The 121,608-nt window shown below is 42.9% G+C and overlaps 2 protein-coding genes and 1 pseudogene across 5 annotated transcripts; 1 reads left to right on the top strand and 2 right to left on the bottom strand.

Annotated features, from left to right (window-relative positions):
* Window positions 1–7,713: 7,713 nt before the first annotated feature.
* On the bottom strand, window positions 7,714–35,786 carry FAH (fumarylacetoacetate hydrolase). Its single transcript, XM_065906773.1, has 14 exons — window positions 35,628–35,786; window positions 31,745–31,855; window positions 29,871–29,992; window positions 29,313–29,362; window positions 23,386–23,476; window positions 21,093–21,190; window positions 20,948–21,000; window positions 18,875–18,974; window positions 17,469–17,599; window positions 15,033–15,108; window positions 14,555–14,601; window positions 13,059–13,160; window positions 12,122–12,239; window positions 7,714–7,961 (listed from the first exon to the last, which is right to left on the bottom strand). Exons 1-14 carry the CDS (start codon window positions 35,706–35,708, stop codon window positions 7,882–7,884), a joined length of 1,260 nt encoding a protein of 419 aa, XP_065762845.1. The 5' UTR covers window positions 35,709–35,786; the 3' UTR covers window positions 7,714–7,881.
* A 10,989-nt stretch (window positions 35,787–46,775) lies between these two features.
* ZFAND6 (zinc finger AN1-type containing 6) lies at window positions 46,776–100,131 on the bottom strand. Of its 4 annotated transcripts, XM_065906434.1 has the most exons (7): window positions 99,975–100,128; window positions 70,935–71,095; window positions 56,081–56,251; window positions 54,749–54,857; window positions 53,775–53,875; window positions 49,997–50,110; window positions 46,776–47,694 (listed from the first exon to the last, which is right to left on the bottom strand). In XM_065906434.1, exons 3-7 carry the CDS (start codon window positions 56,232–56,234, stop codon window positions 47,546–47,548), a joined length of 627 nt encoding a protein of 208 aa, XP_065762506.1. In that variant the 5' UTR covers window positions 56,235–56,251; window positions 70,935–71,095; window positions 99,975–100,128; the 3' UTR covers window positions 46,776–47,545. The 4 variants fall into 4 exon arrangements, with proteins under 4 accessions (XP_065762506.1, XP_065762505.1, XP_065762507.1 ...); XM_065906433.1 differs by lacking the exon at window positions 70,935–71,095 and having other exon boundaries at window positions 99,975–100,131; XM_065906435.1 differs by lacking the exons at window positions 70,935–71,095; window positions 99,975–100,128 and adding an exon at window positions 99,657–99,780.
* A 21,463-nt stretch (window positions 100,132–121,594) lies between these two features.
* Window positions 121,595–121,608, top strand: part of LOC136147416 (anaphase-promoting complex subunit 13 pseudogene) — a 364-nt pseudogene continuing 350 nt past the window's right edge.

Genomic DNA, 121,608 nt, shown 5'->3' with positions numbered 1-121,608 from the left:
GCAAGAAATCAGTGATGGTCGCTAGCAAAAACATGACCCCTGAGAATGCTCAGACAGGCTGGTATGACTAATAGAGGACTCTAGTTTTACCTGCCTAGTCTATCAATTCCCATCAACTCTGTTTCATTTTTTCCAGTTAGTTGCTCAAATATCTACATGTTCTTATTGAATTGCTACTCTTTTTTCCTTTTTGGTCATGCCATGCTGCATGCTGGATCTTAGTTCCCTGACCAGGGATGGAACCCTCCCCACTGCATTGGATGCGCAGAGTCTTAGCCACGGGACCACCAGGGAAGTCCCTTATTGAATTGAAATACCCATGACTCCCTCTCCTATAAAATTGCCACAGAATTTGAGGCTAACTCAATCCAAAAGGAGCTGGTTCTGCTTCAAAACATCAGATGGGGAGGATTTCAAAGCCTGGCGTGTCCACAAGTGTGCTTCCACATCCACAGTCCTGCATGTGTGAAGGAGGACAGCCTGCAATGCCTTTTTTGTTTATGGCCCAGTCTGCTGAGAGGCGCTTGAGCCAAGCTCCCTGGTCCACATTCACATACCCAGTCACTCCATCCAAACAGTACACGAGGCTGGCTGTGTCCAAAGGGACAGACAGCCTCAGCCATGCCAGCCCTGAATCCATAGGTCCTTGGTCATCATCGGCTAAGATACTTCCTCCTTCCTGGAGAGTTTTTCTTGGGGACCTGTATCACTCAGAATCCTAGCAGGAGAGAGATGTACCCCCAAAGCATTCCATGAAGACAGTTCAATGACGGAATATTTACAGAGGTTGGTCAGGGTCAAGTGAAACAAAAGAAGGGGACAAAATACCCATGGATGACCATGCATGACAGTGCAAGTCCATCACCACTTTAGCCAGAAAAAAGGAGAAGGAGAGGGTGTCCCCAGAAGCCACTGGAAGAGGACCCCCTCCCCAACCAAAGCCATGGCTCCAGGCAGCCAATCAAAGTGCAGCTCAGTGGAAAGGGAATAAGATTTCTCACCCTCTGACCTCTAGTCTCCTGTCCCAGCAGCCAAAAACAACAGAAGCAAAAGAACAGGGAACTCTGGGTGATAGGGTTCATATATATTAGTGAAATAGAGCAAATGAAAACTAACCAGTACTGGGACTTCTCTGGTGGTCCAGAGGTTAAGACTCTGAGCTTCCAATGCAGGGGGTTTGGGTTCGAGCCCTGGTTTGGGAACTAAGATCTCATGTGCTGCACAGCTCAACCATAAATAAGTAAATAAATCCATGCCCCCCAGGTAATTAATTAACTAATGCCTCCAGATAATAAATTCAAGCCCCAAATAATAAATAAATTCCTGCCTCTAGATAATAAATAAATAAATAAAATCAAGCCCCCAGATAATAAATAACTTCATCTCTCCAGATAGCAAATAAATAAATCCATGCCCCCAGGTAATTAATTAATTAATGCCTCCAGATAATAAATTCAAGCCCCAAATAATAAATAAATTCCTGCCTCTAGATAATAAATAAATAAATAAAATCAAGCCCCCAGATAATAAATAAATTCATCTCTCCAGATAGCAAATAAATAAATCCATGCCCCCAGATAATTAACTAATTAATGCCTCCAGATATTAAATAAATGCATGCCTCCAGATAACTAATTAATTAATTACTTCATGCCCCAAGATAATAAATATATTCATGCGCCCAGGCTAGACATACAGAATAGGGATATGGGATGAGAAGTAACTAGAGATTCCTCAGTGAAGTCCTGGGTTCTAGAGCCAATCTTCCTTGTCGCCATTGTGTTGCAACAGCCCTGTTTCCCCTCAGATGCTGAAGTAAATCACCCTGACAGTTCAGTGGTCCCCTTCTCTGCCCACTAGTACAAGATGAGGAGACCCAGATGCCTGAAGAATGATCTCAGCATGGGGTGGGGGGTGGGAGGGAGGCTCACATGGGAGGGTACATATATATATATAATATATATATACATACACATATATATATGTATAACTGATTCATGTTGTACAGCAGAAACCAATGTAGCACTGCAAAGCAATTATCCTCCAGCCAAAAAATAAAATAAAATTAAATTATAAAAAAAACATAGCAACCTTAGGATGCACCCAGTACATGCAGCAGAGTGGTACACACGAAGGTGCTGCACATTGCCTCAAAAACCCAAAAAGGTTCATAAACCACTGAGCCTCTTTCTTCATAGTGGGCGGCCCAAGGAAAAGCGAGGTTTCTCACCTAAGAGGGGATATCCCAACATGTCCCCGGCCGCTGGAACCCAAGAAACTTCTGAAATATGGCGGGCACATGCAGAGGGCCCACACTGACCTTGGAGGGTACCTGCTAACCATTGAGTCTTCCAGACACAGGGTGATGGCAGAAGCAAGAGTCGGGGCTGCCATCCTTACTGCCTGGCCACCGAGCAGCCCCTCTGCACCAGAACACAGAAGAGAAGTGCCTGGGGGTCCCTGCCTTCAAACGGGGGGTGGAGAGAAAGATGGACACATGGCTGCCGAAGACTTTCCACGCTAGACCAGAGCAGACACTTGAAGCCAAGTCATAAGAAACTCAAAAGGAGATCTTCTATTCAGATCAGAAGGGCTGGTGATGAATTTGGCTGGAAAGATTGCTCCAGGAAGTGGGCTTTAAGAGACAGCAGGATGAGGAATCGGGTGGAGAAGGAGGTGGGAGGGGGGATCGGGATGGGGAATACATGTAACTCCATGGCTGATTCATGTCAATGTATGACAAAACCCACTGAAATGTTGTGAAGTAATTAGCCTCCAACTAATTAAAAAAAAAAAAAAGAAAACGAAATAGCAAATAATAATAATAATAATAATGAAGTTTACCTAATTCCCTGAAAAAAAAAAAAAAATAAGAGACAGCAGGATCTGTGTGAGCAAATCATTTCCCCATGGAAGTGAGGAAAGAGAATTTTATTTGGAATGAAGATTTTCACTTTAAGAAGTAAGAGAGCTATTCATTTGTTCATTTTAATTGGCATTAATATATATTGACGATGGGCTTCCCAGGTGGCTCAGTGGTAAAGAATCCGCTTGCCAGTCTGCAGGGGTTTGCTCTCACCTTCTGGCAAGCCCGTGCCATTTGTGGTCCTTGCTACTCCCCACTCAGCAGAGGCAGTTAGCACCATGTCATCAGTATAGCACGACCGAGCGACTGAGCACGAGCGTCAATATAGTGGCCACTTGTGAGAGCTACGGGTTGACAAGATGATCAGGGTCCCACGCAATACAACAAAGAGAAGAGCTGGCGAACCCCAGAGGGAATACAATTAAGGTGTGCCACCACCTCCTGCCCGATGAAGATGAACTCTTTTTATTTTCTTTATTGATCTGGATGCAGCAGAAAGTACTTTCTGGTACAGTGGTTCTCCAACTTTAGCGTGCATCAGAATCACTTGGAAAGTTTGTTCAAACACAATTTCTGGACCCCCACCTCAGAATGTTTAATTCAGTTGATTTTGTTGTCTGTCCTTTAATTTGTCAATCAGAGTACTATAAATTTTTTTTTTATTGGGGGGAGGTTATTTACTTTTTGAAGTAGAATTGATTTACAATGTTGTGTTCATTTCTGCTGTACAGCAAAGTGGAAGTCCTATAATTTGTATTTTTAACAAGTTTCAAGGTCCTTGCCTCAGCTAAGAGACTTTATTGACACACACAATTACCTGGCATTGCACGGTTCCCTGGCACTGCAACTCTGCAAGCCAGAACTTCGTCTGTCCTACACCTAAGGAAAGTCACTTTACCACTGCATGCATGCCTTCTGCTTCTCCATCTGACACTTCAGTTATGAATTCAAGATTTGGAGTTTATCTTCCTCTTTATGTAAACTCTCCAGGACAATCAAGAGCAGCCCACCCATCCTAGAATCCATGTAATCATCAATATTCCCCTAGCAACTAACTGTCAATGATTTTTTAAAAAATATTTATTTTTTCATTCATTCATTTAGTTAGCTGAGCCAGGTCTTAGCTGCTGCACATGGGATCTTCAGTCTTCACTGTGGCATGTGGAATCTTTAGTTGTGGCTTGTGTGATCTCGTTCCCTGACCAGGGGTCGAATGTGGGCTCCCTGCATTTGGAGCCCAGAGCCTTAGCCACAGGACCACTAGGGAAGTCCCACCAGTAACTCTCCTCCTAGCGCTTTACTCTCAATGTGCACTCCATCCTATGCCAACACTGGTAATATTTTGATAACTGTGACAGCATCACACGATACAGACTATTCATGTCCTGCCTTCCCCAGTCAGGAGGTTACTCTGTGCTCATCTAATATGCAAGAAACCCAATTCCAGCATGTTATTTTCAGAGCCTGTTTCCTGACGCCACTCCTGGTACCAATGGCTTTACTAGTCAGGAAGCAACTGAAGAAGGTTTGATTGATTGAAAAGGGTCTAATTTAGGGAGTATTTTCAAAAATGTAGGCAGGGTTTAAAAATGCAACACAAATGAACATATCTACAAAACAGAAACAGACTTGCAGACCTAAAGACTTGTGGTTGCCAAGCGGGGAGAGGTGATAGGGGAGGGAAGAATTGGGAGCTTGGTATTGGCAGCTGCAAAGTAATATCTATAGGCTGGATAAACAAAAAGGTCCTACTGTATAGTACAGGGAACTATACTCGGTAGACTGTAATAAATCAGAATGAAAAACAATATATATATATATATACACACATGTATAACAGTCACTTTGCTACTGTACAACAGAAATTAAACACAACATGGTAAACCATTCAATAAAAAATGTTGAAAATATAAAAAAAGAGAGAGAAAAGGATGGTGATTAGTTCAGGATTGATGACCACAAGAAGCCATTGCCAGCTCTTGCTTAGGGAGGCAACAGTGGAACCACAAACAAGCAAGTGTTATTGAGCCATAGGTAGGCAGGGAGCCGCCCAAACCCTAGCCCAGCAGGGAAGGAGTGAGGAAGGCGTGGATACCCCTGCCTTCTTTCTCCTCTTACATTCCACCCTCAGCTTGTGCTTCCTTTACTGAAGCACAGGCAGAAGCCAGAGGGCGTGAGCCTGGGTGATGTCATCCATGGAGGTCTTCTTCCTCCCAAGACACAGCAGGACAGGGAAGAATGACCAGCAGGTCTGGAGGAATAGAGGGAGAGGAACCTGCATGGAGCCCCGGATGCTCTTCCTGCCAGCAGATCTTAGGCATGGCCCAGCAAGAGCTTCAAAACCGACTTTCAAACTGTGACTATCTGGGAAAGGGGATCAGTGTCAATCACTGAGGCCTCTTGGGCTTCTTATGAAGTTTGATCCACTCTCTCTCCTCCCTTCTGCACCAAGAACAGGGTGACCTCACTAGATTCTGTTGTGCTCGCTTCTCCAAGAAAAGGGTGTCCTCTGGCCTAATACAGTCATTAAGAGGGACCGGGGAATTCAGAATCCTTCAGCCTGACTACACAGAGAAGCAGCTGATTAATCCACGCCTCCTCCCAGTAATTATATGTATCATATTGTTTGATAGCATGTAGAATCTCCAGCTACCTTCTACTGTCATAAAATATTGTAGTGCTAAATCTGGTTTTTGCATTCCTGTATTGTTTCTGTGGGGCTTCCCAGGTGGCTCAGTGGTAAAGAATACGCCTGCAAATACAGGAGATGAGTGTTTGATCCCTGGGTTGGGAAGATCCCCTGGAAAAGGGAGTGGCTACCCACTCCAGTATTCTTGCTTGGGAAATCCCATGGACAGAGGAGCCTGGCAGGCTACAGTTTATGGCATCACAAATGAGTCAGACACGACTGAGCAACTAAACAACAACAAATATTACAAGTCAGCCCCATTTCATATCAGTCAGCCCACTAAGTGGGGAAATACTGGGTGTCACCTTGAAGATGGAATGGGGGCTCTGGCTTCCTGTGAACAAACACTAAGGAAGGAATGACTCTGGAGGGCTGGGATGGGACGACACCCACAGGGTTGGAACTTGGGCTGCATCAGGAGTGCCGCAACGACCATCCTTAAACACATGATCTTTTCTTTCTCTGCTCTGCTCAGATTCTCAGTCATATCCAGCTCTCTGTGATCTCATGGACTGTAGCCCACCAGGCTCCTCTGTCCATGGGATTTCCCAGGCAAGTATACTGGAGTCAGTTGCCGTTCCCTTCTCCAGAAGATCTTCCTGACCCAGAGATCGAAACCAAATCTCATCTCCTGCATTGGCAGGTGGATTCTTTACCATTGCACTACCTAGGAAGCCCTTTTCCTTCTCTTGGATTACCAAATGCAGCTCTAATAGAATTTGGAAGAGCTTCATATTGAGCTCATAGTGATGAGATAGGCAACTCTGTGATGCAATGCCACACATGTTTATGAGCAGCTACTGTGCTAGGTTTCCCTGGTGGCTCAGTGGTAAAGAACCTGCCTGCCAATGCAGAAGATGCAGGTTCGAGCCCTGGGTCAGGCTGACCTCCTGACATACCAGGGAGACCCCACAGGATGCTGTTAGAATAGCAGGCTGGCTTAAGGAAGAGTCGACCATTTTCATGGGTCAGTAGCCAACTTTTATAGACTCAAGACAAGGAAAATTCCTGCTGGAAGGGTGGCATTAGGTGATTGGTTAGGGTGGGTATTTTTACCTGTCAGGGAACTAGCCAGTAAGGATCAGGGCAGCTCACGGCAACCTTGGCTAGGGGGCTCAGTCAGTTCCAGAGGTGACCTTGGTGCTGGGCTCCGCATCTGTGGCCTGGGGATAGGACTCCACAAATGTGAGAGGTACTGCGATGGGTAAATCTGTGTGTCAACTTGGCTGAGCCACGGTACCCAGAAATTTGGTCCAATATTAGTCTAGATGTGGGTGTGAAAGTATTTTTCATATGAGATTAACACTTAAGTCGTGACTTTTGAGTAAAGCAGATTATCCTCTATAATATGGGTGGGCCTCATCTAGTCAGCTGAAGCCCTAGGAGAAAAAGGCCTGATCTCCCTGGAAGAGGAGGGGACTCTGCAGGGGACTACCTTCAGACTCACACTGCAGCTCTTCCCTGAGGCTGGGGCTGCCCAGCCCACCCTGCAGATTTTGGACTTTCCACAATCACACGTGCATGCTAAGTTGCTTCAGTTGTGCCCAACTCTTTGCGACCCTGTGGACCCACTAGGGTTCTCTGTCCATGGGATTCTCCAGGCAAGAATCCTGGAGTGGGTTGTCATGCCCTCCTCCAGGGCATCTTCACGACCCAGGGATCAAACCCATGTCTCTTACGTCTCCTGCATTGGCAAGCAGGTTCTTTACCAAAAGTGCCACCTGGGAAGCCCAATCACCTGAGCCAGTTCCTTGAAATAAACCCCTCTTCCTATAAATCTCCTGTAGGTTCTGTTTCTTTGGAGAACGCTTCATCAATACAAGTGTCATTCTTTCCCCATATTCTGGAAAATACCAGGAGGCCCAGGATGTCTGATGAAAAACATCAGACCCTCACCCTCACTAATAAAAACCAAAAAACAAGTTAAAGAATGCCTCTCAAGGAAGTGGTACACGCTTTGACCCACCAACTCAAACCAAAAACACAAGGACTTCCAGGTAGTCCAGTGGTTAAGACTCCAAGCTTCCAATGCAGGGGGCATGGGTTCAATCCCTGGGATGGGAAATTCTGCATGCCTATGGTGTGGCCATAAAAAAAAAAAAGAAAGCAAACAAACAAAATAACAGAACAAAAACAGACCAAGAACACGAGTAGGCATTGTGCACTCACAGCCGTGCCAGGCTCAGAGCGTGAAGACGGAGCACAGCGGCTTTATTATCGAATGAAGAACCAGGCCCGCAGCCACAGTGGGGGCCCCTGGTCACCCCCCAGGGAGGTGGAGGGGGCAGCGTGCCAGTCTGATGTTTCTGGGAGAGCAGAGAGGACCTCAGGCGGGCGAGAGGGCCGGCAGCACTTTCCCCGCGCACTGGCCGAAGCCAATGCGGTACCCGTCCCCCTGGCAGTGTCCTGCAACAGAGAGAGGACAGGGGTCAGCCACAGGGCCGCCAAGCTCAGGGAACCAACGCCAGGCAGCCACCGCACCGGTCAGCACACGGCTGGGCCTGGGGCAGAAAGGCACCACCAGGATGACAAATAGGTATATTTGACAGAAAACTACCCTCCCCAGGACCTGGGCAGAGCACCAAGATGGAACTCCAGGCCCATCCTACTGTCAAGGACCCCAGAAACTAGTGCAAGGATGGAGCGATGGCTCTCCTGAGAGGTGAAGGAAGAGGCAGAGGTCAACTCTCCCTCTGTGAGTCTGAGTTTAAATCCAAATTAGGTCTGCTAATTAGCCCGAGGCCAGGGTTCAAAGCCTGGTTCCTCCACCTCCTTGGGTCTCCTGGGAACTCAGTTTCCTCATCTGTGAAATGGATTTATGACAGTACTCACTGAGCAAGACTATTACAAAGATGATGTGAGTTAATACACAGAGAAGTCCCAGAAGTGCCTGGCCCAAGGCAAATGCTCGGTGTCAGCTATTAGGAGAATTATAAGCTGGGGGCCTAGGGGTAGCTTGTTTAACCTCTGAGCTCAGCTACTCCCTTGTCTACAAATGGGAACAGCAATCCTTTCCTCTCGGGGTGGTGAGGATTTAATGACACACTTGGGTGAAGCCCCAGCATGACACTTCTCCCAGAGCAGATGTTTAACAAATTCAATCAATTCCAGAAAGGCAGACAGCAGGAGGCCCTTGTGCCTGTACCTGAGAAGGATCCGTTCAGCAGGAGCTGCCCAACTAATATGAGTCAGAGTAGGAAAGTCTATGAGGCGCTGGGAGAGCAGTGTGGAGGAGCCAGGAGAAGAGACGAGGGAACTTGCTGCTGATGGGAACCCCACCTGAGTGGGGACTTGATGGGTGGGTAGGAGTTCGCCGGGAGGGGGACAGTGAAAACGGCGTGCTCAACAGAGGGAATAGCATGAGACCCAAGGCAGCCTTGGGAGATGGGTCAAGGACGTCCCCAAAAAGCCCTCCCAGTGAGCCCGGGCAGAGTCAACCCAGCCATCTGTGGCTCAGCCCTGCTGACCCAGCCTGTCTCCTCCCACCTCCCCCCTCCTGCCGGGCCAGCCACCTCATTCTCCCTGCGTGGACTACTCTGACTGCTGGCCTTCTCTGGGAAAGTGGCCAAGTGGACCCCACAGCAATACCCCCAAACCTGCCCCTCACCATCCCTGGCATCCCCAAGGACATCCTGGCCACCCCAGCACTGACCCCTAACACTCAGGGTCACCTTTGGTCCAGAGCAACATCCTTGCCTATTTTGTTGCTCGGTTTCATTATTTTACCATCAGTCACTTTTGAATCTCGATGCTCAGAAGTATTCGTGTCCCCAGGTGGGAAAAAAGTCTATTAAAGCAAAACCTGGCAGAAAAGCATCAATCATCTATCAAGACAAGTCACGCCAAGAGGATTTAAAAGCCTTCTTCCTGGAGAGCTGCAAACACTGATGGAGTGTCTTTCTCCTCCCCACCCCCAAAGCTGGGCTATCTGTCAATCACATGGCTCCTTCCTGCCCTGGGCACAACAGCACCAACCCTCCCAGCAAACGGCACTGCCTCCTTCCTTAAGCACAGATGCACAATGACATCTCGGTAAGAGAGCCAACCACTTCCTCCCCATCTTATAGCTGGAGGGCAGATGTCTGAACAGGGTTTCTGAACCTTAGTGACTAGGGACAGTTTGAGCTGGATGGATGATTCTCGAGACAGGCTGTCCTGTGCACTTGGGATGTCTACCAGCATCCCTGACTGCCCTTCAGAGCCGGCCGAAACTGGCTCCAGACGATGCCAAATGTCCCCCAAAGACCATGGCCCTGAGGATGGAAGTGATGCTCTGCACCCAGAACCGTCTTTCTGGGTCCCCAGGCTGCTGCTCTCCAGGCCAGGGAGGAGAAGCTGGGGGCAGGTGTATCCAGGCAGGGACAAAGGGCCCAGAGAGGCCAGAGAAGTGAGGAAAGTCTACAACGAAGTCAGAGCGTGTCACCGAGACCTGGGCAGAGCAGGAAGGCAGCTCCCCGGCCTCACTGAGTTAGGTTCCATCAACTGTGGACGTGGAAGGGAAAAGTGTGCTCAACTCCTCTGGGACGTCAGCCTGGTCGTGCTGATCTCACTGGCTTTTTCCTGGAAACTGACCCTCTGCCTGGGGCTTCCCTGGTGGCCCAGATGGTAAAGAATCCACCTGCAATGCAGGAGACCTGGGTTTGATCCCTGGGTTGGGAAGATCCCTTGGAGAAGGAAATGGCAACCCACTCTAGTATTCTTGCCTGGAGAATCCCATGGACAGAGGAGCCTGGTGGGCTACAGTCCAAGGGGCTGGATATGACTGAGTGACTAAGCACAGCATAGACCCTCTGCCTGCTCCCCACTGCATCCCAATGGGAACGAGTGTCCACAGTGACAGCTCAGTTTTCCAGCTTCCCAAAATGCCCCATCTGCCAAAGTATAATTTTTTTTCTTGTTCCTGGGACTTCCATCCACCTATCTCCATTTTCCTCTTCTCTTTTTAAAATTTTTAATAAATTTTATTTATTTATTTTTGACTGCACTGGATCTTTGCTGCTGCATGAGGGTTTTCTCTAGTTGTGGGGAGCAGGGGCTACTCTCTAATTGGGGTGCCAGGGCATCTCATTGCAGGGACTTCTCTTTTGTGGAGTACAGAGTACCGAAATTAGAGAGTAGCTCCAGTTCGCAGAAACTAGAGAAAGCTCGTGCACAGCAGCAAAGACCCAGTGCAGTCATTAAAATAAATAAAGAATAAAATTTTAGAAATAATATGCATTTTTTTTTTTTTTTAAAAAAGAAGGGGTCAGGATGATGGGCCTTCTCAAGAGTGGGTTCTGGAAAAAAACATCAATAATGATGAGGACAGCGATGACAACTGTTGCCAATTTTAAGTGCTCACAAAGTAACACGTGCCTTGTGAGGCTCTTTAGATGTTATCAAAGGGGTGAAGAATCAGGGTTCTGAAAACAAGCTACCTGGATGGGAAATCTCTTTCCTGACCTACTGGTTGCAAGATCCGAGGCAAGTCATTTACCCACTGCTGGGCCTTTGTTTTCACATCTGTAAAATGGTGTTGCAGTAGTGGTGGAGCATGACCCCAGATGGGCGGGCCCTGAGCCTCCCTGGTTCACCATCGGAACCCCAGCAGGACCCACAGCCCCTGCCCCTGAGGGATTAAACTGGGTTGTCTCATCCTTACAACCATGCTGTGAGACTAGGCACTGTATCCTTAGCTCCATTTTAAAGATGAGGAAACTGAGTCTCAGAAAGACTCAGTAACCTGAGGAAGGATCCAGGGCCACTGGGGATGTGGGAGTCCAACCTAAATCTGTGTGACTCTAACCACGGTGGCGCCTTCCTCTCCAGCAATATTAAATGATAGGCACAATGGCCCCTCAAGGGGTAAGGGTGCCTGAACCTGCTTGGACTGTGCATGCTCATATGCTCAGTCATGTCCAACTCTTGTGACCCCATGGACTGTAGTCCTCCAGGCTCCTCTCTCCATGGGGATTCTCCAGGCAATACTGGTGTGGGTTGCCATGCCCTCCTCCAGGGCATCTTCCCAACCACGGGATCGAACCTGCATCTCTTATGTCTCCTGCATTAGCAGGCAGGTTCTTCACTACTAACGCCACCTGGGAAGCCCCTCAGAATGGGCTGCTAGAAATCTTGTCAGTAACTCAGTTAGGTAATAGGCACAGGGTCTCTGCACTGCAAAGTTCAGAATGTGAAACCTGCCATGATTGTATCACTTTGATCTGGGAGGAGGGAGACCAAGGAGCTGGACTTCCCTAGTCTTTTTGCTCCAGGAAGACTCTCATTTAAAGTTCGCGGCAGGGACTTCCCTGTGGACCAGTGGTTAAGACTTTGCACTTTCACTGCAGGGGACACAGGTTTGATTCCTGGTCGGGGAACTAAGATCCCACATGCCACACAGCTTGGCTAAAAGATTAAAAGTAAATAAAGCCAGTCCCTGGCAGGCAGGGCTGGGGTGAAGGCCAGAACAAGCAGACACAAGAGCCGGGAAGGCCAGAGTGGGGACAGCTGGGACAGATGGCTTCCCAGCCAGACGGTGAGGACGGCGAGGAGGAGATGCTGCCCGTGGGCCTGGTGCCCTCCCTCACCTGTCATGATGACTTCATCCCCATCCAGCAGGAACTTCCTGGTCTGGCCATTCCCCAGCTCTACGGCCTTCGTGCCCCTCCACGACAGCTCCAGCATGCAGCCGAAGCTCTCTGGCTCCTTCACAGCAGGAAGGGGAAGAAGTTGTCATGGGCATTTACATCACAGTATTTACATCACGGTATTTACAGCACGGTATTTACAGCATGGTATTAACAGCACGGTGGGCGAGTCGGATCTGGTGCAGACAGCGGTTAGCAAGGCGAGGGGTAGGAGTGAGGTCTGGGAAGGAGCAAGGGACCCCACAGCCCTCAGAGACCCTGCCTTGGTGGGAATCACCCTGGAAATGTCCTCAAACCTGGGCACCCTACGTGCCCTGCTCACTTCATTCAGGACTTGGGGGTTGGGGGGATGCTGGACCAACCTGCCCAGGCCCATCCTGCCAGGCCCCTGCCCACTCTGGAGGCTGGGGCTTACCCAGATGCTGTTACACCTGCCCACCACCTCCCCCCATCCTCGCTAGGAAGATCCATCAAAAAGAGCCTAAGGTCTGGACCTTGCAGGAAGTGGCTAGTCCATGCACCAACCAAAGTCATCACCAAAGGTTCATGGTAGGGGCAGTTAGCAGTGGGGCCATCTCATCCTGGAAGGATGTGCTGCGAGGTGGTGACAACCAGATACGACAGTGGCCCCCTGTGTCATTCTTACTCCCCCCCGCCCAGTAGACAGAGGCAGCCTCTCACCCCTATCCCGATCTCTTCTGCATTTGAAAAAGGAGCCCTTCTGCACCCAGAGATAGATAAAGCTATGAGGTGGACAGGGTCGTAAGATAGGCCTGCTCAGGCTGGACCCCCCTCTCGAGGGAGAACCCTCCAGTCTGTACAGGGAATAGGGATGCTCCACGCAGGCAGCTCCCAGGGGAAGCAATCACATACTCACCGGCCCGCTGATGGTTCCAGAAGCCAAGAGGTCGCCCGGCTGCAGGTTGCAGCCATTGACAGAGTGGTGGGTGAGCTGCTGCAGCATTGTCCAGTACATGTACTGCGGGCGAGGACACAGAGATGGGGACGGGCAGGACCGGCTTCTCCCGAGCTGCCCGGAGCAGCCAGCCCCACTCACAGCAGCCCGCCCCAGGCTCTCTCCCAGTCCCAGGAGCAAGGACAAGCTGGCCTCCTTCACTTACCCTGTGACATACCCCAGTTCTCTCCCCGCCCCTTCACCAGCTAGAGCCCCAGCTCCTCGGCTCCTTCTAGCCCGACCCTAACCCACCTTCTCCAAGAAGCACTCCTGGAGTTGCAAACCTCACTGCTCAGACCCTCACTGTGCAGCGTGCTCAGGAGTCCATGATCCCACTTTGTCCTGCAATCACCCCAGAGTCCTAAGTTGACAGGGTCTAGGTCCTCACTGTAGCAGAAGTGTCTCATGAGCAAAGACCTCAGGCCTTGGAATAGACACTGGACAACAGCGCTGAACAACTCAAATAGGACCTCAGAGCAGCCCGAGGGATGAGGGAGCACTATGGGAGATCAGGCCTGGTGGGAAGGGACCAAGGACCACAGCCCGCCGAGCATCTCAGGGGCTGCACTCCTGCGCCTCAAATCCACAGCTCCTCAGGTCTGCCCCTCCTGAAGCTACACATCCAGGCAAAGGAAACCTCAGAAATGGATTCTTGCACAAAAGCCCCCTCAAGCAGGCCCCCTCATTCCTTTTTAGCAGCCTAAGGAGCACAGAATAAAGTTAAATTAAGAGGGAAACTAGAAGAAACAGGAATACATTGAATCAGAGGATGTTCAAATGGTCAACAAGCATATGACAGGATCCCCAGCTGCATTCATCCTTGTTGTTGTTGTTCAGTCGCTCAGTCATGACTGATTCTTTGTGACCCCAGGGACTGCAGCACACCAAGGCTTTCCTGTCCTTCCCATCTCCTGGAGTTTGCTCAGACTCGTGTGCTTTGAGTCGGTGATGCCATCCAACCATCTCATCCTCTGCCGCCCCCTTCTCCTCCTGCCCTCGGTCTTTCATCTTTAGGGAGATGCAAAGTGAAATCACAATCCCCAGAATAGCTGAAATTAAAATGCCAGTGGCTCGCCTGTTGACCAGGATGTGGAGCAGCCAAAATGCTCAGATGCTGCTTGTGGTGAGTGCAAATTGTAACAAGCCCTTTGGAAAAGTGTCTGGAAGGACTCCTCAGCCAAGTATGGATATACACCCTCTATGACCCAGCACTTCTATTGCTGGATATCCAGACATATGCACATTCATGCACCCAGAGACATGGACTAGACTTCACAGTAGCTCTACCAAAAAATGGAAACAACCCACCACGTGCTGACCCATCATCACATCCCAACATGGATGCTTTTCTCCTGGTCCTGCCAGGAAGAAAGGGCTCCCTCAGCTCCAAAAGCAGTCTTCCCAGCCTCAAAGCTTACCTTAAAATTAGACCGGCATATGGTAGCTGCTTGGCTCATTCCTTCTCCTGTTGGGAAGACAAGTAACATTGACAAGAAGACTTAATTCCATTTATCAAGGAGAGGGGAATCCCAGCTTGTAAGGGGAACTGTTTTGTGGCTTAGGCTTTCCATTGTCTAATATGACTCTGCCTAAAGAGTCTATGAACCAATAAGCTCAGAGGGTAGGGTCTCAGAGCTGGGGGACTTCCACAGAAAAGTCAACACCATCATTATCCCATTTGCCAGATGACAAACCGGACAGATTTAGTAACAGACAGACTCAGTAACATGCCCAAAGTCCCAGAGCTGGTCAGGGACAGAACCAAGACTTGAACTTCAGCTGTAGCCTGCAAAGCTGAGCTCTCTCACTACTGACCCACTGGCCTTTAACTCAGCCCAGCCAAGCAGCTTCAGGGGTCCACCCAGCTGGACACAGCCTCCGACCCCAGGGCAGTACCTTTCAGGGCAACAGAGAGGTTGATGTCGAATGTGTAGGGCTGGTCATGGCAGAGATACGGCAGGGGCTTGGGGTCCTGTGAGGGCAGAGGAACAAGAGGGGCTGGGTTGGCTGGCCGAGCTGGCCAGGCTGGCCCCACAACAGGGCAGCTGGCCAGGAGGACCAGGAAGAAGGGGCGTCCCCTCTTTCCAGGACAGTGGTGTGTCCCTGGACCCTGGGGGGTGAGGGTGGCAGAGGGCAGGGTGGTCAACAAAGGGTGCACAGCCCCCTAGTGCTCCTGGACTCAGTGATACAGGCCACTCTGACAGCCAGGCCAGAAGGTCTGTACTTTGTCCAAAAACAGTGTCTTCCCCAAGAGCATCTGTGACTCCTTAGTGATCCCTGAGCTAATGTGGGGTGACTTTATTTTCATGATTATGCGTTTCTTTTCATGACTGATTTGGTGGCTAGTGACATGGATAAGGACCTAGAAGTTCCTTTTCTAAATATACTATGTTTTCAAATGGAAGCTGCTTTAAAGAAAAGCATTCAGCCTGCATCCTTTGTAGATGCTTGCATACATTTATATCTAAGACAATTCTGTGGTTATTTTTGTAGTGTATGGATTTACTCTTTTTTAGCACTACTTGGGTTGTAACCATAAAATCTCAATATAAAGAACCCTTGTTGTTGTTTAATTGCTAAGTCATGACCAACTCTTTTGCAACCCCATGGACTGTAGCCCACCAGGCTCCTCTGTCCATGGGATTTCCCAGGTAAGAATACTGGAGTGGGTTGCCATTTCCTTCTCCAGGGGATCTTCCTAACCCAGGGATCGAACCCACGTTTCCTGCATTGGCGGAGAGATTTACCACTGAGCCACCAGGGAAGCCCAAAGAACCATTGTAGGGATGGGAAAATAAAAAGAAAGAAAAAGAAAAGCATTCAGTAAATCATCATTCAAAAGTGGCAAGAATCCTGAAGGTTGCACTTCAACAGTATTTGGGAAGGACTGGTACATAAGGAGATAGAGCCCAAAGGTCTTCGGTCAGGGTGAGCAGTGCCTGTGAGCAAAGAGCTGGACCAGGGATAAAGCCTGGAGGGGACAAGCCAGGGATGTGACTGCAGGCCAGGTAGTCCTCGGAGAGTGGGACTCACGGAGGAAGGAGGAGAGAAGTCTCAGAGACTGAACATGATGGGGAGGGAGATGGTGGCAGGAGCGGTGGAGGAGGGAGTAGGGGGTCCTGCCAGAGAACCCAAGGAGCCTCACGAGGAACTGGTCTGCAGGGAAAGACTCCCACTGTTTCAGTACAGCTCCATGAGAAGACAGCAGGCTGAGACATGTCCAGGGAGCCACATGTGAGGTGGGGGCAGAGGCCATGAGTGAGCAAGGTCAGATATTCAGGGGAGCAGGACCGGGATTGGGGGAAGAGCAAGGCTGAGGGCTCAGCCCGGGCTGCCCCCACGTGGAGGATAGAGTCCACTGGAGCATTGCAGGAGACACAGGAGGACTGAGACTGGTCACGTGCTAGAAGCCAGGGGCAGAGTGTCTAGGAACAGTAGGGGGCTGCCAAAGGGTCAAAAGGAGATCAAACCAGTCCATCCTAAAGGAAATCAACCCTGGGAATATTCACTGGAAGGATCGATGCCAAAGCTGAAGCTCCAACACTTTGGCCATCTGATATAGAGAACTGACTCATTGAAAAAGACCCTGATGCTGGGAAAGATTGAAGGCGGGAGAAGGAGCGACAGACGATGAGATGGTTGACGGCATCACTGACTCAATGGACATGAGTTTGAGCAAACTTTGGGAGATGATGAAGGACAGGGAAGTCTGGTGTGCTGCAGTCCATGGGGTCACACAGTCAGACACAACTGAGCGAATGGACAACAGCAAAGAGGTCCATATTGAAGAGGGCACAAGGCCATGGCATCAGTCAAGGTCAAGTGCACTTTGGTGGAGGTCACTGGGGGTGATGGGATGGAGGCAGTAGCAGACTGTGACAGCCTGAGGAGTGAGGACCAAGATCGGGAGTGTGGCCAGGACAGTGGTACAGGGACCAGGACGCCCTGCGGTCTGACTCCACACTGCAGTCTGACAGTTGGCCTCCAGGGGGCGCCATCACACAGAACACAGCTTGGCGACCCGGGAGGTTGTGCAATGTGGTGATACTGGAAGGGACCTCTTCTCCTGCCAGCTAGCCAGTTCCTGTGGATTCAGAGGATTCTAAAGGTTACAAAACTCCATGTTTTTTCCCAGAACTGTGCAAGGAACAGGGAAAACACAAGGCAGAATGACTGGCACCATGCTTGCCCAGAGGTCCCTGGAGTCAAGACCTCCAGCACGTGGGCATGCTGGGGACACAGAGCTCACCCTCCAGACCCTCTCCAAGCTGGAAGGCAGAGCTGGGAGGCAGAGGGGCCCGGGTGTGGGACTTCTCCCGGAGGGCGTCTTACCTGATCCGGGTTGGGCAGAGCAAAGGGCATGAGGGCATCCATGGGCACCACCCATGGAGAGATGGTGGTTCCAAAACTCTTCCCAAGGAACGGCCCGAGGGGGACGTACTCCCATTTCTGGATGTCTCGAGCTACAGGAGAAGGGACAAGCAGGGCTGACAGAAGCTGACAGGGCCACCGGCCAAGTCTCCCCTCTCCCCTTGACGAAGGAGCAGAAGCTCAGCTCAGCCTTGCCCCACCCCTGGGGCTCCAACCCCAACAAGCTGGTTGCCCCAGGACCAAGGATAGAGGTCCTCTGAGGTCACCGTGGCAGGCTGCGGCCAAGAGCGAGATGACCAAAGGGCAGGAAAAAGAAAAGTACTCTTCCAGTACCAGGAGGGAGAGAGACATATTTGTCACAAGAGAGGAATTCAGGGCCAAGAAGAGTCTGCAAACAAATCTTGTTACTTCTTCAAAAATTTAGCACCCCAGACCCAAAATCCTGTGCTTTTTCCGTTCTTTACAAATTTATTATTTGTTTGTAAAAAGGTATAAAAGCTGCCTGCTTTGTTCACTTCCTTAATTCTCTTCTGTGCACTCCTGTATTTACAAATTATATTTGCTTTTCTGCTGTTTAAATGAAAGGGGGGGAGCAGGCAGAATATTTCCCCATGAAGGGTCTGGAATCTCAACCTCATAGTTCCTGGGACACCTGGCACCAGTTTCCCCCTACATAAGGCAGAGGGGTTGAGACAAACTCAGAAATGGAGCTGTTTGGCTTGAAATCTTAGCTCAGCAACCAGCTGAAATCACTCTGTGCCTCATTCCTCACCCCTGTAAAATGGGAATAGTAATATTATCATTGGGCTTCCCAGGTGGCCCTAGTGGTAAAGAACCTGCCTGCTAATGCAGCAGACATAGGAGACGTAGATTCAATCCCTGGGTTGGGAAGATCCCCTGGAGAAGGGCATGGCAACCCATTCCAGTATTCTTGCCTGGAGAATCCCATGGAGGAGCCTGGCAGGCTACAGTCCACCGGGTCTCAAGAGTCGGACATGACTTAGCGACTAAACAACAACAGTATTATCAGTGCCCAGTTGGGATCTGGCAGGAGAGTCCACAGGAGGAGTTCAGCCCTGGGGCCTGGCACAAAATTGCTCAAACATATTAACCATGTCCCTCTGTTTGACTTATAAGAACACTGGAAGCCAGAGAGGTCAAGTGACTGGCCAAGAGCTCAGAGCTGAGATGTCTGTTGGATACCCAAGCCTGTGCTCTCAACCGCTGACCACGTGCTGCCTCTGACCACACCAGACCCAGGAGACCACCTTGGCTTCTGCAAAAAGCGTCCCAAATACCCAGCCTTCCCCCAGACCCAAGAGTGCACAGGATGCTCAATACCAGGATGCCCGACTCCCCATAATTACCACTCCAGTCGTTCATAAGGACCATTCCAAAAATATGCTCGTGGGCCTTGGAAATAGGGATTGGCTCTCCGAGTTTGTTCCCAGGGCCTACAAAGAAAGCCTGACATGGGAAAGCTGATGAGAATCTGGCTCTGATCTGCTGCCCTGGGGCACTTGCCTGGAAGGCAAAGGTCAGGCATTTCCAAACCCTGGCTGATACCTGGACTGCTCCGTACAAATCCACCATACTTCTACATCATGAGCTGTACCTGAGTTGACAGACAGCCACCCCGGGGCCATGGTGAGCAGCAGCGGGTCAGTGCCCACCCCAGACCCCCGCACACCATCCCTGATCACCACGGCAGCCCTCTTCACCTCCTTCAGCCCACACCTCTGCCCTTTCCCAAACTCCATTTTCAGATTTGACAGCTACACAAGGCTTGTGAAAAGTGAAAATACCAGGGTTTGTATTCACATCATAAAAAATCAGAAGGCTGACTCCATGATGTGGCAAAGAGAAGCTGTGGGGGAATACTCCACCCCCTAACCATCGTACAATTTCAAGTGGATGAGAGATCTAAATTTTTGCAGAGTAAGGTTCTAACAAGCACTAGAAAAAAAAGCATGCCCCAAATCTTCAAATTCCTCAGGTGGGGAGAGTCTAAGATGACATAAAAGGAAATGCTATAAAGGAAGTGATTGATGTGTTTGACTTTATAAAACTGTAACATTTCTGCATAAAGACAACAAATAAAATCAAAATGATACCACACTGGGAGAACATATTTGCAATGTATTACAGTGAAGCGTTAATTTCTATTAAATTCAAAAGTGTATTAGTTGCTCAGTCGTTTCCGACCCTGCGACCCCACAGTCTATAGCCCATCAGGCTCCCTTGTCCATGGGGTTCTACAGGTAAGAATAGTGAAATGGATAACCATTCCCTTCTCCGAGGGATCTTCCCGACCCAGGGATCGAACCCACATCTCTTATACCTCCTGCACTAGCAGGCGGGTTCTTGTCCATCTGAGCCACCGGGGAAGCCCTTAAATACAAAACAGACTTTCAAATTAATAAGAGCACTGTGCAGAAAACTGGCAGAGAGTAGCCAAGAATATCTGTCAAAGGAAAGCATCGTTAACACAACAGGAAAATAGAGTGTCTAGACATCACTGGGGGAAAATGTTGGGGAAATAACTACCAGAAGTGCACAGAATCAAATATGACGTTTGCAAGACCCAAGTCCGTTATATTCGTTCTGTGATGGTGTTTAAACATTGCACATTTTTCATCAAGATTATAAAAAGAAAGGTGCCATCTTATAGAGAATTTCACCACCATCATCAAGATGATCTGTGCTCCCTACCCACCCATACACCATTTCTTCACACTCTTGACTTTCCATTTACCTTCTGCCCACCCCCTGACAGGAACCAACATAAGTAAAGCATCTGCCTGCAAAGTCCTCCATGCTCCCAGAGAGAAGACCCTGGTCCCATTTAAACTGGGGCTCTGTGCCCTGCTCTGGGGCATCTGGCTTGGAGAGACCTTCTCTTAGGGGCCACATGGCAGCCTCACAAAGGCAGTGAGAGGCAGAGGGCTGGCTTGGCATGCCCTCCTGGGACTAGTGACTATTTGTCTCCCCTGGATGGAATCCAAAGATATCACCAGGCAGGACCGAAAATACAGGGAGACCTAGCCTGCCTCCAATCAACCTAGATGCCCATGCTCACAGTCCAACCAGGGGACCCAAAGTGCACACCAGGGGACCCGCACCAGGAGCCACTCCGAGGACCACCTAAACCTGAGACTCAAATTTTCTGCCACCCTGTGTGTGTCTTCAGGTGACCCCTCAAAACCTCTCCGATTACTAATTTGGAGGTTACAAATGAACTGTTAGTGAACTTAAAAATACAGAATCAGTGAGTAATGAGGCTGGACGGTACTTCCGAAGGCCAGGTGGGGACCCAGAACTGCCATCAACATGGTTGAGATGAGGGAACAGCCTGTTGTCCAGGGGTGTCACTGCGAGAGCCCTCCTGCCCTAGTGTGTATACAGACCCCACGCCAGTAAAACACCGAGACAGGGCTTACCATCTCCAACTCGAAGTCCAGGAGTTTGCAGGCACCATAAACGGGAGGCTTAGCTGGAATAACAGGAGAGAGAGAGGTTAGTGGGTGCCAGGCGTGTGGGGACAAACAGCGGAGCCTGGAAGGTCTGGACACTGGGGGCACTTACAGTCGTCGGGTCGCATCTGCCCCAGGGGCCTGCGGATCGGGGTGCCAGACACCACCACGGAGGACGCGCGCCCGTGGTAGCCCACCGGCAGGTGCAGCCTGAGGAAGGAAGGCGAGAGGAAGCCTTGATGCTGTTACATGTACAGATGAAATTTCAAAGTGTTTTCAGATGAAACAAAAGGGAGTCAACATATACATACATGAGCTTCCCTGGTGGCTCAGATGGTAAAGAATGTGGGTGATCTGGGAAGATCCCCTGGAGAAGGGAATGACTACCAGCTCCAGTATTCTTGCCTGGAGAATCCCTTGGACAGAGCAGCTTGGTGGGCTACGTACAGTCCACAGGGTCACAGTGAGTCTGACACAACTGAAGCAACTTAGCACGCAGGCACATATATAAAATAGATAAGTAATAAGGACCTAGGGCTTCCCAGGTGGCACAGTGGTAAAGAATACATCTGCCAATGCAGGAGATGCAAGAGATGCAGGTTCAATCCCTGGGTTGGGAAGATCTCCTGGAGCAGAAAATGGCAACCCACTCCAGTATTCTTGCCTGAGAAATCCAATGGGCAGAGGAGCCTGGTGGGCTACAGTCCATGGGGTGGCAAAGAGTCAGACACGACTGAGTGACTAAATTTCAAAATGCTTTCAAAATAAAAATGAAAGTGAGTCAACACATACATGGTTCAAATATCGAAAAGAACTCCCAAGTGTCCAGAAACAAATAAATGGATGAGCAAGAATGTGGTCTCGATAGACAATGGGATATTTTCTGTTGTTGTTGTTCAGTCTGTCAGGCTTCCCTGTCCTTCACCATCTCCTGGATTTTGCTCAAACTCATGTCCATTGAGTCAATGATGCCATCCAACTATCTCATCCTCTGTCATCCCCTTCTCCTGCCTTCAATCTTTCCCAGCATCAGGGTCTTTTCCAACAAGTCAGGTCTTCGCCTCAGGCAGCCATTGCTCAACATTAAAAAGAAAGGATTTCCTTAGTGGTCCAGGTGGTTAAGAAACTGCCTGACAATGCAGGAAACACAGGTTCAATCCCTCCTTCAGGAAGACACCACATGCCAGATACCAGATACCATGGGGCAACTAAGCCCATGTGCCCTAAGAGCCTGTGCTCCACAACAAGAAGCCACCGCAATGAGAAGCCTGTATGTATGTAGGTATATGTATGTGTGTATGTGTGTATATGTATGAGTGTGCATGTATGTGTGTGAGGCCAAATAATAGCCCCTCCAAAGATATCCATGTCCAGCACAGGGAATTCTGCTCAGTGTTATGTGACAACCTGGATGAGAGGGGAGTTCGGGAAAGAATGGATACATGTGTACGTATGGCTGAGTCCCTTCGCTGTCCACCTGAAACCATCACACCATTGTGAGTCGACTATACTCCAACATAAAAAGTTAAAAAAAAAATATCCAGGTCTTAACCTCTGAAAGCTGTGAATATCACCTTCTATAGTAAAAGAGGCTTGCAGATGTGAAGTCAATGATCATGAGATTATGGAGATTACTCTGAATTATCAGGTGGTCCCTGCATGTAACCATGTGTGTGCATGTGTGTGTGTGTGCGACTGCTCAGTCATAAGCAGCAACTCTTTGCAACCCTTTGGACTACAGCCCGTCAGGCTCCTCTGTCCAGGGGATTTCCCAGCCAAGAATACTGGAGTGGGTTGCCATTTCCTACTCTAGGGGATCTTCCCAGCCCAGGGACTGAACCTGAGTCTCTCATGTCTCCTGCATTGGCAGGTGGGTTCTTTACCACTGAGCCACCTGGAAGGATCCTTATAAAGGGAAGAAGGTCAAAGGAGGAATTAGCACTGTTGCAGATGGAGCCTAGAGGCTGCAGTCATCTGAGGAAGAGGTCCCAAGCTAAGCAGTGCAAGCAGTCTCTGGAAGCCAGAATAGTCAAGGAAATGGATTCTTCCTCTAGAGCTTCCCAGAGGAACCAGCATTAGAATTCACCAATAGAACTGTAATTCACAGCTTACAAATCAAAGGAGCTGGAAGGATGTTGGTGACTCAGTATCTAATTTCAACCCATGTTGTCTAGATCAAAAGTCTCAAGGGACTGCCCCACGATTCCACAGCAGGTCCAGGGCTGAGCCAAGAGGAGAACCAGAAGTTGGGGTTGCTGTTTCCAGGTACAGTAATGTCATGGCCCTTGTGGGCTTTCCTCCCTGGTTCCTTTAAACTGAGAGGACCTGGAAGCTCCCAGAACCACATGCTGCTGGACACAGAAATACATACTTGGAGCTCAGCCACACCAGGGTACGGGACATACCAGTTTGGCATCAATGCATTCTCCTTGCCCCTGAACATGACCCCGACATTGGTGGCGTGATGCCGAGAGGAATAGAAGTCCGTGTAGTCGCCTGCAGGGGAAAGGACAGAGATGCTGTCAGCGACCTGGATGCTGAAGAATGGGGAAGGGCCGGTTCCAAGGGTCAGGGTTGGGCAGTTGAGCCAGCAAGACTAGCCAGCAGGGGCTGGAGGCACATGCCCAGCAACACTGGCACATCCAAAAGCTATTTACACCACTGAAAATTTGTTTTGAGAACTCCCAAGTGAAAAATCAGAAACAAATTAGGGGATTTCCCTGGAAGTCCAGTGGTTAAGACTTCAAGCTTCCCACTGCAGGGGCACGGGTTTGATCCCTGGTCCGTGAACTAAAATCCTATATGCTGCACTTCATGGCCTAATAATAATAAATAAATAAAGGGTATCAAAAACAATTCCAAGTTAATAATAAAAATAAGTTCTTAAATTTGTAAAGATAATAATAAAAATAAAACAGATTTCCTGAAACAAACAATGAAATTTGCGAATGAATAGCTGATACCCCTCCCACCCACCAGCTCCGATTACCAGGCCTTTCCTCAGCTGTGACTACCCCTGGGTGGACTGGCGTCTTCCTTGTGTCTGTGTGTCCAGACCCTGGCAGCTCAGTTTAGGCCCCACCCCCTAGACCATGAAGCCACACCCACTCTCCCTAGCTGGACTGCCCCTCCTCCAAGTCCACTCAGCATCCAAGCCAGCCCTTCTCCCGGCCGGAGGGCTCCATGTCCCACTTGTGCCCTGGTCCTGAGTGTGCAGGTCTTATCCCTCTGCAAAACTGAAGCCATTTCAGAGCAGCCCCGCCCAGGCCACATTTTGTCTGACTCTCTCTCCTTGGTGGCTCAGACAGTAAAGAATCTGCCTGCAATGCAGGAGACCTGGGTTCAATCCCTGGATCAAGAAGATCCCCTAGAGAAGGGAATGGCAACCCACTCCAGTATTCTTGCCTGGAGAATCCAATGGACAGAGGAGCCAGCTGGGCTATGGTCTATTGGAGCCGCAAAGAGTCGGACATGACTGAGCAACTAACACACACATAGTGCCAAGAACAAGGTCTCAGTGGGGCCTGGTGATGAAGACTGGAACAGACTAGGTGGATTGCATGCTATAGGCACAGGCTCCCATAAGACAGGGAACTGCTCAAATACGCAGAAATAGTTTGCCTGTTTATCCTCCACAATCTCTCTTCCAAAAAAAATATATTACTAGTAGGTAAATTAAAAGTTCGACAGAGCCAGTACCAACAGTCTAGACTAGAAAAGGCAGTGGTGAAGGATGCATGCTTAGTGTCTGCTCAGTCATTCAGTTGTGTCTGACTCCTTTACAACCCCATGGACTGTAGCCTGCCAGGCTCCTCTGTTCATGGGATTTTCCAGGAAAGAATATTGGAGTGGGTTGTCATTTCCTCCTCCAGGAGATCTTCCTGACCCAGGGATCGATCCCAGGTCTCCTGAGTCTCCTGCATTGCAGGCGGATCCTTTATGCTGACCCACCTTATGAAGGATGAGAAGAGAGAAAAGTCTACGAGGGTCCGTTAGAGCAGGGGCACCCTGAGCTTTCATGGCTGCTTTCCATCTTCAGTCCCAAAGCACAGACAGAATAGCTGATATATTTGTTAGAAGCATAAATCCATAACAAGAAGGCACCACTGGCCAACTGGAAATCATAAGGGATTCCTGAAAGCCAAGCAGTGAGCCAAAATCCAGCAGGCCCTCAGGAGAGCATGGGAAGGCAGAGGGAGGGACTGAAGAGAGTGCAGGGGATTGAGTCCCTGCTGGCCATCCCCATCTTTACCCAGCTTCGCCCAAGCAGCCAATACCAGGAGACTGTGCCTGGGGTAAGGGGTGGGTCCGGGGAGCTGAGGTAATGCCTCCAGAGACTACAGCACTAGGCAGAAGCAGGGCAGTCTCCCCACAACCATGAAACAAAACCAGAGCTCCCCATCAGAAGTAGACCATGTCCCTTTCCTTGGGGCTGGTTATAGGAAAAGCTGCATTCACCAGCACCTTACAGAGGAGAGTTTCCTACACAAATAAAGATAAGCACAAGGGACTTCCCTGGTGGTCCAGTGGTTAAGAATTTGCCTTCCAATGCAGAGGATGTGGGTTCAATCCCTGGTCAAAGAACTAAGATCTCACATGCTACAGGGCAACTAAGCCTGCATGTTGCAAAGACCCAGTGCAACCCCAAAAAAGATGAGTACAAAAAACCCCAGAATCACCAAACATCCAGAAGAATCCTCACCATGAGAGAGATACTAATTCAACTCACAAAAGAAACGAAAGAGAGGAAGCAGGATTAATAGAGATGCGAGAAGGAGACTGAAAAAGAAGCATCCTTTAGGGGACCTTCCTGGTGGTCCAGTGGTTAAGACTCCATGCTTCCAATGCAGGGGGCGCAGGTTTGATCCCTGACCAGGGAACTAAGATTCCATATACCTTAGGGCGGGGCAGGAAAAAAAAAAAGAAGAAGAAGAATCCTTTAATATAGCTAATAAAAAAGGATGTTGCATCCACAAATCAAGAAGGGGTCTTTGGGGGACTTCCCTGGCAGTCCAGTGGTTAAGACTCTGTGCTTCCAATGCAGGGGGTGCACTGGGTGCAGGTTCAAACCCTAGTCAGGGAACTAAGATCCCACATGTGTGGCCAAAAAAAAAATAACAAAAAGAATTTTTTAAAGAAGAGGTCTTTGACGGAAAAAAATAATCTGGGATCTTAAAAATGAAAAGTGGCTGGACTGTGCCCACCTCAGAGTCGGGGAGGGGGTCCTGGGCTCCTGCCTGTCCTCCTCACTTCTTGGGGAAGCCTGGCTGGCTTCCTACCATTTGTTGCTGGACATGTAGAACCCTCTTGCATGATGGAAAGCATGTAAGACACAGAAAATCACTTACAAAGAAACAAAACTCCACGTTATAGCTCTTCTCTTAGTAACAGAAACATGGAAACAAGTGCCATTTTTCATAAAATCATAGGTCTCAGGGTCAGAAGGAACCTGCTTTAAAACGATGCCTTCAGGTAGATCATTCTATTGTCATTTCACAGATGAGCAAGGCCCACACAGTAGACAACATGCCCAAACCTGCCTGTGAATTCTGATTCTGCTGTTTCTTGCCTACGTGTAGCCTTGAGAAAGTCCCTTTGATACTTTAGAACTCAGTTTCTCCACTGGGAGTAATAATGCCAATCACAGGCATAAAAATTCAGTAAAGGAAACAATACATCTATATAATATGTCTTATCACAGTGCTTGGCACAACGCTGTTCTTGCTGTGCTGTCACGTCCAACTCTTTGCAGCCCCATGGACTACAGTGCACCAGGCTCCTCTGTCCATGAAATTCCCCAGGCAAGAAGACTGGAGTGGATTGCCATTTCCTCCTCCAGGGGATCTTCTCAATCCAGGCAGAGTCTTTACCACTGAGCCATCAGGGAAGCCCATGCCTGGCACACAGCAGGCCCCAAATAAAATCCCTTCCCTTACCCCACTGAGGGTCACTGCTGCCACGGTTATTCCACTTACAATTTCTCCTTTGAGAGAATTCAGGCAGACTCAAAGACTGAATCTTTTTTTAAATCATAATCTTTCCAAAAAATTATTAAAAACTTGTGTGAGACACTACAAAGTGTAGTAGAAGTGTATGTTGCTCCAGCATTTACTTTAGAACAACACGCTGCTGAATTTTGCAATAAGACCTGCCCAGGTAGGAGCTCAGGGTAGAACCAGCACACTATTTCAGAGCATTCCTGCCAAAGAAAATTAACAGCTTCTACTTCCTTGTTTGTTTTCAGTATCTATACACAAAATCCATTTCATGGTCACGTAAAAAGGATTGGAAAAGATGGTGTCCAGGCCAAGCTCTAAGACAGTGACAGAGGCAGAACCCCAGCCACTCACCCACTCACCCCACACCCCAGCCGGTGGTGCCTGCAGCCCAGTTTAGTGGGCAGGACCTCCTGTTACAAAAAGCTAAAAATAATATGGGGGACAATGTCATGTACTGGATACCAGTGATACACTTAAAAATCATGAAGATGGTCAATGCTGTGTAATGTGTATTTTATCACAATTTTTAAAACATTTTTTTAAAGACCTCCTAGACTACAAAACTGAGTGGTTTGTTTTAAGTGTGTGTGTGCCACATGGCATGTGAGATTCTAGTTCCCTGACCAGGGATCGAACCCGTGCCCCCTGCATTGGAAGCATCTAGTCTAAAACACTGAACGACCTGTGAAGTCTCTGATTTTCATTTAATAAAAGAATACGTGTTATGAAAAACTAATATGAGGGAAAGAATAATGAGGGGGAATACCAGCTGAGATAGACACAGTAGATCTGCATATGGTGTAATGTTATTTATATGAAATCACTAGGTGAGGTAAAACTGGGGACAGGCCATGGTTGCCTGGAGTGAGAGCAGGGACTGACTACAAATAGAAGCTTTGTGCTGACTGAGTGTTTTCCAATGTGATTGTGGGAGTGACTGCATGGCGGTATATATTGTCTAAAACTCATTAAACCGCACACTGACAATGGGAGAACTGTGGGCTGTGTAAATCATACCTCAGGAAAGCTGCTGCAAAGGTGGAGCATTTAGAAAGAAGTCAAAGGGAAGAACCAAGAGAAAGGACATGAAGGGGGAATGGGAGGAGAAGCGGGGAGCCCAGGGGTGGGTGATGATTAGAAGGGAAACGATTCCATTCTCACTATACTCGGGTTTGAGCTGTGAGCTTCTGAGCACATCATCCCAACTGCCTTTCATCCTCAAACCCTTAGATGAGGGGCAGTAAATATACTGAACCTGTGCGTGCCTGTCTTCTGGAAGATTATCCTCAAGGCAGGCCTTGGGGTGCTGCTCCAGGAAGTGGCCCATAGAAACAGGGGCAGAGGCAGAAGTCACATCTCCCCAGAAGCACTGGCAGGACCAACTGGCCTCTCAGCGCCCAGGAGCCCAGGCTGACTCAGCAGGCAGGCGCCGCCCCGCCCACCTCCCCCACCACCCGGGCTGGTGGACAAGCAGGAAGGGCTCAGCCTTCTGCCTGATCGTAACTCTCTGCTTTGGGCCAAGAGGGTTTGGACAACTGCAACTTGATGTGTGTGTGTGTGTGTGTGTGTGTGTAGGAATTCTCCAGAATGGCTCAATGGGTAAAGAATCTGCCTGCAGTGCAGGAGATGCGGGTTTGATCACTGGGTCAGGAAGATCCCCTGGAAGAGGAATTGGTAACCCACTCCAGTATTCTGGCCTGGAGAATTCCACAGACAGAGGAGCCTGGGGGGCTACAACCCAAGGGTCGCAAAGAGTCGGACATGACTAAGTAGCAGCAGCAGCAGCAGCATCATATATATCTATATATAATTTATTTGGCTGTGTCTGGTCTTACGGATTGTGGGACCTAGTTCCCTGATCAGGGATGGAACCTGGGTCCCCTGCATTGGGAGTGTGGAGTCCTAGCCACTGGACCCCCAGGAAAGCCCTTAGACAACTGCAACTTTCAGAGTGAAACTCCAATCAGACATCCAACCCACGGCTCAACCTGGGGCCCTCCAGGACCCTCCGGCCTCTCTCCTTGAGCTTTGAAGCCGCTGACTCGTGGACTGCGCTCTGGGCACCCCCACCACAGCCCTCTGGGAAAGGAGAGTGAGTTCCTGCACACACAGGGAGCCAGGGAGCCAGGTACAAATCTAAGCAGGGAGCAACTACCCTCAGTGAAAGTGCTGGCCTTTAGAGACGCCTGGGTCAAGGCTGGGCCTGGGTCCCTGACGGGGAGGCCTTGACAGCCCCAGAGCCCCTTCTCTGTGACCTTCCCCACAGGAAGCAGGGACAGGGCCCTGGGCAAGCAGCTGCTCCATGCACATCCTGTTAAAGAGACTAGACTCACCTATGGCAGCTGGAAGATACATCGTAGCGGAAGCCTGGGATGTGAACGCACTGAAACACCAAAGAAGGGGCTTCAGGGTCAAGCATGCAGCAAAGCAGGGTCCCTGCTCTGATCATCCACAGGCTCAGCCTGGATCATGCCCCAAATCCTGCTCATGATCTGCAGTGAGCACTTCCAGGCAGGCCTGGTGCCTCACCAGGATAGACGTCCACCCACTAAAGGCAAGGTGCCTCCCTCCTGCTTCTATGTTCCACTCTAGGAAATGAACCAAATTACCCCTAATTTGGAAACCAGACAAGCACATGAATGATGCTGATGAGGAATAGTTGAGTGAAAAGAGGGGGGCTGGCATGGGGGGCGGTGCCAGACATGGCCTGGACACCCCAGTCCATCAAGAGAGGTAATCCCCATTGGCCCAGAGCCCTCCCACCAAAATGTGCCCCAGATGAGGCCAAAGCAGCCGGGCCATGACTCAGAATGTCCCTGATGACCACACTGTCCCCCTCTGCCCAGGCAGATCTCCTTATCCCTGCCCACCAAGGTCCACGGACTCCTCACCGCTGCCGAAGCTCCACGTCATCTCTGAGCCTGGCTTGGCTGGCAGACAGCAGGTTCTGCAAGAATGCTCTCGCCTCCTTCCAGGCAGCCTGACCCAGGCCCATGAAGCTGTTGAGAGTTGGCTAGGACCAAGATGGGGAGGAAGAAAAGGTGATCACCGGTGGAAAAGCCCCTTGCACTACCCCTCCTATTGACAGGAGCCAGCCTAGCAGCTCTCTGGGGCCCCTGTCACTTATCTCCAGTTCATTCAAACCTTCAGGACTGTAGTTCTTAGTTTCATCATTTGTTCATCAAGTGGAGGAGACGTGTCATTGCTCCTATTGGGGTTTCAACCCCACATGGCTTTATAGGCAATTGGCCAAACCCAAGAGCTGCCTTCTGAGATGGCTGCCCTGTTAAACTTGGCCCAGCCTGCAATGAAAATGGCTCGTTCCTCCAGTGGAGGCCTTCAGTCTGCAGGGGTCTTGCACCAACCCCCTTCACATGAGCTAAGAAAAGGTTTCTGAGCCACTGAGGTGAGGCCTAAAAAGCACTTGTGGATTTTCAAGGCCAGAGTTCGAGTCCTGGCTCCAATCCTGGCAGCGATGTGACCTGGGAGAATTGTGTCTTGTTTCAAATTAGACCCTCATCAAATCTAATGAGGATGCCATCCCTATGCCAGAGGGTCATTGTGAGCATTGAATGAGAGGTATGTGTAAAACTCCTGACGCATAGGGAGGTACTCAATAAATATCAACTTCCTTCCGTGGAAGGAGAGGATGCACATCAAAGCACTTAGACAGGGACTTCCCTGGTGTTCCAGTGGCTAAGATTCTGCACGTCCAGTGCAGGGGGACTGAGTGTGATCCCTGGTCAGGGAACTAGATCCCACATGCTGCAAATACTCTACACGCAGCAGCAAAGATACCCTGTGCTGCAACTAAGACCTGTGCAAATAAGTAAATAAATATTTTTTTTAAAAAAAGCATTTGACCATTCACAGGGGAGTATATTCATATCCATTGCCCATGTACGTGTCCTTCAGGCTGACTTCTAAAGTGGTGGCAACAAAGAGGGCACTTGGGGTCAGCTGTCCATTCCTCCTAGGCTGTATTTAAACCTAGAGAGTGGAGCTCCTGGTTTCCTCCCTCAGAGGGCCCAGCACCAGCCTGGAACAAGCAGAGACTCAAGCGTCTTAAAATGAGGAAATGAACCAGTTGTTGGAGAGCTTCATGTCAGAGACAACTGGGGGGGGGGGGGGGGGGGGCCAGGCCTGTGGAGAGACTGACAGTCATCTCACCTCAGAACTCACCCTACAGGTTACCAAGGCTGCCTCCTGCCAGCCTGTCTGTCTCATAACAACCTCAAACTTATCCAAGGAGTCTACCTGCAATGCAGGAGACCCAGGTTTGATCCCTAGGCCAGTAAGATCCCGTGGAGGAGGGCATGGCAACCAACTCCAGTATTCTTGCCTGGAGAATCCCATGGACAAAGGAGCCTGGCTAGCTATAGTCTATGGGATCAAAAAGAGTTGGATACAACTGAATGATTGACTATCCAAGGAAAATCCCTGAGATCTCAAGGCACCACCGCTGTCAGAAATGCAAGGCAGGGACTTCTCTGGTGGTCCAGGACTGCGCACTCCCAATACAGGGGGCCTGGATTTGATCTCTGGTCAGGGAACTAGATCCCCATTATGCAACAAAGATCCTGCCTGCCACAACTAAGACCTGGCACAGCTAAATAGATTTTTAAAAAGAAAAGAAATGGAAGGTAAAGAGCATTTTCTTTTTTTGTTGTTGTTGTTTGTTTTGTTTTTTGAAGAGCATTTTCTTAGTGGCATTTGCAACAAATGGCCACTGAGATCCAGGGCAAGCCACATCCCAATGTTCTACCTTATCAAAGACATCCTGGTGTCCGGAGAGGATCGGCCCAGTGAAGAGGTGCTTGATGACACTGAGGTCCAGGATCTGGTCCCCAATGGCCACGCCGATCCTTGGTCTTGGCTGGAAGGAAGATGGCATGGTCAGCACTGGGAGCAGTTGGCCGGGCTGGGCTCACTTACCCAGCAAGTCTGTCTATCTAAGAGCCCAAGGGCCCTGCTTTATAGATGGCCCTCTGTGGAGAGGAAGGGCTTCCCAGGTGGCTCAGTGGGTAAAGAATCTGCCTGCAATGTAGCAGATGCATAAGATTCAGGTTCTATTGCTGGGTCAGGAAGATCCCCTGGAGGAGAGCATGGCAAGCCATTCCAGTATTCTTGCCTGGAGAATCCCATGAACAGAGAAGCCTGGGGGGCTCAATGCATGGGGTTGCAAAGAGTCCAACACAACTGAAACAACTATGCAAGCATGTACACTGTGGAGAGGGGCTGAGGAATTGGATCCTTAGCACCATACCCCAGCTGCTTTTGCCTCTCAGAGGGCTGAAATTGACCCTGTCATCTCTGTCTGGGCAGAGCCTGGCACCATCTCTGCCTTGAGGACACAAAGAGGAAAGAATCTGTTTCCTGCATAATCCAAGCCCCTTATCCAGGCAAAGACCCCAGCAAAGTTTCTCAGGTGTCACTTAAATGCCTCTGGTGACAGAGAGCTCACCACCTCACCAGGCAACTGGATTATTTCTTAAGTTAAACCTAGGCCTTCCCTTGGGGGCAATTCCTCTGCACAGCAGAGCAGAGAGTGTCCCAGGCACAGAGGAGGGTCAGGGGCTTGGGTTAATGTACTCTCTTATGACTCAATCAGAGCAGAGTTCAAGTCATGAGGGGGCAGGAAGCCAGACTGTTCAGAATATTCAAGGGAAGTTCCTTTCTGTACCATTAGATCCAGGCTTTAAGCCTGAGTGTGAAGATGTCTCAAGTATTTGTCAAAGCCTGGCCTTTGTTCCCAAGGTGCTGAACTTGATTTATCAATGAGGAATCCAAGAGGGACTTCCCTGGTGGTCCAATGGTTAAGATTCTACCTTGCAATGCAGGGGGCACAGGTTCAATCCCTAGACAGGGAACTAGGATCCCTCATGCCATGGAGCATCTAAGCCCACATGCCACAAATACTGAGCCCACATGCCAGTGTGCAGCAACTAAAGATCTCAAATGACACAATGAAGATCCTATGAGCCACAACTAAGATCCGGCACAGCCAAATAAATAAATAGAAAGTATTTGACTCTTGGTAAAGCTTTAAAAAAACAAACAAACAAAGAAGGAACCTGAGAGCATGTCTGCAGACTCAACCAGCTGGGCTTGTCCTGAGTTGACCTTCCAGTTCTCCTGAACTACCAGCTTTGCCATCTCAGGTCCAGTGAGTTTAAGAGGTAGGGCTACCGACTGGCTTTATCTCCACTGGCTGCTCATTCTGGGGGACTAGGACAAGATGGTTACCTCTCCACGCACATCAGCCCCTGGGACAGGTGTAGACCAGAGCCACACCCTCACCCGGCCCTGAGGCCCCAGGCCACCCGGGAGGAGGCTGCCTGGAGAACCAAGCGCCTCATTTCCAGCTCCACTGCTAGCTCCCTGGGCCTCAGACTCCCTGGACAATGAGCTGAGCCACATGGACCCCTGGGGGGTGCCCGCTAAGGGGATCTGCAGGTGGACCCTTGAGCCATTTCTCTGACCCTGGCGCCCACAATCTGCTGGAGGAAGAAGGGAACTGAGGCCACTAGCAGCAGCCAAGACCTAATCATAATCATAAGCTTGCTTCCTCAGCTGCAAGTAAAGGTGAGAAGCAGCTTGTGTGTTCCAACCCTGACCTAGGACTCGAGATAGCAAGTCCCTCCATTAATTGTTGGGACTACTCTTTTTTTATGGCAGTATACTTGCTCTATGATTTTGTTTAGCTTCTGCTATACAGCAAAGTGAATCAGCCATATGTACATATATCCCCGTCCCACCCCTCTAAGTCATCACAGAGCACCAAGCTGAGCTTCCTATGCTACGCAACAGCTTTCCACTAGTAGTGTACATATGTCAAGAATACTGGAGTGGGTTGCCATTTCCTTCTCCAGGGGATCTTCCCAACCAAGGGATCAAACCCACGCCTCTTACATCTCCTGCATTGGTTGGCAGGTTCTTTACCACTAGTACCATCTGGGAACCCTTGTTCACTACTGTTCCACCCAAATGATGCACGGCTGGCATCTGGCATGGAGGAGAGGGAGGACTTTGTCTTGGCGACCAGACCAGTCTGGAGAAGTGGTCACCACCTCTGGAATGTCCAGCGCCTGCAGCCAGAGCTTCGACACAGCCAGTTCCACTTGAAGGGCCTCAGCCTTTTGGAATGCCAAGGGAGCCAACTCACAACCTCCAGCATTCTTTTTAGAAGGCAGTGAACCTCTGTACAGTGGCTGTCCTTGCACAGTCTAATATGAAAACAGCTGGGGCATGGAGTCTGCAAGCTACTGGCCACACTCTAAGGAGCATTCATTCTCGAGTTCTCTGGGATAGCAAGTCAGAGCACGCCCCCTGCCTCTTGCAAAGGCTTCTGCCTAAGCGATTTGTCCTCCAGATTTGGCCCCTGAGGAAAAGTGCGGACCCTCGGCTGAAAGCAGAATGTTAGAGGAGTGCAGGGGGCGGTGGCGGGGGTGGGGAGGGTGCTGGCCAGTAGAGTGTGCTTGGCCAACACAGGTTAAGGTTTAACCTGCCTCTGGCCCTTCAGGGGACTGTTAACCTTTGGCATCCTTGTGACATCTGGTCAGGCTTGGCAGTTGTGAAACCACACGCTGACTCTTCTAGATCCAAGCATTTGCTGCACATGGGGACAAGGATCAGTCATAGGGGCAGGAAACCACTTTGCTAACTGCCACAAGCTCCATTTAGCAGACGGTTCCTGAACACTGCTGGGCACCATCAGGTTTGGGAGTTCAAGGCTTCTCAGAGATAATCAGGGGCTTACCATGAAAGTTGGGAGCAGAAAGCTAAGCCAAAAAGGCCATGAATGAATCCAAGGGAATCTGCTTTCCCCACCCACAGAACTTATTATATGTTTGTTGATAAACCCCACAGTTTTCAAGATTTCTTTCTGCCCATCAGACTACACTTACTAAGTGAAATTTCATTTCCCTACCCCCAAAGGGCTTCTGATCAGCAAGGGAATGCCAGGGAGCTCAAGAAGCTGAAACAAGGCCAGTTGGAGGTAAAGAAATTAACTTCTAGGATCCCAGGCCTCTGATGTGAATGAACTCATCCCTTTGAGTTACTAAGTATACCGGGTCAATGAATATTTCTAAGGTGAGGGGCTAACATGGAGGATGAACAACCGGCCATAATGTGGTGTCTCCAGCGAAGGAAACAGAGCGAAATGACTTCGGAGTAGGCAGTAAGACTGCGCTTCAACTTCTCTGTAATAATAATATTTAATATAACTTGCTCTGCTTGCCTGAGAGGGAGAGCCATGCTTCATTTTGCATTTAATTTTTGTGCAAATGTGCAGAAACAGGCTGACGGTTTCAACAACTCACATCTGGAAAGCTACCAGGAGCGATCTGAACCAACAGCAGGAGGGATCCTAACCAACCTTCACCCTCGGCGATCAGCCCCAGCCTCCAGCCCCCTCCCAAGGCACTCCCAGAAGGGGAGGCACCGCTCATGGGGCCCCAACGACCCCGGGGGTCTTCGCGAGGGGCGACGAGCCGGGAAACGACGGGCCCCACATCCAGCTCGGTCGGGTGCCGGCAAGAGGGGGCAAGGCTGGACTGAGGCCAGGGGCGGGGCAGGAGGGTGGGGGTCCCGGGCGGAGGGGACGCCCTCCCTCCCCGCTCCCGGAAGCGCGCGCAGCAGCTCACGTTGCCTCGGGTGGAGAAGACGCCGTAGGGCAGATTGTGAATGGGGAAGTCAGAATCCTCGGCCACCGGGACGAAAGACATACTGGCGAGCACGGAACAGGGAGGCAGGGTGCGCGCGGCCTGCGGGACAGGACTCGCAGAGACGGGCAGGCTGGGCCACGCCCCCTGCGGATTCCGCCCCCTCAGACCCCCGCCTCCCGCCAGAGCTGAGCCGGTGACACAGCAGGGCCCGGCCCGCCCCTTTCGAGGGCTCCGCCCCTCCCCGAACCCCTCCCACAAGAGACGCCCCTCGCTGAGCCCCGCCCCCCAAGGGACCGCCTCTTTCCAAGAGGACGCCCTCTCGGGGCCCCGCCCACCACAAGACCTCCCCTTCTCGAGCCCCGCCTCTCTTGAGGCCCCGCCCCTCCACGAGGCCTGTTCCTCAGCAAATTCCAACTCGGCAATATCCATCCTGTCCCTCCCACTACAGCTTTGCCTCTGCGCAGCCCAGCCTCCTCTTAGAGGGCCCTCCGACCTCGGTCCAGCTGCCGAGGGCAGGGCCCCTGTTCCTACCGAGAGCAACACCCATCTTGGCATTTAAGGTTCTTGCCCCGGGTGACTTCAGCCTCATCCCGCACCCCACCCCACCCCCTCCCCCCCGCTACATGACCCGATCTTCAGCTCAACACGAGCTCAACACGAGCTCAACACGAACTCAACACGAGCTCAACACGAGTCTTGTCGGCTGTCCTGGTCACAGCAGACACTCAGAAGCCAGACGGCGCTTCCCGGGCTGGAGCTATGTTTTCAGTCACATCTTTTCTGCCTTCATCAGCTATGCTCATCTGTCAGCTATGGCATTTTCACTTTATCGGTGAAAGAAACAGGCATGCCTGTTTGGAAGGCCTAAACTAATGAAAATTAATATTCTAGAAAATCTAAGTCACCTGTTTATTTCACATTCCAGTGTTTAAATGACATTGATAAGCTGTTTGACCTTGGACAAGTTACTGAACCCCTTTCTTTCTCAGTTCTCTTCTCTGAATGAGGTTGATAATAATGGTTTCTACTTGACAGAGTTGATAGAATTGAATGAATCGTGGAGTATCTGTGGAGCTTCTGGCATACAGTAGTTCTACGTGTTTGAGTGTAAAGTTTGAAAAGAGAGACTGAGGGGGAAAATATAGAAAGAAAAGGAAGAGAAGGAAAGGGAGTGAGGGAGGATAAAAGAAGGGAGAGAGGGGAGAGGAAGAACAAATTTACACGGTAATACTCTTTCCAGTTCTGGAAAGGATGAAGCTAAAAGGATGAAGATTTGAGAGCCACCTCTGACAGTACCCTCTCCAACCATCTGTTTCCTCATCTGTAAAAAAATTGTTGTTCACTTGCTCAGTCCTGTCTGACTCTACAGCACACCAAGCTTCCTCCTTCACTATCTCCCAGAGTTTGCTCAAACTCCTGTCCATTGAGTTGGTGATGCCATCCAACCATCTCATCCTCTGTCGCTCCCTTCTCCTGTCTTCAGTCTTTCCCAACATTTCCAATGAATTGATTCTTTGCATCAGATGGTCAAAGTATTGGAGCTTCACCTTCAGCATCAGTCCTTCCAATGAATATTCAGGGTTGATTTCCTTTAGGATTGACTGGTTTGATCTCCTTGTTGTCCAAGGGACTCTCAAGAGTCTTCTCCAAAAAGAGAGGTACCAATAATACCTACTCAAGGATTTCTGTGTTAGTCAAATAATGCCTGGCATAGACTTGGTTATCAATTAACTACTTTTTCCTCCCAAGGGACATTCAACCAGAGAGGTAACCATTTCTTAGTGTTTGAGTTTTGCTTTTCTTCTTTAAGAAAACAATCAGAAAAGGAGAGAGTATAGCGGTTAAGGTAAAGTGGTCAGCACTGACATTTATAATAGGAATGCAAATTTCTCACAAACTTCTCAAAGTATTTTTTAAGTGAGTTAAAATTATTAAAATATAGGCTGCACAATACATATCAATACACAAATCAGTATTTGAAACACTGGCTTTTGATTAATTTGCTTGGAAATTCGTACAACCTTAGAGGCAAAAGTTAATGAATTAATTGATATGCAAGCAGAGCTGATTGAGTACATTTGAAAACAAATTTAAGCCAAAATCCTACAAATTATTATTTGAAAAAAATTTATTTTTTATTTATTTATTTGGCTATGCCAGGTGTTAGTTGTGGCACATGGAATCTTTAGTTGTAGCATTTGAACTCTTAGTTCCAGCATGTGGGATCTAGTTCCACTACCAGGGATCAAACCTGGGCCCTCTGCATTGGGAGCGCAGAGTTTTAGCCACTGGACCACCAGAGAAGTCCCCTAGAAATTATTTTAAAAGAGCATCTTAAAGATTGGAGAATCATCCTAAGGTTTGTAAATATAACCCTTTCCCTTCAAAAACATCTCATAATGAATAATAAACAGAAAGATCAAAAAGAAAATAAGAAGTTGCACCTCCTTTTCCTGCAACATCTTGCCCTATATCTCCTGTCATCCACTGTCCAACTCCTTAAATCAGATTCAATTATCTTCATTCTTGAAGCACGCATTTGTCAACAGCCAGTCCCAAGTCCCCCAGCAGTTCTTCCCTGTCTTCCTACCTCTGTCCTCACCTCTAAAACAATGCTGCCATTTCAATGAGATCAGCAGTAATGTGCGTACCAAGTATCTTCCTGTTAAAATCAAGTACTAAAATTGTGAGTGACACATAAAGAGGGAAGGGGAGGAAGGGAAAGGGGAGGGAGGGAAAGGGGAGAGGAGGGAAGGAGGGAAAGAATGTTAGGGAGAGTTCAAGGCTTTGTCATCACTCTGTCCAGTCAGCTAGAACTTTTCAGAAACAAAGTTACATCTAGGGCTCTGAGAACACAACATGACAAGGTTATCTGTGTGGGTGCTTCAGACACACTTTTTAAAAATTGGGGTTTAGTTGCTTTACAATGTTGCCTTGGCTTCTGTTGTACAAGGAAAGTGAAATCAGCTATTGTTCAGTCGCTAGTCCACGGACTCTCTGCGATCCCCTGGACTGCAGCATGCCAGGCTTCCCTGTCCTTCACCACTCTCAGGAAGTTTGCTCAAATTCAGGTTTGAGCTATATTTATACATATATCCCGTCCTTCTTGAGCCTCCTTCCCACGCCCCCATCCTACCCCTCTACATCATCTCAGAGCATTGACCTGAGCTCCCTGGGCTATATAGCAGCTTCCTGCCAGCTGTCTGTTTTACAAACAGGTCGTGAAACTCAATATCAAAACACCCAAACAATCCAATTCACAAATGCGCAAAAGACCTAAATAGACATTTCTGCAAAGAAGACATATAAATGGCCAAAAGGTACACAAAAAAATGCTCAGGCACAGTTAACCATCCAGGATGCTGTCAGATCCTAGCACAGTTAAAAAAAAGTAGTCAGTAGTCAGGCAAGGGTAAACTCTGCAGAGTTAGAGGGGGAATGTAGCCAATATTTTATAATAACTATAAATAGAATATAAGCTTTAAAATTGTGTCATTATATCATACACTTGTAACATATTGTATATATTATATAACTATATTTCAATTTTTAAAAATTAAAACACAAGTTTTCAGAATTAGGAAGGCTGTCCTGCAGGTTGGCTTGGAAGGAGAAGGGACTGGGTCGGTGGGAACATATGAGATAAGATGGCCTGGAATCAGAAGGCCTGGGATGAGGGGGCGTTACAAGAGGCTGACCCCCTTTCCTAGGCCCAGCGATGATTGAGGCTGACAAATGATTACCCTGTAAGAGGTTCAGTCTGGCTCAGCCACTTCTTGGTTCTCATCTCCTGTCCTGAGTACCTCTGCCAAGGGTGGGCCTTGATTTTGGTTAAGTCCGCCCTGGGAAAGAAGGAATGAAGGGCAGTCTCTGGAAATGGTAGGTGGTCTGACTCATTTTCATAGGTTCTGTCATGGTCCCTGTGCGGGTTGGGAAAAGAATTTTCAGACATAAGATGGAATGAGAGGAAAACGGTTTATTAGAATAGAGGCACTGTTGGAATAGCGGGCAGGCTCAAGGGAGAGCGACACCTTTCATGGGCTAGTAGCCAATTTTTATAGCCTCAAGACAAAGAAACTTCCTGCTGGGAGGATGGCATTAGGTAGGTGATTGGTTAGGATGCTGTAGTGTGGGTGCATGCGTGTGTGCCAAATCACTTCAGTCGTGTCTGACTCTTTGAGACGCTATGGACTGTAGCCCCCCAGGCTTCTCTATCCATAGGATTCTCCAGGCAAGAATACTGGCATGGGTTGCCATGCCCTCCTTCAGGGGATCTTCCCGATCAGGGATTGAACCCATGTCTCCTGTGGCTCCTGCATTACAGGCAGATTCTTTACCACTGAGCCACTGGGGAAACCCTACAGAGTGGGTATTTTACCTAATTTGGAGTCAGGGAGCTGGTTGGTTTAGGTCAGGGGGGCTCACGGCAACAATTGCTATGGGGGTCGGTCAGTTCTGAGATGACCCTGGCACAGGGCTTCACATCTGTGACTTTGGTACAGGGCTCTGGATGTGGAACCTCTCCACAGGTTCCAGAAAGGGGGAAAAGAAAGAGGAAAGGGTCCAAACTCTGTTCTATGGCTTTATTATAAGAAGCCTTCTGAATGGCGTAACAGAGCAGAAGGTCTCTTCCCCTCCACTCCCATGTCCTCAGCCTACCTTTTCTCTCTTAGCCAAAGAATAAGTTGAATCAGAGAAGTGAGAAAATGCAGAAGCAAAGAAAAGTAGTCAAATAGGACAAAACAATAGTTGAATCAGTAGACAAAGTCAAGGACCTTTCATTCCTTCTCAAGGGCTACAGATAATATTCTGCACCATGTCGTGTGAGCGCTCCTGTACTGATAGAGACTGAAACCCCTACCAGGTGGAAGAAGTTAGCCACATGATGACCAGGCTGTGGCCATGACATTAAGCTGCCACACACTTCCAAGAACTGGCCTCAAAGAAATGAAAACAAACCGACACTGGAACCGAAGATTAACCATACCTCAAACAATCAAGATGACTCTGGTCAGACCACCCATGACTAATTTGAAGACGACTGTGGAGCTGACTGTGTTGTTTCTGCACGGAGCCCTCTCCCTCGGTCTATAAGAGGTCCTGCCCACTGTTTGTCAGTGGGGGGCAGCCAGCCTTTGGACAGGAATCTGCCTACCCCACCCCACTCTCTGCTGGCATCCAAACTTTCCTTTCCACCAACCTGGCTTCTTCACTGGCTTTTGAGTGAGGAGCAGCCAGACTCTTATTTTTGGTTCCCCTTCCAGGTACCACCTAATACCTACCGAATTCTAGCGACTCTTTAGCTGCAAGGCAATGAACTATTTGGGCTTCCTAGGATGGCTCAGTGGTGAAGATTCCGCCTGCCAATACAAGAGGCACAGGAGACTTGGGTTAGATCCCTGAGTTGGGACGATCCCCTGGAGGAGGGCATGGCAACCCACACCAGTAGTCTTGCCTGGAGAATCCCATGGAGCTTTGTGGGCTACAGTCCATACAGTAGCCAAGAGTTGGACATGACTACGTGACTAAGTACACACAATGAACTATTTGCTTGTTCCATACTGGCCTGGTCTCTCCCCTTAGAGACAGGACCTGTCTTACTCTTTGTGTAGCTTTGTTAACGCCCAGTAAAAATGGTTGGCACAGAATAGGTGCTCCATAAATACTTACGTAAATAATACAAAACTGCTGACTAATAGCAATTAATCAATAACCAATGAGCACCCCCACCTCATCCAGGCATTGGGGATAGTGCACAACTGCTTCCTTATTTACTGAATGAGTGCTGTCTGAGCGACGGGCCAGGAACTTCCACTGAACACATGAGCTAGCAAAGCCTAGATTACAAAAGCTTCAGTTGTGTTTGACTCTTTGAGACCCCATTGACTGTAGTCCACCAGGCTCCTCTGTCCATGATTCTCCAGGCAAGAATACTGGAGTGGATTGCCATTTCCTTCTCTGATAAAAAGCCATGTAGAGAGAAAATCAACAACCTTTTGGGGGAAGGGCATGGGGCTGATGTGTATGTGAGAAGGGGTGTGGGCGTGAGATGGCTGTAGAGAGAGTAAGATTTCATAGTTTTAAAATAGACTTGCCAACCCACTAATTATATATAGTGTCTGAAAAGTACCAAAGCTGTTCTCTATTTGGAAAAAAAACTGAAGTAAATAACTTGCAAGTACACTGTATTTTCTTTCTCCTCTTCTGGGAGGGAGTGTGTTGAGCATGTACAACAATCTTAAAAAAAGAATTTTAAAGAAAAAAATGTTGCCTGTAATCCCGCCATCCTGCAGTTTTTACGTTTTCATGTTATTTGCTCATTCTATTTGTATGTGCATGATTTTTTCCATCTTTACAGAAAGGCCATTTTTCAATCTTTCCTTAGACTTCTCTCCTGAACATTTTTTCTTGTGGCCAAATTAGCTTCATTATTATTTTCATCAGCTGAAGAAATTGCAGTGCTTGAGACTGTTGTAGTACTGGAGCCATGGAGATCTGCACGCACAAAATGTTTTCCTTTTCTTACTCTGCTTGTTAGAGGGTAAATTCCTGGGTGGCATGGTCTGGATGCTTTCAGGACTAGAGGTGAGTCTGGCACCTCCATCATGAAGGGCTGGTTTGAGCCTCTGTAGCACTAAGCTCGGTGCCTCCCTCGGATGCAAAAGTGCAGCACAGGAGACTCCAGCAGCTGCCTCTGACTCTCAGAACCGGAGAGGGCTTTCTGAACAGAGAGAAAATGTCTTGCCCACAGGCTGGCCCCTGCCATTCAGACGAGTAGGATGTGGAGCTGCCTGCACTTGGAGCAGGGGAGTTGCCTTTTTGAGCAACTCTCAGGAGTCTGTCCATTCCCCTTCTCCCCACCCTACAAATTTCCCTTGCACATGAGCTACCTGAGCTCAGTCAGTTCCAAGGTCCTCTAAATGTTGAACTCCTTGCAGAGAACCGAATGCCGCTCACGTGTGCCCAATATATAGCCTTCTGACGCTAAAGTGTATGGTATAAAAGCCAAGTCCATGGTGTGCCAAGAAAACGTGTGCTGCTTTGTTTAGTTGTGTCCAACTCTTTGGGACCCCATGGACTGAAGCCCACCAGGATACTCTGTCCACGAAATTTTCCATGCAAGAACACTGGAGTGAGTTGCCATTTCCTTCTCCGGGGGATGGAACCTGTCTCTTGCATCTCCTCCATTGGCAGGTGGATTCTTTACCACTAGCGCCACCTGGGGAGTCCGACACATAGTGTGCCCTCTAAAATATGCACTATGAGCATTTCTGAGCTAGAGCCTTAAGAAGAGAAGACATTTGCTTCATTGAAGTGCTTTGTCTTTTATCATAGTTCCCTTTTTCTCGACTATTCTGAACAGACCTAAATGAACCAGCTCAACAAGGGCTAGGTTTTCTGCAAACTTTCTTCTTTCCGGCCCTCTTTTTTTGTGTGTCTTTAGCCTGCTTTTAATTGTTGCAGGTACTGTTCATCCATGTTTTAATGGAATACTACCTCAAAGCTATTTCTCATTGTTTTTTAAACATATGCCAGCTGAGTTGGCCTTTTTTTTAACTGGACCATTTTTAAAGTCTTTATTGCATTTGTTACAATATTACTTCTGACTTCTTCCGGTTTTTAGGCCTGGAGGCACCAAAGGATTAGCTCCCTAACTGGGAATCAAACCTGCACACTCTGCGTTGAAAGGTGGTCTAAGCCCCTGACCCCCAGGAAAGTCCCAGGGGGTTGCTTTTCGTGTTGTAGGATTCTACAAGTTTGGACAGAGGCATAGTTATGTACCCAGCATTACAATGTCGTGGAAGCTGTTTCCCTGCCTTAAAACCCTGTGCTTCACCTTTTCATCCCTTCCTTTTTCTACCTGAACGCAGAGCTCCTCTTGAGACTGCAGTTTTGCCTTTTCCAGAATGTCATATATTAGCGAGTCTTTTTGGACTGCTTCACTGAGCAATATATATTTAAGTTTCCTTCATGTCTTTTTGTGTCTTGATGGCTCATTTCTTTTTATTGCTAAATACCATTTCATTATACAGATGTACTATAGTTTATGGGAACATATGAAGGACACCTTGGCTAATTTTTGGCAATTATGGATAAATAAAGCTGCTAAAAACATTTGGGTGCAGGTTTTGGTGTAGACATGGTCTTTAATTCATTTGGACAAATATCTAGGAGTGCAACTAACTGCTTGTCTGCAAGACCATGGTTAACTTTAAGAGACTGCCCAACTTCTTCCTCTGTCCCATGTTGCGTTCCCATCACCAATGAATTCAAATTCCTGTTGCGCCACATCCTTGATAGCATTTGGTGTTGTATTTTGGATTTTAGCTATTCTTGTAGGTATTAGTGCCATCTTTTTAATTTGCTATTCTCCAATGACATATTGACCACCTTTTTGTTTTATCTGCCATCTGTGTATCTTCTTTGATGAGATGTCTAGATATTCTGACCATTTTTTAACTGGATTTGTTTTCTTACAGTTATTTTTTATTTAGGGTTAAGTCTTTTGTCACTGTGTTTTGCTAATATTTTCTCCCAGTCTGCGGCTTGTCTTTTTGTTCTCTTGGCAATGGCTTTTGCAGAGAAATTTTTAACTTTGAAGTTCAACTTACCCATTTTTTTCTTTCCATGAATTGTGGTTTGGGTGTTTCATTTAAAAAAAACAAAAACATTAGAAACAGCCTACCTTAGAAATGGTGGGCATACTAGTAAGCTGAGTTACTTAGAACTAACGTCTCAATTAAGCAATTTGTATAATAATCTTTAAAAAGGATGACCTCTTTTGACTTAAGTATCTGGGGCTTTCTCCTAAATAAAAGTTTTAAGGAATAAATCATGTACGTGGGAAAAACATATCAAAACAAAAAACCGTCACCCAGACTTCCGACTTTAACATGTGGTCACCTAAAACTCTTTGTAATTAAGACTGTGGACTTCGGGTACTTCTATTTTGTTGTCTCTAGGGCCCACTAGTTGTGATCACTATTTATAATCCATTGTAAGAATATATCACATTTTATCCGTTCTTCAAAGGGGAATTTCGAGTGGTTTCTGGGTTTTTGCTTTCTGTAAACAAGGCTTTGAAAATTGCTGTACCTGTGTACTGTTTTCTATATGCAGGTTTTTCTGGGGCATACTTAAGAGTAAAATTTGTGGATTATAGGATGTTTGAAAGTCCAGTTTTAAAAGGTACTAGTTTCCAAACCATCCTAAAGACTGAATCACTTTTGGTTAATGTCAGCAACCCTTCAAACACTAGATACTGCTAGACACTTTTAAATCTTTGTCAACTGAATGGGTATAAAATAGTATCTGAATTGTGGTATTGATTTGCATTTTAATTTTTCCTGGTTTGTAACTTGGCTTTTCACTTTCTTTGATGGTTTTACCATAAGGTATTTTTGGTTTAAAATGCCTCATTTTAATAGACAAATTCATCAGTAACACTTGCAGTCCATGCTTTGTGTCTTATATAGTCCTTCTATACCCCAGGTTGAAGCAGTAATCATCTTTTTTTTGAGAGTTAGAAAATTTTGTTTTACATTTAATTCATGAAATTTTTCACTGTGGTATGAGATAGGGAACAATTTTCACCTCTTTTCTATGCTGATGACCAGTTGGGCTAGCGGTCATGATCACAGTCTCCTTCCCCCAGTGTGGTGTGCCGTATCTCTTATACCCAATTCATCTCATGCATGGATTTTTTGGGGCATTTTGGTCTAATCTGTTAGGATTCTGTACGACCCTTACTGAATACCATGCTATTTTAATGAACGTGGCTTCATGATGAGTCTTACATTGAGAGTGGAAAAATGCCCACCTCCCTGATTTTTCTTTATTGAAATGACCTAGCCTTGGGCTCATCTTTATCTTTTAATTTAGAATCACTTTAACAAGTTTCAGGAGGAAACCTGGTGGGACTCTGATACGGACTGCTTTGAATCTATAGGTCTATTTGGGTACTAAATACATCTTCTTGACACTGTCTGCCTAGTCGCAAACTTCTCTCTCTCCCTACTTTTTCAGGTCTTAGTTACTATCTCTTAATGTTTGAAAATTTTTTCTTAAAAGAGGCCTTCAACATACATTGTTAATTTCCTAGGTACTTGGTGTTAATACTATTGTAAAACGTGTCCTCCAGTTTTGATTGTTACTGATACAAAGAAATGCAACTGGCTTCAGAAAATAAATGTTACACCTACCTCTGTAATGAAACCCTGGTATTTCTGGTACTTTCTCTTTAGATTTGGGTTTTCTACAAAAAAAGAACGTGTAATGTACAAATAATTAGTGTTTCCTACTTTTTATTTCTTAAAATTTTTTTTTCTATTGACTAGGATGGAGATCCAACACAATTTTGAACAAAAGCAGTGATAGTGGAAAACCAGCCCTTTGTTTGTGAATTTAAAGGAGTATGAAATTTCCTCTTTGTGGCAGATGCTTGTTTTTTGTTTTACAGATTTACACAGAAACTACCACCTTAAGGAAATTCCTTTCGAGTCCTAATTTATCGAAGTTTTTATTATGACTGGGTGGTGTTAAGTCCTATTATATACTTTAATTGGATCTACTAAGATAGTCATAATGGTTTTCTCTTATTTAATATTTACAGATTCCAATGCTAAGTCATCATTACATATGGAGGGAGAATACACATACTAAGATGGAATACACAAGTATTAAGTAAACAAATATAAACTTAGAAATCTGTATTGTAAAATACTATTTAATCTGTTTTACATACTATTTCAAGTTTTAAAAGGCTGGCTGCCAGGAAAGTTTAAAAACCACAGAACAAATGGCTTTTTGGAGATCTTTCTACTCCACAGTTCTCCTGCTCTCCATGTTTGAGTTATGCTCTTTCAGTTTCTCTAATCCTACTAGAAAAAGAAGCTTCTACTAGAACTAATTCGTTGTGACAGAGTTCAGAACAGAGAAACAAACAAGAGCTATAAAATATGACACGTTCAACTCATGAGAATGTAAGATCACAATTTATCATCATTAAGTATCAGTCACAGATAGATGTGAGAGCTCAATCTCACAAAATCAGTAAAGCAGAAAACTAAAGGACTAGAAGTCAAAATGAACTACCAGCAAGAGTAACGGAGAAAAAGTAACACAAGGAAACATTATGGTTTTCCTTTTTATTTAATCAAAGACTGGAGGATAAACATAAATACAGCACAATTACTTCAGATCATTCTTCATATTGTATACACACAGACCGATGAACATCATCTGAAAGAAACCTGCAGTCAGCAATGAAATGCGTACAGCTTTTCCTTCCCTCGCTCAAAAAAACTTAAAAACACACAAACTTAGAATCTCATCAGCACACACTCTCCTGTGACAAATGATTCAGACATAAATAGTGGGTGCAAAGAAACTATATGCTAACATATGTATAACCTTTGTTAAGGAAAAAGAGAAGCAGCCATAATGATTAAGATACATTCAGTTACTGGTAACTAGCTGTGCCCTAAAGGACATTATCAAAACAGAAATCGTGCTGCAGAGAAAAGCTATATATACATACACAATGAGAAAATAAACTGCAAGATTAAAGCATGCATGTTTAATACTGGGAAAAATCACAGCCCTCCAAAATTTCTCCACATTTGTTATAAAAGCCCTCTGCACTCAACTAAAATTAAAATGATCTTAAAAGGATAATACTCGTAAAGTTTACTTTTTTCAGCCACAGAAACTGCAATGGAAATAAATGTTCAGAGTCATTTTCAAAACAAAAACAAAAATCTATTCTTCTGATGACATGTATGATTAAAGGTCTATGCAAGATACATTGCTCTACATTCCCAATGACTAGGAAAAAAAAACCTCAAGTCAGTTTTTAGTTTGCAGATGGTCAAAGGATTTTGTATTCCATCAGGAGTTCAAATCTTCTGGATCTTTTCACCAACAACTACTGGATTTTCTTTTCTGATTTTCTCAGCAGCATCAGCTTTGTAATTGTAAGAGCAATTGTGTACATCTGAGTAACGGTGTACACCACAGTAAACATTTCCACACCGGCATTCAAACCCTGAAAATGGATTAATACATGTACATGAGTTGAGTGCAAGGTCTAAATATTAAACTCTCTACATAATTAATGTTAAAAAGATCATGTCTTTAGGGCAGCAATCTAAAGAATCATTCCAAACTAGCAGTTGCACCACCTAGTACACTCTCAAATTCACCAGCTGATGGCTTCAGCTCTTGTTACCACCTACAAACAGGTCTGTGCCAGCCCAAGTCACAGCCACTTCTCTGAGCTCAAGTTTCTTCACCTGAAACACAACCGCTTCCTATCAAAAACAGGACTGATAAACTGAAAATGTAAGACATTTCTCAAATACTACAATGTGAAAAAATAAGCATACTGTCAGAAGACAACCTTAAGATTTAGTTAAGAAAGATGAAACTCTGGACAGAACTGTTAACAAAAAAAAAAAACAGTACACTAGCTTTCCTTGGCCAATCTCCAATGGAGATGTGAACTGTAATCTGGCTTGGTGACTAAGAGCATGAGATCCAGTTGCGGTTGCCTAAGCATGAATCTATTTACTAACACAGGCAAATTACCAAGCCTCCCTGAGCCCCAGTTTCTGCACCTCTAATTCTGGAAATCAGTTATAGTAAGAATTAAACGAGAAAGTATTACCTGCCTAACATACAGTGAACATGCAATAAATGCTACTTATTTTAGGGAAATGCCCCAAGAATTGAAGCCAAAAGAGAGAAATAAGCAGGGTGAATAGTCTTTAAATAAAACTAGTCCTGTACCCCTAAAAAGGATTTTACTGTATGATGGAATTGTTAGAACACAGGAATCAATATTTTAAATGTTGACATTTGATACAAACTTCTTTTGCCACATTTTTTAAAAAAACTTCCAAAAGATATTCTGTAACTTCATATTTTATTTTTAAAATTTTATTATTATTATTTTGGCTTCACTACACATCTTGTGGGATCTTAGTTCCCAGGGAGTGAAAGTGTGCAGTCCTAACTCCTGGACCACCAGGAAGTCTCTAGTGACTTCATAATAATGAATGAAAAATGAAGCCAAAAGTAACACCAGACTAACAAGACTGGACAAGATGGAAATTACCAAGTCGCAGCCTTCTATTCATGAAGTCTAAGTTTCCGAGATTTAGAAACAGTATTTGATACTATACATATATATTATATAGTATATATATATATATATATACACACACACATTTTAAAATGCCTTATTTGTTCATGTTTGTAATCTTTAAATAAATACATTGGCGAAAGTGTAAGCCAGTCTTAAAACATCTTTGATAGCAGACTATAAATCTCCTTTCCTCTTGTCTACACTCCTTAGCCACATAACCTTCCTAAAACATAATTTTGCTCAAAATCCTATCTATTGTTAAGTCAGTTTCTTAGGCAGAGTATTCAGCAGAATGCCCTTCACACAGTAAACAATAAATAGAAACTATTTATAGCTGCCACTCTTCCCCATCAGTTAACCACAGCACACATCATCAGCCTCATCTGATGGTCTCAAACACCCTTCTGCACATATATTGTGCTACATTCCCTATTTATGGTCCCTAAACATGCCCTATTCTTTCCTTTCTCTGAGCATTCATTCAAGCTATCTTTTTTTCTGCCTGAAATGCTCCTATGTCCATCAGTTGTAAGTTCCACTCATTTTTCAGGACCCAGCTGAAACATCCTACCTTCCGGATTCTTTGATGGGCCTCTGCTCCTCTCCTATGAATTATCAATAACTACACACATCTCTGAACTCCCAAAGCAATCTACTTGACAGCATTTAAATGTACTTTCTTTGCCAAATAGCCAAGTAGTATTTCAAACATTTTTCCCCTCTCTTAATACCACCTAATAGCTCTGTTACAGCAGTCAGCATGTACTGATTACGATTACTTACTGGGTGGCAGGACAGGTCTATCACCTTACATGTATGAACTCTGTGAGCCTGCACCACCAACCAGTGACTGGCCGTTTTACACACGGCTCACCAAGTACTTAAATGCCCTCTCTCACACAACAATCTGGCGATCTAAAGGCAGGAGCCACACTCCTGCCCTTTCACAGAGCCTGGCACACTGACCTTACTTGTCTAACATTCTCAAATGCAGCTAAAATGAATTTTAAAAGAAAAGCTACTCATTTCACTATTAGGTATGTAATTAAAGCTATTTTTACTTAAGAAAATTCAGGAGGTGAAGCATATCCATTATTAACTCACATGGAAACAGAAATAATCTTAATTGAAGCCATTAATATTAAGTCAAGCATTATCTTAAGTAAAATCTTAATTTAAACCTTGTGACTCAGGCCCTTACCAGTAAGTCCCACTTTCTTTCTGCACATGAAACAGCGATTCTTTTTCTGTTTTGGTTTTTCAAGAGACTTGCTTTGCTCTTCAGATGCCTGCTGTGCCGTCTCTGATACTGAAGCTGACAAAAATATGAAGGTGGTGAAACTTAATTGTGCAATGAGATTCTGAGGTGAGGTGGCTGCTACCCTCACCTGCCCCCACTGATCTGTTTATTCAGAAGATAACTGAATTTATTTATTTATTAACATGAAAAGATGCCCACAGTTAAGTTACAAAGTAGTTTATATAATATGACCCCCTTTTTGTTAAATGCATGTATGTATGTTAAGTATGTATGTATATACACATGCAGAAAAGCTAAACTATACATTGAGATGTTAATAACTCTAGAAAGTGCTTATTTTTTAAATTTTCTGATAATTATGTATTTGACCAATAAAAGACATACAACACACAAACACTACTTGGGTATCTGAGGGGGAAAGAAAGAAAATGTGTAAGAAAATGGTCACATGTACACTTTCTAAATATTGCTGAGTCAGAACTATGTAGATTTCAAACAGTACAAGGGAAAGAAATCCTAAAACCAAGATTCAGTGGACTACTAAGTATGTTCAAAATTCTCAGAATATTTCATATAAAACCTTTAAAATATGGGGAATAAGATATACTGATTAAAACTTTACAATTAAGATAGTAAATTAAGTAGTGAACCAAAGGCCATCTGCATAAAAATTCAGGTCAAATTATTGGCCCTACACCCTAACTTATGGGTTTAATAAACTGGAAACCTGTTGTTCCTGATAGACATTCCTCACTGTATAAGTGAGATACTGCTGTTTATTAAATCACAAGGCATAATTAAAAGAGAAAGATGCTTTAATATAGTAAATTCTCAATTAAACATGAAAAAAATTCTTCAGAGCCATGAGGACCAAATGGAAGCAGTACCACCCACCTGGTGACAATGTAACCTGATTATGAGCAGAATACCTACAGAGAAAAAAGCTGTTTCAAGGACACCACCCTGAAAACTCCAATAAACAATGTTAGGGAAATCTAGTTTAGGCACAGAGTGGCTACTCATGTGCCTGCTTCCATTTGGGATGATTTTCCTATCTAATAATAATTCTGCTTGAGGGATACAAGTGGAACAATAAGGAAGAGAGAGAACAGATACCTGGGCAAATCACCAAACCAGCTGACCCTACCCTGGGAACTGAGAGGGGCTGGAGCTGGCAGCAGAACACACACACACACAGCCTACTCTAGGAAGCACCACAGCTGTCTAGTGGAAAGAATAATGGCCTGGAGTCAGGTGCCCAGGTTCCAGTTCCAGCTCAAAGGACTACAGCACTTGAGTCAAAGATGTCTTTTGTTTTTGTCCATCTATTAAGTAGATGAAAAAAATATTCTCTGCATTTATTCCTATCAAATAGGGAAATCACAGGTATACTGTGTGTCTTGAGTGTGTGCATAGATACACAGTTGTATGAGGGTTTATAATAAGACATTTTCAATTCAACAGTATAAGCAAAAGACTTAAAAAAAAAAAAAAAAAACTAGCCTAAGAGATTTTACACATGGAAAACTAATCCTCTCAAACTCGTATGAAACTTATACCTGATTGTTCAACAATTCTGCTATGCTGAAATTATGAATGCTAAGTTCTTGAAAGGTACCTAAGTTAATACTGGTTTAAGTTAAATCACTGAAATTACACATGAAAAAAAAAAAGGAGTCTATACAATTTAAAACCCCACTATTTAAAACCTCAAAAGTGGTACAGAACGCGCTTGCCAATGCAGGAGATATGAGAGACATGGGTTCGATTCCTTGTCAGGAAGATCTCCTGGGGGAGAGCATGGCAACCCACTCCAGTATTCTTTCCTGGAGAATCCTATAGACAGAGGAGCCTGGCAGGCGATATACAGTCCATGGGGTCGCAAAGAGTTGGACACAACTAAAGTGACTCAGCATGCACAATTTCTCCTAACATAGCATCAAGACCATCTTTTGCATTAATGTGCTCAGCACTAGGTGAAGAAAACTGTTGTTATTATCCATATACCATAAATGAGTCTTCGTATTATAACAGTTTACCAACTTAAAATCTTTTTTTTAAGTCAAACTTGTAAAACAACCAGTTTTATTCTTAAGCAGCATATATTTTCTCACTAGCAACATTCTAAAATTTGTTCAACTTTAAGACGTAAATAACACCCCTTCATGGTTAGCAGCCTGTTTTCATTCTTCCATCCTTGGCTCTCTCTGGAGACTGCCAAGCAACCCCTGTTTCTCAATTCTCTGCATCTGGGGCCTGAAAGTAACCAGGATCTAGATAATGTATCCTCTCCCTGGTGCAGACTTGGTACCCTACCTGCTCTTCTCCATTCTGCCTCTCATCTTCCAAACTGGGCCAAGGACTTCCAAACCTCAGACAGAAGACTGCTCATACATTTAAACACCCATTTACCCACCTACTACCTCCAATTGAGTCTTTTAAGTTTTGAAATATGATCACTTCCAATTTGCTCTATCTAAAATCTTGTCTCACCATCACTTCTTTCAACTTCCCTGTTGAGAACAAACACATCACTGCCGTTTCAACTGTCATCCAATTGAAAGCTTTAACATCACCCTTGTCTTATTTCCCATGTCTAATGGGTAACTAAATTTTGGGGATTTTTCTATTTATGCTTTAAAAAATATCCTTTGTCTCCATCCACCCTTGAACTTTTCTATTTAACTAAAAATAATAATAATTCACTTATAATAATCATGAATATTTACAATATTAATAATTGCATGGACTATTTATGCTGATCAGACAGTTACATTTTCTTTCTACAGCAAAATGTGTAAGGAGGCAAATTATGCCAATCATTTGTTGGGCATGAAATCAGAAGAAGGGGAATTAGCTAGCTTAACTAAATTTAAACTTTAGCAAACTTCAGCTAAGATTGCCAGGTATACCTATCATCACCCTGTGAACACCATGTACAGTGGAAGGCTTCAATGGGTACGGCATCATGTCCATTTAAATCATGTCACAGATCAAATGACACACAGTTCATCTTCGGGCTTCTTCCCAGAGTATCCTTCTCAATTAATACATCGTTTCCACACACTAGTAGAATATAACTAACCAAGCATAGATTTTTTCACAGCATCCTAAATGTCTCCTCTACCAGCTCTGCCCACTAAGAAAGCCTTCATACACATATTGCAGTCTTCCTAGATCCACTTCACCTTGGTTCACATAATGGGGATACAAAGAGCATGGGCAAGAACTTGAGATGCCATGCTATAAATAAGAGTAACTGAGCATGACTGTTGGGCTCAAAGTCACACGTGGGGAAAGGGAGGTCACTGCCAGTCAAAGTAAATAGATAATCCATGTCCAAAGCAAGAGAGGACTTAAACCAGCAGCCCTGGTTCATGGGAGAGGAAAGAGTATTTAGGTTAAAATAGACAAAACAGTAAAAGAGAACAGTATAACACAACCACTCATTCATTTAATTATATTCGTCAAACAAAACAGATTTTTAAATTTCTATGTTGATGCTGATGACCTAATTACATATAAGTAGCAAAGGGCTCCCTATGTTTCAGTCAATTAAATACTTAAGAATGTAAAACACCCTGATCATAAAGAAAACAATTAAAAAAATATGTATCAGGCAGGTAATTTAAGAAACACATGCATCTAGGAGAGTGCCTGGCTAGGAATACTCAAACATTAAATAAATGACCAAACATATGCCAGATCATGTACAAACCTTGCAGGTCTTCTGTTTCAGGTATTGCTTTGTCCACAGATGTACTGTCCACTTGGGAAGACGCTACAGATTCTGATAAAAGTGACTGATTTGACACAGGGCTAGAAAAGCAAAAATATTTAGATTTTAAAAGATGACCTCGATCCATGGCTAGAAATTATTAATAAGTAAGAGTTCAACATTATTTAAGCAGATCATTAAGACAGGATTTAATCAGAAATTAAAAAAAAAAAAAAAAAATTCTACGTAACTACAGAATTTTGAAATTTGAGACCAATTTGGACCAGAAATTTTTTAACTTTGAAATAAAGCCATAGAATGTGTCCACTGTGTATGAATTCACTAAATGAACACTAGTATGATAAAGACATGCTTCAGGAACCCTAACACAAAGTTGTATATGATGTACTGATGGACACAGGAGAACCAGAAAAAGGAACTTCAGAGCAGAAACTTAGTATATGTTTCCTAACAGCAGGGTAAGAATGAAACAAATATTTCTGTGTTTCCAGCTTCTAAAAGACTTCAGTTAAAAAGAAAATACACTACAATACAAATAGATATCAGGACGACATTATAATATTAAACAGAGAACAGGATCACATGATATTAACCAGAGAACCTGTGACAAACCCGTTTTTTAATACAAAGCACTAGTATTTGCATCAAAGGCCTAGGACTAGAAGAACTTAACATGCTTCAAAAGGACTTCAGGGGTTGGTCAGAATACATTATGAAGAAAAAGAAAAAAAGCTGTCTGAAAAACAACATCTTTTCATTAAATTTTAAGACAACTCCCTACTCTCACCGTAATGTAATACCAATAAAAAGATTTTTTTGACTAGTCAGTGATAATAATGAGACAGATACGATTTTCTGCTAGTTAATCCTTAAGTAACAGAACTGACCAGATACAGAAAAAATGCCTTACTTTTCAACAGCTCTCTGGTCACAGTTCAGAGGCGGCCTCTTACCTTGGCTGCATAGATGAAGCTGTTGAGTCTAGCGCTGACTGAGCCTCTGGGACACTACTGTCTGTGCACTGGACTGGTAAGGACTCAGACAGACTTGTGACAGAAGGCGCTGCAACAGGACCACATCGCACGTTAGTGACTCTGTGCCCTGGGCGGGCTGGCACCTTATCTAAAAAAACCAAGACCAGTTTCCCACGAAATACAGTATATGGGTTTTGTTTTACTATGTAATATGCTGGTTCATTACTTTAGCTAAAAGTTTTCAATAATTTTCCTATGAAAAGGATGCTAATTTTACCACATACAAAATATACAAAGTCAAGACCTAAACGACTATTTTTTAGGATTATCGCCCAAACTCTTTAATTCATAAATGTCTTCCAAATAATAGTGCACAACGAGATCTTTAAAATAAAAAAGAATTCAGCAGTAAGGCAAATGTAAATTCAGAATTAAAATCTGCACTCGGGTTATATTATTTTACCTGTTCTTCATAAGGCAAAAATGTAGATAATGATTTTACAAAACAATATAGTAACTTATATTCACTTGATTCTAGCCTCAAGAAAATTTAAAGAAGTCTGGCTTGAACAGGAAGCAATGATGAAATAGACTCCACAAGCAATTTTAAATGAACTAAGTAACAGCCTGCACTTTCATTAACCACAGAAACCTACACATTCAGGCATTAACATATATGAGAACTATCCTAGATGAGTAAAGTTCATGTTCAAAATCCCTTTTTACACAATCACTGAAGCAAAAGTCACTTCAATTCCAGGAGAATCCTCTGACTTAAAAATGAATAAAGAACTCAAGTGAACTGGGGATGAACAAACACCCTTTTCTCTGAGTCAAACTGCCCCACCTCCCCTTCCTATGCAGAATGGAGGAAGGCTTTCTCTGAAGTCATCTGTGGCTATCTATGTGGAACTCTCTCCTCCTACAATTACGTTGGCCTCAGAAGTCATCCTAGAGAAAAGAACCAAGGTTCTCACACAGCCCCCACTCCTTCAGAGCTTATTTTCCAAGACAGCTCTACATACTTGGAGTGTGCATCTATTTTATTAATTAGTAAGATAACAGTTCGCAAACACAGCACATAAGTCTGAGATGGATCTACAGTAGTTCTTTTCAATGAGTGGAGATACTCCTCTTTCTCTTGCCTTACCAATGATCATTACAATGTGTAATGAGACATTTTCCTGACGTAAATGTAGTAATGCAAGTACAGTGTGAAAGCAGAAAACGGTGCCAGGTATCCTGTGCTATTCAGGTGTATCTCAGTTATGAACAGCGCTGTGTTTTACTTACCAGGTAAGAACTACTTACCAGGTGGACTTATTCTACCATTACTACTATTCTGTCTTTGAAGATGTTCTTTATAGCACACTGAACACATGCCATTCGTACGAGGGTTTCCATAAAATCCGCAGCCAGTGGAACAAAGCATAGGCACTTGGCTGTGATTAGTTTCTTGAGCCATGTTCCTCTGTTGCACACCTGAAATTTACAGAGAATGAGCAGAGAACTCTGATACATACTACAACCATACATTATCCAAATCTGCTTTATGTAATAAAGGAAAATGCACATATACTCCTCCCTAAACCACTCTACAGCTGCCTGAAGTAGAGAGAGGAAAAAAAAAATATCGAAAGGATACAAAAACTGAACTTTTTTTTTTTTATTAGTTGGAGGCTAATTACTTCACAACATTTCAGTGGGTTTTGTCATACATTGACATGAATCAGCCATGGAGTTACCTGTATTCCCCATTCCGATCCCCCCTCCCACCTCCCTCTCCACCTGACTCCTCTGGGTCCTCCCAGTGCACCAGGCCCGAGCACTTGTCTCATGCATCTCACCTGGGCTGGTGATCTGTTTCACCATAGATAATATACATGCTGTTCTTTCAAAACATCCCACCCTCACCTTCTCCCACAGAGTTCAAAAGTCTGTTCTGTACTTCTGTGTCTCTTTTTCTGTTTTGCATATAGGGTTATCATTACCATCTTTCTAAATTCCATATATATGTGTTAGTATGCTGTAACGTTCTTTATCTTTCTGGCTTACTTCACTCTGTATAATGGGCTCCAGTTTCATCCATCTCATTAGAACTGATACAAATGAATTCTTTTTAACGGCTGAGTAATATTCCATGGTGTATATGTACCACAGCTTCCTTATCCATTCATCTGCTGATGGGCATCTAGGTTGCTTCCATGTCCTGGCTATTATAAACAGTGCTGCGATGAACATTGGGGTGCACGTGTCTCTTTCAGATCTGGTTTCCTCAGTGTGTATGCCCAGAAGTGGGATTGCTGGGTCATATGGCAGTTCTATTTCCAGATTTTTAAGAAATCTCCACACTGTTCTCCATAGTGACTGTACTAGTTTGCATTCCCACCAACAGTGTAAGAGGGTTCCCTTTTCTCCACACCCTCTCCAGCATTATTGCTTGTAGATTTTTGGATAGCAGCCATCCTGACTGGCGAAAAACTGAACTTTTATCTCCGACCCTCACTGTACGAAAGGATTGTACTGGCTCCAACAATGTTATGAACTAGAGAAAGGTATCTGATCTAAAGACTCCACACCATCAGAATGGTAAGAAAAATCCTTTAAGTTTAGTTCAGCTCAGACACCTAGGAATGAGAAATACAGTTTGCTCTTTGTTGTATTAGTAAGGCCTAATCACTTAACTTTTGCTTAAAAAGTTCATGTTTTAACTTGCATAATGTTTTCTGTTTAAAAAGCATTTAACATAGTATCAATACTGGTGAAGATGTGGAGAAATACAACACTGGTAAAATGAGAAATTGAGTCAGTCATTTTAGAAAGTTACATTGACAATTCATCTTAAGAGCCTTGTGAAAGATTGTCCTTTTGAACCCATCATCTCCTTCAACAGAATAACTTGGGTAGAATCAAAAAAAAATTATAAATACATATGTATATATACACACATATACACAAGGCATGGATGTCACAGCTTATTTATAATGCTGACAAACCTATTAATCATCAATAATTATAAGAAAGAATAAATTAAGGATGGGAAAGCTAATTTTTTTTTCTGATATGTATCTTCTCTGTACTTTTAAAATCCTTTTAAATGAAGTACTACTATATAATTGGGCCAAAATATTTAAAGTACTTAAAATTTAAAAATAATCAGAAGAACTGTTGGGAACCAGAGGCAATAATCAATTACAGCAGACAGAAGAACCCTGTGTGCTGTTTCTCCCACATGGCACGTGGCTCTCTGGCATGAATGACGAGACAGATGGTAATAACAGGCTCTATCTTATTTTAAAAAAAGCCTCCCAAATGAAATGAAGGTTATTCCAAAATGGGTGCAGGTGTCTTTACAGAGGAGTCTATGTTCAGACATCATAAATGATAAGACTAACAATGAAGGACAGTGTTTTGCCACTGAAGTTTTCTCAAATTGATAAACAAAGAAACCTTCACTGTTTACCACTAACATTTTTTTTTCCACCTAAATTATTTGCAAACACTGTTGTGGATTGAGGGGTGAATGGGGTGGGTTTAATGCAAATTTCAGAACCAAGAGCAATAATGCATTTGACTGGATTATAAAACAAAGCAGGTTTAGCATTTACCTTTAAAAAGAAAAACCTAAAACTGTTGATAATCTTTAGACCTTTAGGCCTAGGAATAGAATCTGACATTTTGAAAAACATCTTTTTTACTTTATGAAGCCAAGTCATCTCAGAATCCAATGATGAATAAACAGCAAAGGTGGTAAGAACCTGGAACCTCATCAAGGAGTCAAACCATGACATAAAGTACCATTATATTCTTGATCACCATACTGTCACAGCAAAATTCTTAATTTATTAAATCCTGAGACTGAACACACACAACTTGTTAATATTTTGTGTGACAAACTGGGAAATACACATAAAGCATTCCTGCTGCATACAAAGGTATGGTGAGTGAAGAAAAAGCACTTGAACAACTGTTTGAGTTACAAGCTGAGTCATATTCACAGAACAGGTTTTTTGTTTCAAAGAACTGACAAACTGATTATTTAGACTTGATTATATCAGATATTTTCTCAGAAATGAATGAAGCCTATTACTTCAAGAAAAATAACTAATAGTATTTACTGCCAAGGACAATATTTAAATAATAAAATAAAAAAGCTTGACAAGTAATTTTTAGAGAGTCTCTGAAATGATTAGTGAAAAAAGTGAAAGTGAAAGTGTTAGTCGCTCGGCCATGTCCTAATCTTTGTGAGCCCGTGGACCGTAGCCTACCAGGCTCCTCTGTCCATGGGATTCTCCAGGTAAGCCTACTGGAGTGGGCTGCCATTTCCTTCTCCAGGGGATCTTCCCAACCCAAGAATCAAGCCCATGTCTCCTGCATGGCAGGCAGATTCTTTACCATCAGAGCCACCACGGAAGCTGATTAGTGGTGATATTAATGACATGTAAGTATTGGTTCTATTATCAACATTTGGGAGATCTGCATAAGCCAGGAAACCAATATATTCTAAATGACCAACGTACGATGGTACAAAATTATTCATGAACAAAACACTCACTCAAAGGGAAAGACAGACCCATGGGTTTCAAAGTAACCAAACAGAACATTTTTACACAGTATGAGATTCCACACTGCAACTTATCCCTTTAATAAACTACAAATTGTCACATTTTGGTGTAATATCAAAGAAGAGAGATATCTACTATCTGAAAAGGTTATCAAAATACTCCTTCCTTTTCCAACTACATATCTGTATGACACCAGCTTTTTTTTTTTAAACATTATAACAGACTGAATACAAAGGCAACCATGAGAATCCAGCTGTTTGTTCTAAGCCAGACCTTGAAGAACTTGCAAAAATGCCTAACAATGTCATGTTTCTTACTGAACCCTTTGAAGGGGGAGTTATTTTTCACAATAACTTTTAAATAAATTAATAACTAATAAATATTTGTGACTGTCTCACTTTAATTTGTAATATGGTGAAATTTTCACAAGATATGACAGACACAGGCTAAAGGTCTTCAATGTACTCAATAACTTTTGAAAACTCTAAGGTCCTGAAACCAAAAATTCTGAGACCCTGCTGCTGTAACTAGCATGGCCAGCAGCACCAGCTCAAGCAGACAGACACCGACCCTGGAGATGGGAGTACAAAACCCCTGACTCTGTGTGTATGAAACAGATGCACATGTAATACACACACAGGTAACTGCATCTGAGGGATTAAAATCTTATGGAGGTAGGAAGCCAATAAGGAAAAACTGTTTCAAAAGACTCCTGGGAGTGGGGTGGGGGGCAATAAAGGAAAAAGATTGAGACACAGTGTTCTTATTTATTTTCACAGCTTGCTGGATCTTAGTTCCCTAACCACAGAAGGAACCTGGGCTCAGGCAGTCAAAGTGTCGGGTCATAATCACTGGACAGCCAGGGAATTCCCAAGAAACACTGTTCTAAATCACCAACTATTCTATACTGCATATTAATAACATTAAAATTATATAAGAATTAAAAACTTTCCCTACCAGTACGGACAAATTTTTCAATATATGCTGGCAATTACAAGCATCCAGAAAAGAGAATTATCTTATTTCTATAAAAACTCAAGCAGAGAGTCACAGGTAAGAAGTACAACATGACCAGGACGCTTTTTGTATCACAACCTCTGCTTTTGAACAGTAAGACTAAAATTCAAAACGTTGTAACAATTTCCCCAAGCCAAAATACCCTGCACAGTAGCAAATTAGCAGTAATTTTGTAAGTCAAAAGCTTTCAAAAACAACTATTATCGTGGCAGATAAAAAGCACAAAGGATTTCACAGAAAAAGAAGAGAGAAATAAAAGGAAAAAAATCAGTTTTATTTATTCATGGTTAGGCCACAAAATGTAACTTTCCATGAAGATTCAGAAAAAAGACCAAGAGCCATAAAAGGGTGTCCCAGTTTACCTTTATGTGTAGTGGCAAAGATGGGGTGGCTCTGGAAAAACTGAAAGCCTGGTGTCCCCATGCGCCAGTACCTTTCTGGTAGGTAAATATGAAGGGCCCACGAACCTGGCCTTCAGGAGGAAAAGAGGAAAGAGAAGGAGAAAGCAGAACAATTCCTTGATTGCTCTAGGTATTGTGGGATTATAGAACCACAAATCCAAGGAGGTAAAGACTGAGATCCTCAGAGATACAGAGAAAAATGGATTAGCATGGTGGAATTGAAAAAAAAAAAGTATGAATTAAAAGAATTCAGAAAATGTGATTTGACTCTTAATAACATTCATAATCAAACCCACACCTGACTGTCCTCTCTACCTTCCTCGGATACTTAGTTACTCAAGAGTTTACTACGGGTCACAAACCATTTTTATTGTTTTATTTATATTATCTCACTTAATTCTCTCCAGAACCCTATGACATCAGTATTACTGATATCCCTATTTTAAATGAGAAAACTGATATTCAAAGAAACCTAATAACTTGCCCAAGGCCACATATCTGTAAGCTTTGAGGTCAATGTCCTTTTTTTTTTTTTAATCAAAAACAAAATTAAAAGAGAATGACTTTCAAAGTCCATCCTGTCCTGCCAAACCTACAAATTTGTGAACATTCATGAATTCTTATTCTTTTCATTTAAAGGTAATTTAAAATTTCATTCATTTATTCAACCTTAAAGTTGAATATGCAGCTTTAAAAAATTTTTAATTATGTAGCTTTAACTAGCTTAACTAAGTTCTTGAGAAACATTTTTCCTTTATGTCTTTTAACCTAAGAAATTTTCATTAGCATAAAAAATTCAAGATCAAATACTTTTAAGACTACAAAGAAAGTTCATTACTAATTATTAGAATTCTGACAAAAGAACAGCAATGAATGAATCCAACAGACTCAATTATAACTGCAAATACACGTCAAACTTATTTCACTCTGCTTCATTCCTTAGAGTTCAGTCACCAAGTTACAATAATTTTCATTTGGAAATATCTCATGCTCTTTTCTTTTGCATCCCAATTCTGATTCTCATCATTTCACACCTGGGTTATTTTAATAGTATTTTTTCTTCTGTTTTACTGCCTCTCCTCAAAATCCACTTATTTAAATTCTCTTGAACACCAAGTTCTCATCATATTTCTTCCAGTTTAGTTACTCTATATGTGCTCCAGGAAGGAGTACTAGACCTGGGATTCTGAGCTCTACATAATTTACCGTAACCAGTCCAATTTCCCTGCAAAGTAAATGCCAAGTGAAAAGTGAATAGGCTTGGGATCAGGGCCCAGCTTTGCCATTTTTATTGCCTATAAGAGCTTGAACATGTTACTAAACTTCCCTAGGTTTCAACTCCTTAAAAGGGTGTTCATATTTATCTAACTAGATCAAGTAAGACAATGTATACAGAAGGCGTCCATACAGTGCCTGGCACAGAGTGGAAACTAAGTAACTGCTCTATCTCTGCTCTGCCTAAAAGTAGAGGGTCCTTTGCTCCCATCTGTTTGAAACAAATCATGCTCATTGCTGAAAACAAGAATCTAACTCATACTGCTCCTTCCTTCATAAATGCCGTCTGCTTCTTCACTCTGCCTACGACAGTCCTATTCAGGAATCAGCTTAAATTCTATCTCTTCTGGTTTCATTTCTGTCCACCTCGATCCTCCTCTGTTTTGTATTCCAACAGACACTCTCTGTACTGCCTTTTGGGGGCACTTAAGCTCACCCATTACTCAGATGCTTTACAGGTTATACAAGTCATTTCCCAGGTAATGGTTTCCTTTTCAAATTCCCTTTTTGCCTAATATGAATACTACAAAGTATTTTGGTGAATACATACATTTCATTTTTGTTGGACTATTCACATCAGGCCCCCCAAAAGGGTTACTTTCCATTGAAAGGGGGAGAAAACAGACTGATGAAAAATGTTTCAACCACAGTACCCATGATTCATATATTGAAACAGTCACTCAGCAAGAATGATCAGTAATCCAAACCAGTTATAAAAGGCATGTATAATTTTTCATTTCATTGTTCTCCCTCCTGAAATAAATAGGGAGGATACATGGTTTACAATGATGAGTTAAATACAGAAGTTATGAACTGGCAAACAAGTGAAATCTGATCCACAGGCATGTGCATGTTTGGTTAGCCAGCACATATTAATTTTTTTAAACTAATTGTTAACTTTCAAATGTTGGGGAAATGTCAAACAAAAAATCCCAGATTTTCAGCTCCTCTTGAAAACAGCAAAACCTGACAATAGTAGACTGATGTTCCCCAAATTAAACCAATTAGCTGGGATCCTTCTCAGAGAGAGCCTATACTCTCTAACGCAAGGCTACCTTCACTTTCAGTTACCTGGCTGGTAAGCATCAGAATTTTAATTTTTAGGTTAACACCAGAACAGTTTCAACTTGAAATCGTTACTATTAATTTCAGGAGAAGAAAAAATATACATGCTGAGTTACATAAGAATGCCAACTAAACTTCGAACTAATACTGTAGGCACAAAGTGATAAAGACAAGCTTTCCCTTTGCCCCTGGCCTTTACTACTCAGAACTGGCTAATCTTCTGCAATTTTATCAAATGGAGATCTCAGAAAAGAGCAACATAAAACATTCTTCTATAATTTGTTAATAATAATTGATCAAAAGAAGAATACCCATTCTGTCACAGGTGTTTGAGATTAATGTCTCCTGGCAGCATACAGTAATTTCCCATAGAGTTCTGAGCATTTGGCTCCATCAGCTATCATATAGGCAAGAGACATGTTCTGGGGGTCAGGAGCCTCTGCAGAGGTTACAGAAAACCTAGGGACATTCATAAAGCAAACAGATGAAAGAGAAGATGCGGCGATGATGCTGTTCACTCTGATAGTCTGGGGTCACCCTACTTACTCTGAGTTAGGCTTCCTGCTGTCCTGAGGGTGCCCTGCAGCACTCTCTCTGTACAGCAGTTCTTAGGTCCCTATGTTAGCTCGTCTTTCCTGCCGCTGTGTGGGCTGAAGGACAAAAAGGCTTGAGTCCAGCTAACACGAGGATGACATCCTGGGGGATACCACATATTCCTTCCAGGCAAATAATTAATCCATCAGTTTCAACACACTCAGTTATACAAGGATGAGAGACCTCCTAGCCAATTCTACTATACTCAAACCTCACTTCCCTGGTTATTGACATAAAGAAGTTTTCACTGACCAGCAGAACAGGTCTCACAAATTGAGGCCACTATGGTACTTCCAGGCGAAGAAGATATGCTTCAGGAAAACTCTGATTGGCATTCCCACCTTAGATGACTCTACTCTGCTGCACCCAAAAATGTGTAAATCAGGGGCCAGCAAACCTTTCTGTAAATGACCACATAGTAAATATTTTAGGCTGCAAGGCCATGCAGCCTCTGTTACAATTATTCAATTCGCTGTTGTCACATAAAAGCAACCACCGACAATGTTCCAACAGAACTGTACTTAATGACCACCAAGATTTGAATTTCCTAGAATTTTCACATTATAAAATGCCCCTCTTGATTTTTTACATTAAAAATACACCACTTAAATATGCAAAAGCCATTCTTGGGTCATGTGCTGAACAAAAATAGGTGATGAACGAAAAGTCTGCCAACTCCTGAATTAAATAAGCAAATGGTATTAATGTAATCATCACCGGTGAGAATGTGGGGAGTCTAGGTGGGCCTGGGACTCCCAGGGGCAGAGGTCCTATTAACTGTGGGACTCTCTCTAATCCAGACAACGTAAATTTAAAGTATTATTTGCTCCCTAAGCTTCATCTCTTAATTAAGTATATGTTCATCACCCAATAAGGGGAAAAAACTATGAAAGGCAATATTTCACACAAATCTTTAACAGCAGGTATAGTTTATACAAAGAGTTGTAGCTATGATGGGAAAAAATGACAGCAATGCTCTTGGTACAAACTGTCCTCTATTTAGCACACTGCTTTCTATTCACCAAGGCTAAATAACATCCATGGTGTCTTAATAATTATAAAAGCATTCAATAACTGGACATGAAGATATCATATTCCTGAACTGACAGTTTCTGTCTGCCTGGTACATCTTCCTCCTTACCCTTTCAGATAGCAGAACCTCTCACTTGCTGGGATAGGCCTAACTCTGCCTCCTCAGAGTCACACCTGTCTCAGGGGTGGGCATGTGATCCGAGTCTGGCCTATGACTCAGTCACTTCTCCCTGGATCTCACTGGTACTGCAGGGAGAGAGGCAGGCTTTGCCCTGTGAGGACACTGAGACAATACCATGTAAACCAGGTGCCAGCCTCCAAGACGACCCCCAGAGAGCCCCAGGATTCCTGGCATTCAGGCCCCTGGTAGTCCCCACCCGCATTTTCTGGGTGTTGGTCTGGATAACAACAGAATGCTATGCACGTGATGGTCTATATCTGGGTCTAGTCATGATAGACGCTGCACGCTGCGGCTGCTGTCCTGCTCTCTCTCGTGGATCACTCGCTCTGGGCAAGGCCCTACGGAGCTGTAAGGAGGGCCCCACCTGCTCAGTCACTGAGGCCTCAGGCCACGAGGCGTGTGAGTGAACCTGGAAGCAGACCCTTCAGTCCTGGTGAAGTCTTCAGATGACTGCAACCTCTGCTGACATCTGCGCTGCAACCTCATGAGAGACCCTGAGCCAAAATTCCACAGCTAAGTCCCCTCTTTATTCCTCACAGAAACCATGCAAGACAATAAACATTTTTTGTTTTAAGCCATTAAGTTTTGGGGTAATGTGGTATACGGCAGCTGATAACCAATACAGTTATTGATACATCTGTCTCCCCTGCATCTCTTATTACGTTACTATGGTGTCTTTTCAACACAACAGCCAGTGATCATGTTAACTCTAAAACAAAGCACACTGCATGCTTGCTCAAAATCCTCCAGCTGACCAAGTTAAAGCCAAACTCCCTACCGACGCTATAAGGCGCTTTATAATCTGTTCCCCCATTACCTGACCTCCTCTCCCACTCCTCCGGATCACGCACACTGCCAGGCATGCTCGTCTTAAGGCCTTTGTAACTGCTCTAACTTCTACCCTCCAGAATCACTAGGAGAACAGGAGTCCCTCATCTCCTTCAGGTCTTTGCTCACCTGTCATCTTCTGAAGGAGGGTTTCCCTCATCCCTCTATTTGAAATAACCAGCAGCATCCTTTATTACCCTATCCAGTTTTATTTTTCTTCAGTGCCCTTATCTTAATGTTTACTATTAAATTATACTTATTTCATCTATCTTCCCTGTACTAAAATGTTACCTCTGCAACAGCAGTGATTCTGTCCATTTTGTCCACTGATAACTTACAAAAATGCTTGGCACATGGTAGATATTTAGTATTCGCAGAATGCGTGAATGGAACTGTGCTGCAAAGTAGCAGCCATGTACTACAACCTGCAGTAACCAAGCATTTACCCCAAAGCAAATAGGCTGCAATAGGCTCCTTCTAAAGAAACTGAATTTGCCGTTCGAGACAGGATCTAGGTTTGCCAGCAAGGACCACTACATGTTATACAGTTTGTGCCCTAAACAAAGACGCTTAGCCTCATGCTCTTGAGCTTCAGGATATTTTTTCTAATTCAGTTCACTCAGAGAGGGCTTCATTTAGCAATGTGCTTAAGCTGGCACACCACGTTGTGATTTTATAATGAAAGTTGTAGTCAATTTTATATTCTCAATTTTATGCAGGTTCCATACTGCATATCTTAAAGAATTTGACATAGTCATTATCTGCACAAAACAATATCATTTTTTTTTTTCTGGCAAAATAGGGTGCCCACTCAAATTTTCCCATTGGTTCCCACATTTATGTGTTTTCATTTACTTTTCTTCTCCAAACGACTAAATAAGTGGGCATAGCTGTGTTCCAATAAAATTTTTATTAACAAAAAGAGGTGGCAATGGGCTGCAGTTTGCCAATTTCTGTTCCAGAGCAATGGCAGGTATACAAGAGGCACTCAAATATAAGACAGATGAAAAAACACCTTCAAAACTATGCAATTTAGAGTGTGATCAGAAAAGATACAGCAAAATTACATGACTATAGGTTGATTTTTCTTTCTTTTATCCCAGTTCTTCACCTAAGGGGCCTTGCTTATACACTTGTGCTGCGCGTACTGCTCTCTGAGGTACCATGGAAGATGAAAGTTATAACAGACGGCTCTGTTTGTAAGGATCAGTGCAAGTGTTAGGACAGGAATACAGATGTGTGACTTCCATGTATATACACAGATGTCACTTTTAATTTCAATAATCCCTGTGAGCCACAAAACTATATAATGTACCCAAAGCACTCTACTTTCATAGAGTTCCTCCCTTCTTTTTAATCAGTTAAAGAAACTAAAGTTAGGCATGCCAACTGACTCCTTCAATTTCTTTTTAATACAGTCTGTACAACCTACAGGTCTTAACTCTAATTGCCCCACTGGTACCATGGGATAGTATTTCCAGAAAAGTTAAGTAGAGAAGGGTGAAAACCTGACCCAATGACTCAATCTGAAAAGGTGGTGGTGAAGAGGAAGAACACCAAACACAGAAAAAGGTACCAAAACTGTAAACCTCTTGCCAATTCCTTGAAATTTTTCACATTTCTTTTAAAATAACCTCTCTAATTCCCTTTTTCAGTTAGAATGGTTATCTGTTCCAATGTGTTCTGTCCCCTGATTAGATTCCAGAAAACAGCAAGATCTTACAGAACATAAAACCATGTTTCTACTTCTTGCTATCAGAAGAAGCAGAAACACACACACAGAGTGAGTGATGTAAGGTTTAGCAGGACCATCTCTAACAGAGGAAGATTCTCTTATAATAAAACACTGGTACTGAGTCCTTCCTGAAAGACTTAAGTTTGCCATCCATTACACTGCCAAGCTTTCAAAGGTGCTTCTAGATTAGAAAGCACTCCTCCAGCATTAAATGTAAAAAATAGCTCACTTTAATCCAAGGATCAATCACTACTGACAGAACCCAAGACCTTCAACACTGCTTAGTTCATCCATACATGCCTTTATTTTAAAATATCATTATAATGACTCTTGACTTAGTCAACACTATGATTTTTCCAGTAGTCATATATGGATGTGACAGCTGGACCATAAAGAAAGTTGAGTGCCAAAGAATTGATGCTTTTGAACTGTGGTGTTGGAGAAGACTCTTGAGAGTCCCTTGGACTGCAAGGAGATCCAACCAGTCCATCCTAAAGGAGATCAGTCCTGGGTGTTCATTGGAAGGACTGAAGTTGAAGCTGAAGCTCCAGTACTTTGGCCACCTGATGCTGACGATTCACTGGAAAAGACTCTGATACTGGGAAAGACAGAAGGCAGGAGGGGAAAGGGATGACAGGGGATGAGATGGTTGGATGGCATCACCGACTCCATGGACATGAGTTTGAGCAAGCTCTGGGAGTTGATTATGGACAGGGAAGCCTGGTGTGCTGCAGTCCATGGGTCACAGAGTTGGACACGACCGAGTGACTGAACTGATACTGACTTTGCTGAACTGCCTAAAAATCACTTGACCTAAAACTCAGAGAAAATATCCCTAACTTTAACCAATAATCTTCAGTAAGTATTTTTGCTTCCTTTCTTCCTCTTTTGTGAAGTTACATCTGACGCCAAGACCAATCTTTCATGTTCTAGACAAATACAGCTTTGTGTCATCAAGATATGCCATGTTTAATGTAAATATATTACAGATTCAAATCCAACCATCTAGAACAGTACTGTCCAATACACTTAGCCACATATGTCTACTGAAAACTGAAACTTGGCTAGCTAATACAGCAGAATGAGAACAGAAGACAGGAGAGTAAGGTTCTCTATTCTACTGGTCAAGAGAGATCTTCCATGATACCCAACTGAAAATACCCTCCTTTTTGAGTTTCCAATTCTAGATCCTAAAGCCTTACAATTGATTACTTTAAGGACTTGGAATAGGCCACTTACTATTAGTCCTCTCAAAAAAGAAACAAAAGATTAAAATAAAAGCAATAATTTGCAAGTATCGATGACTCACTTAAACCTCACAAGATCCCATATCAGGTAATAAATTATTACTGTATCTATTTTACAGATTAGAAAAGTGAGTCACAGAAAGGTTTAAGTCATTTGTTCACTATCACGTTAGGATCTGAATCAGGCAGCCCGACTTACACCCTGGGCCCTTAACCATGTTACATGGCTTTCAGTGTAACTCAGGAACTCCATGTTACTACATATTGCAAGACACAACAACATAAGAAGTTAAAATGTACATATGATCTAAGCAAAACTCTGTCACAGAAGTGAGTGCAAGATCAACAAGAAGCCTATGTGGTGTGCTAAGCGTAGGGCAGGCCAGGGACAGAGCAGAAGCAGAGTTTACAAGCAGAGTTTACAAACGGTGCTCACTCTCTCCTGCAAGCACTTCCTAGCCCAAGAAACTTAGTTTCTCAGCACTCTGCTCTACCTGCTCAGCAGAAGTATAACACAGACACGAAGAATCATCTCAGAGCGATAGGAGGAGAAATGGAAACAGGACCAATCTACTGGCATAGTTTCCCCCAAATCCTCCATAGTTATTTATATATAAGCTTCTCTTGTTTCCTACTGTGTGTCCTTTCTGCCTAATTTCATCTTTAAAAAATCAAACTTTCGCCTATGGCTGATTCATGTTGAGGTTTGACAGAAAACAACAAAATTCTGTAAAGCAATTACCCTTCAATAAAAAAAATCAATCAATCAATCAATCAAACTTGCACTAAGTATGTACTAAAGGCTTCCTTCACCTACATTTTCTTTATTCGACAATAAACAAACACTAAATAAAGAGAAGAGCATAGACTGCTAGAGTACTGCACAAAATAGTACCAAATTAAATTCACCCTCTATAGGGGAAATGCCAAATGACTGTAAACTGAAGAGTTGAACCTCATATTATAGACCTTAAAACCTCACTAAAGTGAGACTTGTCATCATTAAGCACGAGTTCTTTAGAGCCACTGAAAAATTAGGACTAAGGTAACCCCTGAGGATTCATACAGAACTGTCCATTTACTGACCAGCCCAGAAAAGGAAAAAAGGAAAAAAAAAAAAAAAAAAAAAAGACCAGACTGAAACTTCAAGTTTTTTAACTACTTTTGAAGGTACCCACATTCCTCTCTTCATTTCTGGAATGTAACCTTTGACTACTTTCATAAGAATATCCATATTCACTACAAGTTCTTCATTATGCTTTCTAAGAGACTTCTCACTCACTGATTCTAAAATCAGTCAATTTTTATTTCCCTTCAGTCAACACATTCTGATGTGAAAGAGAAAGTAAGCTCATCTCACTGCAAACAGCATTTCTTTTATTTCATACTTCCCTAAATAGTGAGTAAGATTTGATAAATCTTAACCTACACGTTCATCATACTGCTCATGGCAATGTCTTATATTTTAATTATCTTTTCTATAAAACAGTGCATTTCTCTACTATGGGAAACATTTCAATTAAAGAATCTTACTCCTAAATCCATGGAGGAGGAGGAAAAAACCCAAAACAAAAACAAAAAAGAAAGTAGAAAAAAAAAATCACACCCCTCTATCCCAAAATGATTCTTAAGGTGATAGCTTTTATTAAGAGAAAAAGGAGAATCTTCTTTCCACAATATCTATATTAAGGCAGTTTTAAAAACAAAGTTGGCAAGTGCAAAAGACTTCTAACTGCATTCAATAAACTAGAGTTTCTTTATTTTGAAGTATATACTCTCTGATTAAAAAGTTATTATAAAAATTATTAATTACAATTTAAGTTATTAAATTATTTCCAAGAGCTATTTTCTATATTAATATCTAACATCATACTTTCAAAATACATTTTATGATTGATTAAAATATTAATTTTAAAAGGATGAAATCAACTATAAAATAGAGTGATCTACAGAATTTTCTTCTTTTGCTTCACAATAATAAAATAATGAAAAAAGATGCATGGTCACTAATGATACTTAGTTGTTAAGTTTTATTCTCGAAAATACTTTATAAATAAAAACCTATCACCCACTCCACCCTCAACATTCTACCCACCAGAAAAAAATAGACCCTAAAAAATACCTCATCATGCTGACTTAAGTGTATCTTTAAGTACTTTAGATTAAAAAACTGTAAGTTATTATTATGCCTAAGTACACAGTGTTACAGGCTTAAGTCTACTCACACAGTTGAGGTTGATGAGCAAACAGCTGTCCTGTATCTTGAGACAGACATTAGCTTCCTCCCTTCCCTATCCTCATAAGCAGCTACTTAAAGTTTGAGTTTTATGCAAGAAAACATTTTAAAGCCTTCAGTGTTTTATTGCAGCAGACTTCAGATTCATTCCTGTAACACATTTAACATGAAAGAGAGTTGAGACAGTTCAAATTAACTATGCACACTTTAATTGTCTAAAAGTTTAAGAAGTGCTTTCACTCTTACAGCTACATAAAAAGGGTTGCAATGTAAAGTTAAGAATAACATTTCACTTGGTATCTGACACCAATGTACAATATGTAACTGTAACATAGATTTTTCTACCTTTTATAATCATTTATACCCAAAGTAAGCAAAACTAGGTCTTTGTTTCCTGAAGTTTAGCTTATTTCTTTAGCATAAATAACCACCAATGAAAGAACTTTTTATAAAGAGACAGTCAATGGGGTACCCTGAGTGTACCAAGAATATCCCTGGGGACCCTCTGATTGAGGAGAATATGACTCTTGGTCCTGTTGTGACACAAAGAGGAACCATACTTCTAACATTACAATGAAGGGTTATAGCACATTTCCCTACAGACTCAAATTCCTATAGTATCATTATTGAAACAGGTTCTTCAAGTGTTCTAGACAGCTTATCTGGAAAATAAAACTGCGTTCAATCAAGATGTCCTAAAATACCTGGGTAACTATGTTCCCCCAATATGTGTGTATTAATAAACTCAGTTTCTACAGTAAATTTTAGGAAAAGTTTTAGGATTTCACAAAGTCAATTTACTATTTATATTAACAACATGGTTTTAAAATGCCCTAGGAAATAGCATACAAACACTCAAAATTCACTAATTTTTAAAATATTATTTAATGCTGAAAAACTGATTGTGTATTTGCTATGCAATAAAAGGCTAAAGGTTTTAGGATTCAGTCAAAATAACTCAAATGTTTGTGTCTTTATAATCTACTTATAATGGACATATAAATAATTTAAGAAATGACTCTAAATTTTATCAAAGTTGTCAGTGATAGAATAATATTCACATAAGTTAAAATATTTATTCAAGAGTCTAACTGTGCTTCAGTAGCACTTATTGAAACTTTCTGATTATCACCACAGATTTAAATGAGCCTACAATAAAACACAACAGCTAAAAATAAATTCTACCAATCTTGGGTGTAAAAATAGAAGCATCCTTTCTGTATAATAACAATAAACATTTGATGAGTGATTGCAGTGCAACAGACACCATTCCCATAATTTTACATGCACACTTAATCCTCATTCCCCCCTAAAAGGTAGCTGCAATTATTACCAACTCTTTTCAGATTATGGAACTGAAGTTCAGAGATGTTACAAACCTGCTGAAGAGGACAGAGCTAATAAGTGGCAGAGACAGGACTTGAAGCCAGATTTACCTGACTCCAAAGCCTTGTGCTCAAGCTAGATTATAAGCAACAGCAATCTACTGTATTGAATAAACCATATATGAAACTGGTATCTGGATCTGGTGCTAGATCTATGATATTGATAAACAAATGTTAGCAGGAAACCAACAGTATGGTTATAAATTCAGGAAAACTCTGTCTCACAAGAAACAACTGTTAGAAATGGGAGTAGTAACTGAGAGAAAAGAGAAAAGTGGAATGCATGCTGAGGGGCTGTTATGAAGAAGAAAACAGCAGGCTTATCTCACAAGTAGCATAAAAGTACAAAATTTGAAATAATATGTCAAAGTCTCAGAAGAGAAATTCCAGTTCAACACAAAATACTTTATAAAGCCAAGGAACTCAACAGCTGGAACAGACTCCCTCCTATACTACTGGGTTTGTGCAATCAAAGAGTTGAACTTCAACCACCCCATACTAACGATAGATTCTGGCAAAACTGCCAAAGAATGTTAAAATTTTTTGAGGATGAAAGTTTGATGATGAAGAGATATATTAAGTCTCAAAGTATCTCCCCAGAAATTGCTTACTGGAGAAAAAAAGCAGTAACTTTCCCACATTAATGGGAAGATCAAAGCTGGTATCACTGCAAAGAGGACACGTGGATACACTCCTCCTGATGAGAGGCCCTGAGAATCACATGCAGTATCACAGCATTCCTGCTCACCTCCTACATTCAATCACAGAGACACATCAGACAGACACCAATCGAGGGAGATTCCATAAATAAATGGTCTGTCACTCTTCAGAAGTGTCAGTGTCATAAAAGACAAAGAAAGGTTAAGGATAGGGTTGTGATTAAAGGAAACTAGAGACATGACAAGTCAATAAATGATTGAAGATTGGATCCTAGACTGGAAAAAAATTATTAAAGAACATTACTGAGGAAACTAGAGAAATCTGAATGTGGGCTGTGTATTAGAGAAGTGTACTGTATCAGTGTTCAATTTCCTTGATAACTGGAATGTCCCTGAAACTATAAGAATGCTGTTCTTAGATAATATACGTCTTTAAGTATGACATGGTAAAGGGACAGGGTGCATGCAACTTCTCAGAAAAAGTTCAGAAAAAAATGACAGTCCGAATGCAGCAAAATGCTAACAATGAGTGAATCTTGCCAGGGGGTAGATGGGAACTATCTGTATTATTAATGCAATTTTCTATAATTTCCAAATTAAACCTGAGAAAAATAAATATTTGGACCTGATGTTCTAAAGGAGTTCAACCAGATACCGAACAACAAGAGAACCATCATTTCCTACTGCTATCTTTGTACACTCAAATCCAACCCAACATCAGTCTAAACTGATTTGTGACTATCCATTTTAATCAATTATAAGAAGCAGTGCTCTCATTTAAAACGTCGATGTGAGAGCTAAAGAGTCAAGTGAATGTCTGCCTCTTCTCAACCTGAAGAGTCAAGTGAATGCCTCTTCTCAAACCTGTTACCCTATGCAGTTAAAGAGACAAACTTTTCCCAAGAAAGCACAGCTATTCTTCAATTGGATATGCAGTAGTGGATGTGTCCTTGCTAAAAACTCCAAATTAAGTTAATTTCTGGGTATGCCAGGTAGCAAAGCATTACCAAAGTCAAGAGATAATCAGTGATCAGTAACCTACAAGGGAAATACTGTTAATAAAACAAACGTCCCACCCAAGTAAATCCTGCACTGCCCACAGTAAGCGGAGAATGCCACAGTGACTACAGAGCACCTGGAAAAGACAAGAGAATGTTAATCACTGAAAGGCCAAGGGATAAATGGATAGTATACAGCATTTCAGTAGTCTAAATCTACAAAATAAAGAGAGGGAGGAAAAAAAAGAGGAAAGGGGGAGAAAAAAAAAAAAGAGAGAAAATAAAGGAACATAGCAAGAAAGGAGAAAATTCTGACAGCAACATACCACTTCACTGATTTCATGTTCTCCTCTCTCTCCAATGGCTTAACACACTCTCTCACTTTAACTTATCTTCAATTGTCTTTTACTAACTCTAAGAGTCAGTCTCTGTAAGACGGCAAGAACTGTTAAGAGCACAGCTTTGACTATACAATCATTATCTGCATCCTATGCCCACACTCCATTTTTGTTTTACTTGTCAGGAGGCCCAGAAGTAGGCTCTCTAGTAGGAAATCTCACAAACAGTTCATCTCGAAAAGGAACAGAAAAACACATCACCTTGCTCACAGCCTAAAAGAGACAAAGGCAGGAACTGGAGGGAAAACTAAAGGGTCAGGACAAAGAAGAAAGGATGAATTTTAGTCTCCTATACTAATCTGGATTCACCCTCTGTCAGGTATGAGCAACCTAACTGGTAGAATATTCACTGGTACTTAAGCTAATTCCAAGTCAGGAGCACTGTTACTGAACCGTGGCCTTCTTTCAGGCAAGCTCTATATCAGATTAATCTTTGACACAGCACCAAACACTACCTTGTTTTAAAAAAGGCACTTTAGTAGGCACTTGTAGAACTGCTGTTGTTCAGTCGCTAAATTGTGCCTGACTCTTTGTGACCCCAGGGACTGTAGAGCACCATGCTCCTCTGTCCACGGGATTTCCCAGGCGAGAATACTGGAGTGGGTAGCCATTTCCTTCTCCAGGGATCTTCCCCAACCAGGGATCTAACCCTTGTATGGATTCTACCCAACTACAAAACAGGCAAAAATTATTTTATCCCAAACCCTGCCTTCTCTCCTTTTTTCTCAGGTAGCATGTGTCAAATACTCTCCCCTACCAAACCTATCTGCTAGCTCTACAAACTTTTCCTCTGATCTCAATTCAAAACTCCAATTTCCTAAATGCTGCAGGTAAACACTGTTATAATAAAAGGATCAGAACAACTCATACTGTGAGTGAAATATGACCCACTCAAACCTAAAAATTTAATCCAACTTTAAATCTAAAATCTCTAGCTTAAATATAGGATGTGCACATGGGCATCTCTATGTATACCTATGTATGTATTCTGGAGGACAGGGAGCAAATTTTCAGGTATCACCTACCTGCTTCTAAATCAACTCTTAACCTACACTGCCAAGGAGACTGTAACACATACACATATGAGTCAGAAAATGCAGCTCACTTCAGAGGCTTTATTAAGTCAGATCAACATGGTCTTCATCTGAATTTCCAGAAAACCCCTAATACAGGACATGACAAATCATGAACCTTTATCTGTATTTGCCATATTTCCCTTAGCTCTTCTGTACTATACAGGTCCCAACTCTGAAGAGAAAAGGAGTGCTACAGAAAGAAATGAAAAAGGCTCCAAGACATGTTAATACACAAGTCACTTTTGTGGTCAAAGTTATACCATGTAATTCAGCTCACTATATTTTGATAACGGTACATTTTAGGAGCCATCTGTCTTGTTAACCTCTGTATTTCTAGTATTTGGCACACCTACATAGAACAGGTGTTCTAGGCACTCAAATATTTATATAATGGATTAACACTTGACTTGCATTTACCCACATCACAAAAACAAACCCTGAACCCTTATATATCAATTATACGAAATCCAATCACCCATGTAAAAATCAAATTACCAGTATCTCCATCTTTAATTTTTAGAATACGGGAATGCTTTAACAGTGTAGAACACACTAATCCAGTTTAAATTAGTTCCCTTCCCCTTTCCAGGCCACTACACAGCCAGCAGATTAATCTATGACAATCTAAAAATAGTATGCCAGATGAGAATTCTGTGTTTAAAACTTTCTAATTTTTATGATATTCTTTTCAAGAATTTAATGTAACCCACAGGTCATTTAAGAAAGATATTATTACTATTCATAAGTAAAATGAAGGGCTTCCCTTGTGGGTCAGCTGGTAAAGAATCTGCCTGCAGGAGATGTGGGTTCAATCCCTGCATTAGGAAGATCCCCTGGAGAAGGAAAAGGCTATCCACTCCAGTATTCTGACCTGGAGAATCCCATGGACTGTATTATGTATTAGTCCATGGGGTTGCAAAGAATCGGACATGACTGAGCATGTCAGTGAGCATGTCCACTTTCCCTTTCAAATAAAATCAAAGCAGTCCCTTTACCACACCATTAAAATATCCTATGTGTATCTTTTCACTACTTCAAAAGCTGAAAAAAAACCCAGTAATTTTTCAGGTCTCCCTAAATTAAGAAAAAAAGCAGCATATTAACTTTAAAACTACTTAAAAGTTAACACACGAATCTGCATTGGATCTTGTTTCAATAATACATAGAGGTCATTCTGATAATTTTAAGTTCCTGTTAGGATACATGCCATTTCAAGATCAGACTTTTCTCTTCTGTTTCTATGTGTAGTTATGAAACACAAAACAAACTGCTAGGCACCATACTCTTTGAAGTCATTCAGCTGAAATTGTTTCTACTTCATCACCAATGGGCCCTTTAACAGCTACATATTTGTCTCACATCTGCTGGATGAAGTCCAACTAGTTCCAATATTAGCCTCAAAATACTGCCAGCAAGTTAAAAGTCCCAAGAACCTGGCTTTAAGTCATACAGAATCAAAGACCAAGGATTTGTTGTTTTTGTTGTTTAGTCGCTAAGTTGTGTCCGACTCTTTGCAACTCCATGGACTGTAGCCCACCAGGTTCTGTCCACTGGACCTTCCAGGAAGGAATACTGGAGTGGGCTACCATTTTTTTCTCCAGAGGATCTTCCTGACTCAGGGATTGAACCTGCATCATCTCCTGCACTGGCAGGTGGATTTTCTACCTCTGAGCACTAGGAAAACCCAAGACCAAGGAAAGTATGATTCAAAATTTCAAGAGATAAGCAAGTTTAAAAAGTCTTGAGTTTTCCTCATAGTTATAACACTCTTTGACATAAATTGTAGCAATTTTTTTTAATCCATCCCCTAAAACAAAGGAAATAAAAGCAAAAATAAACAAACAGGACCTAATTCAACTTAAAAGCTTTTATGGATAGCAAAGGAAAAATAACCATCAACCAAATGAAAAGACAGAGTACTGAATGGGAGAAAATATTTGCAAATGATATAAACAGTTCATACGACTCAACATTAAAAAAACAAACCACCAGATTAAAAAATGGGCAGAAGATTTGAATACATTTTTCCAAAGAGGAAATACAGATGGCCAACAGGCACAGGAAAAAATGCTCATTACAACTAATCACCAGGGAAACACAAATCAAAAGCACAATGAGATTATCACCTTACACCTGTCAACAGTAATGGCCATCGTCAAACAAAAAGGACACAAATAACAAATGCTGGAGAGGATGTGGAGAAAAGGGAACTCTCATACATATACTGCTGGTAGGAATGTAAATTGATGCAGCCACTGTGGAAAACATGTGTTTTCTCAAACAACTAAAAATAGAACTATCCTACGACCCAGCATGCTTTTGAACTATGGTGTTGGAGAAGACTCTTGAGAGTCCCTTGGACTGCTAGGAGATCCAACCAGTCCATCCTAAAGGATATCAGTCCTGGGTGTTCATTGGAAGGACTGATGCTGAAACTCCAATACCTTGGCCACCTCATGCGAAGAGCTGACTCACTGGAAAAGACCCTGATGCTGGCAGGAGGAGAAGGAGATGACAGAGGCTGAGATGGCTGGATGACATCACCGACTCGATGGGCATGAGTCTGAGTAAACTCCGGGAGTTGGTGATGGACAGGGAGGCCTGGCGTGCTGTGATTCATGGGGTCGCAAATAGCTGGACACAACTGAGCAACTGAACTGAACTGATGACCCAGCAACTCCACGCCACATAGGATATATACATATATAAATATAAACACTAATTCGAAAAGATACAGGCACCCCAACGAGAAAACAATTATTTTAGAGAGAAAAAAGCACCCTGGCATCACACGCTCTGCCTCAATCCTTTCCAGAGGGTGAGAACCAAACCACATGAGAATACTGTCAGTGTTACCCTCCTGTACTAATGGAAGAGACAAAACAAGTTCTTCAACATGGTTATTTCTCATAAACAACTAAGGATTTTATGAGCTTTTCTCTGTTTTGTTTTTTAAATAAAAAAGGTAACATATGTGACAAGTGGGGCTTCCCCAGTGAGTGGCTCAGTGGTAAAGAATCCACCTGCAATACAGGAGACACAGGAGATGTGAGTTCAATCCCTGGGTCAGGAAGATCCCCTGGAGAAGGAAACAGCAACCCATTCCAGCATTCTTGCTTGGAGAATCCCATGGACAGAGGAGCCTTGGTGGGCTACAGTTCCTAGAGTCTCAAAGAGTCGGACACAGCTGAAGCGACTTAGCATACACATGCGACAGGTATACAAATGTCTGATTTCATATAACAAATTATGCCATTATGCCAGTATTATTCCAAGGTGGGTGTATTTTGCAGAGAATAACTTCTGTGGTTAATGTGGTTTTTTTCCCTGCTTTTTCTAAGCTTCTGAAACCAACTAACTATGCAATAAAAAAGGTTTTCCTTGAAAAGATGGAATGTCCATTCAATATATAATTCCAATTAAGCAAATGTGAATTATGAAATAATTAGACCTCCTGGGATTATGATCATTTAAAAATGCTCAGCTGAGGCTAACACCTTACAGAAGCTCTGGGGTACAATTATCTTGCTACCTATGTACTTTGAACATTACTTAATACCTTTTTATCTCTTCTAACTATTTAAGGAGCTAAGTTTAACAAAAGACAGGTAATGAAAAAAATATTTTACCTGCAATACAAAATAATTCTTTTTCCTGTTAATAAACACTCAAGTTTCCTTCCCCTCGGCTTAAAAAAAACAAAACAAAACAAACAGCCAGCCACTTTAGACTCATTTTACATGCAAGATTTCTGGTTAGTATGAAATATATTTGTTTCTATGTTATTCATATATATATTTTTTTGTTTTGTCTTTGTGCTAAGTCACTTCAGTCATATCCGACTCTTTGCGACTCCATGGACCGTAGCCTGCCAGGCTCCCCATCCATGGGATTTTCCAAGCAGGACTACTGGAGTGGTTTGCCATTTCCTCCTCCAGGGAATCTTCCGTTCCAAGGATCAAACTGGAGTCACTTATGTCTCTGGCATTGACAGGCAGGTTCTTTACCACTAGCATCACCTGGGAAGCCCCTGTTTTGTCTTAAGATGGACCATAAATGTGAAATCAAGCAAACACAAGCAGCAAACCAGGATATTGTTCTCTCTCTATTAACACACATCCTCAATTTATGCAGCACTCTCATTTTAAGAATTAAGGTACTGAAAATACAAAACAGCTTCCATCCCAAAATGTCAACTAAATAATCACTGCAATTGATTTGGTCTTGAGAAGTAAGCTTCCTCACTGTATCAGACAGTAAAATTTTAAATTCTAGAATGTAAAATTCTAATGCTCACAGTCAGAGTGAGGTGTTAAGAGATACCTATAATTGGGACTGTTTCTTTGTTTTTGGCTATACCACAAGGCATGCACGATCTCAGTTCCCTAACCAGGCAGGGACTGAACCCCACCCTTGCAGTGCAAGTGTGGGTGTCCTAACCACTGAACCACCAGGAAAAGCCCCAGAATCTGTTCCTTATTAGAGACAACCAAACCAAGGATACTGGTGACAAATCAGCAAGGTTCTGTGCTATTTTTCAAGACTATTTTACTCCTGATTTTCATGGGAAGACAGCATCATAAATAATAGTATTAAAATTTTTATCTACATGGAACTCATTCTGTAAAAGGAACCAGACAAGAGGTCCTGGCAACCCACTTCCTTCAAAGGGATAATTACTCTGAGAAAATTATCCAAATCAAAAGGATAAAATATAGCTTGGAGTTTAATCATACACAAATCAGCAATTAAACATCTAGATTCATCACAGATTCTTGTGATTTTTTTTTACATTTTCTCTCATTATCATTTACATTTCCTCTGATTTCAGGTGCACCTCCCTTTACCCATCTTCTCTGATAAATCAGTCACCTAATGAATAGTGTCTGACATCTTACTGACTAAAAAGACAATACAACATTAAAGAAATCTTACTCTGGAATTAATTCCTTTGATGATTTCTCTTCCTCCTACATGTTAAATGGGGTCACACTTATGATGACCATTATCTTCTGAATCAAAACCTAGAATATTTCATTGAAAAAAAAAAAGTACCGTCGGTAAGGGTACAGGAAATGGGCAGAAATATCAGACTACCTGAAATTTCTATACTACTTCCAGGTATGTGACTCTGCATTTTATGGATGCCAAAAAGTTGGTATTTCTGAAATATTTCAAAAGTTGAGAAGCCAATAAAAAAATACTTGAAAACTGAAATGTCCAAAGGTGTGTGGGTCCTGGACCTGTATCTCAGTATCTCATCACCTGCAATTTGTCTTCTTATGTACAAAGTTCAAGTTTCAAAGCTCTAAGTAGCAGCTCTACGCAAATGTTTTCAAAACATGACTCGAGCCCAGACCTTTCTCCTAAAATGTCTCTCTTTGCTAACTGTCTAGAAATTCACTTAGATGTCTCATCAACTCTGCCAGTAAAAGATCATGGGCCAGGACAAGCCAGAAGCTTGTAGCTAAATCAGAGTAGTAGGACAAGAGAAGAACAGAAATGAGAGGGTCCATGATAAATTCTTTACCTGCAATGTCTCCTCCAATCTTCACAATAATATCTTTTACAAGTAGGACTATTATCATCTCCACTTCAGAAATGAGGGAACTGAAGCTTAGTGAGATTATGGAACTTGCTCAGGTCAAACGGCTATAAGCAAGTGGTAAAACAAGAATCTGAATCCAGCAAGTCTAACTTCAAAGCCCAAGTACCCATACTTTTAAAACCCCAAAAGGAGACGAGATATATATAGATTCTAACAGGTAAGGTGTAGTCATTGGTCAATTCAAGAAGCATTCTCAGAGCACCAAATATGTGTCAGATACAAAGGAGACCAAAAAAAGAGATCTGAATTTAAATCCCCATTTTACCACTTAATGGCTATATAGCAACCTGGGTAAGTCTCCAGCTTTACTCTCAAATGACTCAGAAAAGAAAATATATATATGCCTACATTTTTACACAGAGAAAGAGAGAGAGAGAGAGACAATATGATAAAGCAGATGGGGAAAAGCATAACAATTAACTGAGAATCTATGAAGAGGGAATGGGACCTTTTTGTACTGTTCATGCAGCTTCTATGTAAGTTTGAAACTAAATCAAAGTAAAAAGCTACAGAAAAACTCACAGTGGTATCAAAACAAAATTTTGTGACTTTCTCTGGTTGCATTCAGTGGCTTAGGTTTAAAAGCAGAGTATATAAACGGTAGAACTGCTCCAAGACTAGAAGCTAAGAATACTAGGAAGAAAAATGATTGAAGAGGGAAGTGAAGTGAAGGGAAAGAAAGAGGAAGTATTGGGAGTGAGATGTTGATAGAGCTTAAGACTAAGTGTGGGGAAGGGGAGTGTGCATTGGAATGACAGGAGGCTTAAGCCAGAGAAACAGTAGATAGCATTCAACATTTGTCATTTAGAGAATGTAAATTAACTCCACAAAGAGATGCCACTTCAAGTCTACTAGAACAGTTAAATTTAAAAAGACTTACTACTGTATCAAACGTTGGCAAGGTTAAAGAGAAAAACACGCATTCCTGATGGGAACATAGAACACAACAGAAACTTAGGAATACAGTTAAGCCATTTCTTATAAAGCTAAACATGCAGTTATCACACGACCCAGTAATTCCAGCTCTGGGTTTCTACTTAAGAGAAACAGAAATGTATGCCACACAAAAACTTACACATAAATGTTCATAGCAGCATTATTCAGATTAGCTGAAAATTGGAAATAATCCAAATGTCCATTCAGAGAAGGCAATGGCAACTCACTGCAGTACTCTTGCCTGGAAAATCTCATGGACAGAAGAGCCTGGTAGGCTGCAGTCCATAGGGTCACAAAGAGTTGGACACGACTGAGCATCTTCACTTTCACTTTTCATTTTCATGCACTGAAGAAGGACATGGCAACCCACTCCAGTGTTCTTGTCTGGAGAATCCCAGGGACGGGGGAGCTTGGTGGGCTGCCGTCTATGGGGTTCCACAGAGTCGGACATGACTGAAGTGACTTAGCAGCAGCAGCAAATGTCCATTAATTGGTAAATGGATAAAGAAAATGACTACTATCTAGCAATAAAGAAGGACTAAGCCAAGACAGTTCAATGGGAGAAAGGACAGTCTTTTCAGCAAATGGTGCCAGGAAAATAGAATATCCATGCAAAAGAATGAAGCTGAACCCTTTACCTTATACCACGTACAAAAATTAACTGAAAATGGATCAAAGACCTACATAAGAGTTAAAACTACAAAACTCCTAGGAGGAAACACACGGTAAAAGATATAAATACTTAATATCTAGAATATATAAAGAATTCCTACAACTTAACAAACAATTTAATCCAACAATAGGCAAAGGACTTGAACAGACGTTATTTCCAAAGAAGGTATACCCAAGCATGGCCAATAAGCACATGAAAAGATGCTCAACATCACTAATCATTAAGAAATGCAAATCAAAACCAGAATGAGATACCACTTCACACCATTAAGATGGCTATTCTCAGAAAATCAGTACATTTTGCTGAGGATGTGGAGTAACTGGAACTCTTCTGCATTGGTGGTAAGAATGTAAAATAGTGCAGCCTCTAGGGAAAAGTTTGGCAGCGCCTCAAAAAGTTAAATATAGGATTACTTATGATCCAGCAATTCCATTTCTGGGTATATACCCAAAATATTTGAAAGCAAGAACTAGAACAGATATTTACAGTGTTTATACTAGCATTACACAATAGCCAAAAGGTAGAAACAACCCAATGGCAGTGGATGGATAAACAAAAATGTGATAAACATACATACAATGGAATATTGTTGCCTTGAAAAGGGATGAAATTCTCATATATGCTACTAGATGAATGAACCTTGAAGACATTATGCTAAGTGAAATGGGTCAGACACAAAAGGATAAATACCGTTTGATTCCACTTAGATTAAAAAAAAAGCGGGGGGCGGGGGGAGGTGAAGGAAACAAGAAGGGAAAAAAAGGTCAAAAAAAAAAAAGAGAGGGAAGGACCAAGCTAATGACAGACATTGCAACATGGATATACCTCACAAAAACAACCTAAGTGAAAGAAGCCAAACTCAAGACCATGTATTTAATGATTCCATTTATATCAAATGCTGAGAAAGAACAAATCTACAGAGAAGAGAGCAGGCTATTGGTTGGTTACCCAGGACTGGGGATGGAAATGAGACCTGTTTAAAAACACTCAAAGAATCTTTTTGGAGTGATGGAAATGTTCTGAAACTGGAATGTCCAGCTAATCTAGACAAGATTAGCTTAAGTATTTAACCTTTTTTGATGATACAATATTTGATATAAAAGAATACATGCAGCCTATTTCCCTATCTGTAACTTACTCAGAAGCTTACATGACTTGGGTTCACAGGTAGATTCTTTACACACCTGGATGCAAAGGAACACAAGGTTCTGGCTAACATCTATTTAAGGAGGTTACTAGCATTTTAAATTGCTCAGATGAAGTGCATTCACACTTTGCCTAATCTTCCTCTTAGACAACCAGGTCTCGTGCTTTTATTATATGTGAAGAATTCAACAGCTATGAAATTCAAAACTAAACACACATGAAAAACTACCTTAATTTTTCCTATATTTCAATATTTTATCTTCTTACATCCTAGGGATGCTAAAATGTTCTGTTATCTTTTTAGGCATGTTCCAAAAAACTGTCAGAAATACGTCTTTGAAAACATTTGTCTTTAAGCTCTGGCAAGTTGTTTGTTTGGTTTTATTTTTTTTTTGCTGAACCTCACGGCATGGAGATTCTTAGTTCTCTAACCAAGGATGGAACCCATGCCCCCCTGCCCTTGAAGTACAGAGCCCTAACCATTGGACCACCAGGGAATTCCCTCAGGCAACAGGTTTTGAGTCTGACTTAGAAGGAGGGACTGCTAATAGCTCAGAATGATGTTGGGGGGGCGGGGGCGATGCATTAGTAAGCAGGGGTTAGTCTAGGAAGTCACATGGCTGGGTGGTTAAAAGGGACTTTGATATGGCAAACTTCAGTTCAAAGCATGCTAGCCACTCACCAGCTAAGGCAACCCTAGACAAATTATTAATAGGAAGTGTTTCTAAATCATCTCACTTGTTAAATGAAGGTAACAATACTTCCCCCTCTTAAGGTTGTTGGGTAACTACCTCAGAGAACCCTTAGGACAGAATCAGCTGGTAAAAAATTCAAAAGGCGATAAGAAATCACTTAAGAATTTTAAGCAGAGACAGACGTGAATGAACAGTGAAGAATGTATTACAGAAAGCCAAAACTAAAAGTGAAGCTCGGTCAGGGTGCTGTTTTAGTCATGCATTGTCTTGTGTGGTCAAACAATGAAGGTCAAACAGTGAAGGCAGAAAGGATTGATTCCAGAGTTACTGTGGATTTTAAATCAATGGGAAAGTTGTGGCTAACTGGGGAAGGAGAGGAGGAAGACTCAGAGTGACACCGGGGTTCTGATATGGATGGTAATATCACCTCACATCTAACGTGAGAGTAGGGGGAAAAGGACTTGAAGGACACTGCTGGGGAGGACAAAATAAGCCACTTAGCTTTGAAGAGTTAACACAGGTGTGGAAGAAACATTCATGCAGAGTTCGGTGAACAAGAGTCTTAAGCGCGAACAAAAAATCTGTATTTAAGATACTAATGTCAGAACCATTAATATAAAAAGATGTTAACTGATGATATGGGACTGGAGATTATCCAAGAAGTATAAAGTGAGAAGAGTGTCAATGTTAAGGTCATAATCCTACGAAATTCCAATACTTAAAAGCTGTAATGAGGAAACAGCAAGGATAGAGATCAGAAACAGAAGGAGGCCCAGGCACATAACTAAACATAGGGGAGGAGTCTCAAGAAGTAAAGAGTAGTCAATATACTAAGTTCTGCTAAGAAATCACGTACTTTCAAAAAACCTGGGGGTAGGGGAAGTAACCAAGATGCTTATTTGTGGAGGAAGAAAATGGGTATAAGGATAGAAAGATCTGTTCACTTCTACAAAAACAGTACTAACCATAATGTTTTGAGTTCATTTTTTTTCTAATGATATACAAACACAGAAAATCAGATTCAGCCAAAGAGGTTAATATACATTATTAGTTAATAAATAAGCATTTTCAAGTTACAAAAACAAAAACCTCCTAAAACATTTACCTACTTTATAAAGAAGCCATAAAGGGAAAACACTGCAAAACTGTAAAGTCCCCTTTTACACAGAACAAAGAGTTATTGTAACTAAACCACAGTTTCAAGGCTCTCACATTTTACCAACTTTCTGTCCATTAACCTTTTCCTCTGTCATTAAGAAAAAGAAATCAATGCATTCTCCTTGAATGAAGACTAACAATAGACACTGAATGCATTTAATATCCTTCCTCTAGATCACTTTTTTCCTTCACTCTAAAAGAATAAAATAGAATTATTGATACTGTTATCTTGTCTCAATATTAGGTCATTTAGAGATTCTTCTCCCTCTAGAAAATTGGCCTCTACCCTAATGTAGAAGCTAATGTACTAAAAGGATACTCCTTAGTTCAAACTGTCCACCAAAAATCAGTAGTAGAGGTACAGAAGAGAAACAATGGAAGATTATCTGTTCTCAAAAGCACTGCAGGCAGATTCTCCACTGTCTGAGCCACCAGGGAAGCCCAAAGTTCTAATTTTACCAGAGTACTGGGGAGGAGGTAATCTTTATCTTGCCTACTCATTAAAATATAATCTATAGCCAAATGTGAAATGACTTTCACTGAAACTGTTATATTTACTATTACCATCATCTCTGTCTGGCAGCAATAATATGAATCAGTTAAGAAAAAAATTAAATACATGTTCTTAAATTCAGAACAAAGGAAATATGATACAAATGTTTAAGCACCAACATAAATTTTAAATATTTATGTGAAACAATTGTCATCAATCAAGTATTTAGATTATCTGTATAAAATCCTAACACACCTAGCAAATTTAAATGCAGAGAAAATGTATTTCACAACAACTGCTTCATTAATTAAAAGTCATCAGCTTTTTTTCTCTTCCATTTCCAATGTTAAGAAAACCAAAATATCTGGGAAAAAAAAATCACTCCTAAGCCACAACAAACAAAACAGACATGAAAAAAACCTTCCCTGAGAAATATACAAAAAGCCAGAGATTTAAATTTATCAGCAAAAATTTACAGAAAGTAGATTATTTAAACTGAAAAATGAGCTGGACTATTTAATTCAAGATTATACATACATGCTTAACTATTGGCTCCACCAGTGAGTTAGAACTTAACCCATGACTTACCACTGACTCCTATTTATATATTAGATTTTTTAAATGTCTTATAGAATTTTGCTTTAAAATAACTTTTTAAGTTTATTCTGGAACATTAGTTAACAAGTTCACATCCTGACAATCCTAGCCTATTCTATTTAACAGACTAGCTGCCAAACATATACACAATGCAGTAGTTATTGCCAAAGAATGCTCTTAAAGACAATGGGGAGGAACACAGGACTAGTAACACATTATGTGTATGTAAGGTCATCTTACCTTCAATGAAAACCTAAGAAATACTAGAAAAGTGCTAATATTTTAAAACCTAGATTTATAACATAGATCTATGTTTCTATACTGTACTTAAAATATCAGAAATGCACAAAGTGACAAAGGCTATTCACATCTGTTCAGAGTAAAGTATTACAGCTCCCTCTCTAAAAATGTCTCTGATGTTCTTTCTTAGAAGAAAATCCTCTGATACGTGCTACCAGAAGAAACATGTACTAAGGAAAACTTGTGTGAGCAACAATTCCAATGTAAAACATTAAGCCCTGTTCTTAACTGATAGCAACACATACAATACAACCAACAAAGATATAATTGCTCACTTAAGTAGGTAAAATGCTCCCAATTTCCTTCAGCTGATTTTAATGTCCAGAAAATGGATTCAGAGTCATCTACATCTTGGAAAACGGAATTTAAAATAGCCTATTAGTTTAGGCAAAAACTAATCAACAAGTCAGACACCTTCAGAGGCACACTTTAATGAGAACACTTAGGGGCTACCCATTAGAGAAATTCTGAAGCACATTTTTCTGGTGGCAATATAAACTGGAATAACCTTTTTGAAAAGCAATTTGGCTACTGAAGTGCTTATAGCCTTTGATCTAGGTAAGCCCACTCCAGGGGATTTTCCCAAAAGAAATAAAGAGGAAAATATCTTAAAATTTACACAAAGAGGTTTGTTCAGCAATACCATTTAAAATGGTGAAAAAAAATTAAAAAAAATAAAATGGTGAAAAATTAGGAACAATCTAAATGTAAAACAGGCAAAAGACTAAGTAGATTAAGATCCCATTAACCTGAGAAGTCTATAGCAAATGAAAACAATTTTAATAATAGATGATAGTTTGATAAAAAATAAAAAACTGTCTTTATTCACAATTATGGGAAAAATATAAGAATATGGTAAGGTACAGAATAGAATAGGGAAAGAAATAAGACTACCTCACAATGATCTTGTGGATATTTGGGTGACTTTTCTTGATTTTATTACTATTACAGTATTGCTTATGCAATAGATGGAGCAGAAAGCATTAATTTAAAACATTTTGCGTGATCTGAAAGCAGCAGCATAGTAAATACAAGTATACTGACTGAAATGCTTAGGTGGCATTAGGGCCAATTATTCAAACTATTCTACACCTTAATTTCTATGAGATCAAAGAGCAACAATATAAAAACAAGAGCCTCTAAAAGAAACTTCTGGTACTGAAACACAGTACAATTATTTCTTAAGTAAGAAATGTCAATAGATTTATAGACACTTTTTAAGTTTTGGCAGCCTATCTATACCTCTTAAAAATATAAATTCATTCATTTCCTGTTTCAAAATGGTGTTAATTGCTTATGTCTACCTTGAAAGAAATGAAGTTTGGAAGAAGGACAAAGTTTTACCTTGTTTTATATAAAATGAATCTATGATCTTTTAAAAAAGCAAAACTAAAATTATGAGCATAGTAAAAAGCACCAACACATTGGCAGATTTAAAATACACTGAAGTTTTAAAAGGGGGGATGTATGCTGGGGGGTAAAAAAAAAAATTAAGCATTTCAACTCTTTAAAAAGGACACATCTAAACCTACCACATATATCTGTCTTCTGGCAACTTCACATCTTAAGTTTAAGGAAAATGACATAAACAGACCTCCTCCTCAAGATGTCATTTATAAAAACTGACAAATGACTCTTCAAACATCCAATCCGAGAGAAAAGACTGTTACTGGAGATGATTTTTATGCAAGTATTTTTTCATGACACTTAAATTCTGAACTAAAAATAATGATAAAAGAAAGTCAAGTTTGATTCTCTGAACACCTATTTCCTGTCCAAAACAGCCCTTTTGTTCTGCTTCCCTGCTTAATTTTAATGTTCAGTTTGCATCAGAAAATAGCAACAATGACAAAAGCTAGCATACACAGAAGCACAAAGGAGCAAAAGTGTAAAATAAAGGATCATTAAAAGATTAGAACAAAAATCCTACCAACAAAACCTCCACAATTTTCTGTTTGCTTCACCTCAGATTAACTTCACTTGAAGCTGTACTCCAAAGCAACCAAACCTCAATACCAAGCTCCACCTTCTCCAATTCTAGTGGCTGAAGAGTAAAATCTCCTCCCTGTTAGTGAAACTGATAATTGTGATTGGATACGGCTAATATCCATTATTTTAAAGAACTTTTCCTTGCTAGCAGGTTAGGTTAAACATACTAAAACCCCCTGGATAAGCTGGTTTCTTAAAGAAACAGTAGGTAATGTTTCAGTTTTCCCATCATATACTATTTGCTTCCTCTTTTGTCTAGGTAAAAAATAAATAAACCAAGTAACAGCAATGAAAATCTCACAGAAGAAGTGTTAATTTGCAGTTCAATGACCAAGTGTTTAAAATACAATGCTTTTAAACGAAATTACTTGATTTTTTTTTTTTTTCACAGAGCCTGAGGGTGAAGTTATGCTTTATAAAGACAAGATTCCTTTTTCAATACAGTTCACATTTGGTATGAAAATTCTAAAACAGCAACAGAAATCCACTGCAAAAATTTTGCTAATGGGAACAAAATAGTATTTTCTCTAAGACTTAAAACATAAATCTACATCTTAAATGAAAATACACAGCACTAAAATATTGAATGCAAAAATTTCTAAGTTATGAAATAAATATCACAATAGAGTAAAATTTTCAGTGACATCAGACTGATATTTCTATTTAAAACTGAAGAAAAATCAGGTAAATATTATTTCTATGTCACCACACTTACAGGTCTGATGTCATGTTTTGCAAGGTTAATGCTTATCCATCGCAAAAACAAAAGGAGAGAACAACTTGCTCTAATGAACATGTTCAAGTATAAACTTCAGGATGGTTCAAATCATTTTCTTTTTTAGTTTTTTTAAAAGAAAAGTGGACACTATTTTGCATCCTACTGAGATATTACTCTAAGGTGGCATAGTAACCCTAAGGGAGAGCTGAAGGGTATCCTCCTCTTAAAATACAAGTTACGTTAAATGTTATTTTTACTACAGAGATTCTGACTTCTGAACAAAGCTCTTTGGTCACTTTGTACATTACAAAATATGTTGTATTTTTAAATTTGCTATATGCTTAAATTAGAACCGTTTATGTTTTTAGGAGTCTGATCGTTAACTATTACTCGCATTCATCACTGTCTGATTGAATGACAAAGAGTATTCACCTCTACCAAAAATTGACTGACATAAAAACAAATTCAAAATTAAAACAAATCAGAGTAGCTCCTTCTTAAATATACTTTCAGTTATTTTATGTAAGAATTTTTCATTTAAATTTCATTTTCTAAGTTAAAAATCTTGCAAGCATTTTTCCTGAAAGAAAATTCATACATTAGAACAACATAAAGCCAACAAACTTATTTTGAATACAAAGGGAAGTCTTTGTAAGAAACTGAAAATGCACATAATTGCAACTCGACATGAATATGGAGTAATACCCCACAGAAGCCCAAACAGCTGCATAATCTATTATGCCTTTTAAGTGGACAAATTGAAAGAGCCAATTCACAGAGGTCCAGTCCCAAGATCCTTTGCAAGGATTCACAGCTTTCAATGCCCAGTACTTCACGAGTCAAGTTCAGGTTTTCTTCCCACTGTGTGGACACATGCAAAAAGACCCTGGGAGTAGAAGAGGTACATGAGCAGACAATAGAAAAAATACACAATTTGAGTTATAGCATCAAACCTGAGTTATACCATAAAACAAGTTTTAGATGGCCAAAATTTTATAAGGTTATAGAAAAAGAGATAGAAAAACATTTTGCTTTTAAAATTTGGCAAACATGAAATTAGTATTCAGCTATGGGAACCAAATGAACCTTTGTTCTAACATCAACTTTTCACATCAAAGTTAACTATTTGTGTACAAAAAAGACATAGAACATACACTAATCTAACACCAAAATCCTCTACATTTATAACCGGAAGAAAATATAGACTGAACTATTCCAGATGGTTCAAAGACCTTCAGGACCTATTTAAAAGAACTGCAAGTTGATAAATATCATTTTAGGTGGCTTACAGATTAAAAGTAAGAGTATTTTATTCCTCTTCTAAATCCGCAATAGAAGAAAGCAACAAAAAAAAAATAAAAAGAGAGTGATACCACAACTGAGGTTCTCTGAAAATAACACTGCTTCCTGGGAACAGGGAGGAGGCAAAAGGGTCAAGGCTCCCTCAAGGCTCCCTGATTCCATGTGAGGACACCACTTTTCCAACATCAAGTATTCAAAAGGCGTACTCTTTGTGCGAGTTCAGAGGTTTTCACAAAGCTATCAACTGAAAACAGTTTCGAAGAGACCAAGTTACTAAACAATTTGGTCTCATTTCACTTATTATTAAAAAGACCCTATATAAAAAGGCAATACCATCTTGCCACAAAAAATAAAATAAAAATAAAAAGGCAATACCTAGATTATTAGAAATAACTTTTGGTACGTTCAGAGCAGGGGGAAACTTCCACGGAATTTTTAAGGACTGAGAATGGCTCAAAATGTTCTTCCTACAACAGAATTTATTCCTTGGCAGTAATATCCCTGAGTGTTACAGGTTGTTAAGGCAATAGCTGGTGAAAGGTGGTTGGTGACAATAGCAAAACATGACTAGGGTCACTAAGGATAAAGTCTGAAAACCATCCACTGATGGAAGAAAAAAATATTTAAGAAATATTTCCCTGAAAAATACACAGTGTCTACAAGAGTGAGGTATGTATTTGAGTTTGTAACTCCTGATGACTATCTTCTCATTAAGAGAAAAAAATACAAAGTGAGTATAGGGGAGAAGGAGGGGGGCAGTGAGGGTCCATTCAGGAGAATACCAAGCACAAAGGAAACATTTAGGAAGTAAACAGGTAAAAAAGCATAAACCAAGCTTAAAAAGAGGTATCTTTCTGTAAGACAGTAAATTGTTCTAAGTCTAAAGAAACAGACAAGGTCACCAATAAATGTAAATTAAAAAGGAACAGGGATATAATATGGAGACCAAAGTGTAAGTAAAAGAAAAGCATTCATAGTCCTCAATTATTTAGATTTAATAGTCATGAATTTTCATGTGCCAAACAACACACAATCGATCATCTAAGTAAACTGCTACACAAAGAAATGACAGAAAACAGGTTGGCAGACTTTAAATTCCCTCTCTGGTTAGCGGCCTAAGCCATAAAAACATAACCAAAAGATGAATGATGCACAGCAATTATTTAATAAGGACAGTTCTATATACAGCTATCAAAAGAAAAGCTTCTTTTCTCAACAGTCATAGGAAAAAATTTTTAAATTATAGTCCAAAAGAAAACCAACAACTTTAAAAAGCAAAAGTTGAATAGGTAGTGTCTTCTACCTACTGAAAAGCTTATTCATTCATCAAATATTTTGAACACCTACTATATATATGCTGGGCACCACTGGCTGCTGTGAAAGCCATAGTGAATTGTCCCTCCATTGTAGAAACTTAGGGTCTAGAGTCAGACCAGTGCTGACCACCTAGAAAATAATGCGAGTCACAAGCAATCTTCCACTTTCTGGTAGCCACATTAAAACACTACAATAAAATTAAATTAAGTGTCATAAATATTTTAACAGGAAATATGTAAAGTAGCATTACTTCAATATGTAATCAATCTTAAAAACTGAGCTCTTTTCCCTTTTTTGTGCTAGAAATCAAGCTTATATTTCATACTTGTAGCACATCTCAATTCAGACTTCCCATATTTCAATAGCCAGATGTGGCTACTGAAACTTAAAAACTGTAGCTTTTAGCCACATGATTATTCAGAAATTAAAATAAATTTTCATTACTGCACAAGACTCTATCTCTGCTGTTCACTGTAACAGCCACTAGTCGCATATGGATACTGAGCACCTGAAATGTGACTAGTAAAACTGAGGATAAGAATTTTTTACATTATTTAAATTTAGTTAATTTAAACAGCCACTAGTGGCTAGTAACTTACAAGACTGAAAAGTACAGCTCTAGGAGAAAAAGACTGCTGAAACAAATCACATGCATTTAATGAATTGCAGTTGTTACAAGTATTTACCAAAGAAATGTCCAATGAGAAATGGGAAATGAGTAAATATATCCAACAGAGAACTTAACCTGTTTTGCCAGCATTAAGGGTTAATTCATCAAAGGAAATCACAATTTAGCAAACGAGGACAGCCAATGCAAAGATCCTGAGTGGGAGGAAAGCGAAAATACAGTAGAAATAACGAAGGAAAGTACCAAGGAGAAAAATAATCCAAGTTATTTGTAAGTGACCAATTTGGATCACAGACTATCTATTTATAGGAAGGTGGTGAAGCAGAAGCAGCCTGAGCACTTGGAAATAAGTCTTGCAATAAAGTGAGCCCCACTCTCTTCACTCAGTAAACTCCAACCATTCCAATCTCCGGTCACCTCTTAAATTGAGCCAGGTTCTTTTCATCCCCTTTACTTGGGAAACTTGCCCCAGTACTTTTCTGATCTTAGAAGTCAGAATCACAGTTGCAAAATTTCTATTCCGGACAGGGTTTGAGGCAGTAATCCAACTGGAGAATATGGCATGAAGGGGGTGGGACAGGGCCTTGAACCTGTTTGCAAGACAATTTTTACAAAAAATGTTTACAGAACCAATTCAATGGGTCATTTTTTTTTTTTTAATGTTGTGACAGACTGGGGAAGTTAAGAAAACTTCCCCATCACTAACTTTAAACGTTACATTCTCAGAACAAACATCCCAACTAGCACCTTCCAATTTCTATCAGCACACCCTACTTCTCTCCTTCCCAGCAGCTGTCAAAACCTGAAAACTCTACGCAGTGGTCTGTTAACAGCCTAGCTTTTCCAACAGACAGTAAACTCCATGACAGCAAAGATCCTGTATCATTCATCTGTCTCCTCAACACTTAGCACAATGCCCAAGTACCATAGAGGAACAGCTGAATGAAACCGCAACAGCAGGGATTTTAATAAAGATATTACAGGTTAAATTTAAAAGAAAAAATACCTAAACTAGGCTCAAAGGAAAACTTAATGGCATTAAATTTTTTTCATTATACAACATAAAACATTAAGTGTGGAAATAACAGTATTTTCTTTTTTTTTTTTCCATTTATTTTTATTAGTTGGAGGCTAATTACTTTACAATATTGTAGTGGTTTTTGTCATACATTGACATGAATCAGCCATGGATTTACATGTATTCCCCATCCCGATCACCCCTCCCACCTCCCTCTCTACCCGATCCCTCTGGGTCTTCCCAGTGCACCAGGCCTGAGCACTTGTCTCATGCATCCAACCTGGGCTGGTGATCTGTTTCACCCTAGATAATATACATGTTTCGATGCTGTTCTGTCGAAACATCCCACCCTTGCCTTCTCCCACAGAGTCTAAAAGTCTATTCTGTACATCTGTGTCTCTTTTTCTGTTTTGCATATAGGGTTATCATTACCAACTTTCTAAATTCCATATATATGTGTTAGTATACTGTAATGGTCTTTATCTTTCTGGCTTACTTCGCTCTGTATAATGGGCTCCAGTTTCATTCATCTCATTAGAACTGACTCAAATGAATTCTTTTTGATGGCTGAGTAATATTCCATGGTGTATATGTACCACAGCTTCCTTATCCATTCGTCTGCTGATGGGCATCTAGGTTGCTTCCATGTCCTGGCTATTACAAACAGTGCTGCGATGAACACTGGGGTGCACGTGTCTCTTTCAGATCTGGTTTCCTCAGTGTGAATGCCCAGAAGTGGGATTGCTGGGTCATATGGCAGTTCTATTTCCGGTTTTTTAAGAAATCTCCACACTGTTCTCCATAGCTGCTGTACTAGTTTGCATTCCCACCAACAGTGTAAGAGGGTTCCCTTTCAGTATTTTCTAAATTAAAAAATTCAAGACCAAAAACAACCTGAAGACCCTAAGGAATCAACTAAAAACTCGAGGACTAACAAAGCAACAACTAAAAATTATAGGGGGAGTGGGGCAAAGAGGATGGTAAGACTTAACAATAACCAAAGGAAAACACATTATTACTCCCAGTTACTAAAACAGTGTGCACTGACTGGTACTGAATAAAAGCTAAAAAGAACCAAACATAAATGTATTTAGTATTATGACAATGGCAGCTTTATTTAAAGGCAAAAGAAAAAGTTTTCTTTTATGGGGCTGAAATAACTGATTAACTACTAAGGAAAACTAAGGACAATTCTTTCACTTCACATATTAAGTCAAAATAAATTCTGGATGAACGGAAGAGAGAGATGTGAAAAATGAAACCACAAAGAACTAGAAGAAAACAGTTATCTGGGTAGAAGAGTTCATTAAATATGAAAGTGGAAGCTGTAAAAACAATGTTATTAACCTAAACTTCTTAAAAGACAAAACTTTTAATTATTAAAAAAGTAAATAAATAGGTAAACAAAAGGCTAATGAAGAGCAAGGGAAAATGTTAGTAGGATGAGTCAAAGGGTGGCTATCCTAAATATAAACACCACCCCAATGAGCCAAAGACAAACCAGAAGATGTCCAGAACCTATACCTCTATTCATTATAACTCATTAATCTAAGAAATAAATTACAAATCTTACAAAAAGAAAAAGAAGGGAAAAAATATTACTTCTGGAAAGATATGGAGGAAAGGTGTACTCTCTCATATTTTTCATCGAACTTCATACAGGTTTGGTCAACTTATACTACAATGTTAGTCAAACTGTTAAGATTTGTCAGTATTCATGAGAAAAAAAAAAGTTCATATACTTTAAGCAATTTTAAGACAGGCTGAACCCTAAAGAAATAAGTACATAGGAAGATGTAGCTCTTAAGATGTTCTTCACCAAATTAACAGTACTTTCATGAGACAAAATGGCATCTACCTTTTAAAAATCTTATTTTCAATATATGGGGACCTAACAGTAAAGCTGTTTTTTTCCAGTAGTCACATGGATGTGAGAGTTGGACTATAAAGAAAGCTGAGCACGGAAGAATTGATGCTGTTTAACTGTGGTTTTGGAGAAGACTCTTGAGAGTCCCTTGGACTGCAAGGAGATCCAACCAGTCCATCCTAAGGGAAATCAGTCCTGAATATTCATTGGAAGGACAGATGTTGAAGATGAAACTCCAATACTCTGGCCACCTGATGTGAAGAACTGACTCACTGGAAAAGACGATGATGCTGGAAAAGTTGAGGGCAAGAAAAGGGGACGACTGAGAATAAGATGATTGGATGGCATCACAACTCAATGGACATGAGTCTGAGTAAACTCCGGGAGTTGGTGATGGACAGCGAGGCCTGGCATGCTGCAGTTCATGGGGTCACAAAGAGTCAGACATGACTGAGCGACTGAACAGTAAAGGTGAGGAAATCCTTGCCCACAAGCAGTTTACTTCAAGCAGGGGATACAGACAATAACCAGATAAATCACTTCAGATGTTAGGTTCTCAAAGGACACAAAGAAGGTAACAGCCAGCTGACAGGGAAATTGGTCTGAGATGGCGTCTCACAAGGAGTGACACTTGAGCAAAATACAACTGGGTGTTCAGGCAGAAGGAACAACAATTTTAAGAGAACTAAGCCTGGCATACAGCACTGCTGTGGGTGCACAAGTCAGGGTGAGCAGCACAAGATAAGCCTGTGAGGCTGATGGGCAAGACAGTCTAGATCAACCACAAACAAGGCCTGCCCAAGAGGTACTTTAAGAGGAAAACACACAACCAATGGTGAAGATGGTCTGAAAAAAGATAAGTAAAATATATCCCTTTAGAAATTTCTTACACTGACTACTTGCTGAATCACAGTATTTTGGGTTAAAAAATATTTCACCTGTTTCTCTTTGTAAATGTGGCTATTAGAAAATGTTTAATTACTTATGTGGTTTCCATTTGTAGATCCTATTATATTTTCATTGGACACGGTAGGTCAAGAGTATAAAAAAATCTGGATTTGTTTTGAGTCTGAGAATAAGATAATCTACTTTACACATTGAAACGATTGTTCTGCACAGGAAAGGGAGAGAATCTTGAAGCAAAGATACCAGTGAGGTGACTACCACCACCATACCATGTACAACAAAGGTGTTGAGACGGATCATATTTGGTTTAAGTTTTGAACACAGAAGCAGCCTGGTACTTCTTAGAATTCAACGTTTAATTGTTTAGGATGAGAAAAACAGAAACAGAGAGACTGGTGGGATACCTGCCAAAATATTAATAATTACTCATTCTTTGTAACTTTTCTGACCGTTGTGGGGGGGGGAGGGAAGCTGCCCTCATAATCAAATATAAAACTGAGGCTTGTTTTTGTTTTTTTTAAGCAAGATAAAATAGTCCTGTCAAAACAAAGCACCCTGACATTTGTCTGCAGGCTGCATGCACTGTTCTTAAAAAAAAAACAAACACTTCTCACGCCTATAAATAAAAAAATTTATTCAAAGATATACATAAACTCATATTACTTATACACACACCATTTTCAGGAAGTTAATACTGCTCCATAATTTATTTTTGTGTTGCTGTTCACAGGATAAATCCAAAATCTGAGGCACGGGGGTGGGGGGGGAATAAAAAGTATTTAAATGTGTTGCTAACATATTCTGATCAATACTCACCACACTCCTTTCTCAAAAGTGTTCCAAAGGACACACTCAATGTAATTCCAGAGAATAACACCCTGGCCCTAATAATTTTCCTTAAAAGCTCTGCCATTTGATAGGTGCTTCACTTGCTCAAGTCTGCATAACTGTTAGGATAAACTCAGGACAGGTTTCTTTTACACATGTGTACTATGGCACAAGAGAAGTTTTAAGAAACTCGCCAGAGATTAAAAAGTGGGAAAGGGAACCCCAGAAAAGTGATTGATCTTATACCCAATCAAGTGTTTTTTCTACTATATTTACATTTTTGCAGTGAAAGTTGACAGCAAATAGTGCCAGACTTCTTACCATGGGATTTCCAAGGACAAGATTCATTCAGATTGACAGGAATCCTGGTTTCTCATGCAGATGTTCAAAAACTAAGAACCAATTACTATGGATATGAATTTGCCATTAAAACATAAAAGAGAATCCTAAAGTTTTTCATTTATTTCTAGAATTTCAATCTATTTTACTCCTGAGTACCTAAAATGTCCCAATGAAATCTGCATTCACTCTAAAGCAACTCTTGCATTTGTGTACCAGGATCCAGGAAACAAGAAATGTTCATGGGACACAGCTGGTGACAGCAAAACAGAATCAAAGACATCGGTTAAAGCCCCATGAGTCGTGGAAGATTAACACAATATTAGTCTTTATATTAACAGAGCAAAGAAACGAGTGAACTACAGATACATATTCTTTTTATAAAAAAGCTCAAAATAAAAAACTAAACACACAGTTTGAGCACACAGACGTTGTTATGAAACTTAAAAAAAAAACGCAAGGGAATGGTAAACAAAATAACACTAGACTGAAATGATTACCTCGGTAAGGACAGGCAGAGGTATAAGACAGATAAGAAACTCATAAACATATGCAAGTTTTGGTAATATTCCAACTTTTGGTTTGGAGATGGAAAGCATGGATTTTTATTACATTTTTCTCTCTTTATACTCTATTGTGTACAGCATACTTTAATACTGTGTTGTGTGTTCATACCTTTGTGGCATTAAATATACTTTGAATACTTTGCTTAAAAAACTGTAATTAACATACAATAAACTGCATATACTTAAAAGTGTAAAATGTGATCTGTTTTGACACAGGAAATTATCACAATTGAGATAATAAGCCAACAATCCCGAAATTCTCCTCCTGTACACCTTTGCAATCGCTGTTTCCCTTAAATACATTTTAAAATGCATAAGAAATAAGTTTAAAAGATAACCTGTTAGGGAAATATAAATGTGCATATTCTGCAGAAAGAAAACATTTTCCCTTGAAGCCGTAGACTAAGGGTAACACGGCAAAATGTCCTAAAATTGGTAACATAAATATTACGTAACTAACCTTAAAAGTCTATGGGCTTTTACATTAAAAAAACAAATTTCGAATTTGATTTGATAGAGGACTTTAAACCTCTTGCTCGAAGCATTAAATCATTAATAACGAACCAGTTTTTTAACCACCAAACAACTTATACATGGTCTGTGTGTAACTTCTTCACACTGCTGAACAACTAATCTGAGTGTGAAGATAAATCATCGCAGCGTCTTAATCGTGTGGTTGGTTGGTTTGGCACAAAGTTTCGACATAAAAGTTAAAATCATCTCAAACGCATTATTCTTCTTCTGTTCTTGTTTACGTAGTTAGACGGCAACGTGAAAATACTACTCCAGAGGAAAACTGAGAAATTCTGAGTCCACCCAACAAACGCAGAGGAAAGAGAGACCCCCCCCTCCTCCCGCACACAACCCCCTTTCCGTGTCTGACTTGCTAGACTTTCCCCCTGGCCGGTAGCTGGAAACACGGCAGGTGAAAAACCCTTCCAAGAGGGCTCGGGCTGGGAGGCGTGAGGCGAGGAACTTGACCCGGGCGGGTGACAGGGACGCGCCAGAGGGCGCCCGGGGTCCCTCCGGCCCCCGCCCGCCAACTGTTCGGAATCGGAGGACAGCGGCGGCTCCCCACCCCCCGAGGCCAGTGGGGGCGGGGGGGTCTCACCTCGGCGCGCCGCCCCCACCCCCAGCGGGAAGCCCGGGACCTCGAGGGCCCGCCGCGCGTCCGGGGGAGTCCGCCGCACCTCTGCCCCTGCCCCCGGGGCCAGGAAGACCCTCACCCCTCAGCAAAAGCCCGGCCCCGGCCCGCGGGCCGGCGGCCGGCCCACCACCTGCTGCGCCCGCCGGCCGCCCTCCGCTTCCGGCTCCCCTGGGCCGGGAGGGGCCGGGGGCGGGCCTGGCGTCGCCTTAGCCGGTGGGGGAAGGGAGCGGGAGGGGGAAGGGAAGCGCCGGGCGCCCGGGCCCCACGGGCCCCGCTCCTCACCTGGCGGCGGCTCCCTCCGCCTGACGCGCTGCCTGCCGCCGCCGGTCGCCGCCGGTGAATGGGGACAGGTGAGGCCGCCAAACCCCTGATCGCTCCGGCCCCGCCGCCGCCGGCCCCTCCGTCCGCTGTTTATTAAACTTTTCTGTTTGGTTGTTCGGCCTGTGACGCGACTACGGGGCAGAGCTTCGCGATTGGCCGGCGCCCGGCGCTGACGCGGCAACCCCCGCCCGCAGCCTAATAATTACCGGCCGGGGCGGAGCCGCAGGCCGGAGCCGGCGAGGAGGGGCGGAGTCAGGGCTCGGAGCAAGCGGCGATTGGCTGGAGCGCAAGAGGAGGCGGGGCGAAGCGAGGGGGAGACTCTCCTCCGGCCTCTCCGCCTCCACTGTCCTTCCTCCGCCTGGGCTTCCTCCCAGCTGCAGCGGGGGCGATAACGGGAGGACGTTTCCTGGGGTCTAGAGGAGATTCATCGAGTCTGGGGCGGTAGGTTCAGGTCTCTCTGCTACCTCGAAGGGGGCTGCATGTTCCTGTGTTGGATCGAGTAGCCCGAAAGAGTTGCGCTTCACCTGCCAGTTGTGAAAGAAGGAATTCTGAGCTTTCCCCCACGTGCAGCATTGTGCCCCCACCCCCCATTTTTGCAAGCGCAGAATCCAAGGCCTGGGGCACTACTCTGCCCGGTCCTGAGCCACTGCTTGGAAAGATTGGAAAACTAGTAGAAGCGAGCATGCACAGGTGTGTCCCCCCCACCCCCCCCACACACACATGCTTGGGCGCACACGCCCCCACAGGCACCCGGACCCCTTTGCAAAACTCTTTGCAGAAATGCACGTCCACTTCCCAGCTGAGTGGACCTACCAGCTACTGCGCTGGGGCGTGGGGTGCTGAGCAGAACGGCTCGCCCGCAGCTTCTCACCCTTGGGCTCCGGTGAAGTACAAGAAGTACAAGCTCATAGTTCGAGGTCATTCTGTCCTGCTGTGATTGTAGGGGTTCAGATGGGGCTGGCAGGTAGAAGGTGGACCGGGTCCTGCGGGTCCTTTTTAGTTTATATTTGATGTTTTGTTTAGGAATATTTTGGAAGAAATTTTCATGTTAAAAAAATAGAGTAAAAAATACTATTTGATTACTGAGCTTTTTTGGTGCCCCTTAAATTTTTCCGTTTCAAAAATCTCACTATCCTCACCCTAGTTGGATCTCACTTGTGGGGAGAGAGAGATTGGTGTGACCGACTAAGGTATTTTGCAATAGGCCTTTGGGATAAGAAGAGGTTAGTTATAGAGGAGAGATAGGGGCCAGAAAGTTTTCAAGGAGGAGGTGGCATTGGTTTTTGGCACTGAGAGTGTGTAAGGCTCAGCCTGCTGGCAACCTGGAGAAACATTTTCTTGCTCTCCTAAAGAGGCTGGAAAATGCAGTGTGGGGTTGGAAGAACAGAATGTGAAAGGTTGTGAGGTTACAGACAGATGCTTTAGGGGCAAGGTAAGGAACATCCTGTAGAGTTAAACCTCCTGTGAGCATTAGAAGGGGGACTTGCCCAGGAATGTTGATTTAAAATGCATTCAAATTTAATTGTAAAAACATACATACAAACAATGGACTCACCCAGCACAAGAGGGTTTTGCCCAAGGTCACCATCCCTGATAATGCAGACCTGGAGATCAGGTTATAATGGAGACTAGAGACCGTTTTAGGGTCAGTTATTTGACAGATCCTCAAAGCCACATTGAGTCCTTGACTTAGTGGGAAATAGGAAAGCATCATAGAACAAGAACTATAAGAAAGAGAGGAAATGGTGAATTAGAACAATTTGGTGGATTCTTCCGATACTAGGAATAATTTTGCAGCCTGGGCCACCTGGGGTACTTTCAGCTGTTCACTGCCCTCTTGTCACCAGGTGGAAGAACTATATGGAAAGAACTTAAGATTTTAGCCAGGATTCAGGTTCCTAATCAGATGGGTCACTCATTGGCCTTGATCAGTACTGATAACCTCCTTGGGTCTCAGTTTTTTAATGAGTTTGGGAAACCTCAGCAAACAAAGATTACTCCCTTTATAGATTCTTCATCCTCAATGGGGAAATATAAATATAAAACACAGTTAGGTCTTTTTGTTGTGAGTAAGAAGATGGTAAGTAGTACAGATTGAAGAAAAATTAGAGCAGGGTGGTGGTTGGGGGAGGGTGGGTCACCCTGTTCAACAGGGTTGTTAAGGTGGGCTTCACTGAGAAAGTGAGGTTTGAACAGAATTGTAAGAGATGAAGGTATAGTCATGAAAACCTGGGAGAAGAACATTCCAGACTGAGAGAATTGTTGCAGGAATGAGGACCCCCTTCCAGGGCCAGAGAGTGGGCTCTTTAACACTCGGAAATGAATTGTTGGAGGAGACACACAGGCTGACAAAGCAAAAGATTGTTGGAAGGGGTGCCCAGATAGAAAGCAGCAGGGTGAGGGAACCGAGGAGACCAGCTCTGCTATGTGGCTCACAGTCTCGGGTTTTGTGGTGATGGAGTTAGATTCCGAGTTGTCTCTGGTCAGTCATTTTGCTTGGCTCGTATTTGGTGACTCAGGGTCCTTCCGGTGGCAGGTGCATCACTCAGCCAAGATGGATTCCAGCGGAGGACTCTGGGAGGTTGGCAGGACATGTGGCATCTCCTTTTGACCTTTCCCGAATTCTTCTGGTTTGCTGGTGGCTTGTTCTGTGTTTCTTAGCAGGACCTCCTGTCATGGAATAACTCATGCACGTGCTTACTGTGGTGCCTGGATAGGATGGGTGGTTTCAGTCAGTGTTCCCCATAACAGAACTGCTAGAACACGGGTCCCCAGGCAGGAGTGGCAAGGAAAGTGACCCTGAAACCAGGTGGGCTGGGGAGAGTAGGAAAGGAAGTTAGAGAGGTTGGGAGGACTTGCTCACATAGGACTTTGGGGGCCATGGCCTTTGACTGTGAGTGAAAGGTGGAAGTGCAGCAAATGCAAGGTTTTGAGCAGAAAAGTCACATGATCTGACTTAGATTTTGTAGGATCATTCTGCCTGTCGTGTTGAGAGTAGACCAACATGGCAAAAAGTGTAGAAACGGGATCTTTTAGGACAGAGTGTCGGCATCCACGTCTTCCCCCGTGGTTCAGTGGTAAAGAATTCGCCTGCAATGCAAGAAACACAGGAGACGCAGATTCAGCCCCTAGATCAGGAAAATCCCCTGGAGAAGGGCATGGCAACCCACTCCAGTATTCTTGCCTGGAGAAGCCCATGGACAGAGGAGCCTGGCGGATTGCAGTCCATGGGATCGCAAAGAGTCAGACATGAATGAAGCAACCAAGCACGCACGCTCGCACATTAGAATCCATGTGAGAGCTAGTGGTTACTTGGACCAGGTAACAGTGGAAGCAGTGAGAAGTGGTCAGATTCTGGGTATAATCTGAAGGTAGAACCAACAATTTACTCATAGATGGGATGGAGGGTGGGAGAGAGAAGAGGTAAAGGTAATATCCAGGTTTGGGGCTTGTGTAACTGACAGAGGGAACCAGAAGGGAGATCAGGAGATTCTTCTTGCACACACCGCATTGGAGATTCTGTCTACACATCCCAGTGGAGACATCAGGCAGGCAGTTGGATGTATAACCTTGGAGTTTGTGGCACAGGTGTCAGAGGGTTACAGGTTAGGGAGTCATCATCATAAATGGCACTTAAAGCCTGGAGGTGGACCAGGAAATGAGTACTCAGAAGACCAAGAACTGAGCCCTGGGGGTTCTGAGAACTCAGAGTTCACAGAGAAGTGTAGGAATTCATGGGGGAGACCAAGAAGGAGGAATCAGAGGATGAAGGAAAACAGAGTTTGGTGTCCTGGAAGCCCAATGAAACACTGTCACATAGGGAGTGTCAAAAGCTACTGGTCGTTCAAGTATGAAGAGGACTGAGAATTGACTGTTGCATTTAGTGACATGGAATTCACCTTGGAGAGTTGTCGCTTTGGTGGAGGGTAGAAACCTGATGGGAGTGGTGATAAAATTTTCTTATTGGGGATTTGGGGCAGGGGGCCAGTTAACGCAACACAGTAAGTCTCCTACACGCGAACCTTTAAGTTGCAAACTTTCAAAGATGTGAATGTGCATGCCAGCCCCATGTGCCAGTTGTTATACTGTACCTTCCAAGGTGCTGTACTGTAAGATTCAAAATGTTTTCTTTATTTTTTGTGTTTGTTTGTTTTATTATTTGTGTGAAAAATACTATAAACCTATGACAGTACAGTATTATATAGCCAATTGTATTAGTTGGGTACCTAGGCTAACTTTGTTGGACTTTCAAACAAATTGGACTTAACCAACTCACTCTTGGAATGAAACTTGTGTTTATGTAGAGGACTGGGGCTTCTCTGGCCATTCAAGCAGTAAAGAATCTGCCTGCAATGCAAGAGACCTGGGTTGGGAAGATCCCCTGGAGAAGGGAATGACTAGCCATTCCAGTATTCTTGCCTGGGAAATCCCATGAACAGAGGAGCCTGGTAGGCTACAGTCCATGGGGTCACAAAGAGTCTGACATGACTGAGTGACTAACACTTGCAGTTTTTCACTTTTTTTACAGTAATATCTGTGAAGGATCTTTGTGAACTGGCAAGGACATGAGCAAGTTCATAGGGATTTTGTCTTAAATTTCATTACACTCCTTGCCCAGTGTATCATTGTATTAACCTTGGCACCTAACACAGTTGGGTATTCATGTATATTTGTTATGAATTTACAGAAATTGGTTTCGGTGGCCTATTCACTCTTCTGTGTCCCAAGTCTGTACTGAGAGATGACAGCATTGCATAGTGATCTGGAATTCAGATAGATCGCTGCCCCTAATTAGCTTTATGAAAGTGAAAGTGTTCGTGTCCGTCTCTGCAACCCCATAGACTATAGCCCGCCAGGCTCCTCTGTCCATGGACTTTTCCAGGCAAGAATACTGGAGTGAGTTGCCATTTCCTTCTCCACGTAAATCTTTATCTATTTTATATATAGTCACATTATCTGTTGATCCCATACTCCTAACTGATCCCTCCCCCTCTTCCCCTTTCATCGATTTGTTTTCTATATCTGTGAGTCTGTTTCTATTTTATAAATAAGTTCATTTGTGTTATTTTTTAGATTCCACATATGTGATATCATATAATATTTGTCTTTCTTTGAATTGTGTCCTTTCAATGGGTGAATTCTATAGCATGTGTATTAAACCTCAATAAAGGTTTTCTTAAAAAAATTTTATGAAGACAGGAAAAGGATGAGGTTTAGCTTTAACTACTGAAAATGAGGTGTCGCCATTGGTCAAAACTGGGACCAAAGGAGGTAAGAATGTGTTTGGGGGAAGAAAATGAACTTTGGACATATCGAATGCCTCTGATGAGCAGACACTAGATCTTGAAGTCTGGAGCACAGGAAAGAGCGGACTGCAGGCCATGGGGTTACATGACTGAGCACGTGTGCACGAGGGTGGAGGGAGATGGGTTGGTAGCAATAAAGTGATAGAACTAAAAAAAAAAAGAAAAGATTTACAGTATAGCACAGAGAACTTATATTCAATACCTTGTAATAACCTATAATGGAAATGTTATATATATTATACACTCAGTTATAACATATATAACTGAATCACTTTGCTGTACACTTGACCCTAACACAATATTGTAAATCAACTATAGTTCAGTTTTTTAAAAGGGAACAATTCAGTAGTTTTCAGTATATTCACAGAGTAGTACTGATATCACCGTAATCAATTTTAGAACATTTTATCACTCTCCAAAAAAACACTCTACCCATTATCAGTCTTGCCCCCCCAACCCTATTTAACCACTTATTTTGTGTCTCTATAGATCTGCCTGTTTTAGTCATAAATATGGATTCACACAATACACGGCCTTCTATGACTGGCTTCTTTCACTTAGCATGGTATTTTTGAGGTTCATCTGTGTTGTATCAATGGTTTATAGTCTTTTTTGTTACTGAATCATACTTCATTATATGGACATACCTCATTTTATTTATCTATCAGTTCATGGATATTTGAGTTGTTTCCACGTTTTGCCTACTCTGACTGGTGCTTCTCTGAGCATTTGTATACAAGTTTTTGTGGAGGCATATGTGTTCATTTCTCTCGAGTATATACCTAAGAGTGGAATTACGGTAACTCTATTGTCTAGTCGTTTGAAGAAGTACTAGACTGTTTTCAGAGGGGCTATACCATTTTATACTCTCATCAGCAAAGAGTGAGTTTCACTTTCTCCACACCCTTGACAATGTTATTATTATTTGGCCACACTGGGCATCATGTGCAGTCTTAATTCCCTGACCAGGGATCAACCTTGAGCCCCAGACAATGGAAGTGCGGAGGCCTCACCACTGGACTACCAGGGAAGTCCTGACAACACATATTTTCTTGATTGTAACTATCCTGGTGAGTATGAAGTGATATCTTGTGATTTTGATTTACATTTCCTAGTGGCTACTGAGCATCATTCCATGTATTGGTCATTTGTATATCATCTTTGAAAAAGAGTCTACTCAGATCCATTGCCATTTTTAAACTGAGTTATTGATCTTTTCATTGTTGGCTGTGAGAGTTCTTTACATATTCTGAATATAAACTCCTTATCAGCTACATAATTTGCAGATATCATCTCCCCTTTATGGATTGTCTTTTCACTTGCTTAATAATGGCAACATTTTAAAGTTTTAAATTGTGACTCATCCTTTTCTTAAGTCTTCCTTTCCCCAACATCTAATGAGTCACAGATTTCACTGATTCTTCCTTAGAAATATCTCTGAAATGTACTGCACCCCCACTGTCCTGTACAACCCTCTTGTCATTTCTCACCTGAATATAACCACTGGGCTTCCCAAGTGGCTCAGTGGTAAAGAATCCACCTGCCAATGCAGGAGATGAAGGAGATGTGAGTTCGATCCCTGGGTCGAGAAGATCCCCTGGAGAAGGAAGTGGCAGCCCACTGCAATATTCTTGCCTGGGAAATCCCGTGGACAGAGGAGCCTGGCAGGCTACATGTAGTTCATAGGGTCACAAGAGTCAGACACGACTTAGCAAATAACAACACTGAAATCTCAGTAAGGTATTTATGAACTACAGTTAATAATAAGGTACCAGTATTGGTTCACTAACTGTGACAAATGTACAGTAAGTAGTTGATAGTAGGGGAAACTGGGTGCTCCATCCTATCTTTATAACTTTTCTATAAATCTAAAAATTATTCTAACACAACATTGTAAAGCAACTATACTCCAAAAAATTATTTTAAAAAGAAATTAAAACTATTCTAAAATAATTGTTTAAAAACATTCAGTAACTCCTCTGACAGCCATCAGAACCTGTTTTCTCTCATGCATCAGTGACCTGCCTTGGCCGGACCCTGGACCAACAGGCCCCCCTCCTGGCCACTTCTACGGTGTGTCCTCTTCAGTGAGCAAGACAATTGGATGCCCAGCTGTTGCTGAGAACCCACCATTGATGATGCTGGATAGTTTTCTTTCCTATTTTTGTTTTCTGTCTGCCTCTTAGGATACATTTTTTTCCTATTCACCCCCAACTCTGTGCCCTGAGAAGCTGACCCACATAGATGGCCTCAGAGAGCATCCTTGTCTTTCGGCTTCCATCTGGGGTCGGTCCTTGGGAAACCCTGGCAGAAGGTGGGAGGGAGGAAGGATCGTGAAGTTAGGTTACCTGTTTTTGGTCCTAGTCCTGCCAGGTCACAGAAGCTTACACAGTTCCTGTCCTCCTGGCCTGTTCCATTAAGCTACTCATCCAGGTTCCAGTAACTTTGGATCCCCTGATCCCTTATCTGCCTGCAGCACAGCCTTCACTCAGCACTATGGGTGTTGTCCTAAGAGGTAGCACCTGGCAACCCCTCCGGTGCCTGGATACCAGGTAGATGTGTGTTTGTCCCTTTGTGCGCCCTCAATATTATGCTTGTACTTGTTAAGTTGCTTCAGTCTTGTCTGACTGTGACACCCTGGACTGTAACCTGCCAGGCTCCTCTGTCCATGGGGTTTCCCAGGCAAGAATACTGGAATGGGTTGCCATTTCCTCCTCAAGAGAATATTCCCCACCCAGCGACCGAACTCATGTCTCTCTTTTTTTTTTTTTTTTTTCATGTCTCTTAAGTCTCTTGCATGGGCAGGCAGATTCTTTACCACTAGTGCCACCTTGTAAGCCCCAAACTCAGTATATGTTTGTCAAATGAATTGGTCAATAAATCACAGAGTGTTAAAGTTACAAGAAACCTTGGCCGAAAAGGAGCTCAGTGATTAGAACACTGGGCACTCAGTGCTATACTTAAATTGTGGCTCCTTCATGTACCAAGTGAGTGATGTGGGGTAAGTTAAGTACTCTGAGCTTCAATTCCTTATCTTCAAAGTGAAGATAATTCCATTTTCTTCACTATACCGATTAAATGTAAAAAGAGTTTATGCAAAGTGCTTGGCACAGTGTCTGGCACAAAAACATTTGGTAAACAATAGTTATAAGTGTTGTCTAATTAGTTATCTAATCCAATCATGGCTAAAATTATGTGGCCTTTTGCAATAGATGAATGAGTAGCCTGCAGACAATTAGCAAGCAACTAGAAGGAACTGGCCAGCAAAGCTGTAAACACAGGCAACCTAACCAGGAAGCGAAGAAATGCAAATAATAGTGAGAGACTATGTCTTGCCTACAAAATTAGGAAATTGCTTTCATAATATGTAAAGCTGGAAAAGGACGTAACCAAGACTCTCAATCATGCAGTTTGGGGCCTCCACAATACCAGAATACCATAGTCTTCAAAATTTAAAATGCAGGACTTCCTTGGTGGTCCAGTCGCTAAGACTCGGTGCTTCCAACTCAGGTTCCATTCCTGGTCAGGGAACTAGATCCCCCATGCCTCAATTAAGATTTCACATACCACAAGGATGACTGAAGGTCCTACGTGCCGTAACGTAAGACCCACCACAGTCCAATGAGTGTTAGTTGCTCAGTTGTGTCCAACTCTTTGTGACCCCACGGATTGTAGCCCACCAGGCTCCTCTGTCCATGGGATTTCTCAGGCAAGAATACTGGACTGGGTACTGTTCCTTTCTCCAGGGGATCTTCCCGACTCAGGGATCAAACCTATGTCTCCTGCATTGCAGGCAGATTCTTTACCATCTGAGCCACCAGGAAAGCACCTTTCAGTTCAATAAAGAAATTAAAAAAAAATAAATATAAAAAAATGAAACCACCTAATTATCTGTCAACAAGGGAACAGCTGACTAAATTTTGTACAGCCATCCTGTGGGTGACTATGCAGCTGTGGAATACGGTTAAGTTCATCTCCAGGTTGAGGGGCTTCCCGAGTAGCTCAGTTGGTAAAGCATCTCCAGGTTGACCACCACACAAGAGAGCCCACTGCAGTCTCTTCTTGTTCACCCGCTGCACCAATTCCTGCCTCCTGACCAACTCTGAGTGTGAAGATTCACACCCATTCCTCATCTGGAAATGGAGGGTGCGCTGTTTGGAGGCCCAGGTACCCTGTGTCCAGGGAGTTCAGGTTATATGGGTAAGAGTGTGGATGCTGGGGATAACCAGACCTCTTTGTACCCTTGGCAGAACTGATCAGCTTGTGCAGTAATACCCTAACAAGAGTATTTTATCTGAGGAAGGAGTGCCTTTTTCTAAATCTGGTAAAAGGTAAAGGCAATTCAAGGCTGGTAAAGGCCCTTTTGACTTGTGTGTATATGACCAGAGCAAGTTGCATAATAATAGATACAGTGTGATTCTATCTAAATAAATATGTACATACATGTCAATGCATACAAAAGACAGTCACTAGCAGGTGTTGCTAGACAGGGGAAATATGGGTGGGGAAGGAAGGAAGGAGACTGAAATTTTTCTTTTCTTTGTACTTTGAATTTTTTACACTTTGAATGCATTCACATACTGCTTGTGTAATTTAAAAAATAAAATCAGGAATAACAGCAAAGAAATGCTAAGTGAGTTTCAATAACTATTCAGTTGAGTTTTTCAGTTTACAGACAGTCTGTAAACTGCCTGTAGAATTTAAATGAATAAAACCAAAGATTTAGGAAAGTATTTCAGTAATATATTAAGTGAAAAGGCAAGTCACAGAACAGTATTATGCTGAGGTCATATTTATGTTAAAAACAGACACAGGGACTTCTCTGGTGGTCCAGTGGCTAAGATTTTGAGTTCCCAATGCAGGTGGCCCAGGTTTGACCTGTGGTCAGAGAACTAGATCCCATATGCTGCAACTAAGAGATTCCATATGCTGCGACAAAGATTGAAGATCCTGCATGTTATAACTAAGACCGGACACAGACAGAAAATTAATTTTTAAAAAAGAAAAGATCTCCAGAGTATTTTTATGCATCTTATACTTTGAGAAGCACTAGTTTGGATCACAGACTTGGCTCGTCAGTGCATGAGCCCCTAGAACAAGAGGAGAGACTAGGCCCAAAGGAGAGACCATCACTGAGCAAGACCAACTAGCAGGACAGGACAGGGTCCCCATCTGAATGGACAGGGACACAAGAGTCCAGACAGAAGGAGTTCCCTGGTGGGGAGAGGAAGGTGTGATCAGTTACTCAAGGAAATGGCTTCTGTGTCTGGAGCAGGAAAGAAATCTTAGGGAGCAGCAGAGGCCTGGACCAGGGCCAGAGCCCAATTACTACAGGCCCCGTGCACTCACCCCATTTGCGGGGCCTCTCGCAGGCTCTTTGTGCACTTTGCCCATGTTTCCTGCTCAGGCCGGCAGCTGCCTGAATCCTGAGCTCTCAGAACTTTGCTCTTTCTCAGCCTGATCAAATCCAGGTTCTCTGTGCTGCAGGTCTTGCTGATCCAGCTTGCACTCACCAGGAGTTGGTCCAAGAAAACCTGAAACCCCCACCCCTGCCCCTGGGCCCCATCCCAGCCCTGGGAGTCTGTTTGAAAAGCCTCAGGTCATCCTGATAGACAGACTCCATCTCCCCAGGTTTCTTCCCTTGGTCCCGCAGGCTTATGGAGAAAGAGTCCCAGTGCTACCTGATGGCTAGACTGGTTAAAGAACCCACCTGCCAATTCAGGAGACACAGGAGATATGGGTTTGATCCCTGGGTCAGGAAGATCCCCTGGAGAGGGCATGGCAACCCACTCCACGATTCTTGCCTGGGAAATTACATGGGCAGAGGGGTCTGGCGGGTGACAGACAGCACATGGGGTGACAAGGAGTTGGACACTACTGAGCGACTAAACAATGACAACATGTACTTCAGGAGAGTTCTTACCCCAAACACAAGGGTGCCATCTCAGCTCATCTAAAAGTTCAACCTTGGAATCCGTCTGTACACAAAGGGGCTGCTTTCCTTTTAAGAGAGAAGCATGTTTCCTTCTCCTTCCTAACGATGGGCATGACCCAACCAGTCCCTAGACACTGGAAATGGGACACTATATACGTCCCACCAGGTAGATTTAAGCCAGGGCTACAGGCGACTTCTCTGCAGAAAGCAGCAAGATGGCTTCCCTGCACAGGTGGGAGGCCGGGCTCCTTTCAGAGCTGAGGTGGTTAGTCTAGAAATAGCCCCCACTCCTCCCACACCCTCCTCACAGCTCTCAGGGGACCCAGCCGCCAGCTGGTGGTGAGAGTGTTGATTGGGAAGGAAAAGAGGAAGGTTGACACTTCCCTGGGTGCCTCATTGTCACCTCATCAGCTGCCTGACTCTGACCCGAGAGGACAGCTGGGTAGAGTGGGATGGTCCCTGGGAGCTGCCAATTCAGAGGTTCAGAAAACTCAACATTGAGATTTCCCAGGGGAGGTGTGGGGTAAAACACAGGATCCTAGTCCAGGCAGCTGTCAGGCTGCAGACTGTGGGTGACTGGGAAGCCAGCACCCTGGAGTTGAGCCCAGGAGGTGGATGCCCTGGCTCTAAGCCGTGGGAAGGAGCTGGCAGGAGCAAGGCCACCTTGGGGCAGGAAGGGGCAGAGGGCTGTCCGGTAATGGCCAGGGGTCTTATAGCTGCCTAACGACGGCTCTAAAGCATCCCCATGGAGTGGGAAAATGAGAAGGGCTGGATTCCAGGCAATGTGGGTGCTCTAGGCTGATTCTCAGGTCTGGACGTCCTATGTGCAGTCGTAACAGGTGACCTGAGTAGAGGGTCATGCGGCCTGGGTCAAGGGTGTCCCCTACGCCCCACTGAATGGACAGACCCAGGCTACTCTGAGTGCATCCATCCTTGGCCACTGTGGCCTGGAACACTCTGCTAGCTGCTAAGACAGAGGACGGAGGAATGAATGAGAGCAGCAGGGTCTCCGTCCTCCCTCATGGAGCTCAGACCTGCCCTTTCTGCCTCCCTGGGGACTGACTCAGCAGCTGAGGTGTGGCTGTGTCAGCAGGCAGCAGGTTGGAACAGCCTGGGGCCTGGGAGCTGTGGCTGGCAGGGCGCCACATCAGAAGGCAGATGCTGACACCGAGGTCCCTCCAAGTGTGCCAGGGACCGCCTCTCCCTCCGTGAGCCCCAGACCTGTGGCCCTGGCCCAAGTGTGCAGACCAGCACATATGGCAAAGGGTACAGACTGCAGGATGGTGATCAGCTCTCCTGTTTACCCGGGACTGAAGGGCTTCCTGGCATGATGCTAAAATGGAAGTAGTCCTGGGGAAACTGGGACAGTTGGTCTCTCTGGCAGAGAGCCATGAGGCCCAAGGATTGAGGCCTTCGGGCAGCTGAGAAGGAGGGGTGGCCACACACAAAGTGTGTAATAGCTGGCCCCGAGGTGAACTCCCTAGGCTCGCGCCTTGGAAACCTGAAGGATGCAGGGTTGATGTTTGTTCCCAGATGGTCTGAAGGGCCACACCATGGCTGGGTGTGTGGGAATCAATTAGTGAGTGGCATCTCTGACCCAGATTCCTCCAATTCTGGTTCTTTAGTCATTCTTATATATGAGGAAATGAAGTCAGAAAAAGCACTAAAGATTAAACCATCTATTATTTTGATTTGGGTATCTGTTCCCAGTGGCCCCTGGGTGCTTTGTTGCCGTATCACCCCGGATTGTGCATGTTTATTTTATGAGACTGACACACTACCTACTGTGCTAATGAGACATCTTGTGTGTTTATTTTAAATTAAAAAAAATTTTTTTTTAATTTACTTTTGGCTACATTGGGTCTTCATTGCTTCAAGCAGGCTTTCTCTAGTTGTGGTGAGCAGAGGCTACTCTCTAGTTGGGGTACATAGGCTTCTCATTGTGGTGGCTTCTCTTGCTACCAAGAACCAGCTGTAGGTGCGCAGGCCCAGTAGTAGTAGCCCATGGGCTTAGTTGCTCCGAGGCATGTGGGATCCTCCCAAACCAGGGATCGACCTTGTGTTCCCTGCATTGGCAGGCAGATTCTTAACCCCTGGACCACCAGGAAAGTCCTGCATTTTTATTCTTTGGCTGTTGTTCCTACCAGACCCTTCAGAATCTTGAGTCTGAAAATTTAGTATCTAGCACATAATAGGAACTAAGCAAATGTTTAATGAATAAATACAGGAAGATTCAATTTAATTCTTGCAGAAACTAGGAGCTAAAAGGACAAGATGACATGGTGAAGCTGATCATTCTGAAAGCTGGTAAGTCAAAACAAGAGGACAGGAATAGACAACTGTAGGAAGTCTGGTTACAAAGCAGCAAACAGGAAGCAGTCAGACAACAACCTCATAGTCATCCTGGAGGCCTTGTGTTGCTAGATTTCCTGGCAGAAGGTCTGTTTGTTCAGGGTCCTCCCCACCAGCTGGTCTGACTGCCAGGTCTTCTGCCAGCTGTTCATTCCTCCAACACACACTTGCTGGATCCTACTTCAAGGGGACTGGGTGGGCAATAGCAGGGTGTGTGCACGCTCAGTCACTTAGTTGTGTCTTGTGTCTGACTCTTTGCAACCCCATGGAGCATAACCTGCCTGGCTCCTCTGTCCATGGGATTCTCCAGGCAAGAATACTGGAGTGGGTTACCATTTCCTCCTCCATAGGATCTTCCCAACCCAGGGATTGAACTCACGTCTCTTGCATCTCCTGCCTTGGCAGGCAGGTTCTTTACCACTGAGCCACTTGGGAAGCCCAGCAGGGTGCTGAAGCTAATAGAAAAATGAACTCCCCTGAGAGTGCATGTGTCCCAGAGCAACTCGGCCCAGACACTCACAAAGCCACGATGTGGTAGAGAAGCCGTAAATTGTCCAATGTGGGTGTTTTCTTTTGACAGCCATGGCATGACCCATCAGGAGTAAGCCAAACCTTTTGAAGAGCCGGAAGTGTGCCATTGCTGGTGACTCGGGCCTGCCCTGTGTTGCCTCCACCTGCGTCCTTGCTCACCTCTGCTGGCTCTGGGCTTGTCTCCAGACGTGGCTCTTAAGTGCCACCAACACGTGTGTGTGCCCCATTTGGTTTGCAGCCGCTTTCATGCCAACCGACTCGGGCAGTTGACTCATGTCTTACTCACAGCTGACTCCACCCTCACCTGCCCCCATGACTTTGATTCTTGGTGTTGGCCCTTCTGTACCTACCAGCTCATTAAATGCTTATATGCAATGTTTCCTCTGTGCAGGTGGTGGACTGGGCGCTGGGCCACTTTGGTACTCATCATCAAGGAGGAGGAAGGCAATCACCAGACAATTATACACAGGGTATAAACACCTGTGGACATAGGGTGGTGCAGGTGCTGAAGGTGGGCAAACCCAGAGTAGGGAGAGGTTGAAGCTCTAATCCTTGGTTGTACATCGTGAATGTTGTATGCCATGAATTTCAGCTTAGTGCCTTGCCCATCTGTCCTGTCTCCCATCGCTTCACTTATCCATTCATTCATTGGCTCGTTCACAAACTGTTGAAACCCTATGATGTGCCAGATACTCTGTTAGATCTGGGGAATATGATGATAAATAAGACTGGTTCCAATGCCATATGGGCTTCCCCAGTAGCTCAGATTGTAATGAATCTGCCTGCGATGCAGGAGACCCGGGTTCGATCCCTGGGTCAGAAAGATCCCCTTGGAGTAGAACATGGCAACCCATTCCAGTATTCTTGCCCGGAGAAGCCCATGGACAGAGGAGCCTGGCGAGCTACAGTCCATGGAGTCACAAAGAGTCAGACACCACTGAGCGACTAACACTTCCTGTGCCACATGGGACTTGAGGTTCCCAAATGTGTCTTGCTCCTCCCTGCCTCAGAACCTTCACATTCACTGTTCCCTCTGTTTGGAAGATCTTAGTCCTATTCCTCTCAACCCCCACCTTTGCCAGTGCATCTCCTCCATCTTTTAGACCTCAGCTCAAAGGTCATCTCCATGGAGACGGCTTCCTTGGCCGCTTGACCAGTTTAAGGCCCCAGTGTGATACTCTCATTACAACCTGTCATTTTCTTTCATAGCACCTGTAATTATTTACTTATTAGTAGGGCTATTTCATTAATGTTGGTTCTCCCAATCATCTCTGTCAGAGACTCATTTGTTTTAGTATTTATACTATTTAGCAGGGTAATACATTTTAATAAATGCAAGTTGAATGGATAGATGGGTGGATGATTAGATGGATGGATGGATGAGTGATGGATAGATGGATGGATGGATGAGTGGATGGGTGGATGGATAGATGGATGAATGGATGGATGATTGAATGGATGCATGGTTGAATGGAAGGATTAATGGTGGATGGATGGATGGTTGGATGGACGGATGGTTGGATGGATGGATGGATAAACTAGAGCTAAAGCAGACAGGGACCAACTAAGAGACTGACCCAATTGTCAGGGCAAGAAAAAGATGAGAATTGGTGAATAGACTATGGCAGCACAAGTGGGAAAGTTGAGGAGAGAGCTGACAGGAGAGAATCTGCAGGATTTGGTCTCTGGTTGAATTTCAGGAGGGAAGCAGAGAGAGGAATGCAAGGTGACAACCAGGGTTCTGACAGAGGACAGGGGAGACAGAAAGCAAGAGAGCAAGTTTGGAGGTGTTGGATAAAGATGATTTTGCCTTAAATTCTCTTGAATTTGAGATACCTGTTGAGACAATGAAGTGGAAATATTTAATTCTGGCCATTGTGGAAGTTAGGATAATACCAGCTGCTCTAAGAAATAAATTGCAGAGAATTCCCTGGTGGTGCAATGGTTAAGTCTCTGTACTTTCACTGTAAGGGGCTTGAGATTGATCTCTGGTCAGGGAACTCAGACCCCACATGCTGCACAGTTGGCAAAATAAATAAATAAAGGAAGAAATAAAGAAAAATAAATTTCCACAATATCAATGGCCTAAAATAATAAAAGTTTTTATTAAAAAAATTTTTTTTGGTCCATGCTATTCTGTAAGGATAACAGTTGGATATGCAGGCGGAGAACTCTGGGGAGATCTAAGCCAGAGATACCCATGGAAGGGTGTGAAGCCATGGGAGGGGACAAGATAGATCTGGGAGTCCATGTCATGGCAATGGAAGAGGGCCCAGCCTGGAGATGTGACAGGTAACAGATGAGAAGGGGCTCCCAGGAAAGAGAGAAGGAACCAAGTTGTTCAGCCCTGTTCTCAGCACACCGAGGCCCTGCCAGAGTTTGCTGTTTTGGGAAGTGGATTCCTAGTCTGACAAAATAAATCACTTAATTTTTCTTTCTTTCTTTTTCCTAATTTGATTTATTTTTTGGCTGTGCCAGGTCTTTGTTGTGGCAATGAAGATCTTTAACTGTGGGATCTTTAGAACTGGGATCTAGTTCCCTGACCAGGGATGGAACCCAGGTCCCCTGCATTGGGAGTGTAGAGTCTTAGCCAACTGGACCACCAGGGAAGTCCCTCCCTCGATCTTTCAAACCTTGTTCTTTTTCAGGTGATTTTCTGTTGCTTCTTTCATGGCTGGTTTTCTTAAGGCCACCAAAGAAGACTTCTGCCATTATGATGGTAATTATAGCACCCACACATCCAGAATGGTAATGTCATGTAAGTGGCGTCTATATAGGTGACACCCTCCCAATGCCAGCAATCTCTGGTGATCACAACAGCCATTTCTACCCATCCATTGTGCTGTTTCCCAATGAACTCAGATACAGCCTCAAAATCCTTCTCAACCCAGGTCTCCAGGCAGCACTAATAAATTCATGGGAGTTGGCTCATGAGATGAAGTCTACTTGCTAGCTCAGGTCAATAATTTTTCAGTTTGCACAGTGTTTTTATATATATTGTTTCCTTTTCTTAATAGCTTTATGAAGTAGTTGCTACCAGGCCTGTTTTATAGGTGAAAAAATTGCTGTCTCAGGAAGTTAAATGACTTATCTAAAATTACACATAGAAATCATGGGGGAAAAAAAAAGAAGTCATGGGAGACTGAGGATGTGAACTCAGAGATCTTGATGTAATAAATCCCAAGGATACTGGCAAGGTATTCCTCACCTGTGTGTCTTGTGGGTTTCAGGGATTTTTTCTTTCTTTTTTTTTTTTTTTTTAAATTTTATTTTATTAGTTGGAGGCTAATTACTTCACAACATTTCAGTGGGTTTTGTCATACATTGACATGAATCAGCCATAGAGTTACACGTATTCCCCATCCCGATCCCCCCTCCCACCTCCCTCTCCACCTGACTCCTCTGGGTCCTCCCAGTGCACCAGACCCGAGCACTTGTCTCATGCATCTCACCTGGGCTGGTGATCTGTTTCACCATAGATAATATACATGCTGTTCTTTCAAAACATCCCACCCTCACCTTCTCCCACAGAGTTCAAAAGTCTGTTCTGTACTTCTGTGTCTCTTTTTCTGTTTTGCATATAGGGTTATCGTTACCATCTTTCTAAATTCCATATATATGTGTTAGTATGCTGTAATGTTCTTTATCTTTCTGGCTTACTTCACTCTGTATAATGGGCTCCAGTTTCATCCATCTCATTAGAATTGATTCAAATGAATTCTTTTTAACGGCTGAGTATATTCCATGGTGTATATGTACCACAGCTTCCTTATCCATTCATCTGCTGATGGGCATCTAGGTTGCTTCCATGTCCTGGCTATTATAAACAGTGTGGCGATGAACACTGGGGTGCACGTGTCTCTTTCAGATCTGGTTTCCTCGGTGTGTATGCCCAGAAGTGGGATTGCTGGGTCATATGGCAGTTCTATTTCCAGTTTTTTAAGAAATCAGGGATTTTTTCTTTAAACTTTTTTTTTATATTGGAGTATACCCAAATAACAGTGCTGTGATAGTTTCAGGTGGACAGCAAAGGGACTAAGCCATACAAATACATGTGTCCATTCTTCTCCAAACTCCCCTCTCATCCAGCATGCCATAGAACATTGAGCAGAGTTCCCTTGTTGGTTATCCATTTTAAATATAACAGTGTATACCTGTCCATCCCAAACTCCCTAATTATACCTTCCCCTCATGCTCCCCACCCTCTAGGGACTTTTTAAAATGCATTTCAGGGGAACAGAAAAGGTCAAGAGCAGTTGCTAAGCCTCGTGAGCTGGCCAGCCAAAAATAATGGCTTGTCTAGCTGGGAAACACGAGCACATTCTAGATAAGCAGCTATCATCTTTAGCTGCAGTTTGGGCAAGTATTTGGGTCTACGTTCTAAAAAGCCATGTACACACCAACAGGTAGAAAACAGCAATCTTTAAATGTCCAGGACAGTGGACCGTGAACATCTGGAAAACTGGATCATGGGGAGTAGGGCCATAGCCACTGAGATTCAGGGACAGAATTTTGTCCAGTTGTTCACAGTTTTAAAAAAGTAAACATAAAAAAAATAAATAAATAAACATGCGGGGAACACATGTAAATCCATGGCTGATTCATGTCAATGTATGGCAAAAACCACTACAATATTGTAAAGTAATTAGCCTCCAACGAATAAAAATAAATGGAAAAAAAAAGTAAACATGCTTAGTCCCTTAAAAACATATAGTAGGGACTTCCCTAGCAGTCCAGTGGTTAAGACTTTGCCTTCCAATGTAGGGTGTGTGGGTTCAATCCCTGATCAGGGAACTAAGATCCCACATGCCTCGGAGCCAAAAAAACAAAATATAACACAGAAATAATAGTGTAACAAATTCAATAAATTTAAAATGGTCCTCATCATCAAAAAACAAACTTACAAACAAACAAACTTATCTTAAACAGACAAACAAACATATACTAGACCCAGTGAAAGGTACCAAACCATGTGTGGTGGACACATGGATTAATAGACACACACATACCCCTTGTAAATGAGAGGCTGGAGCTAAAAATGACATTTTCTTGACTTCCTTGCCCCCAAGTATACAAGGTATGAATTACTTTTTACCAACCAGATGACCTCGCGTGTGATGTTGAATTATGTTGGGAGGAAAATGTGCCAGGGGCTTGTGGGAGGAGCCGTGTGGACCTGGTGGCTGCTGGGGACATCCTGATTTAGGAAGCCACTCCTCAGAGGTGCCTGTGGTGGAAGATTTCCTGCTTCTGAAGCTTCTTGGTCATGCAAGAGCCAAAGGTTCCATGGCTGCCCAGTTGTGTGTTGTGGTTTGGGGAGTTCTTCCCAGAGCCTATCCTGGTGTCTATTTCTTCATCCCTCCCCTGGTTCTGTGGTCTGCCTTTGCTGCTTTGTTTCTTCTTTGTTGTTGTTGTTCTGTTGTTGTGTTGTGCTCAGTCATGCCCTGCTCTTTGTGACCTCATGGACTGTACACACCAGGTTTGTCTGTCCTTGGGATTTCCCAGGCAAGAATACTGGAGTGGGTTGCCATTCCCTTCTCCAGGAGATCTTCCCGACCCAGGGATTAAGCCCAGGTCTCCTGCATTGGCTGGTGGATTCTTTACCATTTGAGCCACCTGGGAAGCCTTTAACCCTTCATAAATACCTTTCTGCTCAAACTCGCTCGAGTGGATTCTGTGGTCTAGAACCCAGAACTGTGATCAACACCCCACCCCTGGGAGGAATGCCTCTCCCTGCAGTTGGGTTCTTCCTGGTAACTCACAGGCCTTCTGAGAGGCACTTTGTGAGCGTGGAGCAGGCAGGCATGCAGCCCTCCCCTGAGATGAGGATTGCACCCCTGCTGTGGTTCCAGTTGCATGGGGATCCTTTTCTGAACACAGAAGCCGAAGTCCCCTCGGAGTTATAACTGGGAGCTTCCAGTTGGGAAGGTGGTTGATGTTCCTAATGTCCTGGTTGAAAGGAAACAAGAAGGAAGACGTGTTCATTCTCCTTCTAGAAAGAAAGCAGAGAGCTGTACTTTGAACACCTCTTTCTTTTTTTCCCCTAATATTTTTCCCCCTAATATTTATTTGTTTGGCTGTGCCAGGTCTTGTTGTTGTTCTTTAGCCACTCAGTCGTATCCAACTCTTTGCAATGCTATCGACTGTAGCCCGCCAGGCACCTCTGTCCATGGAATTTCCCAGGCAAGAATACTAGAGTGGGTTGCCATTTCCTTCTGCAGGGCATCTTCCCAACCCAGGGATTGAACCTGGGTCTCCTGCATTGCAGGCAGATTCTTCACCATCTGAGCCTTCAGGGAAACCCCTGCTGGGTCTTAGTTGCAGCATATAGGATCTACTTCCTTGACCAGGGATCAAGTCTGTGTCCCGCTACATTGGAAGCTTGCAGTCTTAGCTACTGGACCACCAGGGAAGCCTCTTTTTGCCCATTTTTAAACTGAGCTATTTATCTTTCATTATTGGTTGTAAGAGTTCTTTACATATTCTGAATACAAGCCCCTTATCAGGTATATAATTTGCAGATATCATCTTTTCTTCATGGGTTGTCCTTTCGCTTGCTTAATGGTGTCAATATTTCAAAGTTTTAAATTTTGACTCATCCTTTTCTCAAGTCCTGCCCTCCCCAACATGTAATGAGACACAGATTTCACTGATTCTGCCTTAGAAATATCTCTGAAGTGTACTCCACCCCCACTGCCTTGTACATCCCCACCAGGGAAGTCCTGGAACACCTCTTTCAATAACCCTGGCCCAGGAGCTGCTTCCTGTGTGTGTGTGTGTGTTAATAACTGAAGGACTAATCTTCTGGGGAATTCCTTCAGACTAAACACTCAGCTTGCTTCTTATATTAGTCACATCTTCTGTTTGTTGTTCTCTGATACTCTGACATCTTGGGGCCCTGCTGGCCCTGGAGAGATTGCCCTTTCGTGGGATTAGCCAGTTCCTAGAGACAGTAAGCAACTCACCTGGGAGTGGACCTTTCAAATGTAGACCAATCCAGAGCTTGTACCCCTAACCACTTCCTTTACTGGGTTCTTCCACTCCAGATCGTTATCTACTTGCCCTAATCACCCAGGAGCAAGGCTCCAAGTGTCTAAGGACAGCCCCCAATATGCCCAGCATCAGCTGAGATTATTTAAACCAGCCAATCCTCAGCCTTCTTTGCCTGCGTCACCTGTAACTTCCTGAGGAAACCCCAGTGGAGGCTCTTGTCCAAGCTTCCCCTCACTCCCTCTGCCGCCCAGACTGACTCTGAGGCGTCTCTGTGTGTCACCCGTGGTTTGCCATGTCCCCTTCTCTTGGTATCTCTGGGTGTAACTATTTGTTCACAGGCAGTTGTCTCCTGATCTGTTGACCTCACCGTACCTAAAAAGTAATAAAGCCTAGATTTTAAAAACATTCATTTAAAAACATTCATTGAGGAGTCGTGGTCCTGGCCGTGCTGGGCCAGTGCTGGTAAAGGTTTCCCGCG

Source organism: Muntiacus reevesi, chromosome 15, assembly GCF_963930625.1.
Source record: "Muntiacus reevesi chromosome 15, mMunRee1.1, whole genome shotgun sequence".
Classification (NCBI taxonomy): domain Eukaryota; kingdom Metazoa; phylum Chordata; class Mammalia; order Artiodactyla; family Cervidae; genus Muntiacus; species Muntiacus reevesi.
Note: the sequence above shows the minus strand (reverse complement) of the source record. Positions and strands in the feature narration are given on the sequence as shown.

Coding starts and splice junctions, on each gene's coding strand:
- FAH (XM_065906773.1), bottom strand. CDS start 35,708: ATGTCTTTCGTCCCGGTGGCCGAGGATTCTGACTTCCCCATTCACAAT. Junction 17,600..18,874: donor CCTTATGAACGACTGGAGTG/GTAATTATGGGG, acceptor CTTCTCCTGTAG/CTCGAGACATCCAGAAATGG. Junction 14,602..15,032: donor CCTCTCTGTTGCCCTGAAAG/GTACTGCCCTGG, acceptor TCTTCCCAACAG/GAGAAGGAATGAGCCAAGCA.
- ZFAND6 (XM_065906433.1), bottom strand. CDS start 56,234: ATGGCTCAAGAAACTAATCACAGCCAAGTGCCTATGCTTTGTTCCACT. Junction 54,858..56,080: donor TGGTAGAATAAGTCCACCTG/GTAAGTAGTTCT, acceptor GTCCTGTTGCAG/CGCCTTCTGTCACAAGTCTG. Junction 47,695..49,996: donor AAAGAAAGTGGGACTTACTG/GTAAGGGCCTGA, acceptor ATCCATTTTCAG/GGTTTGAATGCCGGTGTGGA.